The sequence below is a fragment of the Vigna umbellata genome, chromosome 5, assembly GCF_029865625.1.
Source record: "Vigna umbellata cultivar VRB3 chromosome 5, Vumbellata_1.0, whole genome shotgun sequence".
NCBI lineage: Eukaryota > Viridiplantae > Streptophyta > Magnoliopsida > Fabales > Fabaceae > Vigna > Vigna umbellata.
The window spans coordinates 47070515-47214693 of record NC_142169.1 but is presented as its reverse complement, the minus strand read 5'-3'; the positions used below and the strand labels follow the sequence as shown (position 1 = coordinate 47214693).

At 38.0% G+C, this 144179-nt stretch overlaps 1 protein-coding gene across 1 annotated transcript; it reads right to left on the bottom strand.

Annotated features, from left to right (window-relative positions):
- Positions 1–61867: 61867 nt before the first annotated feature.
- Positions 61868–62242, bottom strand: LOC124822462 (uncharacterized). Its single transcript, XM_047294468.2, has one exon. The coding sequence runs from the start codon at positions 62240–62242 to the stop codon at positions 61868–61870; it is 375 nt and encodes a 124-aa protein (XP_047150424.2).
- Between the last annotated feature and the right edge of the window lie 81937 nt (positions 62243–144179).

Below are 144179 nucleotides of genomic sequence, written 5' to 3'. Positions count from 1 at the left end.
GAGATAGGAACCTACTAGAATGGGGTTGTTCTGGTTCCTTTTCTTTTCTTTTGGATGCCATGGTCTTTATTCTTTTGCCTGAAGAGGATGCCATTCCTACATCAAACACAAATACAAAACCACCAAAAATTGTTGTAATTCATTAGTAACACACAAACAACACATATTTTGAAGCTAAACCACTGCTGAGGTTCAAAAATCACCCCTCAACGCCACTGGTGCAGCAATCCAGAACGCAATTCAGCAAAAATCTAATGTCTATCAGAGTGCCGCTCAGCGGCAATTTACCCTTGAGCGGTGACTCTGCAGATTTTTGAAAACTTAATTTTGACCTGTCCTAACTCCACCCACATGCAATTTTCAGTTTTTCAGATCAAAATCATTCAGTTTAATCGGTTCAAACTTCAATTAAATCATCAAATCATGCATAGAAATAAAAACCCCTAAAGATTCATGGTTTAACAATCAAATTCAAGAACCCTAGAGTGAAAAATGCTTGACTTACTTGGGTGGAGATGCTAGATGAACTGAGAATATGATGCTCTCTCTTCCTTTTTCTTGCTCTCCTTCTTCTAACTCAACTCTCTCATCATCTGTACTCTCCACCACTTTGCATTCTTCCCTGGGGTTAACCTCAATATTAGCCCCAAAATTTTTGTTTGGCCTCTCTTCCAAATGCTTGGTAATCTGACCCATTTAAGTCTCCCAATTCTTAATAGAAGCCTTAGTGCTCTTTTGAGTAGACTCAGTTTTCTGTATGAACTGATGAAGAGTTTCTTCCATCCTTATTGACCTTTCATTTAGTATAGCAATCTGTTGCCATAAGGTTGGTTGTTGTTGTTGCTTATTGAATTGCCCAATTTGTCCAGCTTGCCCAGTTTGTCCGTGACCAGTGCTTGGGTGTGGTTTCCACCCTTGATTAAAATTCCCCTGACGATATTGATTGGCCATGAAGTTTACATCCTCTAATGCTTCTACTGGAAAAGCGCATTGACCATTGATATGGTCACCTCCACATAATTCACACAATTGTGATTGAGCCTGTGCAACAGTCTTTAACTCTTTTGGCAGTTGTGCAAGTGTTTTCGTAAGAGTCTCCAGTTGTTGAGTTAGTATCTTATTTTGTGCTAGCAAGGCATCATGGGTTTGTAACTGTAGAACTCCTTTTTGTTGTATAGGAGCTCCTCTTTCACTGTTGAGTTCATTGTCACTAGTAGCCATATTGTCAATGATTTTTGTAGCTTCCTCTGGAGTTTTCCATTTGATATTTCCTCCTGCTGAGGCGTCAAGCATCATCTTGGTTTGTGAACCAAGACCTCCAAGGAAGATTAGGACTACTTGCACATCATCAAAGCCATGCGTGGGTGTCTTTCTGAATAAGCTTTTATACCTGTCCCATGCATGCCCCAGTGATTCCTCCATGCCTTGCCTGAATGATGAAATCTCTTGCTTCCCTTTATTTACTTTTGATTGTGGAAAGTATTTGTTTAGGAACTTGGTCACCACTGCTTCCCACTCTCTAAAGCTTTCTTCTGGAAAAGAATTTAACCAAAGCTTAGCGTTGCCTCCTAGTGAGAATGGAAACAAGCTAAGTTTGATTGCTTCGTCCGACACCCCATTTATTTTCACCGTGTTGCAAATCTCATTAAAAGTTGTGAGGTGCTCATATGGGCTTTCGTGAGACAACCCATTAAATTGATTACTCTTCACCAGTTGGATTAATGCTGGCTTAACCTCCATGTTGACTGCATTGACCCTCGGTCTTGCTATGTTGTTAAAGTGTTGAGGTCCAGCTATATTTGTGTAATCTGCAAGAGTTCTTCTGGCATTATTATTCTCCATATTCTCAGTGCTATGGCCAGAACCTTGTGGTGATGGTTGTAACAGAGTTTCCGGAGGAGGAAAAAGTTCTCTAGATGTACGGATTCTTCTCCTCCGTCTACTCTCGTCTAAACCTTCAAGAAGAGGTTCTGTAGTTTTCTCGCTCCTAGTTCGGATTGCTTCCTGCATACACAAGACAACAAAACCCTAGAAGAATTGGTTAGCACAAAAAGATATAAAAGAAGATATAAAATCTGAGATGGGAAGATAAAAACAGAAAACAGAAAAATAAAAACAGAAAATAAAATAAAATAAAATAAAAACAGAAAAAATAAAAACAGAAATTCAAAATTCAAAATTCAAAATTCAAGTCAAAGATAATCAATAATCACACAAATGAACTAGTTAAACCACGAGTCCCCGGCAACGACGCCAAAAACTTGATGACAAATTTATGAACACCGAAAAACGGCGCCACAAACTTGTTGAACAATCGGCAAGTGTGACCGAATCGTATCAAGTAATAAAACAAGGTAAGACCAAGTATCGTTTTCCCAAAGGACTCACGGCCTAGTTTAGTTATATGATTTGTTGATTATTTAAGACTTAAGAACAAATTGATTGTAGGTATAAATGCAAAAGACAGTAATTAAATATGTGTGCATGAATTTGATCAATGGAGAAAAACAGAATACAAACACTTCAATGAATTAGATGAATGAGTATGTTGTTGGGGTTATCAATTTCATCTTATCCACTCTCATATACTTTTAAGAATTCATAATTCTTATCATCAATGCTAATGCCACTCTCCAAATCACCTTGCAAGAAGGCCTATCCTTAATTACGAGTTCATACAATTCCTAGCATTCCCAGTAATTAGTTCTTAAAGTGCAGGAGCTTAAAGGCAACCAATATGCTATTGGGAGAAATTCCCCGGATCTAGACTTCCCCGTACGTTCCCGTATCGATAAAATCAATAATCATGGCAATGAATGAGTTAAACAAACCAAGCAATAAGCAAAGAGGAAAAAACCTAGCTAAAGATGAAAGAAAGCATATATCTTAATATAAGACATTAAATCAAATTCCATATATGAGAGTTTCACAAGACTACATTGATTCCCCAACAACAATACAAGGTTTAGTTCGCCATATTCATGGTGAAACTAGATGAACAATAATGAAAGAATGAAAGATAGAACCTTAGAAAGAGGAGAAGGTAGCCTGAGCATCCAAGATCTTCCTTCAAGGGGTGGAAAAGAGAGTGTTTGCTTTGTCTATGCCAAAGATACAAACCCTAGGACGTCCTAAAGCTTATATACTATTCTAAAAATACAGAAAATTAGGCCCAAGCCCAAAATAGTGCCGCTCAGCGGTAAACTACCGCTCAACGGTAAGTGCGTGAGTTGTTTTTCTCCTCTCAGCGGCCTTTTCACCCCTCAGCGGAGCCAACGTGACTGCCTGAGAGTCGCTCAGCGATAAACTGCCTTTGAGCGGCAGTTGCGGGTTCTCCTTTTGCACTTTTTGATGTCTTTTCTGATTCCATCTCTATCCTTCTTCACTTCTTTCACCAAATTCACCTTAAAACCTGCATAAAAACACTGAAATTAAGCATAAACCTGTCCAGCTCTCTTATTTCTAAAAATATGACCAAAAGCATGATTTCAACCTAGTTTCTAAGTGTTAAAGGTTGCTTTTAGTATCAATTTTAAGCATGAAAATAACAGTTTTTCAACTGTTATCAATCGTCCCTGGTCTTTGACACTTATCACAATTTCTAGCATGATTATGGGCATCTTTAAATAAAGTTGGCCAATAAAACCCTGATTGAAGAACTTTTGTTGTTGTTCTTTCTCCATTAAAATGCCCCCCGTAAGGTGAATCATGACAATGCCAAAGAATTCCTTCTGCTTCTTCATTTGTCACACATCTCCTAAGAAGATTATCTGCTCCAATCTTGAACAAATAAGGATCATCCTAGACAAACTGTTTGGCATCATGCAGAAATTTCTTTCTTTGTTGCCAAGTTAAATCTTCTGGCATGACCCTTGCAGCTTTGAAATTAGCCATATCAGCAAACCATGGCCTCTGCTGAATATACATGAGTGTTTCATCTGAGAAAGATTCCCAGATCTTTGATTCCTTGCTAGTGACCTCCTTATTGACTAACCGTGACAAATGATCAGCAATCAAGTTCTCACTTCCTTTCTTATCACGGATCTCCACATCAAATTCTTGCAAGAGTAGTACCCATCTAATCAGACGTGGCTTAGAATCTGGCTTTGTCAACAAGTATTTGATAGCTGCATGATCTATATAGATAATCACCTTAGACCCAATAAGATAAGGTCTAAATTTCTCTAGAGCATACACTATAGCTAGAAATTCTCTCTGTGGTAGCATAATTCAACTGAGTATCATTCAGAACTTTGCTGGCATAATAAATTGGATGAAAAATTTGTTCTTTTCGCTGGCCAAGAACAACTCCTATTGCATAATCACTGGCATCACACATTAGTTCAAAATTTTTATTCCAATCTGGAGCTACAATTACTGGATCTAACACTAATTTGCTCTTCAATATGTTGTCAAAAGCTTTCAAACATTCTTCATTCATCACAAAAGAAGCGTCCTTCATCAAAAGATTACTCAATGGTTTAGCAATTTTTGAGAAATCTTTAATGAATCTTCCATAGAATCCAGCATGACCTAGAAAACTCCTGATTCCTCTTACATTTGTTGGTGGAGGCAGTTTCTCAATGACTTCTACTTTAGCTCTATCTACCTAAATTCCTTTAGCAGAAATTTTATGTCCCAGCACAATTCCTTCAGTTACCATGAAATGACATTTCTCCCAATTAAGAACAAGATTTGTCTGAACACATCTTTTAAGAACAGTGTTCAAATTAGCCAAACACCTTTGGAAAGAATTTCCAAAAGGTGAAAAATCATCCATGAATACTTCAATGCATTTTTCTAAGAGATCTGCAAAAATCGCCTGCATACACCTTTGAAATGTAGCTGGAGCATTACATAATCCAAATGGCATCTTTCTATAAGCAAAGATACCAAAAGGACAAGTAAAGGTCGTCTTCTCTTGGTCTTTTGGATATACCAAAATTTGATTGTATCCAGAATATCCATCTAGAAAACAATAGAAAGCTTGACCCGCTAATCTTTCTAACATCTAATCCATGAAAGGAAGAGGAAAATGATCCTTCCTAGTGGCTTTGTTAGCTTCCTGTAATCAATGCACATTCGCCATCCAGTAATTGTCCAAGTAGGAATAAGTTCATTGTTATCATTATGAATTACTGTCATCCCGCCTTTCTTTGGAACCACCTGTACTGGACTCACTCATTCACTGTCAGAGATTGGATAGATGATACCAGCTTCTAAAAGTTTCAACACTTCTTTTCTAACCACCTCCTTCATTACAGGATTTAATCTTCTCTATGGTTGAGCACTTGGTTTATAATCCTCTTCCATAAAGATCTTATGCATAAAATAAGTTGGGCTAATACCTTTAAGATCTGAGATTGACCACCCAATTGCTTCTTTGTTAGCTTTCAAAATTTCTATCAACTGTTCTTCTTCTTGTAGAGATAAAGAATTACTGATGATAACTGGCTTTGTTTCATCTTCTTCTAGAAAAACATACTTCAGATGTGCTGGAAATTTTTTTAATTCTAGCTTCTTTGCTTTGACTTCTTCTTCCTTATCAATTATTTCAAACGTTGTATCTTCCACTGGACTCTTTTTCAATGTTATCAGACATTCTTCAATTAATTTTTCTTCTCCTTCCTCTAAATCTTCACAAGCATCAATAAGAGTTTTCTCTAATAGAGAGGCATACCGCACCATCCTTTCTTGCATCATACAAACTTCATCAAGTTCGTCAAATTGAAAACATGCTTTATCATCATTTGGATATGTCATGGCCTTGAATACGTCAAAAGTGACTTCTTCATCATTAACTCTCAATTTAAGCTTTCCATTCTCTACATCAATTAAAACTATAGCAGTCTTCATAAAAGGTCTCCCAAGAATGAGAGGTACATCACTATTCCCTTCCATCTCCATTACAATAAAATCTACTGGGAATACAAATTTGTCAACCTTCACTAAAACATCTTCAACCACTCCATATGGATATTTAAGAGACCTATCTGCCAGTTAAAGGGCCATTCTGGTAGGTTTGATTTCCAAACCCTTCATTGTTTTACACATGGATAGCGGCATTAAATTAATGCTAGCTCCCAAATCAATCAATGGTCTTCCAACTTCCAAGTCTCCTATGGTGCAAGGAATAGTAAAGCTTCCTGGATCTTTAAGCTTAGGAGGTAATTTCTGTATGATTGCACTGCAGTTGCCCTGTACCTTGATAGTTTCCTTTTCAATGTATTTGTTTTTCTTTGTAAGAAGTTCCTTCAAAAACTTTGCATATGATGACATCTGTTGCAATGCTTCAAAGAATGGTATAGTAATCTCCAACTTCTTAAACAACTCCATGAATCTTTCCAACTGCTTTTCTTTCTCCTTCCTTGAATACTTCTTTGGATAAGGAAGTGGTTTTTCAAACTCTCTTTCTTTTTGTCTATCATCTCTCTCTTCTCTCTGTTTTTTTTCTTTCTTCTCATCTTCTTCTTCTTTCTTTTTTTCTCTCTCAACTCTTTCTTTCCACTCATATGTTTCTTTTTCACTCTCATTTTCTTTCTCCTCTCTTTCTTTTTTTCTCTCCTCTAACACCTTACCACTTCTGGTTACAATAGTTTTACACTCCTTTATGAGATTACCATTTTTCATCTTGTCCACTATTTGCCCAATATGGATCTTCATATTTTCAAAAGCAACTTCCACATTCTTACAATAAGATGCATTCGTCTTCAAAAATTGTTGGAAAGTCTCGTCAAGTTTTGTTGTCTTCCCAGATGGAGTAAATTGCATTTGCCATTTTTGCTGCTGCCATTTAACCATTGAAACATTTTATATTTGTTGTGGTAATTGAGAAAGTTTCATAATTACTTCTTCCAACTCCTCAGAAATAATTTTATTTTGAATAAGCAGGGCATCATTTGATTGTAGCAACTCCTTCTGACTAGGAGCACCTCTTTCACAGTTTAGTTCATTATCACTTGTAGCCATATTTTCAATGATTTCTGTAGCTTTCTCTGGAGTTTTCCATTTGATATTTCCTCCTGCTGAGGTGTCAAGCATCATCTTGGTTTGTGAACCAAGACCTCCAAGGAAGATCAGGACTACCTCCACTTCATCAAATCCATGCGTGGGAGTCTTTCTTAATAAGCTTTTATATTTGTCCCATGCATGACCTAGTGATTCCTCCATGCCTTGCTTGAATGATGAAATCTCTTGCTTTCCTTTATTTACTTTTGATTGTGGAAAGTATTTGTTTAAAAACTTTGTCACCACTGCTTCCCACTCTGTAAAGCTTTCTTCTGGAAAAGAATTCAACCAAAGCTTAGTGTTGCCTCCTAATGAGAATGGAAATAGGCTAAGTTTGATTGCTTTGTCCAGCACCCCATTTATCTTTACTGTGTTGCAAATCTCATTAAAAGTTGTAAGGTGCTCATATGGGCTTTCGTGAGACAAACCATTAAATTGGTTACTCTTCACCAGTTGGATTAATGTTGGTTTCACCTCCATATTAGCTGCATTGACTCTTGGTCTTGCTACGCTGTTAAAATGCTGAGGTTCAGCTACATTAGTATAATCAGCAAGAGTTCTTCTGGCATTGTTATTCTCCATCTCCTCAATGCTATGGTCAGAACTTTGTGGTGATGGTTGTAACAGAGTTTCCGGAGAAGGAAAACATTCTCTAGATGTACGAATTCTTCTCCTCCGTCTACTCTCGTCCAAACCATCAAGAAGAGGTTCTGGAGTTTTCTTGCTCCTAGTTCGGATTGCTTCCTGCATACACAAGAAAACAAATCGCTAGAAAAATTGGTTAGCACAAAAAGATATAGAAGAAGATATAAGATCAGAGATAAGAAGATAAAATAAAAAACAGAAAAAGAAAAATAAAAACAGAAAAAATAAAAATAGAAACATAAAATAAAATAAAATAAAATAAAAATAAAATAAGAATAAAAACAAAAAAAATAAAAATAGAAATTCAAATTTCAAAATTCAAAATTCAAGTCAAAGATAATCAATAATCACACAAATGAACTACTTAAACCACGAGTCCCCGGCAACGGTGCCAAAAACTTGATGACAAATTTATGAACACCGAAAAACGGCGCCACAAACTTGTTTAACCCTCGGCAAGTAAGACGAAATCGTATCAAGTAATAAAACTCGGTAAGACCAAGTATCGTTCTCCCAAAGGACTCACGGCCTAGTTAGTTATATGATTTGTTGATTATTTAAGACTTATGAACAATTGACTGTACGTTTAAATGCAAAAGACAGTAATTAAACATGTATGGATGAATTTGATCAATGGAAAAGAGGAATACAAACACTTTAATGAATTAGATGGATGAATATGTTGTTGGGGTTATCAATTTCATCTTATCCACTCTCATATACTTTTAGGAATTCATCATTCTTTTCATCAATTGCTAATGCCACTCTCTAAATAACCTTGCAAGAAGGCCTATCCTTAATTACGAGTTCATACAATTCCTAGCATCCCTAATAATTAATTCTGAAGTGCAGAAGCTTAACGGCAACCAACCCTCATATTCCTATGTCTAGGTAAAATGCTATTGGGAGAATTTCCCCGGATCTAGAATTCCCCGTACGTTCCCATATCGACAAAATCAATAATCGTGGCATTGAATGAGTTAAACAATGCAAGCTTTAAGCAAAGAGGAAAAACCCTAACTAATGATGAAAGAAAGCATGTATCTTAAAATAAGATGTTAAAACACAAATTCCATATATGAGAGTTTCACAAGACTACATTGATTCCCCAACAACAATACAAGGTTTAGTTCACCATATTCATGGTGAAACTAGATGAAACATAATGAAAGAATGAAAGATAAAACCATAGAAAGATGAGTAGGTAGCCTAAGCATCCAAGATCTTCCTCCAAGGGGTGGAAAGGAGAGTGTTTGCTTCGTCTCCAGCCAAATACACAAACCCTAGGACGTCGTAAAGCTTATATTCTATTCTAAAATATACAGAAAATTAGGCCCAAGCCCAAAATAGTGCCGCTCAGCGGTAAACTACCTCTCAGCGGTAAGTGCGTGAAGTTGATTCTTCCCCTCAACGTCATTTTCACCCCTCAGCGGAGCCAACGTGGGTTTCTGAGTGCCGCTCAGCGGTAAACTGCCGCTGAGCGGTAGTTGCGACTTCTCCTTTTGTACTTTTTGAATTCTTTTCTGATTCCATATCTATCCTTCATTTCTTTCATCAAATTCACCTTAAAACCTGCATAAAACATTGAAATCAAGCATAAACCTGTCCAGCTCTCTTATTTCCAAAAATATGAACAAAAGCATGATTCCAAGCTAGAATCTAAGTCTTAAAGGTTGCTATTAGTATCAATTTTAAGCATGAAAATAATAGTTTTTCAACTGTTATCAAGGTTTCAAAGGCAAAAGACAATAAGTAAACATGTATGCATGAGTTTTGATCAATGGAAAAGATGAACACAAAAACTTGAACGAATTAGATGGATGAGTATGTTGTTGGGGTAATCAATTTCATCTTATCCACTCTCATATACTTTTAGGAATTCATCATTCTTTTCATCAATGTTAATGCCACTCTCTAAATCACCTTGCAAGAAGGCCTATCCTTAATTACGAGTTCATACAATTCCTAGCATCCCTAATAATTAATTCTGAAGTACAGAAGCTTAAAGGCAACCAACCCTCATATTTCTATGTCTAGGCAACATACTATTGGGAGAATTTCCGCGGATCTAGGTTTCCCCGTATGTTCCCATATCGACAAAATCAATAATCATGACATTGAATGAGTTAAAGAATGCATGCTTTGAGCAAAGAGGAAAAACCCTAACTAATGATGAAAGAAAGCATGTATCTCAAATAAGATGTTTAAACACAAAATTCCATATATGAGAGCTTCAAAAGATTACATTGATTCCCCAACAACAATACAAGGTTTAGTTCACCATATTCGTGGTGAAACTAGATGAACAATAATGAAAGAATGAAAGATAGAACCCTAGAAAGATGAGTAGGTAGCCTGAGCATCCAAGATCTTCCTCCAAGGGGTGGAAAAGTGAGTGTTTGCTTCGTCTCCAGCCAAAGATACAAACCCTAGGATGTCCTAAAGCTTATATATTATTCGAAATATTACAGAAAAGTGGGCCTAAGCCCAATAGACCGCCGCTCGACGGTACCAGCGCTTAGTCAATTCTCCCCTCAGCTGCACTTTCACCCTTCAGCGGAGCCAACGGGTGTTCCTGAGTGCCGCTCAGCGGTAAACTGGCGTTGAGCGGTACTTGCGGCTTCTCTTCTTTTTCACTTTTTGAGTTCTTTTTTGGTTCCATCTTTATCCTTCTTCACTTCTTTCACCAAATTCACCTTAAAACCTGCATAAAACACTGAAATCAAGCATAAACCTGTCCAGCTCTCTTATTTCCAAAAATATGAACAAAAGCATGATTTCAAGTTTGTTTCTGAGTGTTAAAGGTTGCTTTTGGTATCAATTTTAAGCAGGAAAATAACAGTTTTTAAACTATTATCAATGACCCAGTTCAGCGGATCGATCCCCTCGAAGACGGGTAGTGCCACCCGTTTCTGCCAATTGTTTTGCCCCTCAGTATGTTCTCCTTCCCTTCCTCCTTCGTCTTTCCACCTCATCCTCTAATTCTCACTGACGGACGCTTGGCCCCCAACTACGTGTCCATCCTAGTTCTTGTTTCCTCCACCTAGCCTTTGCATGATTTCTTGTAAGTCTTGACGCATCGCGGCCGTTTCTTGTCGTATTTCTTCCATATTTTTTCTGTATTCTGCCATGCTCTTTTCGCTGGTCCTCCTCTCCCAGGAATTGTCTCTTCCATCACGATTATCCTCTCTTCGATTCTATTCTCCCAAGCAATAGCTTTCCCACCGTCTTGCTCCGCCTTTAATTGGATCTGGTAGGGTTGACCAATTGTTAGGTTTCAGATTGAGAAACCTAACTTTATCACAATATCCAAACACCTAACAACACAGAAACAAGTAATAACAAAGGAATAGTATGAATTTCACTGTGAATGTATATATTGTAACTTATAACGAAATACAGAAACGGGAGCCTAATCCCCTTCAACAAGGTCCAAGACCTGTTTACACAAAAGTATATAGCTAGCTGCTTTCTAACAATGAATAGAACTCTATTTATATAAGCTCTCCCATCCCGCCTTTCCTAACCGCTCTCTCATTTGCCTGCCTTCTATCCTCTTGTCTTAGATCCTATCAACTTACCTAAAGGAAAGACGAGTTCATTGAACTCCAGAAGATCCTAACAAACAAACAAATATTAGCTTTTACCGTCTGAAAACTTCAAACCATTATAATGCTTAGTTTTCCATTTCAGCAATTAAAAACAAAGGTGTTTCGGTCGTGGCCTCAAGTCACCAAACAAAGGTGTTTCCCTGTCTCGCTTTTCCGTTTAGAGATGTACCTATTAAAGGTTCTCCGATGCCAAAGTCAGTATGTGTACCGTTCTGTAATTCAATATAACAGTAATATATTCACAGTAAAGGCGAACAGACTGTTAATCGTGGCGATTTTTAACAGTGGAGATGTGTCGACGGTTTTCAAAATTTATAGAAGGAGGGTGGGCACGCTGTCATTTTCATCCTTTCTCACTTCTTTCGATTTCGGTTTTAGAGCATTCTGTTTCCTCAGGTGATAAATGGCGATCATCCATGTTGAGTCTTCGTTGGAGTCGTCAAGCAGAGGTGGCGGTGGCACAGCGGGCGATGGTGATGATCAGTTGTCCTCTCCTAGTTCGATGTCGTCATCGTATCTTGAAGAGTCCGATCGGGAGATGAATTCGAGGTCTCCTATACATAGTGAGGAAGAGGTTTCGGGACCGCACTCCCCGGTATGCGGGGGAGAAAGGGTTATTCACGGGGTGTCTATCCACTTACTTAAGGGCAACATTCCTATTGACGATGTACCTCTAGTGCCGATCGGTGGCTTGACTGTCATTCAGGGATACGATTGGGCACTGCATGGAGTCGGCCTGTACGTGTCGGAATATAACACGAAGAGAAAATTGAAGTGGAAGGTTGACCGGTCGTACATCGTCAGGGACATAGAAGACTCTTGGCTAATAAGGGTGGGGGTGATTAGGGAGAACGAACGGGTTTTTCATGGGAAAGAGTCAAATCTGGATGACTTCTTTTTCATGTATGCCAATCTTTTCGACGAGCTCTCTGTCCGGGTGCCCTTTACATCATTTCAAACGGTTGTTCTCTACGAACTTCATGTTGCTCCCGCACAACTGGATTAGAATGCCTGGGCATCGGTTCTAGCGTTTACGGCGATGTGTTCGGCTCTTGGGATAACACCCACTATCCCCGTATTTTTTCATTATTTTGACGTTCGTCCTCTCCCTAAGGGAGGTTGGGTTTCTCTGACATCCGTCAAGGATAGGTGTCTACTCCGACCATTCTCCGATTCATACAAGATATTCAAAGACCAATATTTCAAGGTCATTATTAGGGAGGTCGGTCGTCTGGAGTTCCAAGATGAGGTCAGACTTCCCCTATTTCCCTTTTATGGACAAGGAAACCCCAAGGTCATCAAACGCTCTCCCNAGCCGTTTATGGCCCGTTTGAGCCGTTATGGGAGGCTCCAACGGCTTTATTTTCGAAACTGTTAGCGTGATAATCGATTATCGTAAGTGATAATCGATTATCTGCTCGTTGATCACTTTCCAGAAATTGTGCGATAATCGATTATGTATGAAGATAATCGATTATTTGCTCATGATTTTCCAGGGTTGAATTTGAAGATTCATAATCGATTATTGGGGGGATAATCGATTATCTCAGTGTAGAGGATGTTGCCCAGGTTTGTAATAATCGATTATGACCTGATGATAATCGATTATTAACGCTGATCTTACGAAAATTTACAAAGAACCATAAATATGGAGTCTAAGACATGTCTAATACCCCTAACTCTCTTCTAAGCTCATAGAATCTATCTTTAGGCAGGGCTTTAGTAAAGATATCAGCTAATTGATGTAACGTGTCAATGTATTCAATTTGGCAATCTCCTTTTTGAATGTGATCTCTCAAGAAGTGATGTCTAATTTCAATGTGCTTAGTTCTTGAGTGCATGATGGGGTTCTTAGTTAGGTTGATGGCACTAGTATTATCACATTTCAGAGGAATGTGATCAAGGAAAATATCAAAGTCCTCCAGTTGCTGTTTCATCCATAAGATTTGGGCACAACAATTGCCAGCAGCAATGTATTCAGCTTCAGTAGTAGATAAAGCTACACAAGCTTGTTTCTTTGAATGCCAAGACACTAAAGAACAACCCATAAAATGACAAGTGCCACTAGTACTTTTCCTATCAATTTTACAGCCACCATAGTCTGCATCAGAATAACCTATTAAACTAAGTGAAGCATCAGATGGATACCAAAGTCCAAAAGAAATGGTTCCTTTAAGGTATTTCAAAATCCTTTTGACAGCAATTAGATGAGATTCTTTAGGATTAGCTTGGTACCTAGCACACACACATACACTTTGCATAATGTCTGGTCTACTAGCAGTTAGATACAGTAAGGATCCTATCATTCCTCTAAACATGGTTTCATTTACCCCTTCACTAGATTCATCCTTATCTAAATAGCAAGACGTTGCCATAGGTGTGTTGGCTTCTCTACAAGTATCCATACCAAACTTCTTAAGCACTTCTCTACAATATTTAGTTTGGGAGACAAAAGTCCACCCATCTATTTGCTTTATTTGCAGCCCTAAGAAGAAGGTAAGCTCACCCATCATAGACATCTCAAATTCACCTTGCATTATTTGTGCAAATCCCTCACATAATGAATCATTTGTAGACCCAAAAATAATATCATCTACGTATACTTGAACAATCAAGATATGTTTTCCTACTTTCTTAATAAATAGGGTGGAATCAACCTTTCCTCTAGAGAAATCATTTTCAATCAAGAAGGTACTAAGTCTTTCATACCAAGACCCAGGTGCCTGTTTAAGACCATACAAGGCCTTTTTCAACTTATAAACATGATTAGGATATTTAAAATCCTCAAAACCAGGAGGTTGACTAACATATACCTCTTCTTTAATAAAACCATTCAAAAATGCGCTTTTCACATCCATTTGGTACAATTTAAACTTCATCAAAGAGGCATAAGCAAGTAACAATCTAATTGCTTCTAACCTGGCTACTGGAGCGTAAGTTTCATCATAGTCGATACCTTCCTCTTGATAGTAGCCCTTTGCAACTAACCTGGCTTTGTTCTTTGTGATGTTTCCATCTTCATCAAGCTTGTTTCTAAACACCCACTTTGTTCCAATGATTTGATAATCATCTTGTCTAGGAATGAGTTCCCAAACGTCATTCCTTTCAAATTGATTAAGTTCTTCTTGCATAGCAACACACCATTTATCATCTTGAAGAGCTTCCTTTATGTTCTTAGGTTCTACCTGAGACACAAAAGCTACTGTTAAGCAAAATTATTAAGATTGTGTCTAGTAGTTACCCCTTTTAATATATCTCCGATGATGTTGTCCAGAGAAAGTCCTCTTGGTTGTTGATAGCTTTTAGGATCAACTACTTGATGTTCATTTTGAGTTTCTGGTGGATAGTTTTCATTTAGATACATCTCTTCAAGAGCTTCCCTCAAATAATCCTCATCACCTGCAATTGGTTTATTTGACTCAAGAGGGTTCACCTCAAGGTCCACAATTTCATCAAAGACAACATGCATTGATTCTTCAATTTTCAAGGTTCTTCTATTAAACACCCTATATGCTTTGCTAGTTAAAGAATATCCTAAGAAGATTGCCTCATCAGATTTAGCATCAAATTTGCCTAGATTATCTTTACCATTATTCAAAACAAAACATTTACATCCAAAGATTTTCAAATGAGATACATTTGGTTTTCTACCGTTAAACAGTTCATAGGGAGTTAGCTTAAGAATAGGCCTAATTAGCATTCTGTTCAACACATAACAAGCAGTACTAACTGCATCAGCCCAAAAGTATTTTGGCACATTAGATTCATTTAAAAGAGTCCTAGCTAGTTCTTCTAATGACCTATTTTTCCTTTCAACAACACCATTTTGTTGGGGAGTTCTTGGAGCAGAAAAATTATGAGCAATTCCATGTTCTTCACAAAACTTTTCAAAAGATTCATTTTCAAACTCACCACCGTGATCACTTCTCAAGGTTTTGATTTTCAATTCCTTTTCATTTTGAACACGTCTTGCAAACGATTTGAATGCTTTAAAAGCTTCACTTTTAAGGGTTAAGAAGAATGTCCAAGTAAATCTAGTGTAATCATCAACAATCACAAGAGCATAGTAGTTTCCACCAAAACTTTTAATTCTAGATGGACCAAACAAGTCCATATGCAGAAGTTCTAAAGGTTTTGATGTTGAAATCATGGTTTTAGATGAGAATGAGGATTTGGTTTGCTTTCCCTTTTGACATGCAGAGCAGAGTTTGTTTTTCTCAAATTTTAAATCAGCTCTTTTATGCCATAGCCAAGGGTTTTCCTCTTTAGCAACTAAACATGTTATATTATGACTAGATGCATTTTCAATATCAATCAAGTAAATGTTATTATGCCTAACACCTTGCAAAGCAATTTCAGTAGAATTTTGAAAATATACGGTGCATCTATCACATTCAAAGGTTACCTTGAGACCCTTGTCACATAATTGACTTATGCTTAGGAGATTGTGTTTGAGACCTTCAACACATAATACGTCCTTTATAGTCAATGTGTTTCCTCCTCCAATGTCTCCAGTTCCAATGATTCTACCTTTGTTGTTATCTCCATAAGTCACAAATCCTTGCTTCTTCTTCTCAAAAGAAATAAACCTTTTCTTGTCACCGGTCATGTGTCTTGAACAACCACTGTCAAGATACCACAGTGACTTCTTTGACTTAGTAAGTTCCTACAAAACAAATTTGAGTAAGACTTTAGGTCCCCAATCTTATTATGGGTCCTTGGGGTTAGTTTATGCAAACATACATCATTTTACAGTTTTAACCCATGCATATTTACCATTTGGAACACCAAAATGTTTGATGCTGCATTTGTTTGAGGTGTGACCAAGTTTCATGCAGTAAAAACAACAAGCCTCATACACTTTATTTTTCACAAAAGTCCCTGTTTCTACCCAAACTCTACGAGTTCTTATCACTTTAGATTTTTTGTGTAGATGTGTGTTTCCACTTCTTGCATTGCTTTTCTCAAAGTTTGTTTTGGCATATGACTTAGACTTAGTTGCCTTTGCAAGTAAATTCTCAAGAATGTCAATATCAAACAGATGACTTTTACACGATAGACATTCAATAGGATGTACAATAGTATCAGATTCAGATAATTTTGTTTCCAAATTACTAACTTTGTTTCTTAAAACAACTTCGTCATCTAGTACTTTTTCATACCTCAATTTCAATTCATTATGCTCTTTCTTTAGCTTTTTATGAGCAACATCAAGTTTTTCAGATTCATTTAACAAATCAAGAAATGCCTTTTGTAAGTCAAACTCATTACTTGACTCTAAGCTAGAATCACTTACTTGGCTTCCTGCATCTTCTAAGTCTGCCATTAAGCACAAATTTGCTTCTTCATCTGAATCGCTTGAGCTTGAAGAACTAGAAGCATTCTCTTCCCAAGCTATGTAAGCTTTCTTCTTCTTTGGAAACTTTCTTTCTTTCTTTTCTTCACTTTTCTTATTTTTAGGACAGTCAGTCTTCACATGACCTCTTTCTCCACATCCATAACATTTAATGCTTGAAGAAGATCCATGATTTTCTTTCCTTTCTTCACGGTATTTGTCTTTTCCCTTTGCTTTCATAAATTTTGCAAACTTCTTAATCATAAGACTCATGTTTTCTTCATCATCATCGGAGTCATCATCTTCAATCCTTTTAGAGTTCTTTCCTTTGGAGATCTCGGACTTGAAGGCTAGTGTCTTTCTTTTGCCTTGATCTTCTTCAGCCGTCAATCTTCTCAACTCAAGTTCATGCTCACGGAGTTTCCCAAACAAAATTGGCATCGAAATTTGAGTAAGATTTTGAGACTCAGAGATGGCAGTCACCTTTGGTTGCCAAGACCTGTCCAATGATTTCAAAATTTTTACATTCAATTCATCAGTATCAAAAGTCTTACCCAACCCTGTTAAGTGGTTCACTATGTGAATGAACCGCTTTTGGACATCAGAAATTGTTTCTCCAGGTTGCATTCTGAACATCTCATACTCCTGAATGAGAGTGTTCTTCCTTGCACGTTTCACGTCCTCTGTTCCTTCATGTGTGACTCTGAGAACCTCCCACATTTCTTGTGCTGTCTCACAAACTGAAATTCTATAAAACTCATCAAGTACAACAGCAGATGAAATAATGTTGCGAGCCTTAATATCAAATTGAGCTCTTCTATTTTCCTCTAGAGTCCAGTTGAAGTATGGTTTTTCTACTTCTACACCATCAATAGTTCTTTTTGGAATATAGGGACCATTTAGTACAGCTTCCCAGATGCCTCTGTCAACAGACTCCATAAAAATTTCCATTCTGACTTTCCAGAATGCATAGTTATCACCAGTAAAGAGTGGTGGTCTGTTGATGGAAGCACCCTCGGCATATACTTGAGTTTGATGACCGGCCATTTTCGAAAAAATTTGAAAAAATATCAAAGCAAGCTCTGATACCAATTGTTGGAACAATCGGTACCGTTATAGAGTCTCGCAGCGGAATAATTTATAAAGCGGAAAGCGTGTTCGGTCAAGCTCTTAATAAGATGGTCCGTTTTAGAAATTTAATTTTCTTAGAGACAAATTTCCAAACAGTTGATGTGCATAAAACAGTAATCAGTACAGAGAATAGAAAAAATCACACAAGTAATTTTTATCCTGGTTCGATTCAAAAGAATCTACGTCCAGTTGTTAATCACTATAAAAAGTGATTAACGTTTTCACTAAAAATAGTTTCACAAGTTTACAATAGAGTAAATGAAACAGGAAAAAAGATAAAACCTTCCTTCGAACGAACGAACCGGAAGAACAGCAACTTTGCCAACTTGAAGAGAACCGCTCCGACCTTTGACCCACAAAGCGCGAGCTTCTCCTTTTCACAAGACCAGGCAATGCAATGAACTAGCTTTTGGAACTTCCTCAGATCACACTGTATTCTCAAAAGCTTTGTGTTCAACTTATTTAATCTTCACAGAAAAACCACTATATAGCCAGCTGCTCTGAATATCTAAGGTTAAGTTTCAACTGCCACGAATAATCGATTATTGTAAGTGATAATCGATTATTCAAGTCTGTTACAGGGTTTTCAAAATGTGATAATCGATTATATGATGTGATAATCGATTATTCCTGTATGACTCTGTGATAATCGATTATTGCCATTCCATAATCGATTATTGCAGTTAAAAATGCAAGTTTACAAGGTTTACAAGAATTTCCTACTACATTTAATTTCTACAAATTGCTTTTAACTAATTCTAATATCTTCTTCAACTAAAACTTCTTGTAGCATCATCAAAACAAATTTCTTCAAGATTTACCAATACTCCTTATTGGTAACAATCTCCCCCTTTTTGATGATGATCAAAAATTCAATTTTAAAAGCAAGTTTGGCTTACCTGCAAAACATACAAGCTAACAGACAACAACAAGGTTAGCAATACCTGTAATAATTTATACTTCTCCCCTTGTATTATTCTTCTCCCCCTTTTTGATCAGAAGCAAAAAGATCGGATGTTAAAGGATCCCCCTAAAAATGATCTCCCCCTCAATTAAACAAAGGATGCATATAATCAGGAGATCATTTTATTTATGAAAATAAAGATTACATTATAAGAAGACACATAACAGACAAATTGTAACATAGATGAAATGGCAAGCAAACAACAAAACAGTCTAACATAGAACCTATATCTAAAACTCAGGACTAGGAGATCGCTCTGGAGGTTGAATGTTGAGATGATTCTCGATGTTAGATAGGCGAACATCAAGATCAAGAAATTGATCAACCATGTACTCATCAACAGATTGTTGCCACTCATAAATCTCCTCAAAGTGTGTTCTTTGTGCTAGACTCATATCCTCTAATTGCTTAGATAATCTAGCAAAATGTTCTTCCATGGAGAGTGAGGAGGATGAGGGCATGGTAGATGGACAAGCATCAGAAGGAGCAGCAGCATTAACTGGTTCTGCCATATGAGTATCGATGTCATCATCTTCATCTGCATCAGGATGGTCATCATCTTTGTGAATGAGAATGCGTCCTCTAGTAATGAATCCCATCTGACGAAAGGTAGTATCGCCAATTTCCGAGCCAACAGCTTGAATGGCTTGGACAAGTTCTCCTTCAACATTTACACCTTTGTACTCCAAGATTCTAGAAATAAGAAGAGCATAAGGAAATTGATAAGAATGAGATTTCTTAGCTTTTACCATAGTGTCAGCAATGAGAGCAGGCCAATCGATGTGTATGTGATTTAGGATCCCATACAGAAGAAGTAGATCCTGTTCAGAGCATTGAGCATGATTGGTTGCTCTAGGACATAGGATCCAGACAAGTAAGTAGTGAATCATCCTTTCTTCAACCTTGAAACCTCCAACAAGCAATTGCCTTCTATTGGTCTGTTGTTCAGGGTGACGTAGGAAGGATTGGAAAGTCAATAATCGATCGAAATCTTGGAGTCCGAGATGAACTTTGACAGCATCATCCCAGATGGGTAGTTGGGCAACGTTGGTCCACACATCATCATCTAAAATTATGCGGACACCCTTGACTTTAGTGGAAATAATCCCATCTCGATATCTCAAGTTGAAATAGAATACTCTGATGAGATCGGGATAAATGCAACCTTTTTGCTCCACCAGATTTGAGAGTCCTTGATCATTAAAAAGCTCTGGAAATTGAAATCCATAGAAACGGAAAAAATCAAGGCGAATATACTTTACCGCCATGATTCTTCTCTCTTGCCAGGAAGTAACAAAGTCCGCATGTTTTCCTTTATCCGAGATCCATCCATCAATAGTTGCTGGACGTGGTTGAGAGGAAGAGGATGCTCCAACAGCTCTGCGGCGATGTCTCCTTGAATCTGCCATGGAGAAAGGTTTAGGAATTCATCATTCTTTTCATAAATTGCTAATGTCACTCTCTAAATCACCTTGCAAGAAGGCCTATCCTTAATTACGAGTTCATACAATTCCTAGCATCCCTAATAATTAATTCTGAAGTGCAGAAGCTTAACGACAACCAACCCTCATATTCCTATGTCTAGGCAATATGCTATTGGGAGAATTTCCCCGGATCTAGAATTCCCCGTACGTTCCCATATCGACAAAATCAATAATCATGGCATTGAATGAGTTAAACAATGCAAGCTTTAAGCAAAGAGGAAAAACCCTAACTAATGATGAAAGAAAGCATGTATCTTAAAATAAGATGTTAAAACACAAATTCCATATATGAGAGTTTCACAAGACTACATTGATTCCCCAACAACAATACAAGGTTTAGTTCACCATATTCATGGTAAAACTAGATGAGCAATAATGAAAGAATGAAAGATAAAACCCTAGAAGGATGAGTAGGTAGCCTCAGCATCCAAGATCTTCCTCCAAGGGGTGGAAAAGAGAGTGTTTGCTTCGTCTCCAACCAAAGATACAAACCCTGCGACGTCCTAAAGCTTATATACTATTCTAAAATATGTAGAAAATTAGGCCCAAGCCCAAAATAGTGTCGCTCAGCGGTAAACTACCGCTTAGCGGTAAGTGCGTGAAGTTGATTCTTCACTTCAGCGTCATTTTCACCCCTTAGCGGAGCCAACGCGGGTTTCTGGGTGCCGCTCAGTGGTAAATTGCCGCTGAGCGGTAGTTGCGACTTCTCCTTTTGTACTTTTTGAATTCTTTTCTTATTCCATATCTATCCTTCTTCACTTCTTTCATCAAATTCACCTTAAAACCTAGATAAAACACTAAAATCAAGCATAAACCTGTCCAACTCTCTTATTTCCAAAAATATGAACAAAAGCATGATTCCAAGCTAGTTTCTAAGTGTTAAAGGTTGCTTTTAGTATCAATTTTAAGCATGAAAATAGCAGTTTTTCAACTGTTATCACAACCCCAAACTTAAAAGTTTGCTTGTCCTCAAGCAAGCAAAATGTAACTCAATCTTCTACCAATCAATACAATGGTTTACTCCATTCAAAAATCCTCTTTTCAAGATAAGTAAAAACTTCAATTAAGCTCATGACAAAGACTTCAATCAAGACATACACATGCTTTAGTGTTCATAAAGTCACTTAGTATCCAACAAATGATATTTTTCATGAATGATCAATCAACTAAGCATGGATGTTCATGTGCTCATGGAATATTTCCTCACTAGGTAAAGTGTTTCACTCAAACACAAGTGTATAAGAGGTAATCACTCATTCACTCTTCTATCACAATGTCACATAAATTGACTTTGCCTTTCATTTATCCACAATCAAATAAATTCACAAGCATGCATCATTCTTTGCTTAATGCTTGCTTTGTTTAACTCATTCATTGCCATGATTATTGATTTTGTCGATATGGGAACGTAAGGGGAAATCTAGATCCGGGGAATTTCTCCCAATAGCATATTGGTTGCCTTTAAGCTCCTGCACTTCAGAACTAATTACTAGGAATGCTAGGAATTGTATGAACTCGTAATTAAGGATAGGCCTTCTTGCAAGGTGATTTAGAGAGTGGCATTAACAATTGATGATAAGAATGATGAATTCCTAAAAGTATATGAGAGTGGATAAGATGAAATTGATAACCCCAACAACATACTCATCCATTTAATTCATTAAAGTGTTTGTTTTCCTCTTTTCCATTAATCAACATTCATGCATACATGTTTAATTATTGTCTTTTGCATTTAAACCCTACAATCAATTGTTAACAAGTCTTAAATAATCAACAAATCATATAACTAACTAGGCCGTGAGTCCTTTGGGAAAACGATACTTGGTCTTACCTAGTTTTATTACTTGATACGATTCGGTCACATTTGCCGATTGTTCAACAAGTTTGTGGCGCCGTTTTTCGGTGTTCATAAATTTGTCATCAAGTTTTTGGCGTCGTGGCCGGGGACTTGTGGTTTAACTAGTTTATTTGTGTGATTATTGATTATCTTTGACTTGTTTTTTGAATTTTGAAATTTGAATTTCTGTTTTTTTATTTTTTCTATTTTTATTTTATTTTATTTGATTTGATTTTATTTATTTATTTTATTTTATTTTATTTTATTTTATTTTATTTTATTTTATTTTATTTTATTTTATTTTATTTTATTTTATTTTATTTTATTTTATTTTATTTTATTTTATTTTATTTTATTTTATTTTATTTTATTTTATTTTATTTTATTTTATTTTATTTTATTTTATTTATTTTATTTTATTTTATTTTATTCTGTTTTCTGTTTTTATTTTCTGTTTTTATTTTTTCTGTTTCTATTTTATCTTCTTATCTCTGATTATTTATCTATCTTCTCCATCTTTTTGTGCTAACAAATATTTTCTAGAGTTTTGTGCCTAATGCTCTCAGGATGCAATTCGGACAAGAATTTAACTATATGGGCACTCAATTCTACCAAAGTAATCTCAACAACTGCTGGGAACCTCACTCAAGCATGGATCAAAGTCAATTTTGGCAAGCTGCTGGACAATTTGAGAATCAACCACAACAACAATGGCAACAACAACCCTCTCTATCGGCAAGAATGCCAGCATTGGAGGACGCACTTCAACGATTTTTGAAAAATTCCACTTCTACTCAGAAAAGCATTGAAGCATCATGTAAAAGGTTGGAGATGCACCTTCGTTACATTAGTCAGAGATTGAACGATTTTAAGGTTAATACTGAAGTTAACCCTAAGGAGGAAGGTCAAGCCATTGTCACTGAAAGTGACAAGATTTTTGATGAGAAAAAAATAGGGAGAGATGAGGAAAAGATAGAGAGAAAAGAAAAAGAAGTGGTTGAGAGAGAAGAGAGAAAGAAAATTTGTGTGAAAATAAAGAAGTTGAGAAGAAAAAGAGAAGGGAAGAAAAAAATAAGAGAAAAGAAAAAGAAAAAATTTAGGGAGAAGAAAAGTAAGAAAAAGAAGATGAGAGGAAAGAAGAAGGAATCATATGAAAAACCCCATCCTCATCTAAAGAAGTATCATAAGAAGGAAAAGAAATTTAATTGCTTCATGGAAATCTTCAAGAAATTGGAGATTAAAGTTCCTATGATTGAGACACTGCAACAGGTTCCTGGTTTGATCAAATTTCTCAAGAAGTTCAGTAGAAAGAAGAAGGAAAAGAAGATGGAACATGAGCTTTATTGGGTCAAGCTAGTGACGTTAAAAGAGCGCTTGCTGGGAGGCAACCTAGTGATTCAAGAACTTTTAATTTTTGGTTTGGTGATGTAATTTTGAACTTTTGGGTATTTTTGTTTTTGTTATAAATTTGTTACAGGGTTTACATCTACTGATGGATGTTAAGCGGAAGAGTATCTACTGAAGGATACTATGTTTGTATACACCTACTGATGGGTGTTGGTAAGAAAGATTTGCATCTACTGAAGGGTGCTGGAGGATTTTGGGTCAGGCTCGTGACGTTAAACAAGCGCTACCTGGGAGGCAACCCAGTTGATTGATTTTATCTGTATTGTTTGTTTTGATTTTGCTTTAGTTCCATGATAGGGATTGAATGTTTGAGTGTTCTAAGAACTTACTTGCAGAGAACAAGTGAGGGGCATGAGTAGAAGGCACCTAGGGTAAGCTAGAAAGAAGAAAAGCACAAAAGTGCCGCTGAGCGGCAAATTGCCGCTGAGCGGTGATATCGTAAAAGGGGCTTAGGTTGCCCCTTAGCGGAACCCGAGCCCATTAGGGTATTTTTATACCCTAAGTCACGCTTTGGCCTCTATTTTCAGATTCTTCTCTGCACACACACTCCTAAACACTTTTCCAAAGGTTCTCTACATTTTTCCTTTCATTCCTCTTTAGAAAATCTCCCTTCCACTCACTTTCTCACTAGTTTTCCATCTAAGTTTGGGTTGGGAGAGAGCATCATTGATGGGGCTGAGTTTTTCAAAGCACTAGAGCAGGATTTATTTTATCAATCACTTTTGTTTTTAGAATAGGGTTTGATGTACTCAATTGGAAACTTTGTCTGTTATGATGGTTTGCTTATGATTGTTGTTTGATAAGTAATGCCTGATGATGCTTTGATATTGATTGATGTTGAGATGTGCACATTAGATGCTTATACAGGTGATTCACAAGCTTTGTGAACAAATGAATGATGTTGTGATTGTGATTATGATTCTAAGCAGGATGTTATATGTGGAATGTGAATGAGCTTATATGTGAGATTTTGAGCTCCAGAAATGTTATTGAATACTATTACTGTGAAAGCATGAATGACTTTGCCCAGGTTTTCTATGATTGAATCAATTGCTTGTTTGCATCATTTGATCAAGGCCATTTGTTGGTAACCCTTTTATTAGCCAAATTCACGAATTTAGCCCACTAAAAGAGAGCACTGTGTGTTCTATCATTTGAACCTATAGCCTTGAACATAATTTGAAAACCCCTTGTGAAAAGCTTTACCTTGAGTTAAGTAGAAAATATTTTGTTGTGTTGACAAATGTTCAAGTTTGGGGTTGCTGGGAAGTTATGAAAGGGAAATTGAAAGCATTGAGCTAAGAGCTAAGAACTAAGTATGTGAAAAGAAAAAGAAAAAGAGAAAGAAAAGAGAAGAAAAAGCAAAGCTCAATGCAAAGGAAAGTTGGGAATAAGTAAGAATGGTTGTGTTTATATGATTCTCTTAACTCAAGGGTTTTGTGATCTAGAAAAACCAATTTTCTTTTTAGCCTAGCCACATTCTAAGCAGTTGAAAAGTCCTTGTGATGATGCATGCTTGTGAATGTATTTGATTGTGGTTAAATGAAAGGCAAAATCAATTCATGTGACATTTTGATAGTAGAGTGAATGAGTGATTACCTCTTATACACTTGTGTTTGAGTGAAACACTTTACCTAGTGAGGAAAGATTCCATGAGCACATGAACATCCATGCTTAGTTGGTTGATCATTCATGAAAAATAGCATTTGTTGGATATTAAGTGACTTTGTGAACACTAAAGCATGTGCATGTCTTGATTGAAGTCTTTGTCATGAGCTTAATTGAAGTACTTACTTATCTTGAAAAGAGGATTTGTGAATGGAGTGAACCATTGTATTGATTTGTAGAAGATTGAGTTACATCTTGTTTGCTTGAGGACAACCAAAGTTCTAAGTTTGGGGTTGTGATAACAGTTGAAAAACTGTTATTTTCATGCTTAAAATTGATACTAAAACCAACCTTTAACACTCATAAACTAGCTTGAACTCATATTTTTTCTTTAGTTTTGTGAATAAGAGAGTTCAAAGTGAATTTAATGGTTTTGTGCAAGATTCCCTTGATTTTGTAGGCTAATTGAATGATTTGAAAGAAGAATTGAAGTACCGAATGATTGGAGTGCTGAAAAGTCAACCAGAAACCTCAACTAGTCAACCAGAAAAGTCAACAGTCAACCAGAAAAGTCAACCAGTCACCAGAATACGGAAAAAGTCAACCAGACGAGCTTTGGGCCATTTTTCGGCGATTTTATGATCTGTTTGGGCCTGGACCCGTTTTCTATTATTTTTATGTCCTATTTAAAGACCTAGATGTCTTAGGGTTTGTATCTTTGGCTGGGAGGAAGCAGAAACACACTTTTCACCCCTTGGGGGTAGATTGGGAGCTGGTGACGGCTCTCCTCTTCTCTTTCTAGGATTTTTCTATCTCTTTCATTCATTCATTATTGTTCATCTAGTTTCACCATGAATATGGTGAACTAAACCTTGTATTGTTGTTGGGGAATCAATGTAGTCTTGGGAAACTCTCATATATGGAATTTGTGTTTTAACATCTTATATTAAGATACATGCTTTCTTTCATCTTTAGTTAGGGATTTTCTCTTTGCTTAATGCTTGCTTTGTTTAACTCATTCATTGCCATGATTATTGATTTTGTCGATATGGGAACGTACGGGGAAATCTAGATCCGGGGAATTTCTCCCAATAGCATATTGGTTGCTTTTAAGCTCCTGCACTTCAGAACTAATTACTAGGAATGCTAGGAATTGTATGAACTCGTAATTAAGGATAGGCCTTCTTGCAAGGTGATTTAGAGAGTGGCATTAGCAATTGATGATAAGAATGATGAATTCCTAAAAGTATATGAGAGTGGATAAGATGAAATTGATAACCCCAACAACATACTCATCCATTTAATTCATTAAAATGTTTGTTTTCCTCTTTTCCATTGATCAACATTCATGCATACATGTTTAATTATTGTCTTTTGCATTTAAACCCTACAATCAATTGTTAACAAGTCTTAAATAATCAACAAATCAAAGAGCTAACTAGCCCGTGAGTCCTTTGGGAAAACGATACTTGGTCTTACCTAGTTTTATTACTTGATACGATTCGGTCACACTTGCGGATTGTTCAACAAGTTTGTGGCGTCGTTTTTCGGTGTTCATAAATTTGTCATCACTGGGCTAACAAGAAAATTGGTTTTTCTGGATCACAAAACCCTTGAGTTAAGAGAATCATATCAACACAATCATTCTTACTTTTCCCAACTTTCCTTTGCATTGAGCTTTGCTTTTTCTTTTCTTTTCTTTCTCTTTTTCCTTTTCTTTTCATATTCTTATTTCTTAGCTCTTAGCTTAATGCTTTCAATTTCCCTTTCTATTTTACAACAACCCCAAACTTGAACATTTATCAATACCACAAAATATTTTCTACTTAACTCAAGGTAAAGCTTTTCAACAAGGGTTTCCAAATCATGTTCAAGGCTAAGGGTTCAAAGGATAGAACACATAGTGTTCTCTTTTAGTGGCTAATCATGAAATTAGATAATATAAGGGTTACCAACAAATGACCTTGATCATATGAGGCAAACAAGCAAGTAATTCAATCATAGAAAACCTGGGCAAAGTCATTCATGTTTCCAAAGGAATAACATTCAATCACAAAAACTCTGAAGCTCAAAACCTCACATATAAGCTCATTCATATTTGACATAAACATCATGCTTAATATCACAATCACAATCATAATATCATGCATTTGTTCACAAAGCTTGTGAATCACCTGTATAAGCATGTGCACATCTCAATATCAATCTATATCAAAGCATCATCAAGCGTTACTTTATCAAGCAATCACAATCACAAGCAAACCATCATAACAGACAAATTTTCCAATTGAGTACATCAAACCCTATTCTAAAAACATAAGTAAGTTCAGAACACAAAACCAAACAAAAGCATAAGTCCTGCTCTAATTTTGATAGCATTCATCAGTAAATGCTATCTCAGCTCCTCATCAATCTGAGCTGTCATCTGTATCCTCCTCTTCTTCCTCATCTTCCGCATCCTCAAATGCATCATCATCATCAGCTTCATCATCTTCTTCCTCCATCTCCATAGCTGAAGCTTCAGCTGCTTCAGCTCTGCCTCCTTGTACCTGCTCTTCTGGCCAAGCTACCACATTATGAAATTCCTCCATAGTCCACCTGTGTGCTGGAGGTGTATCGTACATTCCAACAATCATCTCTGCAGTAGCCACCTGCCCTCTGTGGATAGACTGTAACTGTGCACCTATAAGAGACATGTACATGTCCCTCATTTGAAAAGGTTATGCTTCATGTGTTTCAGCAGATGCCCGACTCTGTGCTTGCCCTCTTTCTCTGCGAGTACGGCATGGTGGAACTGGTTGAGCTGCTTCATCACCTCCACAATATTGTCTATAATAAGCCTCATTAATTGCTTTCCTTGGCCTTTCAAAGGGTGAAGATGAAGTATCCACCCCAGCTATCTTGCAGAGGTGTGTGATTAAAGACGGATGTCCTAAGGGTGCTTTGTTGTTTGTTGTGTTAGCACACACCCTTATCTCATCAGCTATTACCTGTCCAATATTGACATTCAAGTTCCTGATTGCATAGTAAAGGAGGAGTGCCCTGCTAAGAGTAATATCTGACACATGAGAACATGGTTGAATGTTGGCATGAGAAAATGCCATCCAATACTTTGCAAGAGGAGTCAAGTAAGTTCTCCTAATGTTTACCACAACGCCAGTTCTATTCCTTTGAAAATGTCCTCTAGGTACACATAAAACTCTCTCTACATCCTCAAAATCAGCGCCTTCTTCCATACAAAGAGCAAACTGGCACTGCTCACAGCCCACACAGTATCCAAGAAGTTGTTGATGGAGTCAGGATCATACCTGATAGTATGGCCTCTGACATAGCCCAGGTAATTCTCAGCTGGATACTCACCAATCTTTCTTGCATTAGTGTAAAATTCTTTCACCACAGCTATATTGGCAGGTGTAGGGTATGTGGCTAGCTTTCCCCAATCATTCCCTAACAATTGCTCTCCAAATTGAGGAGCGAAGTTAGGTATCATTCCAACCTTTCTCTCCATCAGTAGCCTCCTATCTTGGACTACCTTGAATTGCTTTTCATGTTTGCGAGATAGGAACCTACTAGAATGGGGTTGTTCTGGTTCCTTTTCTTTTCTTTTGGATGCCATGGTCTTTATTCTTTTGCCTGAAGAGGATGCCATTCCTACATCAAACACAAATACAAAACCACCAAAAATTGTTGTAATTCATTAGTAACACACAAACAACACATATTTTGAAGCTAAACCACTGCTGAGGTTCAAAAATCACCCCTCAACGCCACTGGTGCAGCAATCCAGAACGCAATTCAGCAAAAATCTAATGTCTATCAGAGTGCCGCTCAGCGGCAATTTACCCTTGAGCGGTGACTCTGCAGATTTTTGAAAACTTAATTTTGACCTGTCCTAACTCCACCCACATGCAATTTTCAGTTTTTCAGATCAAAATCATTCAGTTTAATCGGTTCAAACTTCAATTAAATCATCAAATCATGCATAGAAATAAAAACCCCTAAAGATTCATGGTTTAACAATCAAATTCAAGAACCCTAGAGTGAAAAATGCTTGACTTACTTGGGTGGAGATGCTAGATGAACTGAGAATATGATGCTCTCTCTTCCTTTTTCTTGCTCTCCTTCTTCTAACTCAACTCTCTCATCATCTGTACTCTCCACCACTTTGCATTCTTCCCTGGGGTTAACCTCAATATTAGCCCCAAAATTTTTGTTTGGCCTCTCTTCCAAATGCTTGGTAATCTGACCCATTTAAGTCTCCCAATTCTTAATAGAAGCCTTAGTGCTCTTTTGAGTAGACTCAGTTTTCTGTATGAACTGATGAAGAGTTTCTTCCATCCTTATTGACCTTTCATTTAGTATAGCAATCTGTTGCCATAAGGTTGGTTGTTGTTGTTGCTTATTGAATTGCCCAATTTGTCCAGCTTGCCCAGTTTGTCCGTGACCAGTGCTTGGGTGTGGTTTCCACCCTTGATTAAAATTCCCCTGACGATATTGATTGGCCATGAAGTTTACATCCTCTAATGCTTCTACTGGAAAAGCGCATTGACCATTGATATGGTCACCTCCACATAATTCACACAATTGTGATTGAGCCTGTGCAACAGTCTTTAACTCTTTTGGCAGTTGTGCAAGTGTTTTCGTAAGAGTCTCCAGTTGTTGAGTTAGTATCTTATTTTGTGCTAGCAAGGCATCATGGGTTTGTAACTGTAGAACTCCTTTTTGTTGTATAGGAGCTCCTCTTTCACTGTTGAGTTCATTGTCACTAGTAGCCATATTGTCAATGATTTTTGTAGCTTCCTCTGGAGTTTTCCATTTGATATTTCCTCCTGCTGAGGCGTCAAGCATCATCTTGGTTTGTGAACCAAGACCTCCAAGGAAGATTAGGACTACTTGCACATCATCAAAGCCATGCGTGGGTGTCTTTCTGAATAAGCTTTTATACCTGTCCCATGCATGCCCCAGTGATTCCTCCATGCCTTGCCTGAATGATGAAATCTCTTGCTTCCCTTTATTTACTTTTGATTGTGGAAAGTATTTGTTTAGGAACTTGGTCACCACTGCTTCCCACTCTCTAAAGCTTTCTTCTGGAAAAGAATTTAACCAAAGCTTAGCGTTGCCTCCTAGTGAGAATGGAAACAAGCTAAGTTTGATTGCTTCGTCCGACACCCCATTTATTTTCACCGTGTTGCAAATCTCATTAAAAGTTGTGAGGTGCTCATATGGGCTTTCGTGAGACAACCCATTAAATTGATTACTCTTCACCAGTTGGATTAATGCTGGCTTAACCTCCATGTTGACTGCATTGACCCTCGGTCTTGCTATGTTGTTAAAGTGTTGAGGTCCAGCTATATTTGTGTAATCTGCAAGAGTTCTTCTGGCATTATTATTCTCCATATTCTCAGTGCTATGGCCAGAACCTTGTGGTGATGGTTGTAACAGAGTTTCCGGAGGAGGAAAAAGTTCTCTAGATGTACGGATTCTTCTCCTCCGTCTACTCTCGTCTAAACCTTCAAGAAGAGGTTCTGTAGTTTTCTCGCTCCTAGTTCGGATTGCTTCCTGCATACACAAGACAACAAAACCCTAGAAGAATTGGTTAGCACAAAAAGATATAAAAGAAGATATAAAATCTGAGATGGGAAGATAAAAACAGAAAACAGAAAAATAAAAACAGAAAATAAAATAAAATAAAATAAAAACAGAAAAAATAAAAACAGAAATTCAAAATTCAAAATTCAAAATTCAAGTCAAAGATAATCAATAATCACACAAATGAACTAGTTAAACCACGAGTCCCCGGCAACGACGCCAAAAACTTGATGACAAATTTATGAACACCGAAAAACGGCGCCACAAACTTGTTGAACAATCGGCAAGTGTGACCGAATCGTATCAAGTAATAAAACAAGGTAAGACCAAGTATCGTTTTCCCAAAGGACTCACGGCCTAGTTTAGTTATATGATTTGTTGATTATTTAAGACTTAAGAACAAATTGATTGTAGGTATAAATGCAAAAGACAGTAATTAAATATGTGTGCATGAATTTGATCAATGGAGAAAAACAGAATACAAACACTTCAATGAATTAGATGAATGAGTATGTTGTTGGGGTTATCAATTTCATCTTATCCACTCTCATATACTTTTAAGAATTCATAATTCTTATCATCAATGCTAATGCCACTCTCCAAATCACCTTGCAAGAAGGCCTATCCTTAATTACGAGTTCATACAATTCCTAGCATTCCCAGTAATTAGTTCTTAAAGTGCAGGAGCTTAAAGGCAACCAATATGCTATTGGGAGAAATTCCCCGGATCTAGACTTCCCCGTACGTTCCCGTATCGATAAAATCAATAATCATGGCAATGAATGAGTTAAACAAACCAAGCAATAAGCAAAGAGGAAAAAACCTAGCTAAAGATGAAAGAAAGCATATATCTTAATATAAGACATTAAATCAAATTCCATATATGAGAGTTTCACAAGACTACATTGATTCCCCAACAACAATACAAGGTTTAGTTCGCCATATTCATGGTGAAACTAGATGAACAATAATGAAAGAATGAAAGATAGAACCTTAGAAAGAGGAGAAGGTAGCCTGAGCATCCAAGATCTTCCTTCAAGGGGTGGAAAAGAGAGTGTTTGCTTTGTCTATGCCAAAGATACAAACCCTAGGACGTCCTAAAGCTTATATACTATTCTAAAAATACAGAAAATTAGGCCCAAGCCCAAAATAGTGCCGCTCAGCGGTAAACTACCGCTCAACGGTAAGTGCGTGAGTTGTTTTTCTCCTCTCAGCGGCCTTTTCACCCCTCAGCGGAGCCAACGTGACTGCCTGAGAGTCGCTCAGCGATAAACTGCCTTTGAGCGGCAGTTGCGGGTTCTCCTTTTGCACTTTTTGATGTCTTTTCTGATTCCATCTCTATCCTTCTTCACTTCTTTCACCAAATTCACCTTAAAACCTGCATAAAAACACTGAAATTAAGCATAAACCTGTCCAGCTCTCTTATTTCTAAAAATATGACCAAAAGCATGATTTCAACCTAGTTTCTAAGTGTTAAAGGTTGCTTTTAGTATCAATTTTAAGCATGAAAATAACAGTTTTTCAACTGTTATCAATCGTCCCTGGTCTTTGACACTTATCACAATTTCTAGCATGATTATGGGCATCTTTAAATAAAGTTGGCCAATAAAACCCTGATTGAAGAACTTTTGTTGTTGTTCTTTCTCCATTAAAATGCCCCCCGTAAGGTGAATCATGACAATGCCAAAGAATTCCTTCTGCTTCTTCATTTGTCACACATCTCCTAAGAAGATTATCTGCTCCAATCTTGAACAAATAAGGATCATCCTAGACAAACTGTTTGGCATCATGCAGAAATTTCTTTCTTTGTTGCCAAGTTAAATCTTCTGGCATGACCCTTGCAGCTTTGAAATTAGCCATATCAGCAAACCATGGCCTCTGCTGAATATACATGAGTGTTTCATCTGAGAAAGATTCCCAGATCTTTGATTCCTTGCTAGTGACCTCCTTATTGACTAACCGTGACAAATGATCAGCAATCAAGTTCTCACTTCCTTTCTTATCACGGATCTCCACATCAAATTCTTGCAAGAGTAGTACCCATCTAATCAGACGTGGCTTAGAATCTGGCTTTGTCAACAAGTATTTGATAGCTGCATGATCTATATAGATAATCACCTTAGACCCAATAAGATAAGGTCTAAATTTCTCTAGAGCATACACTATAGCTAGAAATTCTCTCTGTGGTAGCATAATTCAACTGAGTATCATTCAGAACTTTGCTGGCATAATAAATTGGATGAAAAATTTGTTCTTTTCGCTGGCCAAGAACAACTCCTATTGCATAATCACTGGCATCACACATTAGTTCAAAATTTTTATTCCAATCTGGAGCTACAATTACTGGATCTAACACTAATTTGCTCTTCAATATGTTGTCAAAAGCTTTCAAACATTCTTCATTCATCACAAAAGAAGCGTCCTTCATCAAAAGATTACTCAATGGTTTAGCAATTTTTGAGAAATCTTTAATGAATCTTCCATAGAATCCAGCATGACCTAGAAAACTCCTGATTCCTCTTACATTTGTTGGTGGAGGCAGTTTCTCAATGACTTCTACTTTAGCTCTATCTACCTAAATTCCTTTAGCAGAAATTTTATGTCCCAGCACAATTCCTTCAGTTACCATGAAATGACATTTCTCCCAATTAAGAACAAGATTTGTCTGAACACATCTTTTAAGAACAGTGTTCAAATTAGCCAAACACCTTTGGAAAGAATTTCCAAAAGGTGAAAAATCATCCATGAATACTTCAATGCATTTTTCTAAGAGATCTGCAAAAATCGCCTGCATACACCTTTGAAATGTAGCTGGAGCATTACATAATCCAAATGGCATCTTTCTATAAGCAAAGATACCAAAAGGACAAGTAAAGGTCGTCTTCTCTTGGTCTTTTGGATATACCAAAATTTGATTGTATCCAGAATATCCATCTAGAAAACAATAGAAAGCTTGACCCGCTAATCTTTCTAACATCTAATCCATGAAAGGAAGAGGAAAATGATCCTTCCTAGTGGCTTTGTTTAGCTTCCTGTAATCAATGCACATTCGCCATCCAGTAATTGTCCAAGTAGGAATAAGTTCATTGTTATCATTATGAATTACTGTCATCCCGCCTTTCTTTGGAACCACCTGTACTGGACTCACTCATTCACTGTCAGAGATTGGATAGATGATACCAGCTTCTAAAAGTTTCAACACTTCTTTTCTAACCACCTCCTTCATTACAGGATTTAATCTTCTCTATGGTTGAGCACTTGGTTTATAATCCTCTTCCATAAAGATCTTATGCATAAAATAAGTTGGGCTAATACCTTTAAGATCTGAGATTGACCACCCAATTGCTTCTTTGTTAGCTTTCAAAATTTCTATCAACTGTTCTTCTTCTTGTAGAGATAAAGAATTACTGATGATAACTGGCTTTGTTTCATCTTCTTCTAGAAAAACATACTTCAGATGTGCTGGAAATTTTTTTAATTCTAGCTTCTTTGCTTTGACTTCTTCTTCCTTATCAATTATTTCAAACGTTGTATCTTCCACTGGACTCTTTTTCAATGTTATCAGACATTCTTCAATTAATTTTTCTTCTCCTTCCTCTAAATCTTCACAAGCATCAATAAGAGTTTTCTCTAATAGAGAGGCATACCGCACCATCCTTTCTTGCATCATACAAACTTCATCAAGTTCGTCAAATTGAAAACATGCTTTATCATCATTTGGATATGTCATGGCCTTGAATACGTCAAAAGTGACTTCTTCATCATTAACTCTCAATTTAAGCTTTCCATTCTCTACATCAATTAAAACTATAGCAGTCTTCATAAAAGGTCTCCCAAGAATGAGAGGTACATCACTATTCCCTTCCATCTCCATTACAATAAAATCTACTGGGAATACAAATTTGTCAACCTTCACTAAAACATCTTCAACCACTCCATATGGATATTTAAGAGACCTATCTGCCAGTTAAAGGGCCATTCTGGTAGGTTTGATTTCCAAACCCTTCATTGTTTTACACATGGATAGCGGCATTAAATTAATGCTAGCTCCCAAATCAATCAATGGTCTTCCAACTTCCAAGTCTCCTATGGTGCAAGGAATAGTAAAGCTTCCTGGATCTTTAAGCTTAGGAGGTAATTTCTGTATGATTGCACTGCAGTTGCCCTGTACCTTGATAGTTTCCTTTTCAATGTATTTGTTTTTCTTTGTAAGAAGTTCCTTCAAAAACTTTGCATATGATGACATCTGTTGCAATGCTTCAAAGAATGGTATAGTAATCTCCAACTTCTTAAACAACTCCATGAATCTTTCCAACTGCTTTTCTTTCTCCTTCCTTGAATACTTCTTTGGATAAGGAAGTGGTTTTTCAAACTCTCTTTCTTTTTGTCTATCATCTCTCTCTTCTCTCTGTTTTTTTTCTTTCTTCTCATCTTCTTCTTCTTTCTTTTTTTCTCTCTCAACTCTTTCTTTCCACTCATATGTTTCTTTTTCACTCTCATTTTCTTTCTCCTCTCTTTCTTTTTTTCTCTCCTCTAACACCTTACCACTTCTGGTTACAATAGTTTTACACTCCTTTATGAGATTACCATTTTTCATCTTGTCCACTATTTGCCCAATATGGATCTTCATATTTTCAAAAGCAACTTCCACATTCTTACAATAAGATGCATTCGTCTTCAAAAATTGTTGGAAAGTCTCGTCAAGTTTTGTTGTCTTCCCAGATGGAGTAAATTGCATTTGCCATTTTTGCTGCTGCCATTTAACCATTGAAACATTTTATATTTGTTGTGGTAATTGAGAAAGTTTCATAATTACTTCTTCCAACTCCTCAGAAATAATTTTATTTTGAATAAGCAGGGCATCATTTGATTGTAGCAACTCCTTCTGACTAGGAGCACCTCTTTCACAGTTTAGTTCATTATCACTTGTAGCCATATTTTCAATGATTTCTGTAGCTTTCTCTGGAGTTTTCCATTTGATATTTCCTCCTGCTGAGGTGTCAAGCATCATCTTGGTTTGTGAACCAAGACCTCCAAGGAAGATCAGGACTACCTCCACTTCATCAAATCCATGCGTGGGAGTCTTTCTTAATAAGCTTTTATATTTGTCCCATGCATGACCTAGTGATTCCTCCATGCCTTGCTTGAATGATGAAATCTCTTGCTTTCCTTTATTTACTTTTGATTGTGGAAAGTATTTGTTTAAAAACTTTGTCACCACTGCTTCCCACTCTGTAAAGCTTTCTTCTGGAAAAGAATTCAACCAAAGCTTAGTGTTGCCTCCTAATGAGAATGGAAATAGGCTAAGTTTGATTGCTTTGTCCAGCACCCCATTTATCTTTACTGTGTTGCAAATCTCATTAAAAGTTGTAAGGTGCTCATATGGGCTTTCGTGAGACAAACCATTAAATTGGTTACTCTTCACCAGTTGGATTAATGTTGGTTTCACCTCCATATTAGCTGCATTGACTCTTGGTCTTGCTACGCTGTTAAAATGCTGAGGTTCAGCTACATTAGTATAATCAGCAAGAGTTCTTCTGGCATTGTTATTCTCCATCTCCTCAATGCTATGGTCAGAACTTTGTGGTGATGGTTGTAACAGAGTTTCCGGAGAAGGAAAACATTCTCTAGATGTACGAATTCTTCTCCTCCGTCTACTCTCGTCCAAACCATCAAGAAGAGGTTCTGGAGTTTTCTTGCTCCTAGTTCGGATTGCTTCCTGCATACACAAGAAAACAAATCGCTAGAAAAATTGGTTAGCACAAAAAGATATAGAAGAAGATATAAGATCAGAGATAAGAAGATAAAATAAAAAACAGAAAAAGAAAAATAAAAACAGAAAAAATAAAAATAGAAACATAAAATAAAATAAAATAAAATAAAAATAAAATAAGAATAAAAACAAAAAAAAATAAAAATAGAAATTCAAATTTCAAAATTCAAAATTCAAGTCAAAGATAATCAATAATCACACAAATGAACTACTTAAACCACGAGTCCCCGGCAACGGTGCCAAAAACTTGATGACAAATTTATGAACACCGAAAAACGGCGCCACAAACTTGTTTAACCCTCGGCAAGTAAGACGAAATCGTATCAAGTAATAAAACTCGGTAAGACCAAGTATCGTTCTCCCAAAGGACTCACGGCCTAGTTAGTTATATGATTTGTTGATTATTTAAGACTTATGAACAATTGACTGTACGTTTAAATGCAAAAGACAGTAATTAAACATGTATGGATGAATTTGATCAATGGAAAAGAGGAATACAAACACTTTAATGAATTAGATGGATGAATATGTTGTTGGGGTTATCAATTTCATCTTATCCACTCTCATATACTTTTAGGAATTCATCATTCTTTTCATCAATTGCTAATGCCACTCTCTAAATAACCTTGCAAGAAGGCCTATCCTTAATTACGAGTTCATACAATTCCTAGCATCCCTAATAATTAATTCTGAAGTGCAGAAGCTTAACGGCAACCAACCCTCATATTCCTATGTCTAGGTAAAATGCTATTGGGAGAATTTCCCCGGATCTAGAATTCCCCGTACGTTCCCATATCGACAAAATCAATAATCGTGGCATTGAATGAGTTAAACAATGCAAGCTTTAAGCAAAGAGGAAAAACCCTAACTAATGATGAAAGAAAGCATGTATCTTAAAATAAGATGTTAAAACACAAATTCCATATATGAGAGTTTCACAAGACTACATTGATTCCCCAACAACAATACAAGGTTTAGTTCACCATATTCATGGTGAAACTAGATGAAACATAATGAAAGAATGAAAGATAAAACCATAGAAAGATGAGTAGGTAGCCTAAGCATCCAAGATCTTCCTCCAAGGGGTGGAAAGGAGAGTGTTTGCTTCGTCTCCAGCCAAATACACAAACCCTAGGACGTCGTAAAGCTTATATTCTATTCTAAAATATACAGAAAATTAGGCCCAAGCCCAAAATAGTGCCGCTCAGCGGTAAACTACCTCTCAGCGGTAAGTGCGTGAAGTTGATTCTTCCCCTCAACGTCATTTTCACCCCTCAGCGGAGCCAACGTGGGTTTCTGAGTGCCGCTCAGCGGTAAACTGCCGCTGAGCGGTAGTTGCGACTTCTCCTTTTGTACTTTTTGAATTCTTTTCTGATTCCATATCTATCCTTCATTTCTTTCATCAAATTCACCTTAAAACCTGCATAAAACATTGAAATCAAGCATAAACCTGTCCAGCTCTCTTATTTCCAAAAATATGAACAAAAGCATGATTCCAAGCTAGAATCTAAGTCTTAAAGGTTGCTATTAGTATCAATTTTAAGCATGAAAATAATAGTTTTTCAACTGTTATCAAGGTTTCAAAGGCAAAAGACAATAAGTAAACATGTATGCATGAGTTTTGATCAATGGAAAAGATGAACACAAAAACTTGAACGAATTAGATGGATGAGTATGTTGTTGGGGTAATCAATTTCATCTTATCCACTCTCATATACTTTTAGGAATTCATCATTCTTTTCATCAATGTTAATGCCACTCTCTAAATCACCTTGCAAGAAGGCCTATCCTTAATTACGAGTTCATACAATTCCTAGCATCCCTAATAATTAATTCTGAAGTACAGAAGCTTAAAGGCAACCAACCCTCATATTTCTATGTCTAGGCAACATACTATTGGGAGAATTTCCGCGGATCTAGGTTTCCCCGTATGTTCCCATATCGACAAAATCAATAATCATGACATTGAATGAGTTAAAGAATGCATGCTTTGAGCAAAGAGGAAAAACCCTAACTAATGATGAAAGAAAGCATGTATCTCAAATAAGATGTTTAAACACAAAATTCCATATATGAGAGCTTCAAAAGATTACATTGATTCCCCAACAACAATACAAGGTTTAGTTCACCATATTCGTGGTGAAACTAGATGAACAATAATGAAAGAATGAAAGATAGAACCCTAGAAAGATGAGTAGGTAGCCTGAGCATCCAAGATCTTCCTCCAAGGGGTGGAAAAGTGAGTGTTTGCTTCGTCTCCAGCCAAAGATACAAACCCTAGGATGTCCTAAAGCTTATATATTATTCGAAATATTACAGAAAAGTGGGCCTAAGCCCAATAGACCGCCGCTCGACGGTACCAGCGCTTAGTCAATTCTCCCCTCAGCTGCACTTTCACCCTTCAGCGGAGCCAACGGGTGTTCCTGAGTGCCGCTCAGCGGTAAACTGGCGTTGAGCGGTACTTGCGGCTTCTCTTCTTTTTCACTTTTTGAGTTCTTTTTTGGTTCCATCTTTATCCTTCTTCACTTCTTTCACCAAATTCACCTTAAAACCTGCATAAAACACTGAAATCAAGCATAAACCTGTCCAGCTCTCTTATTTCCAAAAATATGAACAAAAGCATGATTTCAAGTTTGTTTCTGAGTGTTAAAGGTTGCTTTTGGTATCAATTTTAAGCAGGAAAATAACAGTTTTTAAACTATTATCAATGACCCAGTTCAGCGGATCGATCCCCTCGAAGACGGGTAGTGCCACCCGTTTCTGCCAATTGTTTTGCCCCTCAGTATGTTCTCCTTCCCTTCCTCCTTCGTCTTTCCACCTCATCCTCTAATTCTCACTGACGGACGCTTGGCCCCCAACTACGTGTCCATCCTAGTTCTTGTTTCCTCCACCTAGCCTTTGCATGATTTCTTGTAAGTCTTGACGCATCGCGGCCGTTTCTTGTCGTATTTCTTCCATATTTTTTCTGTATTCTGCCATGCTCTTTTCGCTGGTCCTCCTCTCCCAGGAATTGTCTCTTCCATCACGATTATCCTCTCTTCGATTCTATTCTCCCAAGCAATAGCTTTCCCACCGTCTTGCTCCGCCTTTAATTGGATCTGGTAGGGTTGACCAATTGTTAGGTTTCAGATTGAGAAACCTAACTTTATCACAATATCCAAACACCTAACAACACAGAAACAAGTAATAACAAAGGAATAGTATGAATTTCACTGTGAATGTATATATTGTAACTTATAACGAAATACAGAAACGGGAGCCTAATCCCCTTCAACAAGGTCCAAGACCTGTTTACACAAAAGTATATAGCTAGCTGCTTTCTAACAATGAATAGAACTCTATTTATATAAGCTCTCCCATCCCGCCTTTCCTAACCGCTCTCTCATTTGCCTGCCTTCTATCCTCTTGTCTTAGATCCTATCAACTTACCTAAAGGAAAGACGAGTTCATTGAACTCCAGAAGATCCTAACAAACAAACAAATATTAGCTTTTACCGTCTGAAAACTTCAAACCATTATAATGCTTAGTTTTCCATTTCAGCAATTAAAAACAAAGGTGTTTCGGTCGTGGCCTCAAGTCACCAAACAAAGGTGTTTCCCTGTCTCGCTTTTCCGTTTAGAGATGTACCTATTAAAGGTTCTCCGATGCCAAAGTCAGTATGTGTACCGTTCTGTAATTCAATATAACAGTAATATATTCACAGTAAAGGCGAACAGACTGTTAATCGTGGCGATTTTTAACAGTGGAGATGTGTCGACGGTTTTCAAAATTTATAGAAGGAGGGTGGGCACGCTGTCATTTTCATCCTTTCTCACTTCTTTCGATTTCGGTTTTAGAGCATTCTGTTTCCTCAGGTGATAAATGGCGATCATCCATGTTGAGTCTTCGTTGGAGTCGTCAAGCAGAGGTGGCGGTGGCACAGCGGGCGATGGTGATGATCAGTTGTCCTCTCCTAGTTCGATGTCGTCATCGTATCTTGAAGAGTCCGATCGGGAGATGAATTCGAGGTCTCCTATACATAGTGAGGAAGAGGTTTCGGGACCGCACTCCCCGGTATGCGGGGGAGAAAGGGTTATTCACGGGGTGTCTATCCACTTACTTAAGGGCAACATTCCTATTGACGATGTACCTCTAGTGCCGATCGGTGGCTTGACTGTCATTCAGGGATACGATTGGGCACTGCATGGAGTCGGCCTGTACGTGTCGGAATATAACACGAAGAGAAAATTGAAGTGGAAGGTTGACCGGTCGTACATCGTCAGGGACATAGAAGACTCTTGGCTAATAAGGGTGGGGGTGATTAGGGAGAACGAACGGGTTTTTCATGGGAAAGAGTCAAATCTGGATGACTTCTTTTTCATGTATGCCAATCTTTTCGACGAGCTCTCTGTCCGGGTGCCCTTTACATCATTTCAAACGGTTGTTCTCTACGAACTTCATGTTGCTCCCGCACAACTGGATTAGAATGCCTGGGCATCGGTTCTAGCGTTTACGGCGATGTGTTCGGCTCTTGGGATAACACCCACTATCCCCGTATTTTTTCATTATTTTGACGTTCGTCCTCTCCCTAAGGGAGGTTGGGTTTCTCTGACATCCGTCAAGGATAGGTGTCTACTCCGACCATTCTCCGATTCATACAAGATATTCAAAGACCAATATTTCAAGGTCATTATTAGGGAGGTCGGTCGTCTGGAGTTCCAAGATGAGGTCAGACTTCCCCTATTTCCCTTTTATTGGACAAGGAACCCCAAGGTCATCAACGCTCTCCCCTGCTGTCTCTCTGCCCGCGGCCTTGTTGAATGCCTTCGCCATGAGAATTGTGACCAAATGGCGTTTGGTATGGTATTTTTTGCTCGGTTTATTTTATTTAGTAAGTTGATGTTAACTTAGCTGAGTTTTTATGTGTTTGTTAGGTATCATGTCTGCCCCGCCTCCCCACAAATCCAACTACATGGCTTCGAGGAAGGATGCTGGAGTCGACCCTTTTGGGAGCCGAGAGCAAATTTTGCCATCTCTCAATCGTCCGCCTTTGATCCATTGAGTTGATTCGGCCAACTGTATTCCTCGTGCCGCGCCGAACTGTGCTGATGTCTGTCCCCCCTGCTGCTGTCGCAACGGTCGCCTCTGCTGGTCCTGCAGCGGATCCTCAAAATCCTCCAATCATGTTCCTCGAGTCGTCATCATAAGCGACCACTACATCTATCTAGCCTTTTCATAGAAAGAGGAAAGGTCATATGGAAGGGGAGAGGTTCACCTCTAAAAAGGGGCGAAAGGAGGGAACTTCTTCCCGATCGCTCCCTAACGGGGTGTTCAGCCCAGAGTTCAATATGAGTGATAGGACTAATTTCCATATGAGTTCTTCACATTGGGCGTTAATAGAGCCCTTGTCTGAGTCGGAGTTGACCAATACGATGGTGGAAATATCAATCCGGGCGGTGTCGTTGGCTTGGTACCTTAGGGAATTCACGAACCGAAGGGGGCCGAGAATGTCTCGGCTGAGCTCGCCGCGGAGAAGAAGATTTTCGCTGACCTTCAGGCGGTCGTGTGGGAGTTGCGTTCATCCCAAGAGGAGTCAAAGAAGTGTTAACACTCCGGCAAGTGTATCAAATCGTATCAAGTAATAATAAATGGTAAGACCAAGTATCGTTTCCCAAGAGACTTATGGCACTAAACAGTTATGTAATCGCTTAACCAATTAAGACTTAAGAACTATTTTTGGGGTTTTTGAATGCAAATGCAATAAAAATAAACATGAATGCAAATTTGATCAATTGAGGCTAAACACAAGGGTGAATGGATGATATTGAAAATATGAGATGAATATGTTGTTGGGGTTTAGATTTCACCTAATCACTCTCATGCATATAAGAATTCATCTTCTTCATTAATGTTAATGCCACTTTCTAATTTACCTTAAACCCAATGTCTCGGTTAAGAAAGCCTACTCTTAATTACTAGATCACAATGTCTTGTATCCCTAGCAATTAATTATGCATTACATTCGCACAGAAGCTTAAAGGCAACCAACCCTCCTATGCTTATGTATAGGTAATATTGCTTTTGGGAGAATTTCCCCAATTCTAGATTTCCCATATGTGTCCATATCGACAAAACCAATAATCATGCAATTGAATGAGTTAAAGAAAGCATGCATAGAGCGTAGAGGAAAAACCTTAACAATTAATGAAGTAAAGCATTTATAATATAAATCAATTCAATACATGAGAGTTTCAAAGGATTACATCGTTTCCCAACAAATAAGGTTTAGTTCCCCATTATCATGGAGAAACTATATGAACAATGGAATGAAAGAATGAAAGAGATAGAAAAACCCTAAAAAGAGAAGATGAGACTCCCGCATCCCTAAATATGCCTCTAGAGGAGCGAAATATGTGTTTCTGTGCTTATGCCATCAAGAGATACAATCCCTAGGACGTGCAAGTCCTTAAATAGAACATAAAAATAACAGAAAACGGGTCCAAGCCCACAAAACTGGCGCTCAGCACCCCAAAAGGGCGCCCAGCGGTAGCTGCGGCACTAAACTGACGCTCAGCGGTGGCGCTTAGGCGTGAGACAGAAGAAATTGGCGCTCAATGTAACATCCCAAAATATATAGTATAATCTATATAAATAGTAGTCAACATCATAATATGATAGAATAGTTAAAGACTTGCAGATAAGGAGTTCATCTTACAGTCATCCAAAATGGCTACAAAATTTAAAACTTTATCTACAATAAAGTATTTCAAAACTATACAAAACAACTAGAAGATCCAAACTAAACTAAATAGCAGCGTCATCACCCTCAAAGAGGAACCTCATCTACCTCTGCTCACATCCAAATGGATGATTGTTGCAAAAGAAAACACCAGACGAGCAACATACAAAAAAAAACACAAGGGTGAGCTAGATATTCAAAGATCATACAATTATAATAACATGTAACATACAAAGTTCACTCAAACAAAGTATACTAGTTCACAAATCCTAACATGTTATATTTTAGACACGACTCGTTCGGACTTAGAATGATTGTTGTGCTATGGCGGGTCGTGCACTCGTGGTGGCCTCTACTGCTTTGCAAAGCCATTGCCAATGGGTTTCACATTACCACACTCACGAGGTTAGTCTGTTCCGGGCCATGAGATATACTGGAAGCCCCCAAGACTAAGACCTCCTGCTACTCCTCACGACATGGTTCAATCCTCTCTACTTGAGAATGATTGACCATTAGAGTTTCAAGATAACCCCCAAGACTAAGCTCCTGCATTCATTCTAAATAACCTAGAATCTCACCAAGAGATTCTACCATGAAACTTACTTTCACCACTTTGAATCACATACTTTGAATCACATATTTAGAATCTCAGTGCCCAAACTCGCTGTGCGGATGTCTAGAACGAGAGCAACCTCTCAAGTAATTCGCACAACGCACCAACTCGCTATGCGAATGCCCTTGGGAGAGAGCAGCTCGCTATAGCAACTATGCGAAACTATTCGCATAGAGAGTCTGCACAATCTGCAGAACGAAATTCTGCAGATTTATGCAACTCAACCACAACATACCAATTCTAACCATTTCTCCCAACTTCTAACACTCCTAGATTGTATTATATACCTAATTAGACTTGTCTAAGTGATTCTAAACATGCCTACCACCAATCTAAAGTGATTATGAACCAATTCCTACTCTAAATTATTCATAGTCACACCAAATGGCATAACCACATACTCGTAGTGACCATATATGGACTTAAAGGCAGTTTTCTTCACATCACCTACCTTGACCAGAATCTGATGATAACTTGACCTCAGGTCTATCTTGGAGAACATCGTAGCTCCATGCAGTTCATCCATCAAGTCATCAATCCTAGGTAGAGGGTACTTGTTCTCGATGGTTATCATCCTGGAGCTACCATCCTTTTTCTTCACAAGCAACACAGGTGTGCCCCACGACATACACTAGTCCTGATGAACTACTTTTCCAACAAATCTTCAATCTGGTTCTTCAACTCAACTAACTCTGTTGGAGCCATACGATACGAAGCTATTGACACTGGCCCTGCTGATGACAAATTTATGAACACTGAAAAACGGTGCCAAAAACTTGTTTAACCCTCGGCAAGTGTGACCGAATCGTATCAAGTAATAAACTCGGTAAAACTAAGTATCGTTCTCCCAAAGGACTCACAGCCTAGTTTAGCTATATGATTTGTTGATTATTTAAGACTTAAGAACAAATTGATTTTAGGTTTAAATGCAAGAGACAGTAATTAAATATGTATGCATGAATTTGATCAATGGAGAAAAACAGAATACAAACACTTCAATGAATTAGATGGATGAGTATATTGTTGGGGTTATCAATTTCATCTTATCCACTCTCACATATTTTTAGGAATTCATCATTCTTTTCATCAATGCTAATGCCACTCTCTAAATCACCTTGCAAGAAGGCTTATCCTTAATTACGAGTTCATACAATTCCTAGTATTCCTAGTAATTAGTTCTGAAGTGCAGGAGCTTAAAGGCAACCAATATGTTATTGGGAGAAATTCCCCGGATCTAGATTTCCCCGTACGTTCCCATATCGACAAAATAAATAATCATGGCAATGAATGAGTTAAACAAAGCAAGCAATAAGCAAAAAGGAAAAACCCTAACTAAAGATGAAAGAAAGCATATATCTTAATATAAGACGTTAAAACACAAATTCCATATATGAGAGTTTCACAAGACTACATTGATTCCCCAACAACAATACAAGGTTTAGTTCACCATATTCATGGTGAAACTAGATGAACAATAATGAAAGAATGAAAGATAGAACCCTAGAAAGAGGAGGAGGTAGCCTGAGCATCCAAGATCTTCCTTCAAGGGGTGGAAAAGAGAGTGTTTGCTTCGTCTCAGCCAAAGATACAAACCCTAGGATGACCTAAAGCTTATATACTACTCTAAAATATACAGAAAATTAGGCCCAAGCCCAAAATAGTGCCGCTCAGCGGTAAGTGCGTGAGTTGTTTTCCTCCCCTCAGCGGCCTTTTCACCCCTCAGCGGAGCCAACGTGGGTTCCTGAGTGCCGCTCAGCGGTAAACTACCGCTGAGCGGCAGTTGCGGCTTCTCCTTTTGCACTTTTTGATGTCTTTTCTGATTCCATCTCTATCCTTCTTCACTTCTTTCACCAAATTCACCTTAAAACCTGCATAAAAACACTGAAATTAAGCATAAACCTGTCCATCTCTCTTATTTCTAAAAATATGACCAAAAGCATGATTTCAAGCTAGTTTCTAAGTGTTAAAGGTTGCTTTTAGTATCAATTTTAAGCATGAAAATAACAGTTTTTCAACTGTTATCACAACCCCAAACTTAGAACTTTGCTTGTCCTTAAGCAAACAAGAGGTAACACAATCTTCCACCAATCCGTATAATGGTTCACTCATTCAAAAATCCTCTTTTCAAGATAAGTAAAAACTTCAATCAAATTCATGACAAAGATTTCAATCAAGACGTGCACATGCTTTGGTGTTCACAAAGTCACTTAATATCCAACAAATGTTATTTTTCATGAATGATCAATCAACTAAACATGGATGATCATGTGCTCATGGAATATTTCCTCACTAGGTAAAGTGTTTCACTCAAACACACAAGTGTATAAGAGGTATTCACTCATTCACTCTACTCTCACAATTCCACATGAATCAACTTTGCCTTTCATTTAACCATAATCAAATAAATTCACAAGCATGCATCATCACAAGGACTTTTTTAATGGCTTATAATGTGGCTGCGCTAACAAGAAAATTGGTTTTTCTGGATCACAAAACCCTTGAGTTAAGAGAATCATATCAACACAATCATTCTTATTTATTCCCAACTTTCTTTTGCATTGAGCTTTGCTTTTTGTTTTCTTTTCTTTCTCTTTTTCTTTTTCTTTTCACATACTTAATTATTAGCGCTCTTAGCTCAATGCTTTCAATTTCCCTTTCTATTTTCTAACAACCCCAAACTTGAACATTTGTCAATACCACAAAATATTTTCTACTTAACTCAAGGTAAATATTTTCAGCAAGGGTTTTCAAATCATGTTCAAGGCTAGAGGTTCAAAGGATAGAACACATAGTGTTCTCTTTTTAGTGGGCTAAATTTATGAATTTGGCTAATAGAAGGGTTATCAACAAATGGCCTTGATCATATGATGCAAACAAGCAAGTAATTCAATCATAGAAAACCTGGGCAAAGTCATTCATGCTTCCAAAAGAATAGTATTCATTCACACAAACTCTGGAGCTCAAAACCTCACACATAAGCTCATTCACATTTGACATAAACATCCTGCTTAATATCACAATCACAATCACAACATCATGCATTTGTTCACAAAGCTTGTGAATCACCTGTATAAGCATATAATGTACATCTCCACATCAATCAATATCAAAGCATCATCAAGCATTACTTTATCAAATAATCACAATTACAAGCAAACCATCATAACAGAAAATTTTTTCAATTGAGTACATCAAACCCTATTCTAAAAACATAAGTAAGTTCAGAACACTGGGTTGTCTCCTAGTAAGCGCTTGTTTAACGTCACGAGCCTGACCCAAAATTTCAAGGATCAACCAACTGCATCATTGTGGACAAGTGTTGCACTTCTCCCCCTAAATAAGGCTTGAGACGTTGACCATTCACCACACAGCTTTTTTGTGGATCATATGCAGCTGGATTAAATATTTCAATTGGTCCATGTGGATGCACTCCTTTTACTACAAATGGTCCTGACCATTTTGTCTTCAATTTCCCAGGGAATATCTTCAATCTTGAATTGAATAATAGTACCTGTTGTCCTGGATTAAAAACTTTATTTACAAACTTTCTGTCATGATAGAATTTGATTTTATCTTTATAAGCCTTGGATGAATCATATGCATGTAATCCCATTTCTTCAAGCTCCAGAATTTGCCTTCTCCGTGTGCCTTGAGTTTCATAAGGATTAAAATTCAAGAATTTCAAAGCCCACAATGCTTTATGCTCCAACTCTACTAGCAAATGACATGCTTTCCCATAGACTAATTGAAACGGTGATAGTCCCATAGACGTCTTCATTGCCGTCCTATAAGCCCAAAGCGCATCATCCAGCTTTAGTGACCAATCCTTTCTTGATGAAGTCACTGTTTTCTCCAGGATCCTTTTTATTTCTTTGTTAGATACCTCAGCTTGTCCATTGGTTTGTGGATGATAAGGTGCAGCTACCTTATGTTTCACTCCATAATGTTTGAGTACTTTTTCTAGCTGATAATTGCAAAAATGAGATCCTCCATCACTAATCAACACTCTTGGAGTGCCAAAACGTGAAAATATCTGCTTCTTCAAAAATTTAATTACTGTGCTAGCATCATTTTTAGGACAAGCTAATACTTCCACCCATTTACTCACATAATCCACTGCTACCAAAATATATTCATTGTTGAAAGATGGAGGAAAGGGTCCCACAAAGTCAATACCCCAACAATAAAAAACTTCAACCTCTAAAATGCCTTGTAATGGCATCTCATGACGTTTAGTGATCGTCCCTGCTCTTTGACACTTATCACAATTTCTAGCATGATTATGAACATCTTTAAATAAAGTTCGCCAATAAAACCCTGATTGAAGAACTTTTGCTGCTGTTCTTTCTCCATTAAAATGTCCTCCATAAGGTGAATCATGACAATGCCAGAGAATTCCTTCTGCTTCTTCATTTGTCACACATCTCCTCAGAAGATTATCTGCTCCAATCTTGAACAAATAAGGATCGTCCCAGACAAATTGCTTGGCATCATGCAAAAATTTATTTCTTTGTTGCCAAGTTAAATCTTCTGGCATGACCCTTGCAGCTTTGAAATTAGCCATATCAGCAAACCATGGCCTCTCCTGAATATACATGAGTGCTTCATCTGAAAAAGATTCCCAGATCTCTGATTCCTTGCTAGTGACCTCCTTGTTGACTAATTGTGACAAATGATCAGCAATCAAGTTCTCACTTCCTTTCTTATCACGGACTTCCACATCAAATTCTTTCAAGAGTAGTACCCATCTAATCAGACGTGGCTTAGAATCTGGCTTTGTCAACAAATATTTGATAGTTTCATGATCTGTATAGATAATCACCTTAGACCCAATAAGATAAGGTCTAAATTTTTCTAGAGCATACACTATAGCTAGAAATTCTTTCTCTGTGGTAGCATAATTCAACTGAGCATCATTCAGAACTTTGTTGGCATAATAAATTGGATGAAAAATTTGTTCTTTTCGCTGGCCAAGAACAACTCCTATTGCATAATCACTTGCATCACACATTAATTCAAAATTTCTATTCCAATATGGGGCTACAATTACTGGAGCTAACACTAATTTGCTCTTCAATATGTCAAAAGCTTTCAAACATTCTTCATTCATCACAAAAGGAGCGTCCTTCATCAAAAGATTACTCAATGGTTTAGCAATTTTTGAGAAATCTTTAATGAATCTTCTATAAAACCCAGCATGACCGAGAAAACTCCTAATCCCCCTTACATTTGTTGGTGGAGGCAGTTTCTCAATGACTTCTAATTTAGCTTTATCTACCTCAATTCCTTTAGCAGAAATTTTATGTCCCAGCACAATTCCTTCAGTTACCATGAAATGACATTTCTCCCAATTAAGAACAAGATTTGTCTGAACACATCTTTTCAGAACAGTGTTCAAATTAGCCAAACACCTTTGGAAAGAATTTCCAAAAACTGAAAAATCATCCATGAATACTTCAATGCATTTTTCTAAGAGATCTGCAAAAATTGCCTGCATACACCTTTGAAATGTAGTTGGAGCATTACATAATCCAAACGACATCTTTCTATAAGCAAAGATACCAAAAGGACAAGTAAAGGCCGTCTTCTCTTGGTCTTTTGGATCTACCACAATTTGATTGTATCCAGAATATCCATCTAGAAAACAATAGAAAGCTTGACCTGATAATCTTTCTAACATCTGGTCCATGAAAGGAAGAGGAAAATGATCCTTCCTAGTGGCTTTATTTAACTTCCTGTAATCAATGCATATACGCCATCCAGTAACTGTCCGAGTAGGAATAAGTTCATTCTTATCATTATGAATTACTGTCATCCCACCTTTCTTTGGAACCACCTGTACTGGACTCACCCATTCACTATCAGAGATTGGATAGATGATACCAACTTCTAACAGATTCAATACTTCTTTTCTAACGACCTCCTTCATTACAGGATTTAACCTTCTCTGTGGTTGAGCACTCGGTTTATAATCCTCTTCCATAAAGATTTTATGCACACAATAAGTTGGGCTAATACCTTTAAGATCTGAGATTGACCACCCAATTGCTTCTTTGTTAGCTTTCAGAATTTCTATCAGTTGTTCTTCTTCTTGTAAAGATAAAGAGTTACTGATGATGACTGGCTTTGTTCCATCTTCTTATAGAAAAACATACTTCAGATGTGTTGGTAATCTTTTTAATTCTAGTGTCTTTGCTTTGACTTCTTCTTCCTTATCAATTATTTCGAATATTGGATCTTCCACTGGACTCTTTTTCAATGTTTCCAAGTCCATCAGACATTCATCAATTAATTTCTCTTCTTCTTCATCTAAATCTTCACAAGCATCAATAAGAGTTTTCTCTAGTGGAGAAACATACCGCACCATCTTTTCTTGCACCATACAAACTTTATCAAGTTCATCAAATTGAAAACATGCTTTATCATCATTTGGATATGTCATGGCCTTGGATACGTCAAAAGTGACTTCTTCATCATCAACTCTCAATTTAAGCTTACCATTCTCTACATCAATTAAAACTCTAGCAGTCTTCATAAAAGGTCTCCCAAGAATGAGAGGTACATCACTATTCCCTTCCATCTCCATTACAATAAAATCTACTGGGAATACAAATTTGTCAACCTTCACTAAAACGTCTTCAACCACTCCATATGGATATTTAAGAGACCTGTCCGCCAGTTGAAGAGCCATTCTGGTTGGTTTGATTTCCAAACCCTTAATTGTTCTACACATGGATAACGACATTAAATTAATGCTAGCTCCCAAATCAATCAATGCTCTTCCAACTTCCAAGTCTCCTATGGTGCATGGAATAGTGAAGCTTCCTGGATCTTTAAGCTTAGGAGGTAATTTCTGTATGATTGCACTACAGTTACCCTGTACCTTGATAGTTTCCTTTTCAATGTACTTGTTTTTCTTTGTAAGAAGTTCCTTCAAAAACTTTGCATATAATGGCATCTGTTGCAATGCTTCAGAGAATGGTATAGTAATCTCCAACTTCTTAAAAAACTCCATGAATCTTTCCAATTGCTTTTCTTTCTCCTTCCTTGAATAATTCTTTGGATAAGGAAGTGGTTTTTCAAACTCCTTTTCTTTTTGTCTCTCATCTTTCTCTTCTCTCTCTTTTTTTTCTTTCTTCTCATCTTCTTCTTCTTTCTTTTTTTCTCTCTCAACTCTTTCTTTCCACTCACATGTTTCTTTTTCACTCTCATTTTCTTTCTCCTCTCTTTCTTTTTTTCTCTCCTCTAACACCTTACCACTTCTGGTCACAACAGTTTTACACTCTGATAACAGTTGAAAAACTGTTATTTTCATGCTTAAAATTGATACTAAAAGCAACCTTTATACTTAGAAAGTAGCTTGAAATCATGCTTTTCTTCATATTTTCAGAAATAAGAGAGCTGGACAGGTTTATGCTTGATTTCAGTGTTTTTGTGCAGGTTTTAAGGTGAATTTAGTGAAAGAAGTGAAGAAGGAGAGAGATGGAATCAGAAACGACATCAAAAAGTGCAAAAGGAGAAGCCGCAACTGCCGCTCAGCGGCAGTTTACCGCTGAGCGGCACTCAGGAGTTCACGAGAGGACCGCTGAGGGGCAAAATGGCCGTTGAGGGGAAGAAACGACTCACACACTTACCGCTGAGCGGTAGTTTACCGCTGAGCGGCACTATTTTTGGGCTTGGGCCTAATTTTCTGTAATTTTAGAATAGTATATAAGCTTTAGGACGTCCTAGGGTTTGTATCTTTGTCAGAAACGAAGCAAACACTCTTTCTTCCACCCCTTTGAAGGAGGATCTTGGATGCTCAGGCTACCTCTTCACCTTTCTAGGGTTTTATCTTTCATTCTTTCATTATTGTTCATCTAGGTTCACCATGAATATGGTGAACTAAACCTTGTATGTTTGTTGGGGAATCAATGTAATCTTTTGAAGCTCTCATATATGGAATTTGTGCTTGCATCTTAATCTAAGACTTATGCTTTCTTTCATCATTAGTTAGGGTTTTTCCTCTTTGCTCAAGGCTTGCTTTGTTTAACTCATTCAATGCATGATTATTGATTTTGTCGATACGGGAACGTACGGAGAAGTCTAGATCCGGGGAATTTCTCCCAATAGTATATTAGTTGCCTTAAGCTCCTGCGCTAAATAAACTAATTATTAGGAATGCTAGGAATCGTATGAACTCGTAATTAGGGAGAAGCCTTCTTGAAAGGTAATTTAGAGAGTGGCATTAACAATGATGACTTGAATGTTGAATTCCTAAAATATATGAGAGTGGATAAGATGAAATTGACCCCCAACAACATATTCATCAATATAATTCATTGAAAGTGCTTGTCTTTTGTTTTAGCCATTGATCAACCTCATGCATACATGTTTATTTTCGTCTTTTGCATGGTAAAATCCAATTATTTTGTTCTTAAGTCTTAGCTAATCAACAAATCACATAACTAAACTAGGCCGTGAGTCCTTTGGGAGAACGATACTTGGTCTTACCGAGTTTATTACTTGAAACGATTCGGTCATACTTGCCGATTGTTAAACAAGTTTGTGACATCATATTTTGGTGATCATAAATTTGTCCATCAAGTTTTCGGCGCCGTTGCCGGGGACTCGTGGTTTAACTGGTTAATTTGTGTGATTATTGATTATCTTTGACTTTAATTTTGAATTTCTGTTTTTATTTTTCTGTTTTTATTTTATCTTATTTGATTTTATTTTATTTTATTTTATCTTATTTGATTTTATTTTATTTTATTTTATTTTATTTTATTTGATTTGATTAGATTAGATTTTATTTTATTTTATTTTATTTTATATTATTTTATCTTATCCTCTGAATCTTTTATCTTCTGAATCTATATCTTCTCCTATATCTTATTGTGCTAACAAATCTTTTCTAGGGTTTTGTTTTCTTGCGCATGCAGGAAGCAATTAGAATAAGGAGCAAGAAAACAACAGAACCTCTGCTTGAAGGTCTAGACGAGAGTAGACGGAGGAGAAGAATCCGAACATCTAGAGAACTTTTCCCTCCTCCGGAAACTCTGCTACAATCATCACCACAAGGTTCTGTTCATAGCACAGAAAATATGTAGAACAACAATGTTAGAAGAACTCTTGCTGACTACACCAATATAGCTGGACCTCAGCACTTTAATAGTATAGCTAGACCTAGAGTCAATGCAGCTAATATGGAGGTCAAACCAGCACTGATTCAACTGGTGAAAAGCAACCAATTTAATGGGTTATCTCATGAAAGCCCATATGAGCACCTCACTACCTTCAATGAGATTTGCAACACAGTCAAAATTAATGGGGTGCCAGACGAAGCTATCAAACTTAGCTTGTTTCCTTTCTCATTGGGAGGCAATGCTAAGCTTTGGTTGAATTCCTTCCCAGAAGAAAGATTCACAGAGTGGGAAGTAGTGGTAACAAAGTTTTTAAACAAGTACTTTCCACAATCAAAGGTGACAAAAGGCAAGCAAGAGATTTCTTCATTTAAGCAGGGTATGGAAGAATCACTGGGGCATGCATGGGATAGATACAAAAGCTTGCTAAGAAAAACACCCACGCATGGCTTTGAAGATCAGGAAGTAGTCTTAACTTTCCTTGGAGGGCTTGGTTCACAAACCAAGATGATGCTGGACGCCTGAACAGGAGGCAATATTAAATGGAAAACTCCAGAGGAAGCAACAGAGATTATAGAAAACATGGCTACTAGTGATAATGAGCTACACAATGAGAGAGGAGCTCTTATGCAAAAAGGAGTCCTCCAATTACAGACACATGATGCCCTGCTAGCTCAAAACAAAATTCTAACTCAACAGCTGGAGACTCTGACCAAAACTCTTGCACAATTACCCAAAGAGTTGAAAACTGCTGCACAGGTACAAACCCAGTTGTGCGAATTGTGTGGAGGCGACCATATCAATGGTCAATGTGCATTTCCAGTTGAAGCCGTAGAGGATGTAAACTACATGACCAATCAGTATCGTCAAGGAAGCTACAATCAGGGGTGGAAACCACACCCAAGTATTGGTCAAGGGCAAACTGGGCAAGCTGGTCAATATAATAAGCAGCAGCAGCAACCCACCTTATGGCAACAATTATCTATGCTTAATGAAAGGTCCATGAGGATGGAGGAAACTCTCAACAATTTCATACATAAAACTGAGTCTACCCAAATGAGCACTGAAGCTGCTATCAAAAATTTGGAGATTCAGATGGGGCAGATCACCAAACAGGTGGAAGAAAGGCCAAATAGAAATTTTGGGGCTAATACTGAGGTTAACCCCAGAGAAGAGTGCAAGGTGGTAGAGAGTGTTGATGATGAGAAAGTTGAGTTAGATACAGAAGAGAGAAGAGAAATAGAGAGCAAAAGCACTTTTCCTTTTCCAATCCATCAAGGGAAACAACTAGACTTCACAGAATTATTCAAAATGGTGGATAATGATGCACCTTGGGAACAAATTCTACAACAGATTACGGTTTACACTAAATCTAATGAAGAAATCTCTACAAAGAAAAGACGTAGAGATGATGAGGCAAAGGAGTGTATAACTGTTAAAAAAGAGTCATTCCCTCCTAAAGCAACAGATCCAGGCAGTTTTTCTATCCCTTGTACCATAGGGAAGAAAAAGGTGAAGAAAGCTCTCCTTGATTTAGGTTCAAGTGTTAACTTGATACCTTACTCTTTACTGGAGCAAATCGGCAATGTTAATGTGAAACCTGTAAAGGTTAATCTAGTAATGGCCGATGGATCTTCAAAGGAGCCATGTGGGATTGCAGAGGACATTATAGTTTGTGTTGGCAAACTTCAGTTCTTGGCAGACTTTGTGGTGATGAAGATGGAGACATAGAAGATACCTATCATACTTGGAAGACCGTTTATGAAAACGGCCAGAGCTATCATTGATGTAAATGAAGGTATAGTGGTGCTTCAGGACAAGGAGGAGAGAGTGGTTGTAGACGTCTTTCAAGATGAGACGCAAACACAGGAGGAAGAAGCTAGTTATAAAGCTACATTTCAAGATGCACCCATGACTAGCCGTAAAGATGAAAATCTAAACGTTGCAGGTAACCATTGTTTGTTGTTTCAGGTACACAAGGAAGAAAAGATTGGAAGAGGAGGAGAAATTCCTGGTGACTGGGAGAAAAGAAGACCGCAACTTGGTGCACCTGTAAGAATCAAGAACAAGTTATGGGTTGTGAAGGGCTTTAAAGAGAAGGAGACGATAGAGATAGAATCTCCACGTCTTAGAAGAATCAAAACAGTTCACAGGAAACAACTGAGGAGTTGGTGGGATAACAACATCAACTATGAAGAAAGAACTTGAGCTTTACTGGGTCAGGCTAATGACGTTAAAAGAGCGCTTGCTGGGAGGCAACCCAGTTGATTTTAGAACTTTTAAATTTTACTTTGGTTTGTAATTTTTAAATCTGTTGAACATTATTGTGTAAATATTTTGCGGAACATAGCATCTACTGAAGGATGCTAGTTGGATGTAGCATCTACTGAAGGATGCTAAATTGTAGCACCTACTGATGGGTGTTGGTGAGAAAATTTTGCACCTACTGATGGGTGCTGGTAAGTTTGTAACATCTACTGAAGGGTGTTGGTGGATTTTGGGTCAGGCTCGTGACATTAAACAAGCGCTACCTGGGAGGCAACCCAGTTGATTGAATATTTCTGTTTGTTTCGTTTTAGTTGCATAATAGGGTTTGCATAAGTAATCTGAACATTGAATTGCAGGGAACCAGTGAGGGGTATGTCTAGGAGGCACGTAGGTTAAGAAAAGAAGGAGAAGAGCACTTCACGAAAGTGCCGCTAAGCGGCAACTTACCGCTGAGCGGTACTCTTGCAGAATGGGCTTTAGTTCCCCTCAGCGGAACCCGAGCCCATTAGGGTATTTTTATACCCCAAGCTGCATTTTAGGTTTTCTTTCCAGGCTCTTCTCTGCACAAACACTCCCACATACCTTTTCCAAGGTTTTCCACATCTTTTCATTCTTTCCTCTTGAAAATTTTTCTTCCACTCACTTGCTCACTAGTGTTCCATTCAAGTTTGGGGTTGGAAGAGAGTATCTTAGATTGGAAACATTCTCATTGCATCTAGTATCTCCACCCAAGTAAGTAAAATGCATTTTGTTCATTCTAGGGTTTTTGATTTTGAATGTGATTGTCAAACATGATTATTTAGGGGTTTTGCTTTCTATGTATGATTTGATGATATATTTGATGCTTGAACCGATTAAACTGCATCATTATGAACTGGAAAACTGAAAATTGCATTTGGGTGGAGTTAGAACAACTTTAAGAGAGATTTTTCAAAACTCTGCAGAGTTACCGCTCAGGGGTAAACTGCCGCTGAGCGGCACTCTGCCAGACCTGAGTTTTTTTTGAATTTTTGCGTTTTGGACTATGGTAATGGTGGCGCTGAGGGGAAATTCTGGCCCTCAACGGTGGTTTAGCTTTTCAAGGAGTTGTGTTCTATGTTTTACTAATGATTAACATCATGTTCTGTGGTTTTGTATTTGTGTTTGAATGCAGGAATGACATCCTCTTCAGGAAAGAGATTGAAAACCATGGCAACCAAGAGAAAGGAAAAGGAACCAGAGCAACCCCACTCTAGCAGGTTCCTCTCTAGGAAACATGAGAAGCACTTTAGGGTGGTTCAGGACAGGAGACTTCTGATGGAAAGAAAAGTTGGAATGATACCTAACTTTGCTCCTCAATTTGGAGAGCAAGTGTTAGGGAATAATTGGGGAAAGCTAGCCACCTATCCTGCACCTGCCAACATAGCTGTGGTAAAGGAATTCTACACCAATGCAAAGAAGATTGGTGATTATCCAACTGAAAATTATTTGGGCTATGTCAGAGGCCATGCTATCAGGTATGATCCTGATTCTATCAATAACTTCCTGGATACTGTGTGGGCTGGTGAGCAGTGCCAGTTTGCTCTTTGCATGGAGGAAGGTGCTGATTATGAGGATGTGGAGAGAGTACTATGCATACCTGGAGGAAACATCCAAAGGAATAGATCTGGCTCAGTGGTTAACATTAGGAGGACAGATTTGACTCCTCTTGCAAAGTATTGGATGGCATTTTCTCATGCCAACATTCAGCCATGTTCACATGTGTCAGATATTACTCTCAGCAGGGCACTATTCATCTATTGTGCTATCAGAAACTTAAATATTAATATTGGACAGGTGATAGCTGATGAGATTAGTGTGTGCGCCAACACCTCAAACAACAAAGCACCACTAGGACATCCCTCCTTGATTACTCACCTTTGCAAGATAGCTGGGGTGGACACTTCTGCTCCACCATTTGAGAGGCCAAGAAAAGCTATTGATGAGGCCTATTACAGATAGTACTGTGGAGGTGAGGAGGCAGCTCAGCCAGTTCCACCACGCCGTGCTCGTAGAGAGAGAGGGCCAGCACAGAGTCAGACATCTGCTGAGACACATGAAGCAGAACAATTCCAGATAAGGGATATGTATATGTCTCTTATAGGTGCTCAGTTGGAGTCCATTCACAGAGGGCAAGTGGCTACTGCTGAGATGATTGTAGGAATGTATGATACACCTCCAGCCCACAGGTGGACTATGGATGAATTCCATAATGTGGTAGCTTGGCCAGAGGAGCCAGTGCATGGAGGAGGAGCTGAAGCAGCTGAAGCTTCAGTTAGAGAGATGGAAGAAGATGAAGCTGATAATGATGATGCATTTGAAGAAGAGGAAGATACAGAGGACAACTAAGATTGATGAGGAGTTGAGATAGCATTTACTGATGAATGCTATCATATACTTATGCTTTTGTTGGTTTAAGTTTTCTAAACTTATTTATTTTTGGTTTTAGATTAGGGTTTGATGTACTCTATTGGAAACCTGGTTTGTTATGATGGTTTGCTATTAACTGTGATTGTGTGATAAGTAATGCTTGATGATGATTATTGATTGATTAATGTTGAGATAGATGTGCACATAAAATGCTTATACAGGTGATTCACAAGCTTTGTGAACAAATGCAGGATATCATGATTGTGATTGTGAAATTGAGCAGGATGTGTATGTCAAATGTGAATGAGCTTATATGTGAGGTTTTGAGCTCCACAGTTGTTATTGTTGAATGCTATTACTTTGGAAACATGAATGACTTTGCCCAGGTTTTCTATGATTGAATCAATTGCTTGTTTTGCATCATATGATCAAGGCCGTTTGTTGGAACCCTTTTTATTGGCCAAATTTATAAAGTCAGCCCACTAAAAGAGAACACTTTGTGTTCTATCCTTTGAACCCTTAGCCTTGAACATAAATTGAAAACCCTTGATTGAAAATCTTTACCTTGAGTTAAGTAGAAGATATTGTGTGGTATTGTTAAATGTTCAAGTTTGGGGTTATTGGGAAAAACATGAAAAAGGAAAAGCATTGAGCTAAGAGCTAAAAAGTAAGAATATGCAAAGAAAAAGAAAAGAAAAGAAAAAGAAGCAAAGCTCAATGCAAATGCAAAATGCAAGTTGGGAAGAATAAGAAAAATTGTGTTGTTATGATTCTCTTAACTCAAGGATTTTGTGATCCAGAAAAACCAATTTTCTTGTTAACCCAGCCACATTATAAGCCATTGAAAACTCCTTGTGATGATGCATGTTTGTGAATGTTTTTGATTGTGGTAAAATGAAAGGCAAAGTTGATTCATGTGACATTGTGATAGTAGAGTGAATGAGTGATTACCTCTTATACACTTGTGTGTGAGTGAAACACTTTACCTAGTGAGGAAATATTCCATAAGCACATGAACATCCATGCTTAATTGATTGATCATTCATGAAAAATAGCATTTGTTGGAATTTAAATGACTTTGTGAACACTAAAGCATGTGCATATCTTGATTGAAATCTTGGTCATAAGTTTGATTAAAGTTTTTACTTATCTTGAAAAGAAGATTTTTGAATGAGTGAACCATCATATGAATTGGTTGAAGATTGAGTTACATCTTGTTTGCTTGAGGACAAGCAAAGTTCTAAGTTTGGGGTTGTGATAACAGTTGAAAAACTGTTATTTTCATGCTTAAAATTGATACTAAAAGCAACCTTTATACTTAGAAAGTAGCTTGAAATCATGCTTTTCTTCATATTTTCAGAAATAAGAGAGCTGGACAGGTTTATGCTTGATTTCAGTGTTTTTGTGCAGGTTTTAAGGTGAATTTAGTGAAAGAAGTGAAGAAGGAGAGAGATGGAATCAGAAAAGACATCAAAAAGTGCAAAAGGAGAAGCCGCAACTGCCGCTCAGTGGCAGTTTACCGTTGAGCGGCACTCAGGAGTTCACGGGAGGACCGCTGAGGGGCAAAATGGCCGCTGAGGGGAAGAAACGACTCACGCACTTACCGCTGAGCGGCACTATTTTTGGGCTTGGGCCTAATTTTCTGTAATTTTAGAATAGTATATAAGCTTTAGGACGTCCTAGGGTTTGTATCTTTGGCAGAAACGAAGCAAACACTGTCTCTTCCACCCCTTTGAAGGAGGATCTTGGATGCTCAGGCTACCTCTTCACCTTTCTAGGGTTTTATCTTTCATTCTTTCATTATTGTTCATCTAGGTTCACCATGAATATGGTGAACTAAACCTTGTATGTTTGTTGGGGAATCAATGTAATCTTTTAAAGCTCTCATATATGGAATTTGTGCTTGCATCTTAATCTAAGACTTATGCTTTCTTTCATCATTAGTTAGGGTTTTTCCTCTTTGCTCAAGGCTTGCTTTGTTTAACTCATTCAATGCATGATTATTGATTTTGTTGATACGGGAACGTACGGGGAAGTCTAGATCCGGGGAATTTCTCTCAATAGTATATTGGTTGCCTTAAGCTCCTGCGCTAAATAAACTAATTATTAGGAATGCTAGGAATCGTATGAACTCGTAATTAGGGAGAAGCCTTCTTGGAAGGTAATTTAGAGAGTGGCATTAACAATGATGACTTGAATGTTGAATTCCTAAAATATATGAGAGTGGATAAGATGAAATTGACCCCCAACAACATATTCATCAGTATAATTCATTGAAAGTGCTTGTCTTTTGTTTTAGCCATTGATCAACCTCATGCATACATGTTTATTTTCGTCTTTTGCATGGTAAAATCCAATTATTTGGGAGAACGATACTTGGTCTTACCGAGTTTATTACTTGAAACGATTCGGTCATACTTGCCGATTGTTAAACAAGTTTGTGACATCATATTTTGGTGATCATAAATTTGTGCATCACACTCCTTTCTGATATTACCATTTTTGATCTTGTCAACTATTCGCTCAATATGGATCTTCATATTTTCAAATGCAACTTCCACATTCTTACAATAAGATGCATTCGTCTTCAAGAATTTTTGAAAAGTCTCGTCAAGTTTGGTTGTCTTCTCAAATGGAGTAGATTGCATTTGCCATTTTTGTTGTTGCCATTGAACCATTGAAACCTTTTGTATTTCTTGTGGTAATTGAGAAAGTTTCATAATTACTTCTTCCAACTGTTGAGAAATAATTTTATTTTGAATAAGCAGAGCATCATTTGATTGTAGCAACTCCTTCTAACTAAGATATCTGCTTTCATTGTTGAGCTCATTGTCACTAGTAGCCATATTGTCAATGATTTCTGTAGCTTCCTCTGGAGTTTTCCATTTGATATTTCCTCCTGCTGAGGCGTCAAGCATCATCTTGGTTTGTGAACCAAGACCTCCAAGGAAGATTAGGACTACTTGCACATCATCAAAGCCATGCGTGGGTGTCCTTCTTAATAAGCTTTTATACCTGTCCCATGCATGCCCCAGTGATTCCTCCATGCCTTGCCTGAATGATGAAATCTCTTGCTTTCCTTTATTTACTTTTGATTGTGGAAATTATTTGTTTAGGAACTTGGTCACCACTGCTTCCCACTCTGTAAAGCTTTCTTCTGGAAAAGAATTTAACCAAAGCTTAGCGTTGCCTCCTAGTGAGAATGGAAACAAGCTAAGTTTGATTGCTTCATCCGGCACCCCATTTATTTTCACCGTGTTGCATATCTCATTAAAAGTTGTGAGGTGCTCATATGGGCTTTCGTAACACAACCCATTAAATTGATTACTCTTCACTAGTTGAATTAATGCTGGCTTAACCTCCATGTTGGCTGCATTGACCCTCGGTCTTGCTATGTTGTTAAAGTTTTGAGGTCCAACTATATTTGTGTAATCTGCAAGAGTTCTTCTGGCATTATTATTCTCCATATTTTCAGTGCTATGGTCAGAACCTTGTGGTGATGGTTGTAACAGAGTTTCCGGAGGAGGAAAAAGTTCTCTAGATGTACGGATTCTTCTCCTCTGTCTACTCTCGTCTAAACCTTCAAGAAGAGGTTCTGCAGTTTTCTTGCTCCTAGTTCGGATGAGTTAAACAAAGCAAGCAATAAGCAAAGAGCAAAAACCCTAACTAAAGATGAAAGAAAGCATATATCTTAATATAAGACGTTAAAACACAAATTCCATATATGAGAGTTTCACAAGACTACGTTGATTCCCAAACAATAATACAAGGTTTACTTCACCATATTCATGGTGAAACTAGATGAACAATAATGAAAGAATGAAAGATAGAACCCTAGAAAGAGGAGGAGGTAGCCTGAGCATCCAAGATCTTCCTTCAAGGGGTGGAAAAGAGAGTGTTTGCTTCGTCTCAGCCAAAGATACAAACCCTAGGACGACCTAAAGCTTATATACTATTCTAAAATATACAGAAAATTAGGCCCAAGCCCAAAATAGTGTCGCTCAGCGGTAAACTGCTGCTCAGCGGTAAGTGCGTGAGTTGTTTTCCTCCCCTCAGCGGCCTTTTCACCCCTCAGCGGAGCCAACGTGGGTTTCTGAGTGCCGCTCAGCGATAAACTGCCGCTGAGCGGTAGTTGCGGCTTCCCCTTTTGCACTTTTTGATGTCTTTTCTGATTCCATCTCTATCCTTCTTCACTTCTTTCACCAAATTCACCTTAAAACCTGCATAAAACACTGAAATCAAGCATAAACCTGTCCAGCTCTCTTATTTCTAAAAATGTCACCAAAAGCATGATTTCAAGCTAGTTTCTAAGTGTTAAAGGTTGCTTTTAGTATCAATTTTAAGCATGAAAATAACAGTTTTTCAACTGTTATCACCTGCACCTGGCACCAGATCAATACAAAACTCAACCTCCCTCTGAGGAGGCAATCCTGACACTTCCTCAGGAAACACATCAAGAAAGTCACTCACAACGGAGTGATTCCCCCTCTGGCTTTGCTGCTCCACTTCTAGATGAGTTAGCACCATGAAACAAACTGAACCTACGATCAACTCTTGCCTCACTTGTCCCGAAGATAACCATGTCTGCTCGTCAATCTCCGGAAACAATAGTTTCTTCTCACCACAATCTATAAGGATACGATTGGCAGATAGCCAATCCATCCCTAAGATCGCCGCTAACCCTTGTAGAGGTAAACAAATCAAGTTCACCTTGAACTGATGCCCTTCTACTACCATAGAACATCTAGTTCACCTTAACCAACCTCGAAGTGGGAGTAGATACAATCAGATCATACTGTAGCTCCCTCACTGCCAACCCCAAATTCTCTACACAAGACTCTGACACAAAAGAATGTGTCGCTCCAGAATCAAACAATACACATCATGGCTTCCCAAACAACAAACAACACCAGTAACGAGATTACCTGAGCTAGCCGCCTCAGCTCCAATCAAAGCATAAACCCTATCGGCTGCTAGTGGTCTGCCACCACCCCTCTGCACCGACTTCCCAGATGTTGGGCCCCCCCAAGGGACGCTTGTGAGGCTGACAGGGTAGGTGAAGAGTTTTTTTTCAGCCATTTAGACGTCTGTTAAGGGGTCCCCGACGTCTATAATATTATAGACGTCGGGCCCGTCCCCCCAATGGATGCCTAAGTGGCTGAAAGGGTAGGTGAGGAATTATTTCTTTCAACCATTTAGACGTCCGTTAGGGGGGGCCCGACGTCTATAATATTATAGACATCGGGGCCCCCCTAACGGACGTCTATAAGCCCCGCGAATATCAATATTAAATCAGAAAGACGTCATATTAGTTAGGGCCCCGACGTCTATAATATTATAGACCTCGGGGCCCTCCATCAACGGACTTCTACAGCCATTTATACTAAAAACGCGAACCCGCGAGGAGTTACGCTCACTGTTCATCATTTTCCTCGTGTTTTCTCTCTTACGCATTGCATTTCCAGGTGCATTTCCTCTCTTTTGGACCGTTTAAATATACTTTTACTTCGATTAAATTACTCTTTCATGAAATAACTTCCATTTGAACCGATTAAAATTCGTTTCCGTTACGTTTTGGTGCAGTTTCTGGCTTTTTAACTTGGGCGGCGCTTTTGACTGATTTTAGTATACGTTTTTGGGCCTGTATTACTCCATTTCCCTGCATTGCTTTTTTAATCTGCCAAAAAGGTTAGCTTCTTTGTTGATAATTTTTTTGTATGCATGTTATTGGCTTTTTTGTATGCATGTTATTGGCTTTTGTGTATACATGTTATTGGCTTTTGCGTATGCATGTGTTATTGGCTTTTGAATATGCATGTGATAGTTGTGTTATTATAATTGGCATGTTAGATTATAAGTATCAAATCGTTGAGTGAAACTTAGTTTCCGTTTGAAATTTAACACAAACGATTAATCTTTTATCTTTTAATCGTTTGTATTAAATTTTGAATTGTCCGATTGGACAGTTTGAGAAAATTATTTTTCACAATTTGTTATAACATGTACATTGGAGTTTATGGATAAGATTGATAAAATTTCGGTTCAGTATTTCTGTTGTTCTCTTGATGCATATTTGATTGTGGTCATCCTTGACTACTCTCATTTCGTGTATTTCGGAGACCAATGCGAAATGCTGCCGAAATCTTATCAAATTTATGATGTAGGCTTCTTTGCATGTGTCTTAGCAAATTATGAAAAATAATTTTTCTGAATGGGTAGGGCCTAACCTTGTGAGAGTTAAAAAACTTAAACTGATGAATGATTTTACGAACATAGTATGGATCGAATCTGGATGAATGAACGTCGCATCAGTGAAGAATATGATAAGGGTGTTTCGGAGTTCTTGCAATATGTTGAACAAAATGCCAAGTCTGTGAACGGGACATATTTTTGTCCTTGTGTTCGTTGTCTTAATCAAATATGGCAAGACTTAGGCAATGTGCGTGGCCATCTATTCATGTTTGGCATAATGAGAACTTATACCGTTTGGACTTGGCATGGAGAAGTATTGGACCAGCCTACCACGTCAACGGATTATGTGGAAGAATGGGTGAATGATCATTTATGTCCAATGGGTCTTGAATATCAAAAGATACATGTTTGTCCTAATGATTGTGTTTTGTACATAAAGGAGTTTGCTTTGCTAAAGTATTGTCCAACATGTGGTTTATCCCGTTTTAAGGTGAATTTGGTGAAAGAAGTGAAAAAGGAGAGAGATGAAATCAGAAAAGACATCAAAAAATGCAAAAGGAGAAGCCGCACTTGCCGCTCAGCGGCAGTTTACCGCTGAGCGGCACTCAGAAGCTCATGGGGGATCCACTGAGGGGAAGAAACCAACTCACGCACTTACCGCTGAGCGGTACTTTACCGCTGAGCGGCACACTTATGTGCTTGGGCCTAAATTTTCTGTAATTTTAGAATAGTATATAAGCTTTAGGACGTCCTAGGGTTTGTATCTTTGGCAGAAACGAAGCAAACACTCTCTCTTCCACCCCTTTGAAGGAGGATCTTGGATGCTCAGGCTACCTCTTCACCTTTCTAGGGTTTTATCTTTCATTCTTTCATTGATATTCATCTAGTTTCACCATGAATATGGTGAACTAAACCTTGTATTGTTGTTGGGGAATCAATGTAGTCTTCTGAAACTTTCATATATGGAATTAGTGTTTAAACATCTTATTTGAGATACATGCTTTCTTTCATCATTAGTTAGGGTTTTTCCTCTTTGCTCAATGCTTGCTTTGTTTAACTCATTCAATGCATGATTATTGATTTTGTCGATACGGGAACGTACGCGGAAGTCTAGATCCCGGGAATTTCTCCCAATAGTATGTTGGTTGCCGTTAAGCTCCTACACTAAAAGATCTAATTATTAGGAATGCTAGGAATTGTATGAACTCGTAATTAGGGATAGGCCTTCTTGCAAGGTAATTTAGAGAGTGGCATTAACAATGATGAAAAGAATGTTGAATTCCTAAAGTATATGAGAGTGGATAAGATGAAATTGATAACCCCAACAACATACTCATCCATATATTCCATTGAAGTGTTTGTATTTTGTTTTAGCCATTGATCAAATTCATGCATACATGTTTATTTTCTGTTTTGCATATTAAACTTCACTTATTTCGTTCTTAAGTCTTAAATAATCAACAAATCACATAACTAAACTAGGCCGTGAGTCCTTTGGGAGAGCGATACTTGGTCTTACCGAGTTTATTACTTGATACGATTCGGTCACACTTGCCGATTGTTCAACAAGTTTGTGGCGCCGTTTTTCGGTGTTCATAAATTTGTCATCAAGTTTTTGGCGCCGTTGCCGGGGACTCGTGGTTTAACTGGTTAATTTGTGTGATTATTTATTATCTTTGACTTTAATTTTGAATTTCTGTTTTTATTTTATTTTATTTTATTTTATTTTATTCTCTGAATCTTATATCTTCTCCTATATCTTTTTGTGCTAACCAAATATTCTAGGGTTTTGTGTTCTTGTGTATGCAGGAGGCAATTCGAACTAGGAGCAAGATAACTGCAGAACCTCTTCTTGAAGGTTTAGACGAGAGTAGACGGAGGAGAAGAATCCGAACATCTAGAGAACTTTTCCCTCCTCCGGAAACTCTGTTGCAATCATCACCACAAGGTTCTGACCATAGCACAGAAAATATGGAGAACAATAATATCAGAAGAACTCTTGCTGATTACACCAATACAGCTGGACCTCAGCACTTTAACAGTATAGCTAGACCTAGAGTCAATGCAGCTAACATGGAGGTCAAACCAGCATTGATCCAACTGGTGAAGAGCAATCAATTCAATGGGTTATCTCATGAAAGCCCATATGAGCACCTCACTACATTTAATGAGATCTGCAACACAGTGCAAATCAATGGGGTGCCAGATGAAGCGATCAAACTTAGCTTGTTTCCTTTCTCATTAGGAGGCAATGCTAAGCTTTGGTTAAATTCTTTTCCAGAGGGAAGTTTCATAGAGTGGGAAGCAGTGGTAACCAAGTTTCTAAATAAATACTTCCCACAATCAAAGGTGAACAAAGGCAAGCAAGAGATTTCTTCATTCAGGCAGGGCATGGAAGAATCACTGGGTCATGCATGGGATAGATACAAAAGCTTGCTACGAAAAACACCCACGCATGGATTCGATGAAGTGGAAGTAGTCCTTACCTTCCTTGGAGGTCTTGGTTCACAAACCAAGATGATGCTTGATGCCTCAGCAGGAGGAAACATTAAATGGAAAAGTCCAGAGGAAGCAACAGAAATTATTGAAAATATGGCTACTAGTGATAATGAGCTCAACAGTGAAAGAGGAGCTCCTATGCAACAGAAAGGAGTTCTACAATTACAGACACATGATGCCTTGCTAGCACAAAATAAAATTCTAACTCAACAGTTGGAGACTCTTACTAAAACACTTGCACAATTGCCTAAAGAGTTGAAAACTGCTGCACAGGTACAATCTCAATTGTGTGAATTATGTGGAGGCGACTGATGGACAAATTTATGAACACCAAATTATGATGTCACAAACTTGTTTTTCAATCGGCAAGTATGACCGAATCGTTCAAGTAATAAACTTGGTAAGACCAAGTATCGTTCTTCCCAAAGGACTCACGGCCTAGTTTAGTTATGTGGTTTATTGATTAGCTAAGACTTAAAGAAGAAATATTTGGAGTTTAATATGCAAGACAGAAAATAAACATGTATGCATGAAGTTTTGATCAATGGCAAAAAGCAAAAGATAAACACTTTCAATGAAATTTATGTATGAATATGTTGTTGGGGGTCAATTTCATCTTATCCCCTCTCATATATTTTAGGAATTCAACATTCAAATCATCATTGTTAATGCCACTCTCTAAAGTACCTTTCTAGAAGGCTTCTCCCTAATCACGAGTTCATACAATTCCTAGCATTCCTAATGATCAGTTCATAAGTGCAGGAGCTTAACGACAACCAATATCATATTGGGAGAAATTCCCCGGATCTAGACTTCCCCGTACGTGCCCGTATCGACAAAACCAATAATCATGCATCGAATGAGTTAAACAATGCAAGCATTAAGCAAAGAGGAAAAACCCTAACTAATGATGAAAGAAAGCATAAGTCTTAATTAAAAGATGTAAAAACAGATTCCATATATGAGAGCTTCAAAAGATTACATTGATTCCCCAACAAACATACAAGGTTTAGTTCACCATATTCATGGTGAACCTAGATGAACAATAATGAAAGAATGAAAGAGATAGAAAAACCCGTGAAAGAGAAGAGGAGAGCTGTCACCATCTCCCAATCTACCCCAAGGGGTGGAAGAGAGAGTGTTTGCTTCGTTTCTGCCAAAGATACCTAACCCTAGGAAACCCTAAAGCTTAAATACCATTCGTAAATTACAAAAAATTAGGTCCAAGCCCATTAAAGTGCCGCTCAGCGGTAAAATACCGCTCAGCGGTAAGTGCGTGTCTTGTTTTCTCCCCTCAGCGGCCATTTTGCCCCTCAGCGAATCTCCCGTGAGTGCCTGAGTGCCGCTCAGCGGTAAACTGCCGCTGAGCGGTGACTTCGGCTTCTCCTTTTGCACTTTTTGATGTCTTTTCTGATTTCATCTCTCTCCTTCTTCACTTCTTTCACCAAATTCACCTTAAAACCTGCACAAAAACACTGAAATCAAGCATAAACCTGTCCATCTCTCTTATTTCTAAAAATATGAAGAAAAGCATGATTTCAAGCTAGTTTCTAAGTGTAAAGGTTGCTTTTAGTGTCAATTTTAATCATAAAAATAACAGTTTTTCAACTGTTATCACAACCCCAAACTTAAAACTTTGCTTGTCCTCAAGCAAATAAGATGTAACTCAATCTTCAACCAATTCATATGATGGTTCACTCATTCAAAAATCCTCTTTTTCAAGATAAGTAACAACTTCACTCAAACTTATGACCAAGAGTTCAATCAAGATGTGCACATGCTTTAGTGTTCACAAAGTCATTTAAATTCCAACAAATGCTATTTTTAATGAATGATCAATCAATTAAGCATGGATGTTCATGTGTTCATGGAATATTTCCTCACTAAGTCAAGTGTTTTACTCACACTCAAGTGTATAAGAGGTAATCACTCATTCACTCTACTATCACAATGTCACATGAATCAATTTTTCCTTTCATTTTACCACAATCAAAAACATTCACAAGCATGCATCATCACAAGGACTTTTCTATGGCTTATAATGTGGCTGGGCTAACAAGAAAATTGGTTTCTCTAGATCACAAAACCCTTGAGTTAAGAGAATCATACAACACAATCATCTTATTCTTTCCCAACTTTCTTTTGCCTTTGCATTGAGCTTTGCTTCTTTTTCTTTTCTTTTCTTTTTCTTTGCATATTCTTACTTTTTAGCTCTTAGCTCAATGCTTTTCATGTTTTCCCAACAACCCCAAACTTGAACATTTAACAATACCACACAAGATCTTCTACTTAACTCAAGGTAAAGATTTTTCAATCAAAGGTTTCAGTGTATGTTCAAGGCTAAGGGTTCAAAAGGATTGAACACAGAGTGTTCTCTTTTAGTGGGCTAATTTTTACAAATTTGGCCAATAAAAAGGTTTCCAACAAACGGCCTTGATCATATGATGCAAAACAAGCAATTGATTCAATCATAGAAAACCTGGGCAAAATCATTCATGCTTTCAAAGTAATAGCATTCAACAATAACAACTCTGGAGCTCAAAATCTCACATATAAGCTCATTCACATTTGACATACACATCCTGCTAAATTTCACAATCACAATCATGATATCCTACATTTGTTCACAAAGCTTGTGAATCACCTGTATAAGCATTTTAATGTGCACATCATCTCAACATCAATCAATCAATAAGCATCCTTCAGCATTACTTATCATACAATCACAGTTAATAGCAAACCATCACAAGAAACCAGGTTTTCAATAGAGTACATCAAACCCTAATCTAAAAACAAAAACAAATAAGTTCAGAAAACTTAAACCACAAAAGCATAATCATATGATAGCATTTATCAGTAAATGCTATCTCAGCTCCTCATCAGTCTGAGTTGTCCTCTATATCTTCCTCTTCCTCTTCATCTTCATCATCTTCAAATGCATCCTCCTCATCAGCTTCATCTTCTTCCATATCTCTAGCTGAAGCTTCAGCTGCTCCAGCTCCTCCTCCATGCACTAGTTCTTCTGGCCAAGCTACCACATTATGGAATTCATCCATAGTCCACCTGTGGGCTGGAGGTGTCTCATACATCCCCACAATCATCTCAGCAGTGGCCACCTGCCCTCTGTGAATGGACTGCAACTGAGCACCTATAAGAGACATATACATGTCCCTCATCTGGAATGGTTCTGCTTCATGTGTATCAGCAGATGTCTGGCTCTGTGCTGGCCCTCTCTCTCTACGAGCTCGGCGTGGTGGAACTGGCTGAGCTATATCCTCACCTCCACACTACTGTCTGTAATAGGCCTTATCAATAGCTTTTCTTGGCCTCTCAAATGGTGGAGCAGAAGTGTCCACCCCGGCTATCTTGCAAAGGTGCGTGATCAAAGAAGGATGTCCTAGTGGTGCTTTGTTGTTTGAAGTATTGGCGCACACACTAATCTCATCAGCTATCACCTGCCCAATATTAACATTCAAGTTTCTGATAGCACAGTAAATGAAGAATGCCCTGCTGAGAGTAATATCTGACACATGTGAACATGGCTGAATGTTGGCATGAGAAAACGCCATCCAATACTTTGCAAGAGGAGTCAAATCCGTCCTCCTAATGTTAACCACTGAGCCAGATCTATTCCTTTGGAAGTGTCCTCCAGGTATATGATGGACAAATTTATGAACACCAAAATATGATGTCACAAACTTGTTTTTCAATCGGCAAGTATGACCGAATCGTTCAAGTAATAAACTTAGTTAGACCAAGTATCGTTCTTCCCAAAGGACTCACGGCCTAGTTTATATATGTGATTTCTTAATTAACTAAGACTTACAAACGAATTAATTGGGGTTTAAAATGCAAGACAGGAAATAAATATGTATGCATGAATTTTGATCAATGGCAAAAAGCAAAAGATAAACACTTTCAATGAAATTTATGTATGAATATGTTGTTGGGGGTCAATTTCATCTTATCCACTCTCATATATTTTAGGAATTCAACATTCAAATCATCATTGTTAATGCCACTCTCTAAAGTACCTTTCTAGAAGGCTTCTCCCTAATCACGAGTTCATACAATTCCTAGCATTCCTAATGATCAGTTCATAAGTGCAGGAGCTTAACGACAACCAATATCATATTGGGAGAAATTCCCCGAATCTAGACTTCCCCGTACGTGCCCGTATCGACAAAACCAATAATCATGCATCGAATGAGTTAAACAATGCAAGCATTAAGCAAAGAGGAAAAACCCTAACTAATGATGAAAGATAGCATAAGTCTTAATTAAAAGATGTAAAAACAGATTCCATATATGAGAGTTTCACAAGATTACATTGATTCCCCAACAAACATACAGAGTTTAGTTCACCATATTCATGGTGAACCTAGATGAATTACAATGAAAGGATGAAAGAATAAACCCTAAAAAGGTGAAGAGGAAGCCTGAGCATCCAAGATCCTCCTTCAAAGGGGTGGAAGAGAGAGTGTTTTCTTCGTTCCAGCCAGAGATGCCTAACCCTAGGAAACCCTAAAGCTTATATATCATTCGTAAATTACAAAAAGTCAAGTCCAAGCCCATTAAAGTGCCGCTCAGCGGTGAGTGCGTGACTTGTTTTCTCCCCTCAGCGGCCATTTTGCCCCTCAGCGGACCTTACGTGACTTCCAGAGTGCCGCTCAGCGGTAAACTACCGCTCAGCGGTGAGTGCGTGACTTGTTTTCTCCCCTCAGCGGCCATTTTGCCCCTCAGCGGACCTCCCGCAAGCTCCTGAGTGCCGCTCAGCGGTAAACTGCCGCTGAGCGGTGACTTCGGCTTCTCCTTTTGCACTTTTTATTGTCTTTTCTGATTTCATCTCTCTCCTTCTTCACTTCTTTCACCAAATTCACCTTAAAACCTGCACAAAAACACTGAAATCAAGCATAAACTTGTCCAGCTCTCTTATTTCCAAAAATATAAAGAAAAGCATGATTTCAAGCTAGTTTCTAAGTGTAAAGGTTGCTTTTAGTGTCAATTTTAATCATAAAAATAACAGTTTTTCAACTGTTATCACAACCCCAAACTTAAAACTTTGCTTGTCCTCAAGCAAATAATATGTAACTCCATCTTTAAACCAATTCATATGATGGTTCACTTCATTCAAAAATCTTCTTTTCAAGATAAGCAAAAACTTCACTCAAACTTATGACCAAGAGTTCAATCAAGATGTGCACATGCTTTAGTGTTCACAAAGTCATTTAAATTCCAACAAATGCTATTTTCATGAATGATCAATCAATTAAGCATGGATGTTCATGTGTTCATGTGATATTTCCTCACTAAGTCAAATGTTTCACTCACACTCAAGTGTATAAGAGATGATCACTCATTCACTCTACTATCACAATGTTACATGAATTAACTTTGCCTTTCAATTTACCACAATCAAAAACATTCACAAGCATGCATCATCACAAGGACTTTTCTATGGCTTATAATGTGGCTGGGCTAACAAGAAAATTGGTTTTTCTGGATCACAAAATCCTTGAGTTAAGAGAATCATAACAACACAATCATCTTATTCATTCCCAACTTTCTTTTGCCTTTGCATTGAGCTTTACTTCTTTTTCTTTTCTTTTCTTTTTCTTCGCATATTCTTACTTTTTAGCTCTTAGCTCAATGCTTTTCATGTTTTCCCAACAACCCCAAACTTGAACATTTAACAATACCACACAAGATCTTCTACTTAACTCAAGGTAAAGATTTTTCAATCAAAGGTTTTTAGTGTATATTCAAGGCTAAGGGTTCAAAGGATAGAACACACAGTGTTCTCTTTTAGTGGGCTAATTTTATAAATTTGGCCAACAAAAAGGTTTTCAACAAATGGCCTTGATCACATGATGCAAAACAAGCAATTGATTCAATCATAGAAAACCTGGGCAAAACCATTCATGCTTTCAAAGTAATAGCATTCAACAATAACAACTCTGGAGCTCAAAATCTCACATATAAACTCATTCACATTTGACATACACATCCTGCTTAATTTCACAATCACAATCATGATATCCTGCATTTGTTCACAAAGCTTGTGAATCACCTGTATAAGCATTTTAATGTGCACATCATCTCAACATCAGTTAATCATAAGCATCATTCAGTATTACTTATCACACAATCACAGTTAATAGCAAACCATCACAAGAAACCAGGTTTCCAATAAAGTACATCAAACCCTAATCTAAAAACAGAAAATACTTACAAAACACTGGGTTGCCTCCCAGTGAGCGCTTGTTTAACGTCACGAGCCTGACCCAAACTTTCAAGGATCAACCAACAACATCATTGTGGAAAATTGTTGCACCTCTCCCCCTAGATAAGGTTTGAGACGTTGACCATTCACCACCCAACTCTTTTGTGGATCAGCAGCAACTGGATTAAATATTTCAATTGCTCCATGCGGATGCACTTCTTTTATCATATATGGTCCTGACCATTTTGACTTCAGCTTCCCAGGAAATATCTTCAATCTTGAATTGAACAATAATACCTGTTGTCCTGGATTGAAAACTCTGTTCACCAACTTTCTGTCATGATAAAATTTAATTTTGTCTTTGTAAGCCTTGGATGAATCATATGCATGTAATCGCATTTCTTCAAGCTCCAAAATCTGCCGTCTGCGTGTGCATTTAGTTTCATAAGGATCGAAATTCAAGAATTTCAAAGCCCATAATGCTTTATGCTCCAATTCTACAGGCAAATGGCATGCTTTCCCATAGACTAATTGAAATGGTGATAATCCCATAGACGTCTTCATTGCTGTCCTATAAGCCCAAAGAGCATCATCCAATTTGAGAGACCAATCCTTTCTTGATGAAGTCACTGTTTTTTCCAGGATCCGTTTTATCTCCCTGTTAGATACCTCAGCTTGTCCATTGGTTTGTGGATGATAAGGTGCAGCTACTTTATGTTTTACTCCATAGTGTTTGAGTACTTTCTCTAGCTGATAATTGCAAAAATGAGATCCTCCATCATTGATCAACACTCTTGAAGTGCCAAAACGTGAGAATATCTGCCTCTTCAGGAATTTAATTACCGTGCTAGCATCATTTTTAGGACAAGCTAATGCTTCCACCCATTTACTCACATAATCCACTGCTACCAGAATATATTCATTGTTGAAAGATGGAGGGAAGGGTCCAACAAAGTCAATACCCCAACAATCAAAAACCTCAACCTCTAAAATACCTTGTAAAGGCATCTCATGACGTTTAGTGATTGTCCCTGCTCTTTGACATTTGTCACAATTTTTAGCATGATTATGAGCATCTTTAAACAAAGTTGGCCAATAAAATCCTGATTGAAGGACTTTTGCTGCTGTTCTTTCTCCATTAAAATGTCCTCCATAAGGTGAATCATGACAATGCCAGAGAATTCCTTCTGCTTCTTCATTTGTAACACATCTCCTCAGAAGATTATCTGCTCCAATTTTGAACAAATAAGGATCATCCCAAACAAACTGCTTGGCATCATGCAAAAATTTCTTTCTTTGTTGCCAAGTTAAGTCTTCCGGCATGACCCTTGCAGCTTTGAAATTAGCCATATCAGCAAACCAGGGTCTCTGCTGAATATACATGAGTGATTCATCTGAAAAAGATTCCCAGATTTCAGACTCCTTGCTAGTGACTTCATTATTGACTAACCGTGACAAATGATCAGCAATTAAGTTTTCACTTCCTTTCTTATCACGGATGTCTACATCAAATTCTTGTAATAGTAAAACCCATCTAATCAGACGTGGCTTAGAATCTGGTTTTGTCAACAAATATTTGATAGCTGCATGATCTGTATAGACAGTTACCTTGGACCCAATAATATAAGGTCTAAATTTCTCTAGAGCATACACAATAGCAAGAAATTCTTTCTCGGTTGTAGCATAATTCAATTGAGCATCATTCAGAACCTTGCTAGCATAATAAATTGGATGAAACTTTTGTTCTTTCCGCTGGCCAAGGACAACTCCTATTGCATAATCACTTGCATCACACATTAATTCAAAGTTTTGATTCCAATCTGGTGCTACAATTACTGGAGCTGACACTAACTTCTTCTTCAATGTGTCAAAAGCTTTCAAACAATCTTCATTCATCACAAAAGGTGCATCCTTCATCAAAAGATTACTCAATGGTTTAGCAATTTTTGAAAAATCCTTGATGAATCTTCTATAAAACCCAGCATGACCAAGAAAACTTCTAATCCCCTTTACATTTGTTGGTGGAGGTAGTTTCTCAATGACTTCTACTTTAGCTTTGTCTACCTCAATTCCTTTAGCAGAGATTTTATGCCCCAATACAATTCCTTCAGTTACCATGAAATGACATTTTTCCCAATTCAAAACAAGATTTGTCTGAACACATCTTTTGAGGACAGTGTTCAAATTAGCCAAACATCTTTGGAAAGAATTTCCAAAAACTGAGAAATCATCCATGAATACTTCAATGCATTTTTCTAAAAGATCCGCAAAAATTGCCTGCATACACCTCTGAAACGTAGCTGGAGCATTACATAATCCAAAAGGCATCTTTCTATACGCAAAGATACCAAAAGGACAAGTAAAAGCCGTCTTCTCCTGGTCTTTTGGATCCACCACAATTTGATTATATCCAGAATATCCATCTAGAAACAATAGAAAGCCTGCCCTGATAACCTTTCTAGCATCTGATCCATGAAAGGAAGAGGAAAATGATCTTTCCTAGTAGCTTTATTCAGCTTCCTGTAATCAATGCACATACGCCAACCAGTAACTGTCCGAGTAGGAATAAGTTCATTCTTATCATTATAAATTACTGTCATCCCACCTTTCTTTGGAACCACCTGTACTGGACTCACCTATTCACTATCAGAGATTGGATAGATGATACCAGCTTCTAACAGTTTCAACACTTCTTTTCTGACAACCTCCTTCATAACAGGATTTAACCTTCTCTGTGGTTGAGCACTTGGTTTATAATCTTCTTCCATAAAAATTTTGTGCATGCAGTAAGTTGGGCTAATACCTTTGAGATCTGATATTGACCACCCAATTGCTTCTTTGTTGGCTTTCAGAATTTCTATCAATTGCTCTTGTTCTTGTAGAGATAAAGAGTTATTGATGATGACTGGCTTTGTTCCATCTTCTTCTAGAAACACATATTTCAGATGTGATGGCAATCTTTTTAATTCTGGTGTCTGTGTTTTGACTGTTTCTTCCTTATCAATTATTTCAAATATTGGATCTTCCTCTGGACTCTTTTTCAATGTTTCCAAGTCCATCAGACATTCATCAATCAATTTCTCTTCTTCTTCATCTAAATCTTCACAGGCATCAATGAGAGCTTTTTCCAATGGAGAAATATTTCGCACCATCCTTTCTTGCACCATACAAACTTTGTCAAGTTCATCAAATTGAAAACATGCTTTGTCATCATTTGGATATGTCATGGCCTTGGATACGTCAAAAGTGACTTCTTCATCGTCAACTCTCAATTTAAGCTTACCATTCTCTACATCAATCAAAACTCTAGCAGTCTTCATAAAAGGTCTCCCAAGAATAAGAGGAACATCACTAGTTCCTTCCATCTCCATCACAATAAAATCCACTGGGAATACAAATTTGTCAACCTTCACTAGAACATCTTCAACCACTCCATATGGGTACTTAAGAAACCTGTCCGCCAATTGAAGAGCCATTCTGGTTGGTTTAATTTCCAGCCCCTGAATTGTTCTGCACATGGATAGCGGCATTAGATTAATGCTAGCTCCCAAATCAATCAATGCTCTTCCAACTTTCACATCTCCTATGGTGCATGGAATAGTTAAGCTTCCTGGATCATTAAGTTTAGGAGGTAGTTTCTGTATGATTGCACTGCAGTTGCCTTGTATATTGATAGTTTCCTTCTCAATATACTTGTGTTTCTTTGTGAGGAGTTCCTTCAAAAATTTCGCATATGCTGGCATCTGTTGCAATGCTTCAGAGAATGGTATAGTGATCTCCAACTTCTTAAACAATTCCATGAATCTTTCCAACTGCTTTTCTTTCTCCTTCCTTGAATAACTCTTTGGATAAGGAAGTGGCTTTTCATACTCTTTTTCTTTCTGTCTCTCCTCTCTCTCTTCTCTCTCTTTTTTTTCTCTCCTCTCCTCTTCTTCTTTTTCCTTTTTCTCTCTCTCAACTCTTTCTTTCCACTCACATGTTTCTTTTTCACTCTCACTCTCATTTTCTTTCTCTTCTCTTTCTTTTTGTCTCTCCTCTAACACTCTACCACTTCTAGTCACAACAGTTTTACACTCCTTTCCCAGATTATCATGTTTCATCTCGTCAACTATTCTCTCAACATAGACCTCCATTTTTTTAAATGCAACATCCACATTATGACTATAAGACGCATTCGTCTTCAAGAATCTTTGGAAAGTCTCTTCAAGCTTTGTTGTTTTCTCAACTGGAGTAAATTGCATCTGCCATTTTGGTTGTTGCACTTGAACCATTGAGACCTGTTGTATTTCCTGTGGTATTTGAGAAAGTTTCATAGTTACTTCTTCAAGCTGTTGAGAGATAATTCTATTTTGAATAAGCAAAGCCTCATTTAATTGTAACAACTCCTTCTGACTAAAATCTCCTTTTTCAATGTTGAGTTCATTGTCATTAGTAGCCATATTTTCAATAATTTCAGTTGCTTCCTCTGGAGTTTTCCATTTAATGTTTCCTCCTGCTGAGGCATGAAGCATCATCTTAGCTTGTGAACCAAGCCCTCCAAGGAAAGTTAGGACTACTTCTTCTTCTTTGAAGCCATGCGTGGGTGTTTTTCTTAGCAGACTTTTGTATCTATCCCATGCATGCCCCAGTTTTTCTTAGCAGTCAAAGTCTGTCAAGAACTGAAGTTTGCCAACACAAACTATAATGTCCTCTACAATCCCACATGGCTCCTTTGAGGATCCATCGGCCATTACTATTTTAACCTTTGCAGGTTTCACTTTAACATTGCCGATTTGCTCTAGTAAAGAATAAGGTATCAAGTTAACACTTGAACCTAAATCAAGGAGAGCTTTCTTTACCTTTTTCTTCCCTATGGTACAAGGGATAGAAAAACTGCCTGGATTTGATGCTTTAGGAGGGAATGGCTCTTTTTTAATAGTTATACATTTCTTTGCTTCATCACCTCTACGTCTCTTCTTTGTAGAGATGTTCTCATTAGATTTTTGTGTAAACTGTGATTTTCTGTAGAATCTGCTCCCAAGGTGCATCATTATACATTTCTTCCAATTGCTTGGTAATCTGACCCATTTGAATCTCCAAATTCTTTATAGCAGCTTCAGTGCTCTTTTGAGAAGATTCAGTTTTCTGTATGAATTGCTGAAGAGTTTCTTCCAACCTTGTTGATCTTTCATTAAGCATAGATAACTATTGCCAAAAGGTTGGTTGCTGCTGCTTATTATATTGATTAGCTTGCCCAGTTTGTCCTTGACCAATGCTTGGATGTGGTTTCCACCCTTGATTGTAATTCCCTTGACGGTATGGAAATTGATTAGTCATGAAATTAACATCCTCCACGGCTTTCACTGGAAAAGCACATTGACCATTGATATGATCACCTCCACATAATTCGCACAACTGGGTTTGTACCTGTGCAGCAGTTTTCAACTCTTTAGGTAATTGTGCAAGAGTTTTAGTCAGAGCCTCCAGTTGTTGAGTTAGAATTTTATTTTGAGCTAGCAAGGCATCATGTGTCTGTAATTGGAGAACCCCTTTTTGTTGCATAGGAGCTCCTCTCTCACTGTGCAGCTCATTATCACTAGTAGCCATGTTTTCTATAATTTCTGTGGCTTCCTCTGGAGTTTTCCATTTAATATTGCCTCATGCTGAGGCGTCCAGCATCATCTTGGTTTGTGAACCAAGCCCTCCAAGGAAAGTTAAGACTACTTCCTGTTCTTCAATGCCATGCGTGGGTGTTTTTCTTAGTAGACTTTTGTATCTATCCCATGCATGCCCCAGTGATTCTTCCATGCCCTGCTTAAATGAAGATATCTCTTGCTTGCCTTTTGTCACCTTTGATTGTGGAAAGTACTTGTTTAAAAACTTTGTTACCACTGCTTCCCAATCTGTGAAACTTCCTTCTAGGAAAGAATTTAACCAAAGTTTAGCATTGCCTCCCAATGAGAAAGAAAACAAACTAAGTTTAATCGCTTCATCTGGCACCCCATTAATTTTGACTGTGTTGCAAATCTCATTGAAGGTTGTGAGGTGCTCATATGGGCTTTCATGAGATAACCCATTGAATTGGTTGCTTCTTACCAGTTGGATCAGTGCTGGTTTGACCTCCATGTTAGCTGCATTGACTCTAGGTCTAGCTATACTGTTAAAGTGCTGAGGTCCAGCTATATTGGTGTAGTCAGCAATAGTTCTTCTGATATTATTGTTCTCCATATTTTCTGTGCTATGAACAAAACCTTGTGGTGATGGTTGCAACAGAGTTTCCGGAGGAGGGAAAAGTTCTCTAGATGTTCGGATTCTTCTCCTCTGTCTACTCTCGTCTAGACCTTCAAGAAGAGGTTCTGTTGTTTTCTTGCTCCTAGTTCGAATTGCCTCCAGCATACACAAGAACACAAAACCCTAGAATATTTTGTTAGCACAAAAAGATATAGGAGAAGATAAAAATAGAAAACAGAAAATAAAATAAAATAAAAACAGAAAAATAAAATAAAAAAAATAAAAAAAATAAAAATAAAATAATAACCAAAAAAATAAAAACAGAAAATAAAAACAGAAATTCAAAATTAAAGTCAAAGATAATCAATAATCACACAAATTAACCAGTTAAACCAAAGTCCCCAGCAACGGCGCCAAAAACTTGATGGACAAATTTATGAACACCAAATTATGATGTCACAAACTTGTTTTTCAATCGGCAAGTATGACCGAATCGTTCAAGTAATAAACTTGGTAAGACCAAGTATCGTTCTTCCCAAAGGACTCACGGCCTAGTTTAGTTGTGTGGTTTATTGATTAGCTAAGACTTAAAGACAAAATATTTGGATTTTATATCCAGAAGACGAAAATTAAATATGTATGCATGAAGTTTTGATCAATGGCAAAAACAAAAGATAAACACTTTCAATGAAATATATGTATGAATATGTTGTTGGGGTTCAATTTCATCTTATCCACTCTCATATATTTTAGGAATTCAACATTCAAATCATCAATGTTAATGCCACTCTCTAAAGTACCTTTCAAGAAGGCTTCTCCCTAATCACGAGTTCATACAATTCCTAGCATTCCTAATGATCAGTTCATAAGTGCAGGAGCTTAACGACAACCAATATGATATTGGGAGAAATTCCCCGGATCTAGACTTCCCCGTACGCGCCCGTATCGACAAAACCAATAATCATGCATCGAATGAGTTAAACAATGCAAGCATTAAGCAAAGAGGAAAAACCCTAACTAATGATGAAAGAAAGCATAAGTCTTAATTAAAAGATGTAAAAACAGATTCCATATATGAGAGCTTCAAAAGATTACACTGATTCCCCAACAAACATACAGAGTTTAGTTCACCATATTCATGGTGAACCTAGATGAATTACAATGAAAGAATGAAAGATAAAACCCTAAAAAGGTGAAGAGGAAGCCTCAGCATCCAAGATCCTCCTTCAAAGGGGTGGAAGAGAGAGTGTTTGCTTCGTTCCAGCAAAAGATACAAACCCTAGGAAACCCTAAAGCTTATATAATATTCGTAAATTACAGAAAATTAGGTCCAAGGCCATTAAAGTGCCGCTCAGCGGTAAGTGCGTGTCACGTTTCTTCCCCTCAGCGGCCATTTTGCCCCTCAGCGGTCCTCCTGTGAGCTCCTGAGTGCCGCTCAGCGGTAAACTGCCGCTGAGCGGTGACTTCGGCTTCTCCTTTTGCACTTTTTGATGTCTTTTTTGATTCCATATCTCTCCTTCTTCACTTCTTTCACCAAATTCACCTTAAAACCTGCACAAAAACACTGAAATCAAGCATAAACCTGTCCAGCTCTCTTATTTCTGAAAATATGAAGAAAAGCATGATTTCAAGCTAGTTTCTAAGTATAAAGGTTGCTTTTAGTATCAATTTTAAGCATGAAAATAACAGTTTTTCAACTGTTATCAGCGACCATATCAATGGTCAATGTGCCTTTCCAGCAGAAGCCGTGGAGGATATGAATTACATGACCAATCAATACCGTCAAGGGAACTACAATCAAGGGTGGAAACCACACCCAAGCTTTGGTCAAGGGCAAACTGGGCAAGCTGGTCAATTTAATAAGCAGCAGCAGCAACCCACCTTATGGCCGCAGATTTCTATGCTTAATGAAAGGTCCATGAGGATGGAAGACACTCTTAATAATTTCATACAGAAAACTGAGTCTACCCAAAAGAGCACTGAAGTTGCTATCAAGAATTTGGAGATTCAGATGGGGCAGATCACCAAGCAGGTGGAAGAAAGGCCAAATAGAAATTTTGGGGCTAATACTGAGGTTAACCCCAGAGAAGAATGCAAGGTGGTAGAGAGTGCTAAGAATGAGATAGTTGAGTTAGACAAAGGAGAAACAGAAGAGAAAAGAGAAATAGAGAGCAAAAATACTTCTCCTTTTCCAATACATCAAGGGAAACAACTGGATTTCATAGAATTATTCAAGATGGTGGATAATGATGCACCTTGGGAGCAGATTCTACAACAAATTACGGTTTACACTAAATCTGATGAAGACGTCTCTACAAAGAAAAGACGTAGAGATGATGAGGCAAAGAAGTGTAAAATTGTTAAAAAGTTGCCATTCCCTCCAAAAGCAACAGATCCAGGAAGCTTTTCTATCCCTTGTAGATGTATTTAAAGATGAGACGCAAACACAGGAGGAAGAAGCTAGTTATAAAGCTGCATTTCAAGATGCACACATGACTAGCCATAAAGATGAAAAGCCCAAGGTTACAGGTAACCATTGTTTGTTGTTTCAGGTGCATAAAGGAGAACAGATTGGAAGAGGAGGAAAAGTTCCTGATGACTGGAATAAAGGAAGACCCCAACTTGGTACACCTGTGAGAATCAAAAACAAGTTGTGGGTTGTGAAAGGCTATAAAGAGAAGGAGATGATAGAGATAGAGTCTCCACATTCTAGGAAAATCAAAGCAGTACACAGGAAACAACTGATGAGTTGGTGGGACAAGAACATCAACTATGAAGAAGGAATTTGAACTTTACTGGGTGAAGCTAATGACGTTAAAAGAGCGCTTACTGGGAGGCAACCTAGTGATTTAAAAACTTTTGATTTTGTTTTGTAACTTTTAATTTGTGGACATTATTTTTGTAATTACTTTATTGGATATAGCATCTACTGAAGGATGCTAGGTGGTTAAGTATCTACTGAAGGATACTAAGTTTGTAACACCTACTGATGGGTGTTGGTAAGTTTGTAACACCTACTGATGGGTGTTGGTAAGAAAATTCTGCACCTACTAATGGGTGTTGGTAAGATTGTAACACCTACTGATGGGTGTTGGTGGATTTTGGGTCAGGCTCGTGACGTTAAACAAGCGCTACCTGGAAGGCAACCCAGTTGATTGATTGTTTTTGTTTGTTTCATTGTAGTAGTATAATAGGGTTGTGCATAAGTAACCTGAGAATTGAATTGCAGGGAACCAGTGAGGGGCATGTTTAGGAGGCACGTAGGTTAAGAAAAGAAGGAGAAGAGCACTTCACGAAAGTGCCGCTGAGCGGCAAGTTACCGCTGAGCGGTACTAGCGCAAAGTGGGCTTTAGTTTCCCCTTAGCGGGACCCGAGCCCATTAGGGTATTTTTATACCCTAAGCTGCGCATAAGCTTCTATTTTCAGGCTCTTCTCTGCACACTCACTCACACATACCTTTTCCAAGGTTCTCCACATCTTTGCCCTCTTCCCTCTTGAGAAAATCTCTCTTTCACTCACTTTCTCACTAGTTTTGCATCTAAGTTTGGGGTTGGGAGAGAGCATCATTGAAGGGGATGATTTCTTCATTGTGGTACTAATGCTTAACAATGTATCTTTTGATGCAAGGATGGCCTCCTCATCAGGCAAAGAGAATCAAGACTATAAGATCCAAGAAGAAGGAGGATACAGAGGACAACTCAGATTGAGGAGGAGCTGAGATAGCATTTACTGATGAATGCTATCATGAACTTATGCTTTTGTTGGTTTAAGTGTTCTGAACTTATTTACTTTTGTTTTAGATTAAGGTTGATGTACTCTATTGGAAACCTGGTTTGTTATGATGGTTTTCTATTGACTGTGATTGTGTGATAAGTAATGATTGATGATGATTATTGATCGATTGATGTTGAGATAGATGTGCACATTAAATGCTTATACAGGTGATTCACAAGCTTTGTGAACAAATGCAGGATATTATGATTGTGATTGTAAGATTAAGCAGGATGTGTATGTCAAATTTGAATGAGCCTATTTGTGAGGTTTTCAGCTCCAGAGTTTTTATTGATTGAATGCTATTACTTTGAAAGCATGAATGATTTTGCCCAGGTTTTCTATGATTGAATCAATTGCTTGTTTTGCATTATATGATCAAGGTCGTTTGTTGGAACCCTTTTTATTGGCCAAATTCATGAAGTTAGCCCACTAAAAGAGAACACTTTGTGTTCTATCCTTTGAACCCTTAGCCTTGAACATAAATTAAAAACCCTTGTTGAAAAGCTTTACCTTGAGTTAAGTAGAAAATTTTTTGTGGTATTGTTAAATGTTCAAGTTTGGGGTTGTTGGGAAAGCATGAAAAAGAAAAAGGAAAAGCATTGAGCTAAAAGTTAAGAATAAGAATGTGAAAAGAAAAGAAAAGAAAAAGCAAAGCTCAATGTAAAGACAAGTTGGGAAAAATAAGAATAATTGTGTTGTTATGATTTTCTTAACTCAAGGATTTTGTGATCCAGAAAAAACAATTTTCTTGTTAGCCCAGCCACGTTATAAGCCATTGAAAAGTCCTTGTGATGATGCATGCTTGTAAATGTTTTGATTGTGGTTAAATGAAAGGCAAAGTTGATTCATGTGAATTGTGATAGTGGAGTGAATGAGTGATTACCTCTTATACACTTGTGTGTGAGTGAAACACTTTACCTGGTGAGGAAGTATTCCATGAGCACGTGAACATCCATGCTTAATTGATTGATCATTCATGAAAAATAGCATTTGTTTGATATTAACTGACTTTGTGAACACTAAAGCATGTGCACATCTTGATTGAAATCTTGGTCAAAAGTTTGATTGAAGTCTTTGCTTATCTTGAAAAGAAATTTTTGAATGAGTGAATCATCGTATGAATTGGTAGAAGATTGAGTTACATCTTGTTTGCTTGAGGACAAGCAAAGTTCTAAGTTTGGGGTTGTGATAACAGTTGAAAAACTGTTATTTTCATGCTTGAAATTGATACTAAAAGCAACCTTTCACACTTAGAAACTAGCTTGAAATCATGCTTTTATTCATATTTTCAGAAATAAGAGAGCTGGACAGGTTTATGCTTGATTTCAGTGTTTTTGTGCTGGTTTTAAGGTGAATTTGGTGAAAGAAGTGAAGAAGGAGAGAGATGAAATCAGAAAAGACATCAAAAAGTGCAAAAGGAGAAGCCGCAACTGCCACTCAGCGGCAGTTTACCGCTGAGCGGCACTCAGAAGCTCACGGGGGATCCGCTGAGGGGAAGAAACCAACTCACGCACTTACCGCTGAGCGGTACTTTACCACTGAGCGGCACACTTATGGGCTTAGGCCTAAATTTTCTGTAATTTTAGAATAGTATATAAGCTTTAGGACGTCCTAGGGTTTGTATCTTTGGCAGAAACAAAGCAAACACTCTCTCTTCCACCCCTTTGAAGGAGGATCTTGGATGCTCAGGCTACCTCTTCACCTTTCTAGGGTTTTATCTTTCATTCTTTCATTATTATTCATCTAGTTTCACCATGAATATGGTGAACTAAACCTTGTATTGTTGTTGGGGAATCAATGTAGTCTTGTGAAACTCTCATATATGGAATTAGTGTTTAAACATCTTATTTGAGATACATGCTTTCTTTCATCATTAGTTAGGGTTTTTCCTCTTTGCTCAATGCTTGCTTTGTTTAACTCATTCAAGGCATGATTATTGATTTTGTCGATACGGGAACGTACGCGGAAGTCTAGATCCGGGGAGTTTCTCCCAATAGTATGTTGGTTGCCGTTAAGCTCCTGCACTAAAAGAACTAATTATTAGGAATGCTCGGACTAAATCTGATGGGAACATGACATCTTCCTCAGCTGCCTTGATCTCATAAAGAATTGTAAGTTCAAATTCTAAACATTGTTTGATTGTGTATCTATCATATCATGTCTTCTAAGTAACTTGGTTTTTTTGTGTAGGATAAGTTGGTTGAGCAGCACACTTAGGGAACATTTGTTGGCCAAGGTAGGGACGACATTCTAACAACGACCATTGGAAAGCTGAACACCCAGGACATGTACGTGGAGTTCCTGGGGCGATTGGTCTTCGTGACTACTTTGGCCCTACACAGAAAAACACTCAATCAATGAGTCAAGAGGCATTGAGGCAGATGGATCTTCAGTGGGAGGAAAGACTCAACCAAAGCATGAGATCAATGGAGAACGATTCATGAAGCAACTACAAGAACAAAAAGAAATATGAAGAGCGCTTGAAGAGAAGGTACATTCCATGACGCACGGCACCATGGGGCCCGCTGAAACTCCCACACCACCTCGTGTCAGCACTAGAGGATCATGCTCTACTGTAGAACCTACTTAGTATAGTGGTCACTATGAGCTGTTGGTTGATGGGGATCCCCCACGCATTGTGGCTGTCGGACGAGTGCTTGAGGGAGGGCAGACTATTCATGGTGTTCCCATATTACCCCATCACGTGCATATGACGATAGACGAGGTTCGGAATCCCCAGGCTCAGGTGCCTGTACCCACTCTAGAAATTAATTTTATGGGGGAGGCCATAGGATCATTTATAGCCTGGCCTAGAGCATTGATCATGTCACACATCGCTACTCAACAAGTATAATGTCTTTGTTATTAGTATTTCTATGTTAAGTTTAAAAATTCACATGTTGATAACTTTGAAATTCTTATCTTCAGTTCACATGTCCTCGAAAGCAGCCGATTCATGATACAATCATAAATGAAGATAATGACATGGCTGAAGCGGAGGATGATCCTCTATCAAAGCTAATGACAAGATTACTCATGTTGGAGAGAGCACCATTAGAACTATACTAGGATTTGAGAGTATTTAGTCTTCCCCCCCATGTGCAAGTATATATCACATTGACTGATGCATTGGAGGTGATTTGGGGAGACAGGATGTTGAATACAATCTCTCTTTAGAAAAGAGAGTCATTCATAAATTTATTATTCAAATACAATCCCTCTTTAGATAAACCAATCTCACTCATTCCCAACTTTCCCCTTTTTGCATTGAGCTTTTCTTTCTTTACATTCTATTTTCTTTTCTCTTTTTCATACTTGCTCAATACTTAGCTCAATGCTTTTCATTACTTTCTTTTTCAATTCCCCCAATCAACCCCAAACTTGAACCTTTATCAATACCACACCATGATTCTCAACTTAACTCAAGGTAAAGATTTTCACAAAGGATTTTTATAATATGTTTAAGGCTTAAGGTTCAAAAAGGGTAGAACACTTCGTGCTCTCTTTCATTTGGGCTAAAATCATACATTGGCTAAGAAAAGGGTCATAAAAAATGGCCTTGATCATATGACACAAGTAAGCAAGTAGTTCAATCATAGAAACCTGGGCAAAATCATTCATGCTTTCAAAAGAATAACAATCATTCACAACAACTACTATGGAGTTCAAAACCTCACATATAAGTTAATTCAATGATCCACATACACCAAATACACATCCTGCTTAGTATCATAATCACAATCATAACATCATGCATCTGTTCACACAATTTGTGAACAACCACCTGTATATCAACATTTTTTGCAACATCTCAAGATCAATCAATATCAAAGCATCATCAAGCAATACTCATCACACACAAATCAATATCAAACCATCACATTAGATATAAGTATCAAACTGAGTACATCAACACCTATTCTAAAAACAAAAGCAAAATAAAGTTCACAAAAATAAAAAGACAAGTTTAGAAAACTGGGTTGCCTCCCAGGTAGCGCTTGTTTAACGTCACGAGCCTAACCCATGAATCCTCCAGCATCCTTCAGTAGACACATATCTTTCTCACCAACACCCATTAGTAGGTGTGTATAAGCATAGTATCCTTCAATAGATACTCTGTCACCTAACATCCATCAGTAGATGTGAATCCTTCTCATCAACATCCATCAATAGATGTTAATCTTTCTCATCTTCATCGTAGTCTTGTGAAACTCTCATATATGGAATTTGTTTTAACATCTTATATTAAGATACATGCTTTCTTTCATCTTTAGTTAGGGATTTTCCTCTTTGCTTAATGCTTGCTTTGTTTAACTCATTCATTGCCATGATTATTGATTTTGTCGATATGGGAACGTACGGGGAAATCTAGATTCGGGGAATTTCTCCCAATAGCATATTGGTTGCCTTTAAGCTCCTGCACTTAAGAACTAATTACTAGGAATGCTAGGAATTGTATGAACTCGTAATTAAGGATATGCCTTCTTGCAAGGTGATTTAGAGAGTGGCATTAGCAATTGATGAAAAGAATGATGAATTCCTAAAGAATATGAGGGTGAACAAGATGAAATTGATAACCCCAACAACATACTCATCCATTTAATTCATTAAAGTGTTTGTTTTCCTCTTTTCCATTGATCGACATTCATGCATACATGTTTAATTACTGTCTTTTGCATTTAAACCCTACAATCAATTGTTAACAAGTCTTAAATAATCAACAAATCATATAGCTAACTAGGCCGTGAGTCCTTTGGGAAAACGATACTTGGTCTTACCTAGCTTTATTACTTGATACGATTCGGTCACACTTGCCGATTGTTCAACAAGTTTGTGGCGCCGTTTTTCGGTGTTCATAAATTTGTCATCAGAGTCACGGAGTTATATGCCTTGGGGTTCGATATTGAGAAGGATGTTTTTGACGGGGTCTTGGTCTAGATTGAAGCTCTGGCCACGAGGGAAGCCCAGCCGGGGGTGGTGGAACCTCTAACCATCGATCCCATTGGTGAAGAGGTTGTCGTCGAGGAGGTAGCCAATAACTAGAGCACTGAGTAAAGTTACTTTAGTTTTGTAGGTTGCGGGGAAATTTTTCTTTACTTATTTTTTGGGATCATGTAATTGAGGTGTGGCTGGTTGGCCAACACTGTGATGTGTTCGGTGTTTGCCTTATCGGCCCATCACCATACCTTTTGTATACCCCAAACCTTCCATTAATATAATTTTCTTTTCTTATAATTGCCTCTGGTGTTATTACTTCCCGATCATGCAACTTTATTATTCTTGTTGCGTGATTTTTATCACTATCAATATTTTCGTTTGATTTGGTCGGCCGCTGCTCATGCATGCCAAGTTCATTGGAAGAACTCGTTGTTCACAGACCGACGAAGTTAACAGTGGTTCCTTTTGGAACTTGCCATTTATCATCTTGGATTTTTATACGTTCTGGGAGGCAGTGGTTCATTGAAATAACTCGTCGTTCACCACCCAGTCAAGTTGACAGTGGTTCCTTTTGGAACTCGTCGTTCATCACCTTGGATTTTTATACGTTTCGAGCGACAGTGGTTTATTGAAGGAACTCGCTCGTTCACTGCCCAACCAAGTTGACAATGGTTCCTTTCGGAACTCACCGTTCATCAACTTGGGTTTTTATTGGAGGTTTGTCCGATCAAGTCCTGATTATGGAAAATTCTTGCAGTGCATGGGACGTCCTGCCATTGTATTGATTATTGCAAAATCAAGCATACAACAAAAATGACTTTTAACTAAAGTAAAAATTTAAATGTGAGGCGTTCCATGTGTTAGGAATCAAGCGGCCATCCAAGTAGGTAAGGTGGTAGGCTTCGTTGCCAAGAGCTTCTGTCACCTTAAAGGGCCCTTTCCACTTGGCCACCATACCAGGTCTCCTTCTTGAAAGCTTCGAGGTCGGACCTTAGTTTTGTATCGTCTCTCTACCATTCATTTGCGTGCTTCCGCCCTTAGTGTCGCCTGGTCTCTCCGTTCCTCCAAGGTATATAACTCCACCCTCAGATCAACATCGTTTAGATGGAGATCTTCGATCTGCCTCCGTAGGGAGGGTTCTCCGAGCTCAATCAGCAACATGGCCTCGGTCCCATATGTCAAGTTGAAAGGAGTGTCCCCAGTTGTTCCGTGTGAGGTGCATCTATAAGCCCATATGACCTCTGGAGTTCATCTACCCATATTCCTTTTTGCTGCCCAACCGTTTCTTCAGTTCAGCTACTATTGTCTTGTTCATGACCTCCACTTGGTCGTTCGTTTGAGGATGCTCCACGAAACTGGTCACATGTTGGATCCCCAATCCCTTGTAGAACTCGCCCAGCTTCCTGTCGATGAATTGACGTCCGTTGTCCAACACAATCGCTCGGGGGAGACCGAACCGACACACCAACCTCCACAAAATTTTTGTACTTGCATCGCTGTAATGGTTGAAAGGGCTTCGGCCTTGACCCACTTGGTGAAGTAGTCGACCGCCACAAGGAGGAACTTCTTCTGAGCCCTGCTAGGGGGAAACGGGCTGACAATATCCATTCCCCATTGGGCAAATGGCCATGGGGACACAAGTGTGTGCAGGTTGTACGGCAGTGTGTGGGTGTCATTAGAGTGGGCCTGACAATTAACGCACTTCTGGACAAATAGCTTAGTATCTTCCTCCATTGTCGGCTAGTAGTATCCGACCCGGAGCACCCGAGCTTTCAAGGTCCGGCGGTCGGTGTGGAGTCCACAAATCCCGTTGTGGAGCTCGTCCATTACGTACTAGGCTTTAGCGTTGGAAAGACATTTGAGGAGGAGGGTGGAGAATCCTCTTCGGTATAGGTCGTTCCCTGATAACAGTTGAAAAACTGTTATTTTCATGCTTAAAATTGATACTAAAAGCAACCTTTATACTTAGAAACTAGCTTCAAATCATGCTTTTCTTCATATTTTCAGAAATAAGAGAGCTGGACAGGTTTATGCTTGATTTCAGTGTTTTTGTGCAGGTTTTAAGGTGAATTTGGTGAAAGAAGTGAAGAAGGAGAGATATGGAATCAGAAAAGACATCAAAAAGTGCAAAAGGAGAAGCCGAAGTCACCGCTCAGCGGCAGTTTACCGCTGAGCGGCACTCAGGAGCTCACGGGAGGACCGCTGAGGGGCAAAATGGCCGCTGAGGGGAAGAAACGTGACACGCACTTACCGTTGAGCGGCACTTTAATGGGCTTGGACCTAATTTTCTGTAATTTACGAATAATATATAAGCTTTAGGGTTTCCTAGGGTTTGTATCTTTGGCTGGAACGAAGAAAACACTCTCTTCCACCCCTTTGAAGGAGGATCTTGGATGCTGAGGCTTCCTCTTCACCTTTTTAGGGTTTTATCTTTCATTCTTTCATTGTAATTCATCTAGGTTCACCATGAATATGGTGAACTAAACTCTGTATGTTTGTTGGGGAATCAATGTAATCTTTTGAAGCTCTCATATATGGAATCTGTTTTTACATCTTTTAATTAAGACTTATGCTTTCTTTCATCATTAGTTAGGGTTTTTCCTCTTTGCGTAATGCTTGCATTGTTTAACTCATTCGATGAATGATTATTGGTTTTGTCGATACGGGCGCGTACGGGGAAGTCTAGATCCGGGGAATTTCTCCCAATATTATATTGGTTGTCGTTAAGCTCCTGTACTTATGAACTGATCATTAGGAATGCTAGGAATTGTATGAACTCGTGATTAGGGAGAAGCCTTCTTGAAAGGTACTTTAGAGAGTGGCATTAACATTGATGATTTGAATGTTGAATTCCTAAAATATATGAGAGTGGATAACATGAAATTGAACCCCAACAACATATTCATACATAAATTTCATTGAAAGTGTTTATCTTTTGCTTTTTGCCATTGATCAAAACTTCATGCATACATATTTAATTTTCGTCTTTTGCATATAAAATCCAAATATTTTGTCTTTAAGTCTTAGCTAATCAAGAAACCACACAACTAAACTAGGCCGTGAGTCCTTTGGGAAGAACGATACTCGGTCTTACCAAGTTTATTACTTGAACGATTCGGTCACACTTGTCGATTGAAAAACAAGTTTGTGACATCATATGTTGGTGTTCATAAATTCGTGGTTTAACTGGTTAATTTGTGTGATTATTGATTATCTTTGACTTTATATTTGAATTTCTGTTTTTATTTTCTGTTTTATTTTTTCGGTTTTTATTTTATTTTATTTTATTTTATTTTCTGTTTTCTGTTTTTATCTTCTCCTATATCTTTTTGTGCTAACCAAATCTTTTCTAGGGTTTTGTGTTCTTGTGTATGCAGGAGGCAATTCGAACTAGGAGCAAGAAAACAACAGAACCTCTACTTGAAGGATTAGAAGACAGTAGACGGAGGAGAAGAATCCGAACATCTAGAGAACTTTTTCCTCCTCCGGAAACTCTGTTGCAACCATCACCACAAGGTTCTGTTCATAGCACAGAAAATATGGAGAACAATAATATTAGAAGAACTCTTGCTGATTACACCAATATATAGCTGGACCTCAGCACTTTAACAGCATAGCTAGACCAAGAGTCAATGCAGCTAACATGGAGGTCAAACCAGCACTGATCCAACTGGTGAAAAGTAACCAATTTAATGGGTTATCTCATGAAAGCCCATATGAGCACCTTACTACATTCAATGAAATTTGCAACACAGTCAAAATTAATGGGGTGCCAGATGAAGCGATCAAACTTAGTTTGTTTCCTTTCTCATTGGGAGGCAACGCTAAGCTTTGGTTGAATTCTTTCCCAGAAGGAAGTTTCACAGAGTGGGAAGCAGTGTGATGAACCAATATTTTCCTCACTTCACTTAGTTTAATGTGCTAGAATTAGTCGGGGAATTATGCTTAAACGTCCGGTATTTTCCTGTTTTTCCTAATTGTGCTTAATTTGATCGGAAATTCTTATTTTAACTAATTTGAATTATCTGAGCTTATTATTTTGCATTATTAATTACGGGAAAATTTTGGATAACTTTTTGGGACATTTGAAAGCTAAATGAGAAATGGCAATTGAGCCAATGCATCTTAGCCATTTTTATTTTCGCTGGCTGCCGCGTGAATGTTGTGTCAACTTGTGTGACCTCGTTTGAGTTCAATTCTTATCCGTTTTCCATGCAGTTTTTTTTCATAGTTTCGTCTGGATGTCTATTTTAACATATAGTTTTTACTTTGTTCAAATTCATTCTGTGCTGTTCCCAGTATTTATTTTACTCTCATATGTCAGTCCAGTGATTACTGCTGTTTGTGTCAACTTGTGTGTCTTCGTTTGAGTTCAATTCTTATCCGTTTTCCATGCAATTTTTTTTCATAGTTTCGTCTAGATGTCTATTTTAACGTATAGTTTTTACTTTGTTCAAATTCGTTCTGTGCTGTTCCCAGTATTTATTTTACTCTCATATGTCAGTCCAGTGATTACTGTTTGAGTGATTTCTAATCTGTTTGCATTGTTTGCTTGCTGTTTAGTAATTGTGGTGGCTAGAATTGATAATTGGACAGTGCTAAAACCTCCCAACACTCTTAAACAAGGCATACAACAACTTGGCTTTATTGAATAGCAAAGAAAAAAAAAGAAAGCAGCCACATGCACATCCAGCACCATAGAGAAGCCACGGCTGGAATAAAAAACAAGTGGAGAAGGTGGATTTGTTTTAGTGAAGTAAGGAAAGGAGGTGTATTGATTGACAAAGGGAAGGCCACGTAGAAAGCTACCCATTTTTCTTTGGATTAGACACCTAAAAGAAGGAGACACGGTTTACATGGTAGAAGAAATTCCAAATTCATTTTCTGCATGAGTTACGGGAATGATAGATCAACTTTGGAATATTTTATTATATGTTCAATTGGAAGGGGTTTGCAGGAGAAGTAAATGCCAATTGCTTTTTGGGAAAAAGACAAGAAGTGGTAAAAATTTGGTGCATGGTGATTAGAAAGAAAGGCACCGAGAGAGATTAGGAGGTGCAGCCCATGTGCAAAAGGCAATTAACAATCACGGTCCAGCAGCTTTTGAGCCTTTCCACCGGTCCAGCAAGCTAGGAGGTGCACACAGAAATCCATCCACGCTCCAGCATCACCTGGCCCACACTTGGCAGCAGCTTCCACCCAGCAGCTTGGGGTGTGCACGGGCTGGTCCAGAAGGGTGCATCCAGCAGCTCCAGCAATTTGAATTGGGTTTGGCTTCCAGCACATTGAACCACATGAAGAAGGCATCCAGCAGGGCAATCGTTCTTCATTAAAAAAGAGCAGCCGCCACCCTTAAAAGGCATCATCTTTCACTTAGAAAAAAGGGGGGGACTGGAAAAATGGAGGGTTACGGTTGAGCTGGAAGAGTAGAGAGGGCAGTGAGTGTTTCATTTCTTTTCATTTGTGCTGAATAGTCACGGCTGTAGAAAGAAGAATCACAGTACAGAAAATGGAGGTTTACGGTTGATGCACTCATCTTCTTTGCTGTAATGTTTAATTTTCAATTTAGCTTTCTTGCTCTTTGTTGTAATAATTTCATGCACAATTTAATTTCTAAGCAAAGTTTGGTTTCAAATTCTGTTTCTAAATTTCCAGATTTTACTGTCTCTTTTTACTGCTGCAATTTAATTTCTGTTGTAATTTAATTTCAGTTGTTGTTTTCTGCAATTTAATTTCTGCTCTTCTTTATTCTTGCATGTTGATCATTTACTATAATTTTATTTTCTGTATTTTACTGCAGTGATTTTGATTCTGTTTTTACTGTTTTCTAAATTTACTGTTTTCTGTATTTACTGTTTTCTGTATTTTCGTTTTCTGTATTTTGCTTTTACTGTTTTACTGATTTTGAAATTCTGTATTCACTGTTCTTACTGTTATTGTTTACTGCTGTAATTTCATATTTTTGTTTTTGATGTTTTACTGTTTTCTGCATTTACTATTTTCTGTATTTTATGTTTTTCTGTATTTTCGTTTTTTTTTTACTGTACCAATTTCATTTTACTGTTTTAAATTTCGTTTTACTGTTTTGAATTTTATTTCAACGCTTTTAAATTTTACCGCAACCAAAAAATCACAAACCCCCCACTACGTGTTTGATCTGAGACTGAACCCAAATTGGTCCTTGAGAGACGACCTAGGAGTCACTTCCTAGTCTATACTGCATTCTTTTATGCACAACTTTTGTTGGGAGGTGCGACCCTCTCATCAAAATGGCGCCGTTGCCGGGGACCAACGGTTCAGTCTTAGGTCTTTTTGTTGTGTTTGTGTGTGTTGTGTTTTATCTTGTGTTGTGATGTGATGTAATGTGATGTTTTGTTTTGTGTGTGCGTGTTGCATGTATAAATGTGTTGTGTTTAATTTGTTTCGTGATTTTTAGTATTCTTCTTTTTCCATGTCTACCTATTTTGATTTCGTGAACACTGCTTGTTTTGCTAGTGCCTCTGATTATGATTCTCCTTCTGCATGTTACTCTGATTGTAATTCATATTCTGCTGATTTCTATGTTGAGAACAATATGACTCATCCTCTAATTTCTGAGAGTGCTCTTTGTGAGCCGGTTTCACTTAAAGAGGATGATCTTCATTGCGATCTCACCCCTGGACTGATACATTTGCTGCCTAAGTTTCATGGTTTTGCAGGAGAATGCCCACACAGACATTTGGAGGAGCTCCACATCATGTGCTCTTCAATGAAGCCTCCAGATGTCCCTCTTGATTACATTTTCTTGAGCGCATTTCCGCATTCATTACAAGGAGCAGCTAAGGATTGGAAAGACTCTCTTCCTCTGAGATCCGTTACCGATTGGGGATATCTTGAGCATCAGTTTCTGAGCAAATTTTCCCCTGTGCAATATGCTTACAGCAACGGTCTTGGATGGAATAACCCTACCTTGGGATGGTATGATGCTCCACAGCATCAATATCAAGAACCACCATTCCAGAGTACTTTTATGCCTCCACCAGTCCAGCAATACGAGAGTCAGCAGTATAGTGCTCCTGCCGAAATAGCTCCTCAGCCTTCTACTTCTGAGCCTACATTGAAGGAGTTGTTGGAGCAGATGACCATGCAAAACCTTCAGTTTCGGCAAGAGAACATGCAGTTCCAGCAAGAAATAGGAGCTGCCATTCAGAGTATGACTGATCAGATAGGGCAGATGGCCACTCAACTCACTAAGGAACAGTCTCAAGATTCAGAGTTACCATTTCAGACTGTTCAGATTCCAGATGATGATGATAGTGGCATCAACATAGAAGATGGGGAGAAGAGTCATGAACTTACTATTGTGCCATCTACTTTCCCATCATCCTATGTCCCTACTCTTGCACCTGAGGAGAGTGATGAGTATTTTGAGGAGCAGGCAGAAATAAGCAGTAACCCTGAACCAGGTAGACCACCTTCATCTTCCCACACTTTAGCAATCTTCAAGGAAGAGGAGGTAAGCATACCTCAATTTGATTATGTTGATGATTATGTGGTTGAGAGGTATGCTGATGATTGTATTGTTGTTGAGTCTGATTTTAATTTCCCCTCTATGCATGATGAGAACCAATTTTTGCTGTCGCATCCGAATGTTTATTCTCCATGCATTGAACATGAATATGAGTCTGTAGTTGATATTGCTTGTGATTTTGAAATTGATTCATGTTCTGAGGATGTATCTGAGGTTCAGTCTGATAAATTGGGATTGGGTGTTATACCTCTGCATGTCATTTCTTTGGAGCCACATTGCACTAACCATGTTGCAGGAGGTACACATGAATTTGACCAACATGCACCCACAGTGGAAGGAAAAGGTGCTTACATACACACTAGTTTCAACATCAATAGGCACCAGCTGAACCCGCTCATCAACAATCACATCTTCTTAGATCCAGCTGTGGAAGACATTTCCCTGCTTGATCAAATATGGAGGATGAAGCAATTTTTCCTCAAAACTTCCTGGCTGGATCCAACGGTGGAAGACATCTCCCTGCAAGTCCAAAATTGGCAACTGCCACCATGATCAGGGGATTTTTCTTTCTCTCTTCTCCTCCTTTTCCTACTTTTATTGCACTTGTCTATGATGTGTTGATTGTTCTGATTTCTGATCTTATGCTTATGACACATTGAGGACACTGTGTGGTTTAAGTGTGGTCTATTGGGGGAGATTCTGATTTTTCTTTGTTAGTTTTTGTTTTCCGTGTTAAATTTTTTTTTTCTTTTCTAGGTAGTTTTTGTTGTGTCTTGTGTACAGTTTTGCATGCTTTTCGTAAATTCTGGATTGTGGTTAGGTTGTCAGTTTTCCTTCACTTCATTGATACTCTGAGATGTTGGATTCCTTGCTTTTCTTTGCTTGGAAGATGATTATGATGTTTGAGAGGTTGAATTGATTGTGACAATTACCCTGTGTGAGATTTGAGCCACTTGATGTTCTTTCTTGTGTGTGATATGTCTCTTGATTGCTTGCATATATGCCTTGGCTTGACTCTTGTTGAAAATTCTTGATTGATATGCATGTTTGGAAGTGATAAAGGCATTTTTGTTCTTGAGCCTCTCTAGCCAAATAAGCTTACCTTGCTCTAATCCTTTGAAAACCCTTTTTGAGCCTATACTTTCCCCCATTTCTTTGTTTTGAATGCTCATACACTAGCCCTAAGTGAAAAACCATGATTACCTTAACCTTAGGGAATTTTGGAGCTTTGGAAGTGTTTTGGGAACAAGTGTGGTCTCCTTAGGGATTCTTATGAGTTGGCTAGTTGGTCCCTCTTCTTGTGTTGTTGTTGTAAATATATGTGTATCTTGTCTCTTGAAATTGTGTGCTGAATAGAGAAAAGAAAAGAGACAAGATGAAAAAAAAAAAGAGAGCAGAAAAATAGTGAAAAAAAAAATGTGAATAATGGAGTCAAGAAGAGGATGGAGTTAGAGGTTGTGGGTGTGTTTGAATGTGTTTACACTTGTTCCCCATTGCTCCTCTGTTCCTTATGGTTTGTAGCTTCTTATCCTAGATATATCATGCCTTGTCCTTGGCCCCATTACAACCATGAAAAGACCTTTTGATTTAAACATGCGTATGTGCTTGAGTGTTGATATTAGAGGCTTGCCAAGTCTGTTTGTGATTGCTTTCTTGAGTGCATTGAGTGACATTGATTTACCTTAAACACTTGAGAGAAACACTGATTGTGTGCACCTGTGAGGCTCTGTTGCTTTTGATTCATCTCTTGAACTGATTGATAATTTTGCCATGCTTGGAAGTGCTTGGATAATTTCATGAGTATCTGATTTCCTTGATTTTGTGTTGGATATTGTCTACTTCCCTTCTTGGTCCAGATTCATTGAGAATTGTGTAATTTTGTTTGTTTCCTTGTGAGTCTTTATTTTCTGTGTGTCGACGTTGTGTCACCTTCTTAAAAGCCCTTTGAACTATTCCCTGATTTGCGTCTTGATTTTGCCCAGGAGTGCAAAAGACTAAGTGTGGTCTATTTTGATGAACCAATATTTTCCTCACTTCACTTAGTTTAATGTGCTAGAATTAGTCGGGGAATTATGCTTAAACGTCCGGTATTTTCCTGTTTTTCCTAATTGTGCTTAATTTGATCGGAAATTCTTATTTTAACTAATTTGAATTATCTGAGCTTATTATTTTGCATTATTAATTACGGGAAAATTTTGGATAACTTTTTGGGACATTTGAAAGCTAAATGAGAAATGGCAATTGAGCCAATGCATCTTAGCCATTTTTATTTTCGCTGGCTGCCGCGTGAATGTTGTGTCAACTTGTGTGACCTCGTTTGAGTTCAATTCTTATCCGTTTTCCATGCAGTTTTTTTTCATAGTTTCGTCTGGATGTCTATTTTAACATATAGTTTTTACTTTGTTCAAATTCATTCTGTGCTGTTCCCAGTATTTATTTTACTCTCATATGTCAGTCCAGTGATTACTGCTGTTTGTGTCAACTTGTGTGTCTTCGTTTGAGTTCAATTCTTATCCGTTTTCCATGCAATTTTTTTTCATAGTTTCGTCTAGATGTCTATTTTAACGTATAGTTTTTACTTTGTTCAAATTCGTTCTGTGCTGTTCCCAGTATTTATTTTACTCTCATATGTCAGTCCAGTGATTACTGTTTGAGTGATTTCTAATCTGTTTGCATTGTTTGCTTGCTGTTTAGTAATTGTGGTGGCTAGAATTGATAATTGGACAGTGCTAAAACCTCCCAACACTCTTAAACAAGGCATACAACAACTTGGCTTTATTGAATAGCAAAGAAAAAAAAAGAAAGCAGCCACATGCACATCCAGCACCATAGAGAAGCCACGGCTGGAATAAAAAACAAGTGGAGAAGGTGGATTTGTTTTAGTGAAGTAAGGAAAGGAGGTGTATTGATTGACAAAGGGAAGGCCACGTAGAAAGCTACCCATTTTTCTTTGGATTAGACACCTAAAAGAAGGAGACACGGTTTACATGGTAGAAGAAATTCCAAATTCATTTTCTGCATGAGTTACGGGAATGATAGATCAACTTTGGAATATTTTATTATATGTTCAATTGGAAGGGGTTTGCAGGAGAAGTAAATGCCAATTGCTTTTTGGGAAAAAGACAAGAAGTGGTAAAAATTTGGTGCATGGTGATTAGAAAGAAAGGCACCGAGAGAGATTAGGAGGTGCAGCCCATGTGCAAAAGGCAATTAACAATCACGGTCCAGCAGCTTTTGAGCCTTTCCACCGGTCCAGCAAGCTAGGAGGTGCACACAGAAATCCATCCACGCTCCAGCATCACCTGGCCCACACTTGGCAGCAGCTTCCACCCAGCAGCTTGGGGTGTGCACGGGCTGGTCCAGAAGGGTGCATCCAGCAGCTCCAGCAATTTGAATTGGGTTTGGCTTCCAGCACATTGAACCACATGAAGAAGGCATCCAGCAGGGCAATCGTTCTTCATTAAAAAAGAGCAGCCGCCACCCTTAAAAGGCATCATCTTTCACTTAGAAAAAAGGGGGGGACTGGAAAAATGGAGGGTTACGGTTGAGCTGGAAGAGTAGAGAGGGCAGTGAGTGTTTCATTTCTTTTCATTTGTGCTGAATAGTCACGGCTGTAGAAAGAAGAATCACAGTACAGAAAATGGAGGTTTACGGTTGATGCACTCATCTTCTTTGCTGTAATGTTTAATTTTCAATTTAGCTTTCTTGCTCTTTGTTGTAATAATTTCATGCACAATTTAATTTCTAAGCAAAGTTTGGTTTCAAATTCTGTTTCTAAATTTCCAGATTTTACTGTCTCTTTTTACTGCTGCAATTTAATTTCTGTTGTAATTTAATTTCAGTTGTTGTTTTCTGCAATTTAATTTCTGCTCTTCTTTATTCTTGCATGTTGATCATTTACTATAATTTTATTTTCTGTATTTTACTGCAGTGATTTTGATTCTGTTTTTACTGTTTTCTAAATTTACTGTTTTCTGTATTTACTGTTTTCTGTATTTTCGTTTTCTGTATTTTGCTTTTACTGTTTTACTGATTTTGAAATTCTGTATTCACTGTTCTTACTGTTATTGTTTACTGCTGTAATTTCATATTTTTGTTTTTGATGTTTTACTGTTTTCTGCATTTACTATTTTCTGTATTTTATGTTTTTCTGTATTTTCGTTTTTTTTTTACTGTACCAATTTCATTTTACTGTTTTAAATTTCGTTTTACTGTTTTGAATTTTATTTCAACGCTTTTAAATTTTACCGCAACCAAAAAATCACAAACCCCCCACTACGTGTTTGATCTGAGACTGAACCCAAATTGGTCCTTGAGAGACGACCTAGGAGTCACTTCCTAGTCTATACTGCATTCTTTTATGCACAACTTTTGTTGGGAGGTGCGACCCTCTCATCAAAATGGCGCCGTTGCCGGGGACCAACGGTTCAGTCTTAGGTCTTTTTGTTGTGTTTGTGTGTGTTGTGTTTTATCTTGTGTTGTGATGTGATGTAATGTGATGTTTTGTTTTGTGTGTGCGTGTTGCATGTATAAATGTGTTGTGTTTAATTTGTTTCGTGATTTTTAGTATTCTTCTTTTTCCATGTCTACCTATTTTGATTTCGTGAACACTGCTTGTTTTGCTAGTGCCTCTGATTATGATTCTCCTTCTGCATGTTACTCTGATTGTAATTCATATTCTGCTGATTTCTATGTTGAGAACAATATGACTCATCCTCTAATTTCTGAGAGTGCTCTTTGTGAGCCGGTTTCACTTAAAGAGGATGATCTTCATTGCGATCTCACCCCTGGACTGATACATTTGCTGCCTAAGTTTCATGGTTTTGCAGGAGAATGCCCACACAGACATTTGGAGGAGCTCCACATCATGTGCTCTTCAATGAAGCCTCCAGATGTCCCTCTTGATTACATTTTCTTGAGCGCATTTCCGCATTCATTACAAGGAGCAGCTAAGGATTGGAAAGACTCTCTTCCTCTGAGATCCGTTACCGATTGGGGATATCTTGAGCATCAGTTTCTGAGCAAATTTTCCCCTGTGCAATATGCTTACAGCAACGGTCTTGGATGGAATAACCCTACCTTGGGATGGTATGATGCTCCACAGCATCAATATCAAGAACCACCATTCCAGAGTACTTTTATGCCTCCACCAGTCCAGCAATACGAGAGTCAGCAGTATAGTGCTCCTGCCGAAATAGCTCCTCAGCCTTCTACTTCTGAGCCTACATTGAAGGAGTTGTTGGAGCAGATGACCATGCAAAACCTTCAGTTTCGGCAAGAGAACATGCAGTTCCAGCAAGAAATAGGAGCTGCCATTCAGAGTATGACTGATCAGATAGGGCAGATGGCCACTCAACTCACTAAGGAACAGTCTCAAGATTCAGAGTTACCATTTCAGACTGTTCAGATTCCAGATGATGATGATAGTGGCATCAACATAGAAGATGGGGAGAAGAGTCATGAACTTACTATTGTGCCATCTACTTTCCCATCATCCTATGTCCCTACTCTTGCACCTGAGGAGAGTGATGAGTATTTTGAGGAGCAGGCAGAAATAAGCAGTAACCCTGAACCAGGTAGACCACCTTCATCTTCCCACACTTTAGCAATCTTCAAGGAAGAGGAGGTAAGCATACCTCAATTTGATTATGTTGATGATTATGTGGTTGAGAGGTATGCTGATGATTGTATTGTTGTTGAGTCTGATTTTAATTTCCCCTCTATGCATGATGAGAACCAATTTTTGCTGTCGCATCCGAATGTTTATTCTCCATGCATTGAACATGAATATGAGTCTGTAGTTGATATTGCTTGTGATTTTGAAATTGATTCATGTTCTGAGGATGTATCTGAGGTTCAGTCTGATAAATTGGGATTGGGTGTTATACCTCTGCATGTCATTTCTTTGGAGCCACATTGCACTAACCATGTTGCAGGAGGTACACATGAATTTGACCAACATGCACCCACAGTGGAAGGAAAAGGTGCTTACATACACACTAGTTTCAACATCAATAGGCACCAGCTGAACCCGCTCATCAACAATCACATCTTCTTAGATCCAGCTGTGGAAGACATTTCCCTGCTTGATCAAATATGGAGGATGAAGCAATTTTTCCTCAAAACTTCCTGGCTGGATCCAACGGTGGAAGACATCTCCCTGCAAGTCCAAAATTGGCAACTGCCACCATGATCAGGGGATTTTTCTTTCTCTCTTCTCCTCCTTTTCCTACTTTTATTGCACTTGTCTATGATGTGTTGATTGTTCTGATTTCTGATCTTATGCTTATGACACATTGAGGACACTGTGTGGTTTAAGTGTGGTCTATTGGGGGAGATTCTGATTTTTCTTTGTTAGTTTTTGTTTTCCGTGTTAAATTTTTTTTTTCTTTTCTAGGTAGTTTTTGTTGTGTCTTGTGTACAGTTTTGCATGCTTTTCGTAAATTCTGGATTGTGGTTAGGTTGTCAGTTTTCCTTCACTTCATTGATACTCTGAGATGTTGGATTCCTTGCTTTTCTTTGCTTGGAAGATGATTATGATGTTTGAGAGGTTGAATTGATTGTGACAATTACCCTGTGTGAGATTTGAGCCACTTGATGTTCTTTCTTGTGTGTGATATGTCTCTTGATTGCTTGCACATATGCCTTGGCTTGACTCTTGTTGAAAATTCTTGATTGATATGCATGTTTGGAAGTGATAAAGGCATTTTTGTTCTTGAGCCTCTCTAGCCAAATAAGCTTACCTTGCTCTAATCCTTTGAAAACCCTTTTTGAGCCTATACTTTCCCCCATTTCTTTGTTTTGAATGCTCATACACTAGCCCTAAGTGAAAAACCATGATTACCTTAACCTTAGGGAATTTTGGAGCTTTGGAAGTGTTTTGGGAACAAGTGTGGTCTCCTTAGGGATTCTTATGAGTTGGCTAGTTGGTCCCTCTTCTTGTGTTGTTGTTGTAAATATATGTGTATCTTGTCTCTTGAAATTGTGTGCTGAATAGAGAAAAGAAAAGAGACAAGATGAAAAAAAAAAAGAGAGCAGAAAAATAGTGAAAAAAAAAATGTGAATAATGGAGTCAAGAAGAGGATGGAGTTAGAGGTTGTGGGTGTGTTTGAATGTGTTTACACTTGTTCCCCATTGCTCCTCTGTTCCTTATGGTTTGTAGCTTCTTATCCAGATATATCATGCCTTGTCCTTGGCCCCATTACAACCATGAAAAGACCTTTTGATTTAAACATGCGTATGTGCTTGAGTGTTGATATTAGAGGCTTGCCAAGTCTGTTTGTGATTGCTTTCTTGAGTGCATTGAGTGACATTGATTTACCTTAAACACTTGAGAGAAACACTGATTGTGTGCACCTGTGAGGCTCTGTTGCTTTTGATTCATCTCTTGAACTGATTGATAATTTTGCCATGCTTGGAAGTGCTTGGATGATTTCATGAGTATCTGATTTCCTTGATTTTGTGTTGGATATTGTCTACTTCCCTTCTTGGTCCAGATTCATTGAGAATTGTGTAATTTTGTTTGTTTCCTTGTGAGTCTTTATTTTCTGTGTGTCGACGTTGTGTCACCTTCTTAAAAGCCCTTTGAACTATTCCCTGATTTGCGTCTTGATTTTGCCCAGGAGTGCAAAAGACTAAGTGTGGTCTATTTTGATGAACCAATATTTTCCTCACTTCACTTAGTTTAATGTGCTAGAATTAGTCGGGGAATTATGCTTAAACGTCCGGTATTTTCCTGTTTTTCCTAATTGTGCTTAATTTGATCGGAAATTCTTATTTTAACTAATTTGAATTATCTGAGCTTATTATTTTGCATTATTAATTACGGGAAAATTTTGGATAACTTTTTGGGACATTTGAAAGCTAAATGAGAAATGGCAATTGAGCCAATGCATCTTAGCCATTTTTATTTTCGCTGGCTGCCGCGTGAATGTTGTGTCAACTTGTGTGACCTCGTTTGAGTTCAATTCTTATCCGTTTTCCATGCAGTTTTTTTTCATAGTTTCGTCTGGATGTCTATTTTAACATATAGTTTTTACTTTGTTCAAATTCATTCTGTGCTGTTCCCAGTATTTATTTTACTCTCATATGTCAGTCCAGTGATTACTGCTGTTTGTGTCAACTTGTGTGTCTTCGTTTGAGTTCAATTCTTATCCGTTTTCCATGCAATTTTTTTTCATAGTTTCGTCTAGATGTCTATTTTAACGTATAGTTTTTACTTTGTTCAAATTCGTTCTGTGCTGTTCCCAGTATTTATTTTACTCTCATATGTCAGTCCAGTGATTACTGTTTGAGTGATTTCTAATCTGTTTGCATTGTTTGCTTGCTGTTTAGTAATTGTGGTGGCTAGAATTGATAATTGGACAGTGCTAAAACCTCCCAACACTCTTAAACAAGGCATACAACAACTTGGCTTTATTGAATAGCAAAGAAAAAAAAAGAAAGCAGCCACATGCACATCCAGCACCATAGAGAAGCCACGGCTGGAATAAAAAACAAGTGGAGAAGGTGGATTTGTTTTAGTGAAGTAAGGAAAGGAGGTGTATTGATTGACAAAGGGAAGGCCACGTAGAAAGCTACCCATTTTTCTTTGGATTAGACACCTAAAAGAAGGAGACACGGTTTACATGGTAGAAGAAATTCCAAATTCATTTTCTGCATGAGTTACGGGAATGATAGATCAACTTTGGAATATTTTATTATATGTTCAATTGGAAGGGGTTTGCAGGAGAAGTAAATGCCAATTGCTTTTTGGGAAAAAGACAAGAAGTGGTAAAAATTTGGTGCATGGTGATTAGAAAGAAAGGCACCGAGAGAGATTAGGAGGTGCAGCCCATGTGCAAAAGGCAATTAACAATCACGGTCCAGCAGCTTTTGAGCCTTTCCACCGGTCCAGCAAGCTAGGAGGTGCACACAGAAATCCATCCACGCTCCAGCATCACCTGGCCCACACTTGGCAGCAGCTTCCACCCAGCAGCTTGGGGTGTGCACGGGCTGGTCCAGAAGGGTGCATCCAGCAGCTCCAGCAATTTGAATTGGGTTTGGCTTCCAGCACATTGAACCACATGAAGAAGGCATCCAGCAGGGCAATCGTTCTTCATTAAAAAAGAGCAGCCGCCACCCTTAAAAGGCATCATCTTTCACTTAGAAAAAAGGGGGGGACTGGAAAAATGGAGGGTTACGGTTGAGCTGGAAGAGTAGAGAGGGCAGTGAGTGTTTCATTTCTTTTCATTTGTGCTGAATAGTCACGGCTGTAGAAAGAAGAATCACAGTACAGAAAATGGAGGTTTACGGTTGATGCACTCATCTTCTTTGCTGTAATGTTTAATTTTCAATTTAGCTTTCTTGCTCTTTGTTGTAATAATTTCATGCACAATTTAATTTCTAAGCAAAGTTTGGTTTCAAATTCTGTTTCTAAATTTCCAGATTTTACTGTCTCTTTTTACTGCTGCAATTTAATTTCTGTTGTAATTTAATTTCAGTTGTTGTTTTCTGCAATTTAATTTCTGCTCTTCTTTATTCTTGCATGTTGATCATTTACTATAATTTTATTTTCTGTATTTTACTGCAGTGATTTTGATTCTGTTTTTACTGTTTTCTAAATTTACTGTTTTCTGTATTTACTGTTTTCTGTATTTTCGTTTTCTGTATTTTGCTTTTACTGTTTTACTGATTTTGAAATTCTGTATTCACTGTTCTTACTGTTATTGTTTACTGCTGTAATTTCATATTTTTGTTTTTGATGTTTTACTGTTTTCTGCATTTACTATTTTCTGTATTTTATGTTTTTCTGTATTTTCGTTTTTTTTTTACTGTACCAATTTCATTTTACTATTTTAAATTTCGTTTTACTGTTTTGAATTTTATTTCAACGCTTTTAAATTTTACCGCAACCAAAAAATCACAAACCCCCCACTACGTGTTTGATCTGAGACTGAACCCAAATTGGTCCTTGAGAGACGACCTAGGAGTCACTTCCTAGTCTATACTGCATTCTTTTATGCACAACTTTTGTTGGGAGGTGCGACCCTCTCATCACAGTGGTAACAAAGTTTTTGAACAAGTACTTTCCACAATCAAAGGTGACAAAAGGAAAGCAAGAGATATCTTTATTTAAGCAGGGCATGGAAGAATCACTGGGGCATGCATGGGATAGATACAAAAGTCTGCTAAGAAAAACACCCACGCATGGCTTTGAAGAACAGGAAGTAGTCTTAACTTTCCTTGGAGGTCTTGGTTCACAAACCAAGATGATGCTTGACGCCTCAGCAGGAGGAAATATCAAATGGAAAACTCCAGAGGAAGCTATAGAAATCATTGACAACATGGCTACTAGTGATAATGAGCTACACAGTGAGAGAGGAGCTCCTATGCAACAAAAAGGGGTTCTTCAACTACAAACACATGATGTCTTGCTAGCTCAAAATAAAATTCTAACTCAACAGCTGGAGACTCTGACTAAAACTCTTGCACAATTACCTAAAGAGTTAAAAACTGCTGCACTGGTACAAACCAAGTTGTGCGAATTATGTGGAGGTGACCATATCAATGGTCAATGTGCTTTTCCAGTGGAAGCCGTGCAGGATGTTAATTTCATGGCTAATCAATTTCCATACCGTCAAGGGAATTACAATCAAGGGTGGAAACCACATCCAAGCATTGGTCAAGGACAAACTGGGCAAGCTAATCAATATAATAAGCAGCAGCAGCAACCAACCTTTTGGCAACAGTTATCTATGCTTAATGAAAGATCAACAAGGTTGGAAGAAACTCTTCAGCAATTCATACAGAAAACTGAATCTTCTCAAAAGAGCACTGAAGCTGCTATAAAGAATTTGGAGATTCAAATGGGTCAGATTACCAAGCAATTGGAAGAAAGACCAAATAGAAATTTTGGGGCTAATACTGAGGTTAACCCCAAAGAAGAGTGCAAGGTGGTAAAGAGTGTGAATGAAGAGATAATTGAGTTAGAAGAAGGAGAACTAGAAGAAAGAAGAGAAATAGAGAGCGAAAATATTTTTCCTTTTCCAATAAATCAAGAGAAACAATTGGATTTCACAGAACTATTCAAGATGTTGGATAATGATGCACCTTGGGAGCAGATTCTACAGAAAATCACAGTTTACACAAAATCTGATGAGAACATTTCTACAAAGAAAAGACGTAGAGGTGATGAAGCAAAAAAATGTATAACTGTTAAAAAGGAGTCATCCCCTCCTAAAGCATCAGATCCAGGCAGTTTTTCTATCCCTTGTACCATAGGGAAGAAAAAGGTAAAGAAAGCTCTCCTTGATTTAGGTTCAAGTGTTAACTTGATACCTTACTCTTTACTGGAGCAAATCGGCAATGTTAAAGTGAAACCTGCAAAGGTTAAAATAGTAATGGCCGATGGATCTTCAAAGGAGCCATGTGGGATTGTAGAGGACATTATAGTTTGTGTTGGCAAACTTCAGTTCTTGGCAGACTTTGTGGTGATGAAGATGGAGACAGAGAAGATACCTATCATACTTGGAAGACCGTTTATGAAAACGGCCAGGGCTATCATTGATGTAAATGAAGGTATAGTGGTGCTCAAGGACAGAGAGGAGAGAGTGGTGGTAGACGTCTTCAAAGATGTGACGCAAGCAAAGGAGGAAGAGGCTAGTTATAAAGCTGCATTTCGAGATGCACCCATGACTAGCCATAAAGATGAAAATCTCAAGGTTGCAGGTAACCATTGTTTGTTGTTTCAGGTACCCAAGGAAGAAGAGACTGGAAGAGGAGAAGAAATTCCTAGTGACTGGGAGAAAAGAAGACTCCAACTTGGCACACCTGTAAGAATCAAGAACAAGTTGTGGGTTGTAAAGGGCTTTAAAGAGAAGGAGATGATAGAGATATAGTCTCCATATTCTAGAAGAACCAAGACAATTCAAAGGAAACAGCTGAGGAGTTGGTGGAATGACAACATCAACTATAAAGAAGATGGAACTTGAACTTTATTGGGTCAAGCTAATGACGTTAAAAGAGCGCTTGCTGGGAGGCAACCCAGTAGATTTAAAGACTTTTGATTTGGTTTTGTAATTTTTAATTTGTGAACATTATTTTTGTAAATATTTTGCTGGAGATAGCATCTACTGAAGGATGCTAGATGGTTAAGTATCTACTGAAGGATACTAGGGTTGTAACACCTACTGATGGGTGTTGGTAAGAAAATTTTGCACCTACTGAAGGGTGTTGGTGGATTTTGGGTCAGGCTCGTGACGTTAAACAAGCGCTACCTGGGAGGCAACCCAATTGATTGAATATTTCTGTTTGTTTATTTTAGTTAGGGTTTGCATAAGCATTTTAAATATTGAATTGTAGGGAACCAGTGAGGGGCATGTATGGGAGGCACGTAGGTTAAGAAAAGAAGGAGAAGAGCACATCACGAAAGTGCCGCTGAGCGGTACTCTCGCAGATGGGCTTTAGTTTCCCCTTAGCGGGACCCGAGCCCATTAGGGTATTTTTATACCCCAAGCTGCGTTTTAGGTTTTCTATCCAGGCTTTTCTCTGCACAAACACTCCCGCATACCTTCTCCAAGGTTTTCCACATCTTTTTATTCTTTCCTTTGGAAAATTTCTCTTCCACTCACTTGCTCACTAGTGTTTCATTCAAGTTTGGGGTTGGAAGAGAGCATTCTAGCTTGGAAGCATTCTTATTGCATCTAGTATCTCCACCCAAGTAAGTAAAATGCTTTTTGTTCATTCTAGGGTTCTTGAATTTGAATGTGATTGTCAAAGCATGAATATTTAGGGGTTTTGATTTCTATGCATGATTTGATGATATATTTGATATTTGAACCGATTAAATTGCATGATTATGAACTGGAAAACTAAAAATTGCATTTGGGTGGAGTTAGGACAGCTTTAAAACAAGATTTTCAAAAATCTGCAGAGTTACCGCTGAGGGGTAAATTGCCGCTGAGCGGCACTCTGCCAGATTTGGCTTTTCTGATTTTTTGTGATCTGGAATGTGGCACTGGTGGCGCTGAGGGGAAATTCTGGCCCTCGACGGTGGTTTAGCTTCGAAAGGAGTTGTGTTCTGTGTTTTACTAATGATTAACATCATGTTCTGTGGTTTTGTATTTGTGTTTTGAATGTAGGAATGGACATCCTCTTCAGGAAAAAGATTGAAAACCATGGCAACCAAGAGAAAGGAAAAGGAACCAGAGCAACCCCACTCTAGCAGGTTCCTCTCTAGGAAACATGAGAAGCACTTTAAAGTGGTTCAGGACAGGAGACTTCTGATGGAGAGAAAGGTTGGAATGATACCTAACTTTGCTCCTCAATTTGGAGAGCAAGTTTTAGGGAATGACTGGGGAAAGCTAGCTACTTATCCTGCACCTGCCAACATAGCTGTGGTAAAGGAATTTTACACCAATGCAAAGAAGATTGGTGATTATCCAGCTGAGAATTATTTGGGCTATGTCAGAGGCCATGCTATCAAGTATGATCCTGATTCTATTAATAACTTCCTGGACACTGTATGGGCTGGTGAGCAGTGCCAGTTTGCTCTTTGCATGGAGGAAGGTGCTGATTATGAGGATGTGGAGAGAGTATTGTGTATACCTAGAGGACACTTCCAAAGGAATAGATCTGGCTCAGTGGTTAACATTAGGAGGACGAATTTGACTCCTCTTGCAAAGTATTGGATGGCGTTTTCTCATGCCAACATTCAGCCATGTTCACATGTGTCAGATATTACTCTCAGCAGGGCATTCTTCATCAACTGTGCTATCAGAAACTTGAATGTTAATATTGGGCAGGTGATAGCTGATGAGATTAGTGTGTGCGCCAATACTTCAAACAACAAAGCACCACTAGGACATCCTTCTTTGATCACGCACCTTTGCAAGATAGCTGGGGTGGACACTTCTGCTCCACCATTTGAGAGGCCAAGAAAAGCTATTGATGAGGCCTATTACAGACAGTACTATGGAGGTGAGGATGCAGCTCAGCCAGTTCCACCACGCCGGGCTCGTAGAGAGAGAGGGCCAGCACAGAGCCAGACATTTGCTGATACACATGAAGCAGAACCATTCCAGATGAGGGACATGTATATGTCTCTTATAGGTGCTCAGTTGCAGTCCATTCACAGAGGGCAGGTGGCTACTGCTGAGATGATTGTGGGGATGTATGATACACCTCCAGCCCACAGGTGGACTATGGATGAATTCCATAATGTGGTAGCTTGGCCAGAAGAACCAGTGCATGGAGGAGGAGCTGGAGCAGCTGAAGCTTCAGCTAGAGAGATGGAAGAAGATGAAGCTGATGATGATGCATTTGAAGATGATGAAGATGAGGAAGAAGAAGAAGATACAGAGGACAGCTCAGACTGATGAGGAGCTGAGATAGCATTTATTGATAAATGCTATCATATGATTATGCTTTTGTGGTTTAAGTTTTCTGAACTTATTTGTTTTTGTTTTTAGATTAGGGTTTGAGGTACTCTATTGAAACCCTGGTTTGATGATGGTTTGCTATTAATTATGATTGTGTGATAAGTAATACTGAATGATGCTTATTGATTGATTGATGTTGAGATGATGTGCACATTAAAATGCTTATACAGGTGATTCACAAGCTTTGTGAACAAATGCATGATATTATGATTGTGATTGTGAAATTAAGCAGGATGTGTATGTCAAATGTGAATGAGCTTATATGTGAGGTTTTGAGCTTCAGAGTTGTTATTGTTAAATGCTATTACTTTGAAAGCATTAATGACTTTGCCCAGGTTTTCTATGATTGAATCAATTGCTTGTTTTGCATCATATGATCAAGGCCATTTGTTGGAAACCTTTTTATTGGCCAAATTCGTAAAATTAGCCCACTAAAAGAGAACACTTTGTGTTCTATCCTTTTGAACCCTTAGCCTTGAACATACACTGAAACCCTTGATTGAAAATCTTTACCTTGAGTTAAGTAGAAGATCTTGTGTGATATTGTTAAATGTTTAAGTTTGGGGTTGTTGGGAAAACATGAAAAAGGAAAAGCATTGAGCTAAGAGCTAAAAAGTAAGAATATGCAAAGAAAAAGAAAAGAAAAAGAAGCAAAGCTCAATGCAAAGGCAAAAGAAAGTTGGGAATGAATAAGATGATTGTGTTGTTATGATTCTCTTAACTCAAGGATTTTGTGATCCAGAAAAACCAATTTTCTTGTTAGCCCAGCCACATTATAAGCCATTGAAAAGTCCTTGTGATGATGCATGCTTGTGAATGTTTTTGATTGTGGTAAAATGAAAGGCAAAGTTGATTCAGGTGACATTGTGATAGTAGAGTGAATGAGTGATTACCTTTTATACACTTGTGTGTTGAGTGAAATACTTTACCTAGTGAGGAAATATTCCATTAGCACATGAACATCCATGCTTAATTGATTGGTCATTCATGAAAAAGAGCATTTGTTGGGTATTAACTGATTTTGTGAAACACTAAAGCATGTGCACATCCTAATTGAAATCTTGATCATAAGTTTGATTGATGTTTTTACTTATCTTGAAAAGAAGATTTTTGAATGAAGTGAACCATCATATGAATTGGTTGAAGATGGAGTTACATCTTGTTTGCTTGAGGACAAGCAAAGTTCTAAGTTTGGGGTTGTGATAACAGTTGAAAAACTGTTGTTTTCATGCTTAAAATTGATACTAAAAGCAACCTTTATACTTAGAAACTAGCTTCAAATCATGCTTTTCTTCATATTTTCAGAAATAAGAGAGCTGGACAGGTTTATGCTTGATTTCAGTGTTTTTGTGCAGGTTTTAAGGTGAATTTGGTGAAAGAAGTGAAGAAGGAGAGATATGGAATCAAAAAAGACATCAAAAAGTGTAAAAGGAGAAGCCGAAGTCACCGCTCAGCGGCAGTTTACCGCTGAGCGGCACTCAAGAGCTCACGGGAGGACCGCTGAGGGGCAAAATGGCCGTTGAGGGGAAGAAACGTGACACGCACTTACCGCTGAGCGGTATTTTACCGCTGAGCGGCACTTTAATGGGCTTGGACCTAATTTTCTGTAATTTACGAATAATATATAAGCTTTAGGGTTTCCTAGGGTTTGTATCTTTGGCTGGAACGAAGAAAACACTCTCTCTTCCACCCCTTTGAAGGAGGATCTTGGATGCTGAGGCTTCCTCTTCACCTTTTTAGGGTTTTATCTTTCATTCTTTCATTGTAATTCATCTAGGTTCACCATGAATATGGTGAACTAAACTCTGTATGTTTGTTGGGGAATCAATGTAATCTTTTGAAGCTCTCATATATGGAATCTGTTTTTACATCTTTTAATTAAGACTTATGCTTTCTTTTATCATTAGTTAGGGTTTTTCCTCTTTGCGTAATGCTTGCATTGTTTAACTCATTCGATGCATGATTATTGGTTTTGTCGATACGGGCGCGTACGGGGAAGTCTAGATCCGGGGAATTTCTCCCAATATTATATTGGGTCCACGGAGGCCGGAAGGGCATAAAAGACCAAGACATGGTCGGACTGACCGCTCTCGGTCCGAAAGGCGACGAAGCCGGAGTCGTAGTGGGAGTCGTGATCGCTGTTAAGATAACGACAAGTGTACCAAATCGTATCAAGTAATAATAAATGGTAAGACCAAGTATTGTTTTCCAAGAGACTCACGATACTAGACACTCATGTAGTTACTTAACTAATTAAGACTTTTGAAGAACAATTTTAGGGTTTTGAATGCAAAACAAGAAAGTAAATATGAATGCAAATTGATCAATTGAGGCTAAACACTAGAATGAATGGATGAAGTTGAAAATATGATATGAGTATGTTGTTGGGGTTTAGATTTTACCTAATCACTTTCATGCATATAAGAATTCATCTTCTCCATTTAATTGTTAATATCACTTTCTAAATTACTTAAAACCCGATCCCTCGGTGAAGAAAGCCTATCCTTAATTACTATACCATAATCCCTTGCATCCCTAATAATTAATTCTGCATTACGATTATAATCTTAAGATGACCAAAACTCATACCCCCATCCCATCGTGGTTTCTAGGTATTTCCCAATAACAAAGAAGACCATAAAATCATGCCATGAGTGATCAAAACATAACAAGCATAAAGCAAAGGAGAAAATCCCTAACAATTGATAAAGGAAGCATATATAACTAAAACCAATTCAAATACATGAGAGTTTAAAGGTTACATCTTCCCCCAACAACAAATTGAATTTAGTTCCCCCTTGTCATTGAGAAACTAAATGAACAATGGAATGAAAAAAATAGAAAAACCCTAAAAACTGAAGATCAGAGCTCCCACATCCCCGAATATGCCTCCAAGGGGTGAAAAGTGTGTTTCTATGCTCAACCCATTAAAAGATGCAATCCCTAGGACATCCAAATCCTTAAATAGGGCTAAAAAATAACGAAAACGAGTCCAAGCCCAAGTCGCTGGCGCTCAGTGCCCTAATTGGGGCGCCCAGGCGGTGTGCAGGAAAAAATTGGTGCTCAGCGCCCTTATTGATCAAGGGAAATTAGTGATAAAATCATCATGTATACCCTCTACTCACTTATTCGAAAAACTAAAGCAAAAACATGAGTTCAAGCAAGTTTCTAAGTCAAAAAGAATGTATTTAGTATCAAAATTATATCACAAATAACGGTATATTTAACCATTATCAATCGCCCATTGCGGGGACACATTAACACAATCTTGGGGGGGTTTGCGGGTGGAGGTTCATCGTCCTCCTTGCGAAAGCGCCACATCCGAGCATTGTGATCCGTCCACGCAGTGGACAGGCCTAAAAGAACCATGCCGCCCATTACCTTTACCGATGAGGACTTCCATGCTTCTGACCCCGACCACAATGATCCCATGGTAATCACCGCAGAGATAGCCCGCTACAGCATAAGTAAAGTGCTCGTCGACCAAGTGATAATAGTTGAAAAACTGTTATTTTCATGCTTAAAATTGATACTAAAAGCAACCCTTAACACTTAGAAACTAGCTTGAAATCATGCTTTTGGTCATATTTTTAGAAATAAGAGAGCTGGACAGGTTTATGCTTGATTTCAGTGTTTTTATGCAGGTTTTAAGGTGAATTTGGTGAAAGAAGTGAAGAAGGATAGAGATGGAATCAGAAAAGACATCAAAAAGTGCAAAAGGAGAAGCCGCAACTGCCGCTCAGCGGCAGTTTACCGCTGAGCGGCACTCAAGCAGTCACGTTGGCTCCGCTGAGGGGTGAAAAGGCCGCTGAGGGGTGAAAAGGCCGCTGAGGGGAGAAAAACAACTCACGCACTTACCGCTGAGCGGCACTATTTTTGGGCTTGGGCCTAATTTTCTGTATATTTTAGAATAATATATAAGCTTTAGGACGTCCTAGGGTTTGTATCTTTGGCAGAAACGAAGCAAACACTCTCTTTTCCACCCCTTGAAGGAAGATCTTGGATGCTCAGGCTACCTCCTCCTCTTTCTAGGGTTTTATCTTTCATTCTTTCATTATTATTCACCTAGTTTCACCATGAATATGGTGAACTAAACCTTGTATTGTTGTTGGAGAATCAATGTAGTCTTGTGAAACTCTCATATATGGAATTTGTTTTAATGTCTTATATTAAGATATATGCTTTCTTTCATCTTTAGCTAGGGTTTTTCCTCTTTGCTTATTGCTTGCTTTGTTTAACTCATTCATTGCCATGATTATTGATTTTTTCGATACGGGAACGTAAGGGGAAGTCTAGATCCGGGGAATTTCTCCCAATGATTATTGGTTTCCTTTAAGCTCCTGCACTTTAAGAACTAATTACTAGGAATGCTAGGAATTGTATGAACTCGTAATTAAGGATAGGCCTTCTTGCAAGGTGATTTAGAGACTGGCATTAGCATTGATGATAAGAATGATGAATTCCTAAAGTATATGAGAGTGGATAAGATGAAATTGATAACCCCAACAACATACTCATCCATCTAATTCATTAAAGTGTTTGTATTCTGTTTTTCTCCATTGATCAAATTCATGCATACATATTTAATTACTGTCTCTTGCATTTAAATCCACAATCAATTTGTTCTTAAGTCTTAAATAATCAACAAATCATATAGCTAAACTAGGCCGTGAGTCCTTTGGGAAAACGATACTTGGTCTTACCTTGTTTTATTACTTGATACGATTCGGTCACACTTGCCGATTGTTAAACAAGTTTGTGGCGCTGTTTTTCGGTGTTCATAAATTTGTCATCACCAAGGAAGTTCAGTAAACATTCTCTACTAGAAGACATTCAAACAGATGGACATTTCGGATGATTTGGGCGTTCCTTATAATAAGCAGATAGTCAAGTCATTGACACCAGGTGATGGAAGCAGCTTCACTCTTCAAGAATGAGCAGCTTCTCGGACCAGAGGTGGCAGCGGAATTGGAAAACGCAGATGCAGTTGGAGGCACACGGAAGGTGTTTGATGAATTGTCTAGTGCAATTTTGGAGTGTGTAGGCAGAGGTTCTAGCTCAGACGACCATCCAAGGGGGAAGGAACCTAGCGGATAAGTGTGCTAAGAAGGCACAAGTCAGTGAACTTGAAAGTGAGAACTGGCTGGACAATTCAGCAGCATTTCTTTATACAATTCAAGTTACCATTACAAAGGATTTGGCTTCTCTTTTATAGATGAAGAGAAACGTGCCTAGCAAGCTACTGGACATATTAGCAATGTACATGAAGCTCTATAAGAAGTGTGGAGGAGAAGCTATACAACTGGCCACATGTTCCATACGGTGAACATTGAAAACATGCTTTAAAAGAAAGTGGAAACGCTGGTTTGCTTGGTTGGTCGTATGTTGTATATCAGCTTTGCTTTTACAATCCAAAAAGCACTTCCTTTCTTCCTTTCTTTACCTCCTTTGCTTCCCTTAGTTCACCAAGCTTCTTTGGTTGATTGGCTATGGTTTTCCACTCTTATTAGTGACCTACAAAACAAGGTAAATGTATTTAGTTAAAGAGAACGTTCTAAGACTTAGAAAGAAAAGATTAAGTCCTTTATTCAACTTCCCTTTCTTGGTCTTAGAGTAAACTTGATACTTCTTTGGATGGGAAGTCCTTAAAGGGGTTGCCATCACCAGGGGGTACGTCCACCTGCTGATGGACAAATTTATGAACACCAAAATATGATGTCACAAACTTGTTTTTCAATCGGCAAGTGTGACCGAATCGTTCAAGTAATAAACTTGGTAAGACCAAGTATCGTTCTTCCCAAAGGACTCACGGCCTAGTTTAGTTGTGTGGTTTCTTGATTAGCTAAGACTTAAAGGCGAAATATTTAGATTTTATATGCAAAAGACGAAAATTAAATATGTATGCATGAAGTTTTGATCAATGGCAAAAACAAAAGATAAACACTTTCAATGAAATAAATGTATGAATATGTTGTTGGGGGTCAATTTCATCTTATCCACTCTCATATATTTTAGGAATTCAACATTCAAATCATCATTGTTAATGCCACTCTCTAAAGTACCTTTCAAGAAGGCTTCTCTCTAATCACGAGTTCATACAATTCCTAGCATTCCTAATGATTAGTTTATAAGCGCAGGAGCTTAACGACAACCAATGTGATATTGGGAGAAATTCCCCGGATCTAGACTTCCCCGTACGCGCCCGTATCGACAAAATCAATAATCATGCATCGAATGAGTTAAACAATGCAAGCATTACGCAAAGAGGAAAAACCCTAACTAATGATGAAAGAAAGCATAGATCTTAAATAAAAGATGTAAAAACAAATTCCATATACGAGAGCTTCAAAAGATTACATTGATTCCCCAACAAACATACAGAGTTTAGTTCACCATATTCATGGTGAACCTAGATGAATAACAATGAAAGAATGAAAGATCAAACCCTAAAAAGGTGAAGAGGAAGCCTCAGCATCCAAGATCCTCCTTCAAAGTGGTGGAAGAGAGAGTGTTTTCTTCGTTCCAGCCAAAGATACAAACCCTAGGAAACCCTAAAGCTTATATATTATTCGTAAATTACAGAAAATTAGGTCCAAGCCCATTAAAGTGCCGCTCAGCGGTAAAATACCGCTCAGCGGTAAGTGCGTGTCACGTTTCTTCCCCTCAGCGGCCATTTTGCCCCTCAGCGGTCCTCCCGTGAGCTCCTGAGTGCCGCTCAGCGGTAAACTGCCGCTGAGCGGTGACTTCGGCTTCTCCTTTTGCACTTTTTGATGTCTTTTCTGATTCCATATCTCTCCTTCTTCACTTCTTTCACCAAATTCACCTTAAAACCTGCACAAAAACACTGAAATCAAGCATAAACCTGTCCAGCTCTCTTATTTCTGAAAATATGAAGAAAAGCATGATTTCAAGCTAGTTTCTAAGTATAAAGGTTGCTTTTAGTATCAATTTTAAGCATGAAAATAACAGTTTTTCAACTGTTATCACCTGCGTACCCGCCTAGGGGCTGGACGAGATAGCGAAGAAATATGGGTGTGCTTCCTACTGGTAGAAGCTAACACTTCGTGTAACGTCCTCCTGGGGCAGTCGTGCTTAAACGCCTTTGGGGCTATTGTGTCAACCCTACACCTCACCATGAAATACTCGTCCAGTAAGGGTACAATTTTCACAGTTCATGCTTACCAAAGAACAACAAGGGAATGCTATGCGGTCGGCCTAAAGATGTATCTTCGGACGAGCAGGAGAAAAATCAATCGGTCGAAAGTGGCCAGGGCAAATCTCGACCCAAGGACAAACACCAAAGATTGGCTGGAGTCGTTGGGGAACACATAGCCGGTTATAGTTGGAAAAGAAGGCTCCCAAACCACAACTATGGCGAGGGGACTAGACGAGAAGATGGAAAAGTAGATCAGGTTCGTCCTTTGGCGCAATAGGGACCTATTTGCGTGGACTGCTGCCGACATGCCGGGAATTCACCCCTCGGTCATGTCGCACAAGCTATTGTTGTTCAAGGAGGCCCGACCGATCGCCCAAAAGAAGAGAAGAATGAGGGAGGAGAAGAGGTGAGCAAACTGAAGGGAGCCGGATTCATCAGGAAGGTGACATACACCACCTGACTCGCAAACATAGTCATGGTCAAGAAGGTCAACGACAAATGGCGTATGTGCACTGACTATACGAATTTAAATAAAGCTTGTCCCAAGGACTCCCACCCTTTGCCTAATATCGAGACCCTCGTCGATGTGGCATCTGGACACAAGATGTTGCGTTTCTTATACGCGTACTTGTTAACACTTTGGCAAGTGTACCGAATCGTATCAAGTAATAATAAAATGGTAAGACCAAGTATCGTTTCCCGAAGGACTCACGACCTAGACAGTTATGTGATTTCTTGATTAAATTAGACTTGTAAACAAAATCATTGTGGTTGAATTGCGAAAAATAAACATGAATGCAAGTTTTGATCAATTGGATTGAAAGATTCAAAAGTGATTTATGTAAAATATGGAATGATGATGATATTGGGGTTTCTGACTTATCCTATCCACTCTCATGTATTCATGAATTCATCTTTCTTCATTAATGTTAATGTCACTTTCTAACTTACCTTAAACCCGATGTCTCGGTGAAGAAAGCCTACTCCTAATCACTACTTTACAACGTCTTGTTTCCCTAGCAATTATTCATGCATTACATTCGCACATAAGCTTAAAGGCAATCGATCCTCCTATTCCTATGTTTAGGTAGTATTGCTTCCGGGAGAATTTGCCTAGTTCTAGATTTACCTATATGTGTCCATATAGATAACATCAATGATCATGCAATTTGATAGGCTGTCGTTGAAGCTATCAAATTAATATTACTTTTCAAGGCAACTTCAGTATTGCCAAGTAGTATTCAAGAAAGTAGACAGGGTTGAAGTAACCCTGAGTCGTCTCCCAACGAACACGGAATTGCTTTTGAATATCTGATGGACAAATTTATGATCACCAAAATATGATGTCACAAACTTGTTTTACAATCGGCAAGTATGACCGAATCGTTCAAGTAATAAACTTGGTAAGACCAAGTATCGTTCTCCCAAAGGACTCACGGCCTAGTTTAGTTATGTGGTTTGTTGATTAGCTAAGACTTAAGAATGAAATAATTGAAGTTTAATATGCAAAACAGAAAATAAACATGTATGCATGAGGTTTTGATCAATGGCAAAAGCAAAAGACAAGCACTTTCAATGAAATTTATATATGAATATGTTGTTGGGGGTCAATTTCATCTTATCCACTCTCATATATTTTAGGAATTCATCATTCAAATCATCATTGTTAATGCCACTCTCTAAAGTACCTTTCAAGAAGGCTTCTCCCTAATTACGAGTTCATACAATTCCTAGCATTCCTAATAATTAGTTCATCAAGTGCAGGAGCTTAACGACAACCAATATAATATTGGGAGAGATTCCCTGGATCTAGACTTCCCCGTACGTTCCCGTATCGACAAAATCAATAATCATGCATTGAATGAGTTAAACAAAGCAAGCATTAAGCAAAGAGGAAAAACCCTAACTAATGATGAAAGAAAGCATAAATCTTAGATTAAGATGCAAGCACAAATTCCATATATGAGAGCTTCAAAAGATTACATTGATTCCCCAACAAACATACAAGGTTTAGTTCACCATATTCATGGTGAACCTAGATGAACAATAATGAAAGAATGAAGGATAAAACCCTAGAAAGGTGAATGATGGACAAATTTGTAAGCACCAAAATATGATGTCACAAACTTGTTTCACAATCGGCAAGTATGACCGAATCGTTTCAAGTAATAAACTTGGTAAGACCAAGTATCGTTCTCCCAAAGGACTCACGGCCTAGTTTAGTTATGTGATTTGTTGATTAGCTAAGACTTAAGAACACAATAATTGAAGTTTAATATGCAAAGACGAAAATTAAATATGTATGCATGAATTGATCAATGACAAAGACAAAAGATAAACACTTTCAAGGAAATATATGAATGAATATGTTGTTGGGGGTCAATTTCATCTCATCCACTTTCATATATTTTAGGAATTCAACATTCAAATCATCATTGTTAATGCCACTCTCTAATGTACCATTCTAGATGGCTTCTCCCTAATCAAATAGTTCATACAATTCCTAGCATTCCTAATGATTAGTTCATGAGTGCAGGAGCTTAAAGGCAACCAATATAATATTGTCAGTATAATATTGGGAGAAATTCCCCGGATCTAGATTTCCCCGTACGTGTCCGTATCAACAAAACCAATAATCATGCATTAGAATGAGTTAAACAATGCAAGCATTGAGCAAAGAGGAAAAACCCTAACTAATGATGAAAGAAAGCATATGTCTTAATTCAAAGATGTACTCAACAAATCCATATATGAGAGCTTCAAGAGATTACTTTGACTCCCCAACAAACATACAAGGTTTAGTTCACCATATTCATGGTGAACCTAGATGAATTACAATGAAAGTATGAAAGAATAAACCCAATAAAGGTGAAGAGGTAGCCTGAGCATCCAAGATCCTCCTTCAAAGGGGTGAAAGAGAGAGTGTTTGCCTCGTTTCTGCCAAAGATGCCTAACTATAGGACGTGCAAGCCCTTATATACTAATCTAGAGTTACAAAAGATTACAAAAGTCCAAGCCCAAAAAGTGCCGCTCAGCGGTATTTACCGCTCAGCGGTGGTTTGCGCGTCTTCTTTCTTCCCCTCAGCGGCCATTTTGCCCCTCAGCGGTTCCAACGTCACCTCTTGAGTGCCGCTCAGCGGTAGTTTGCCGCTGAGCGGTGCCTTCGACTTCTCCTTTTTGCACTCTTTCTTGTCTTTTCTAATGTCCTCTCTCTTATTCTTCACTTCTTTCACCAAATTCACCTCAAAACCTGCACAAGAACACTTAAATCAAGCATAAACCTGTCCAGCTCTCTTATTTCTGAAAATATAAACAAAAGGCATGATTTCAAGCTAGTTTCTAAGTCTAAAGGTTGCTTTTAGTATCAACTTTAAGCATGAAAATAACAGTTTTTCAACTGTTATCACAACCCCAAACTTAGAACTTTGCTTGTCCTCAAGCAAATAAAATGTAACTCCATCTCCAACCAATTCATATGATGGTTCACTCATTCAAAATCCTCTTTTCAAGATAAGTAATAACTTCACTCAAACTTAAGACCAAGAGTTCAATCAAGATGCGCACATGCTTTAGTGTTCACAAAGTCATTTAAATTCCAACAAATGCTATTTTTCATGAATGATCAATCAATTAAGCATGGATGTTCATGTGCTTATGGAATATTTCCTCACTAGGTAAAGTGTTTCACTCAACACACAAGTGTATAAGAGGTAAAGTGTTTCACTCATTCACTCCACTATCACAATGTCACATGAATCAACTTTGCCTTTCATTTAACCACAATCAAATACATTCACAAGCATGCATCATCACAAGGACTTTTCAATGGCTTATAATGTGGCTGGGCTAACAAGAAAATTGGTTTTTCTGGATCACAAAATCCTTGAGTTAAGAGAATCATAACAACACAATCTTCTTATTCATTCCCAACTTTCTTTTGCCTTTGCTTTTGCATTTGCATTGAGCTTTGCTTCTTTTTCTTTTCTTTTCTTTGCATATTCTTACTTTTTAGCTCTTAGCTCAATGCTTTTTCCTTTTTCATGTTTCCCCAATAACCCCAAACTTGAACATTTAACAATACCACACAAGATCTTCTACTTAACTCAAGGTAAAGATTTTCAATCAAGGGTGTTCAGTGTATATTTAAGGCTAAGGGTTCAAAGGATAGAACACAATGTGTTCTCTTTTAGAAGGCTAACTTTATGAATTTGGCCAATAAAAAGGGTTTCAAAAACACGGCCTTTGATCATATGATGCAAAACAAGCAATTGATTCAATCATAGAAAACCTGGGCAAAGTCATTCATGCTTTCAAAGTAACAGCATTCAACAATAACAACTCTGGAGCTCAAAACCTCACATATAAGCTCATTCACATTTGACATGCACATCCTGCTTAATTTCACAATCACAATCATGATATTATGCATTTGTTCACAAAGCTTGTGAATCACCTGTATAAGCATTTTAATGTGCACATCATCTCAACATCAATCAATCAATAAGCATCATCAAGCATTACTTATCACACAATCACAGTTAATAGCAAACCATCATAACAAACCAGGTGTTCAATAAAGTACATCAAACCCTAATCTAAAAACAAAAACAAATAAGTTCAGAAAACTTAAACCACAAAAGCATAATCATATGATAGCATTCATCAGTAAATGCTATCTCAGCTCCTCATCAGTCCGAGCTCTCTGTATCTTCCTCTTCCTCTTCATCATCATCTTCATCAAATGCATCCTCCTCCTCAGCTTCATCTTCATCCATGTCTCGGGCTGAAGCTTCAGCTGCTTCAGCTCCTCCATGCCATGGTTCTTCTGGCCAAGCTACCACATTATGGAATTCATCCATAGTCCACCTGTGTGCTGGAGGGGTATCATACATCCCCACTATCATCTCAGCCGTGGCCACCTGCCCTCTGTGGATGGACTGCAACTGAGCACCTATAAGAGACATATACATGTCCCTCATCTGGAATGGTTCTGCCTCATGAGTATCAGCAGAAGTCCTGCTCTGTGCTGGCCTTCTCTCTCTACGATCCTGGCGTGGTGGCACTGGCTGGGCTGCCTCCTCACCTCCACAGTACTGTCTGTAATAGGCCTCATCTATAGCTTTTCTTGGCCTCTCAAATGGTGGAACAGAAGTGTCCACCCCAGCTAGCTTGCAAAGGTGAGTGATCAAAGAAGGATGTCCCAGTGGTGCTTTGTTGTTTGAGGTGTTAGCACACACACTAATCTCATCAGCTATCACCTGCCAAATATTAACATTCAAGTTTCTGATAGCACAGTAGATGAAGAGTGCCCTGCTGAGAGTAATATCTGACACATGTGAACATGGCTGAATATTGGCATGAGAAAATGCCATCCAATACTTTGCAAGAGGAGTCAAATCTGTCCTCCTAATATTAACCACTGAGCCAGATCTATTCCTTTGGAAGTGTCCTCCAGGTATGCACAATACTCTCTCAACATCCTCAAAGTCAGCACCTTCCTCCATGCTAAGAGCAAACTGGCATTGCTCACCAGCCCACACAGTATCCAGAAAGTTATTGATGGAGTCAGGATCATACCTGATAGCATGGCCTCTAACATAGCCCAAATAATTCTCAGCTGGATAATAACCAATCTTCTTTCCATTGGTGTAGAATTCTTTCACCACAGCTATGTTGGCAGGTGATGGATAAGTGGCTAGCTTCCCCCAATCATTCCCTAACACTTGCTCTCCAAATTGAGGAGCAAAGTTAGGTATCATTCCAACCTTTCTCTCCATTAGAAGTCTCCTGTCCTGAACCACCCTAAAGTGCTTCTCATGTTTCCTAGAGAGGAACCTGCCATTATGGGGCTGCTCTGGTTCCTTTTCCTTTCTCTTGGTTGCCATGGTTTTCAATCTCTTTCCTGAAGAGGATGCCATTCCTGCATTCAAACATAAATCCAAAACCACAGAACATGATGTTAATCATTAGTAAACACAAAACAAAACTCCTTTTGAAGCTAAACCACCGCTGAGGGCCAGAATTTCCCCTCAGCGCCACCAGTGCCACATTCAAACACGCAACAAACCAGAAAAAGCAAATCTGGCAGAGTGCCGCTCAGCGGTAAATGCCGCTCAGCGGTGATCTGCAGATTTTTGCAAATCTCGTTTTTAAACTGTCCTAACTCCACCCAAATGCAATTTTCAGTTTTCCAGTTCATAATCAAGCAGTTTAATCGGTTCAAACATCAAATATATCATCAAATCATGCATAGAAATCAAAACCCCTAAATATTCATGCTTTGACAATCACAGTCAATTTCAAGAACCCTAGAATGAACAAAATGCATTTTACTTACTTGGGTGGAGATGCTAGATGATATGAGAATGCTTCCAAACTAGAATGCTCTCTTCCAACCCCAAACTTTGATAGCACACTAGTGTAAAAGTGAGTGGAAGAGAAATTTTCTAAAGAGGGAAGAGTAAAAAGATGTGGGAAACCTAAGAGGAGATATGTGGGAGTCTTAGTGCTGAGAAGAGCTTGAAAGAATATAAAAACGCGCAGCTTAGGGTTTAAAAATACCCCAATGGGCTCGGGTTCCGCTAAGGGGAACTTAAGCCCATCTGCGATAGTACCGCTCAGCGGTAATTGCCGCTCAGCGGCACTTTCGTGATGTGCCCTTCTCCTTCTTTTCTTGACCTACGTGCCTTCCTAGCATACCCCTCATAGGTTCCCTGCAATTCAATGTTAAAAATGCTTATGCAAATCCTAAAAATAAACAAACAGAAAACAATCAATCAACTGGGTTGCCTCCCAGGTAGCGCTTGTTTAACGTCACGAGCCTGACCCAAAATCCACCAACACCCATCAGTAGGTGTTTCAAACTTACCAGCACCCATCAGTAGGTGCAAAATCTTCTCACCAACACCCATCAGTAGGTGTTACAAACTTAGTATCCTTCAGTAGATACTTAACCACCTAGCATCCTTCAGTAGATGCTAAATCCAACAAAATAATGTCCAGAATAATGTTCACAAATTACAAATTATAAAACCAAATCAAAAGTTTGTAAATCTACTGGGTTGCCTCCCAGCAAGCGCTTCTTTAACGTCACTAGCTTGACCCTGTTAAAGCTCATGTTCCATCTTCTTTATAATTGATGTAGTCCTTCCACCAACCTTTCAACTGCTTCCTTTGGACTGTTTTGGACTCTCTAGAATATGGAGACTCTATCTCTATCATCTCCTTCTCTTTAAAGCCTTTTATAACCCACAACTTGTTCTTGAGTCTTACAGGTATGCCAAGTTGGAGTTTTAATTTTTTCCAGTCTCTAGGAACTTCTTCTCCTTTTCCAATCTCTTCTACCTTGGGTGCCTGAAAATACAAACAATGGTTATCAGAAACCTCAAGATTTTTATTTTTACCTCTAGTTATGGGTGCATCTCGAAATGCAGCTTTATAACTGGCTTCTTCCTCCTTTGCTTGTGTTTCATCTTTGAAGACATCCACCACCACTCTCTCCTCTCCGTCTTGGAGAACCACTATACCTTCATTCACATCTATGATAGCCCTGGCCGTTTTCATAAACGGTCTTCCAAGTATAAAAGGTATCTTCTCGGTTTCCATCTTCATCACCACAAAGTCTGCCAAGAACTGAAGTTTGCCAACACAAACTACAATGTCTTCTGCAATCCCACATGGCTCCTTTGAAGATCCATCAGCCATTACAAGATTAACCTTTACAGGTTTTATTTCAACATGGCCAATTTGCTCCAATAGAGAATAAGGCATCAAGTTAACACTTGAGCCTAAATCAAGGAGAGCTTTCTTTACCTTTTTCTTCCCTATAATGCAAGGGATAGAAAAACTGCCTGGATCTGCTGCTTTTGGTGGGAATGATTCTTTCTTAACAGTTATACACTTTTCTTCCTCATCCTCTCTACGTCTTCTTTTTGTAGAGGTTCCTTCATCTGATTTGGTGTAAACTGCTATTTTCTGTAGAATTTGTTCCCAAGGAGCTTCATTATCAACCATTTTGAATAAATCTGTGAAATCCATTGGTTTCTCCTGATTTGTTAGAAAAGGAAAAGTGTCCTTTCTTTCTTCTTCTCTTCTCTCTTCTATTTCATCTTCTTCCAACTCAATGATCTCTTCATTTACACTCTTGACCACTTTGCACTCTTCTCTGGGGTTAACCTCAGTATTAGCCCCAAAGTTTCTGTTGGGTTTTTCTTCCAATTGCTTGGTGATCTGACCCATCTGAATCTCCAAATTCTTTATAGCAGCTTCAGTGCTCTTTTGAGAAGATTCAGTTTTCTGGATGAATTGCTGAAGAGTTTCTTCCAACCTTGTTGATCTGTCATTAAGCATAGATAATTGTTGCCACAAGGTTGGTTGCTGCTGCTGCTTATTATACTGATTAGCCTGCCCAGTTTGTCCTTGGCCAATGCTTGGATGTGGTTTCCAACCCTGATTATAATTCCCTTGACGGTATGGAAACTGATTAGCCATGAAGTTAACATCCTCCACGGCCTCCACTGGAAAAGCACACTGGCCATTTATGTGATCACCTCCACATAGTTCGCACAACTGGGTTTGTATCTGGGCAGCAGACTTCAACTCTTTAGGTAATTGAGCCAAAGTTTTTGTCAGAGTCTCTAGCTGTTGAGTTAGAATTTTATTCTGTGCTAGCAGAGCATCATGCGTTTGTAATTGTAGAACCCCTTTCTGTGGCATAGGAGCTCCTCTTTCATTGTGCAACTCATTATCACTTGTAGCCATATTTTCAATGATTTCAGTTGCTTCCTCTGGAGTCTTCCATTTGATATTGCCTCCAGCTGAGGCATCTAGCATCATCTTGGTTTGTGAACCAAGCCCTCCAAGGAAAGTTAGGACTACTTCTTGATCTTCAAAGCCATGCGTGGGAGTTTTACGTAACAAGCTTTTATACCTATCCCATGCATGTCCAAGTGATTCTTCCATGCCCTGCTTGAATGAAGATATCTCTTGCTTTCCCTTAGTCACTTTAGATTGTGGGAAGTATTTATTCAAAAACTTTGCAACCACTGCTTCCCACTCCGTGAAACTTTCTTCTGGAAAAGAGTTCAACCAAAGCTTAGCATTGCCTCCCAATGAGAAAGGAAACAAGCTAAGTTTGATAGCTTCGTCTGGCACCCCATTAATCTTGACCGTGTTACAGATCTCATTAAATGTTGTAAGGTGCTCATATGGGCTTTCATGTGATAACCCATTAAATTGATTAATCTTTACCAGTTGAATTAATGCTGGTTTGACCTCCATGTTGGCTGCATTGACTCTAGGTCGAGCTATGCTATTGAAGTGCTGAGGTCCAGCAAGATTAGTGTAATCTGCAAGAGTCCTTCTAGCATTGTTATTGTTCTCCATACTCCCTGTGCTATGAACAGAACCTTGTGGTGATGATTGTAGGAGAGTTTCAGGAGAAGGGAAAAGTTCTCTGGACGTTCTGATTCTTCTCCTCCTTCTACTCTCGTCTAGCCCTTCAAGTAGTGGTTCTGTTGTTTTCTTACTTCTAGTTCGAATTGCCTCCTGCATGCACAAGAAAACAAAACCCTAGAAAAGATTTGTTAGCACAAAAGGATATAGAAGAAAATAAAGATTGAAAAGATATAAGAAGATAAAAGATTTAGAAGATAGAATCAAATAAAATAGAATAAAACCTAATCTAAAAAATAAAATCTAATCTAAAAGATAAAATAAAATAAAATCTAACCTAACCTAAAAGATAGAATAAGAATAAAATAAAATCTAACCTAAAAAGATAAAAAGATAAAATCTAATAAAATAAAATAAAATCTAACCTAAAAAGATAAAAAGATAAAATACAATAAAAACAGAAAAATAAAAACAAAAATTCAAATTAAAGTCAAAGATAATCAATAATCACACAAATTAACCAGTTAAACCATGAATCCCCGGCAACGGCGCCAAAAACTTGATGGACAAATTTGTAAGCACCAAAATATGATGTCACAAACTTGTTTCACAATCGGCAAGTATGACCGAATCGTTTCAAGTAATAAACTTGGTAAGACCAAGTATCGTTCTCCCAAAGGACTCACGGCCTAGTTTAGTTATGTGATTTGTTGATTAGCTAAGACTTAAGAACACAATAATTGAAGTTTAATATGCAAAGACGAAAATTAAATATGTATGCATGAATTGATCAATGACAAAGACAAAAGATAAACACTTTCAAGGAAATATATGAATGAATATGTTGTTGGGGGTCAATTTCATCTCATCCACTCTCATATATTTTAGGAATTCAACATTCAAATCATCATTGTTAATGCCACTCTCTAATGTACCATTCTAGATGGCTTCTCCCTAATCAAATAGTTCATACAATTCCTAGCATTCCTAATGATTAGTTCATGAGTGCAGGAGCTTAAAGGCAACCAATATAATATTGTCAGTATAATATTGGGAGAAATTCCCCGGATCTAGATTTCCCCGTACGTGTCTGATAACAGTTGAAAAACTGTTATTTTCATGCTTAAAGTTGATACTAAAAGCAACCTTTAGACTTAGAAACTAGCTTGAAATCATGCCTTTTGTTTATATTTTCAGAAATAAGAGAGCTGGACAGGTTTATGCTTGATTTAAGTGTTTTTGTGCAGGTTTTGAGGTGAATTTGGTGAAAGAAGTGAAGAATAAGAGAGAGGACATTAGAAAAGACAAGAAAGAGTGCAAAAAGGAGAAGTCGAAGGCACCGCTCAGCGGCAAACTACCGCTGAGCGGCACTCAAGAGGTGACGTTGGAACCGCTGAGGGGCAAAATGGCCGCTGAGGGGAAGAAAGAAGACGCGCAATCACCGCTGAGCGGTAAATACCGCTGAGCGGCACTTTTTGGGCTTGGACTTTTGTAATCTTTTGTAACTCTAGATTAGTATATAAGGGCTTGCACGTCCTATAGTTAGGCATCTTTGGCAGAAACGAGGCAAACACTCTCTCTTTCACCCCTTTGAAGGAGGATCTTGGATGCTCAGGCTACCTCTTCACCTTTATTGGGTTTATTCTTTCATACTTTCATTGTAATTCATCTAGGTTCACCATGAATATGGTGAACTAAACCTTGTATGTTTGTTGGGGAGTCAAAGTAATCTCTTGAAGCTCTCATATATGGATTTGTTGAGTACATCTTTGAATTAAGACATATGCTTTCTTTCATCATTAGTTAGGGTTTTTCCTCTTTGCTCAATGCTTGCATTGTTTAACTCATTCTAATGCATGATTATTGGTTTTGTTGATACGGACACGTACGGGGAAATCTAGATCCGGGGAATTTCTCCCAATATTATACTGACAATATTATATTGGTTGCCTTTAAGCTCCTGCACTCATGAACTAATCATTAGGAATGCTAGGAATTGTATGAACTATTTGATTAGGGAGAAGCCATCTAGAATGGTACATTAGAGAGTGGCATTAACAATGATGATTTGAATGTTGAATTCCTAAAATATATGAGAGTGGATGAGATGAAATTGACCCCCAACAACATATTCATTCATATATTTCCTTGAAAGTGTTTATCTTTTGTCTTTGTCATTGATCAATTCATGCATACATATTTAATTTTCGTCTTTGCATATTAAACTTCAATTATTGTGTTCTTAAGTCTTAGCTAATCAACAAATCACATAACTAAACTAGGCCGTGAGTCCTTTGGGAGAACGATACTTGGTCTTACCAAGTTTATTACTTGAAACGATTCGGTCATACTTGCCGATTGTGAAACAAGTTTGTGACATCATATTTTGGTGCTTACAAATTTGTCCATCAAGTTTTTGGCGCCGCTGCCGGGGATTCGTGGTTTAACTGGTTAATTTGTGTGATTATTGATTATCTTTGACTTATTTTTTTTATTTTATTTTAAATTTCGAATTTTTATTTTATTTTATTTTTCTGTTTATATTTTTCAGTTTGTATTTTATTTGATTTTATTTTATTTTTTCTGTTTTCTGTTTTTCTGTTTTCTGTTTTTATTTTCTGTTTTTTATTTTTCGGTTTTTATTTGATTTTATTTTATTTGATTAGATTATATTTTATTTTATTTTATTTTATTTTCTGTTTGTATTTTATTTTATTTTATTTTATTTTATGTTTTTATTTTTCTGTTTTTATTTCCTATCTTCTTATCTTTTCAATTATATCCTTTGATTTTTTTTCTTTTCTCTATCTTTTTGTGCTAACAATTGTTTTTAGGGTTTTGTGCCTAATGTCTGCAGAATGCAATTTGGTCAAGAGTTTAACTATAGGGGCACTCAATTCTACCAAAGTAATCTCAACCAATGGTGGGAACCTCACTCAAGCATGGATCAAAGCCAATTTTGGCAAGCTGCTGGACAATTTGAGAACCAACCACAACAACAATGGCAGCAACAACCCTTTCTATCAGGAAGTTTGGATAGGTTGGAGGACACCCTTCAACGATTTTTGAAAAATTCCGACTCTACTCAGAAAAGCATTGAAGAATCATGTAAAAGAATGGAGATGCAACTTCGTCACATTAGTCAGATATTAAATGATGATGTTAATACTGATGTTAACCTTAAGGAGGAAGGGCAAGTCATTATCACTGAAAGTGACAAGATTCTTGATGAGGAAAAATTAGAGGGAGATGAGGAAAGGGTAGAGAGAAAAGAGAAAGAAGAGTTGAGTGAGAAAGATAAAGATGAAGAAAAAGAAAAAGAATTGGTTGAGAGAGAAGAGAGAAAGAAAATTTGTGTGAAGATAAAGAAGTTGAGGAGAAAAAGAGAAAGGAAGAAAAAAATAAAAGAAGAGAAAAAGAGAAAATTTAGGGAGAGAAAAAGGAAGAAAACGAAGATAAGAGGAAAGAAGAAGAAATCACATGAAAAATCACATCCTCATCTAAAGAAGAATCATAGGAAGGAAAAGAAATTTAAGTGCTTCATGGAAATCTTCAAGAAATTGGAGATTAAAGTTCCTATGATTGAGACACTGCAACAGGTTCCTGGTTTGATCAAATTTCTGAAGAAGTTCAGTAGGAAGAAGAAGAAAAAGAAGAAGGAACTTGAGCTTTACTGGGTCAAGCTAATGACATTAAAAGAGCGCTTGCTGGGAGGCAACCCAGTGAATTTAAAAACTTTTGATTTGGTTTTGTAATTTTTAATTTGTGAACATTAGTTTTGTAAATATTTTTGTTGGATCCAGCATCTACTAAAGGATGTTAGGTTTGTAACACCTACTGATGGGTGTTGGTGAGAAAATTTTGCATCTACTGATGGGTGCTGGTGGAATTTGGGTCAGGCTCGTGACGTTAAACAAGCGCTACCTGGGAGGCAACCCAGTTGATTGATTGTTTTTGTTTGTTTATTTTAGTTAGGGTTTGCATAAGCATTTTTAACATTGAATTGCAGGGAACCTATGAGGGACATGTAGGGAAGGCACGTAGGTCAAGAAAAGAAGGAGAGGAGCACATCACGAAAGTGCCGCTGAGCGGTATTTTACCGCTGAGCGGTACTCTCGCAGACTGTACTTTAGTTCCCCTTAGCGGGACCCGAGCCCATTAGGGTATTTTTATACCCCAAGCTGCGTTTTAGGGTTTATTTCCAGACTTCTCTCTGCACAAACACTTCCACACACCTTCTCCTAGGTTTTCCACATCTTTTCACTCTTCCCTCTTTAGAAAATCTCTCTTTCACTCACTTTTTCACTAGTGTGCCATCAAAGTTTGGGGTTGGAAGAGAGCATTCTAGTTTGAAGGCATTCTCATTGCATCTAGTATCTCCACCCAAGTAAGTAAAATGCATTTTGTTTATTCTAGGGTTCTTGAATTTAAATGTGATTGTCAAAGCATGAATATTTAGGGGTTTTGATTTCTATGCATGATTTGATGATATATTTGATGTTTGAACCGATTAAACTGCATGATTATGAACTGGAAATCTGAAAATTGCATTTGGGTGGAGTTAGGAAAGCTTTAAAACTGATTTTTCAAAAATCTGCAGAGTTACCGCTGAGGGGTAAATTACCGCTGAGCGGCACTCTGCCAGATTTGGTTTTTTCTGGTTTTTGCGTGTTGGAATGTAGCACTGGTGGCGCTGAGGGGAAATTCTGGCCCTCAGCGGTGGTTTAGCTTCAAAAGGAGTTATGTTTTATGTTTTACTAATGATTAACATCATGTTCTGTGGTTTTGCTTGTGTTTTGAATGTAGGAATGGCATCCTCATCAGGAAAAAGATTGAAAACCATGGCAACCAAGAGAAAGGAAAAGGAACCAGAGCAACCCCACTCTAGCAGGTTCCTCTCTAGGAAACATGAGAAGCACTTTAGGGTGGTTCAGGACAGGAGACTTCTGATGGAGAGAAAAGTTGGAATGATACCTAACTTTGCTCCTCAATTTGGAGAGCAAGTGTTAGGGAATGATTGGGGGAAGCTAGCCACTTATCCATCACCTGCCAACATAGCTGTGGTGAAGGAATTCTACACCAATGCAAAGAAGATTGGTGATTATCCAGCTGAGAATTATTTGGGCTATGTCAGAGGCCATGCTATCAGTACTATGGAGGTGAGGATGCAGCTCAGCCAGTTCCACCACGCCGTGCTCGTAGAGAGAGAGGGCCAGCACAGAGCCAGACATCTGCTGAGACACATGAAGCAGAGCCATTCCAGATGAGGGACATGTATATGTCTCTTATAGGTGCTCAGTTGCAGTCCATCCACAGAGGGCAGGTGGCCACGGCTGAGATGATAGTGGGGATGTATGATACCCCTCCAGCACACAGGTGGACTATGGATGAATTCCATAATGTGGTAGCTTGGCCAGAAGAACCATGGCATGGAGGAGCTGAAGCAGCTGAAGCTTCAGCCCGAGACATGGATGAAGATGAAGCTGAGGAGGAGGATGCATTTGATGAAGATGATGATGAAGAGGAAGAGGAAGATACAGAGAGCTCGGACTGATGAGGAGCTGAGATAGCATTTACTGATGAATGCTATCATATGATTATGCTTTTGTGGTTTAAGTTTTCTGAACTTATTTGTTTTTGTTTTTAGATTAGGGTTTGATGTACTCTATTGAACACCTGGTTCCTTATGATGGTTTGCTATTAACTGTGATTGTGTGATAAGTAATGCTTGATGATGCTTATTGATTGATTGATGTTGAGATGATGTGCACATTAAAATGCTTATACAGGTGATTCACAAGCTTTGTGAACAAATGCATAATATCATGATTGTGATTGTGAAATTAAGCAGGATGTGTATGTCAAATGTGAATGAGCTTATATGTGAGGTTTTGAGCTCCAGAGTTGTTATTGTTGAATGCTATTACTTTGAAAGCATGAATGACTTTGCCCAGGTTTTCTATGATTGAATCAATTGCTTGTTTTGCATCATATGATCAAAGGCCGTGTTTTTGAAACCCTTTTTTATTGGCCAAATTCATAAAGTTAGCCTTCTAAAAGAGAACACGTTGTGTTCTATCCTTTGAACCCTTAGCCTTAAATATACACTGAACACCCTTGATTGAAAATCTTTACCTTGAGTTAAGTAGAAGATCTTGTGTGGTATTGTTAAATGTTCAAGTTTGGGGTTATTGGGGAAACATGAAAAAGGAAAAAACATTGAGCTAAGAGCTAAAAAGTAAGAATATGCAAAGAAAAGAAAAGAAAAAGAAGCAAAGCTCAATGCAAATGCAAAAGCAAAGGCAAAAGAAAGTTGGGAATGAATAAGAAGATTGTGTTGTTATGATTCTCTTAACTCAAGGATTTTGTGATCCAGAAAAACCAATTTTCTTGTTAGCCCAGCCACATTATAAGCCATTGAAAAGTCCTTGTGATGATGCATGCTTGTGAATGTATTTGATTGTGGTTAAATGAAAGGCAAAGTTGATTCATGTGACATTGTGATAGTGGAGTGAATGAGTGAAACACTTTACCTCTTATACACTTGTGTGTTGAGTGAAACACTTTACCTAGTGAGGAAATATTCCATAAGCACATAAACATCCATGCTTAATTGATTGATCATTCATGAAAAATAGCATTTGTTGGAATTTAAATGACTTTGTGAACACTAAAGCATGTGCACATCTTGATTGAACTCTTGGTCTTAAGTTTGAGTGAAGTTATTACTTATCTTGAAAAGAGGATTTTGAATGAGTGAACCATCATATGAAATGGTTGGAGATGGAGTTACATTTTATTTGCTTGAGGACAAGCAAAGTTCTAAGTTTGGGGTTGTGATAACAGTTGAAAAACTGTTATTTTCATGCTTAAAGTTGATACTAAAAGCAACCTTTAGACTTAGAAACTAGCTTGAAATCATGCCTTTTGTTTATATTTTCAGAAATAAGAGAGCTGGACAGGTTTATGCTTGATTTAAGTGTTTTTGTGCAGGTTTTGAGGTGAATTTGGTGAAAGAAGTGAAGAATAAGAGAGAGGACATTAGAAAAGACAAGAAAGAGTGCAAAAAGGAGAAGTCGAAGGCACCGCTCAGCGGCAAACTACCGCTGAGCGGCACTCAAGAGGTGACGTTGGAACCGCTGAGGGGCAAAATGGCCGCTGAGGGGAAGAAAGAAGACGCGCAATCACCGCTGAGCGGTAAATACCGCTGAGCGGCACTTTTTGGGCTTGGACTTTTGTAATCTTTTGTAACTCTAGATTAGTATATAAGGGCTTGCACGTCCTATAGTTAGGCATCTTTGGCAGAAACGAGGCAAACACTCTCTCTTTCACCCCTTTGAAGGAGGATCTTGGATGCTCAGGCTACCTCTTCACCTTTATTGGGTTTATTCTTTCATACTTTCATTGTAATTCATCTAGGTTCACCATGAATATGGTGAACTAAACCTTGTATGTTTGTTGGGGAGTCAAAGTAATCTCTTGAAGCTCTCATATATGGATTTGTTGAGTACATCTTTGAATTAAGACATATGCTTTCTTTCATCATTAGTTAGGGTTTTTCCTCTTTGCTCAATGCTTGCATTGTTTAACTCATTCTAATGCATGATTATTGGTTTTGTTGATACGGACACGTATGGGGAAATCTAGATCCGGGGAATTTCTCCCAATATTATACTGACAATATTATATTGGTTGCCTTTAAGCTCCTGCACTCATGAACTAATCATTAGGAATGCTAGGAATTGTATGAACTATTTGATTAGGGAGAAGCCATCTAGAATGGTACATTAGAGAGTGGCATTAACAATGATGATTTGAATGTTGAATTCCTAAAATATATGAGAGTGGATGAGATGAAATTGACCCCCAACAACATATTCATTCATATATTTCCTTGAAAGTGTTTATCTTTTGTCTTTGTCATTGATCAATTCATGCATACATATTTAATTTTCGTCTTTGCATATTAAACTTCAATTATTGTGTTCTTAAGTCTTAGCTAATCAACAAATCACATAACTAAACTAGGCCGTGAGTCCTTTGGGAGAACGATACTTGGTCTTACCAAGTTTATTACTTGAAACGATTCGGTCATACTTGCCGATTGTGAAACAAGTTTGTGACATCATATTTTGGTGCTTACAAATTTGTCCATCAAGTTTTTGGCGCCGTTGCCGGGGACTCGTGGTTTAACTGGTTAATTTGTGTGATTATTGATTATCTTTGACTTATTTTTTTTATTTTTAATTTAAATTTCGAATTTTTTTAATTTTATTTTATTTTTCTGTTTATATTTTTCAGTTTGTATTTTATTTGATTTTATTTTTATTTTTTTTTGTTTTCTGTTTTTCTGTTTTCTGTTTTTATTTTCTGTTTTTTATTTTTCGGTTTTTATTTGATTTTATTTTATCTTTTTAGATTAGATTTTATTTTATTTTATTAGATTTTATTTTTTTTATCTTTTTAGGTTAGATTTTATTTTTTTTATCTTTTTGGTGCTTACAAAAACTTGATGGACAAATTTGTAAGCACCAAAATATGATGTCACAAACTTGTTTCACAATCGGCAAGTATGACCGAATCGTTTCAAGTAATAAACTTGGTAAGACCAAGTATCGTTCTCCCAAAGGACTCACGGCCTAGTTTAGTTATGTGATTTGTTGATTAGCTAAGACTTAAGAACACAATAATTGAAGTTTAATATGCAAAGACGAAAATTAAATATGTATGCATGAATTGATCAATGACAAAGACAAAAGATAAACACTTTCAAGGAAATATATGAATGAATATGTTGTTGGGGGTCAATTTCATCTCATCCACTCTCATATATTTTAGGAATTCAACATTCAAATCATCATTGTTAATGCCACTCTCTAATGTACCATTCTAGATGGCTTCTCCCTAATCAAATAGTTCATACAATTCCTAGCATTCCTAATGATTAGTTCATGAGTGCAGGAGCTTAAAGGCAACCAATATAATATTGTCAGTATAATATTGGGAGAAATTCCCCGGATCTAGATTTCCCCGTACGTGTCCGTATCAACAAAACCAATAATCATGCATTAGAATGAGTTAAACAATGCAAGCATTGAGCAAAGAGGAAAAACCCTAACTAATGATGAAAGAAAGCATATGTCTTAATTCAAAGATGTACTCAACAAATCCATATATGAGAGCTTCAAGAGATTACTTTGACTCCCCAACAAACATACAAGGTTTAGTTCACCATATTCATGGTGAACCTAGATGAATTACAATGAAAGTATGAAAGAATAAACCCAATAAAGGTGAAGAGGTAGCCTGAGCATCCAAGATCCTCCTTCAAAGGGGTGAAAGAGAGAGTGTTTGCCTCGTTTCTGCCAAAGATGCCTAACTATAGGACGTGCAAGCCCTTATATACTAATCTAGAGTTACAAAAGATTACAAAAGTCCAAGCCCAAAAAGTGCCGCTCAGCGGTATTTACCGCTCAGCGGTGATTGCGCGTCTTCTTTCTTCCCCTCAGCGGCCATTTTGCCCCTCAGCGGTTCCAACGTCACCTCTTGAGTGCCGCTCAGCGGTAGTTTGCCGCTGAGCGGTGCCTTCGACTTCTCCTTTTTGCACTCTTTCTTGTCTTTTCTAATGTCCTCTCTCTTATTCTTCACTTCTTTCACCAAATTCACCTCAAAACCTGCACAAAAACACTTAAATCAAGCATAAACCTGTCCAGCTCTCTTATTTCTGAAAATATAAACAAAAGGCATGATTTCAAGCTAGTTTCTAAGTCTAAAGGTTGCTTTTAGTATCAACTTTAAGCATGAAAATAACAGTTTTTCAACTGTTATCACAACCCCAAACTTAGAACTTTGCTTGTCCTCAAGCAAATAAAATGTAACTCCATCTCCAACCATTTCATATGATGGTTCACTCATTCAAAATCCTCTTTTCAAGATAAGTAATAACTTCACTCAAACTTAAGACCAAGAGTTCAATCAAGATGTGCACATGCTTTAGTGTTCACAAAGTCATTTAAATTCCAACAAATGCTATTTTTCATGAATGATCAATCAATTAAGCATGGATGTTCATGTGCTTATGGAATATTTCCTCACTAGGTAAAGTGTTTCACTCAACACACAAGTGTATAAGAGGTAAAGTGTTTCACTCATTCACTCCACTATCACAATGTCACATGAATCAACTTTGCCTTTCATTTAACCACAATCAAATACATTCACAAGCATGCATCATCACAAGGACTTTTCAATGGCTTATAATGTGGCTGGGCTAACAAGAAAATTGGTTTTTCTGGATCACAAAATCCTTGAGTTAAGAGAATCATAACAACACAATCTTCTTATTCATTCCCAACTTTCTTTTGCCTTTGCTTTTACATTTGCATTGAGCTTTGCTTCTTTTTCTTTTCTTTTCTTTGCATATTCTTACTTTTTAGCTCTTAGCTCAATGCTTCTTCCTTTTTCATGTTTCCCCAATAACCCCAAACTTGAACATTTAACAATACCACACAAGATCTTCTACTTAACTCAAGGTAAAGATTTTCAATCAAGGGTGTTCAGTGTATATTTAAGGCTAATGGTTCAAAGGATAAAACACAACGTGTTCTCTTTTAGAAGGCTAACTTTATGAATTTGGCCAATAAAAAGGGTTTCAAAAACACGGCCTTTGATCATATGATGCAAAACAAGCAACTGATTCAATCATAGAAAACCTGGGCAAAGTCATTCATGCTTTCAAAGTAACAACATTCAACAATAACAACTCTGGAGCTCAAAACCTCACATATAAGCTCATTCACATTTGACATGCACATCCTGCTTAATTTCACAATCACAATCATGATATTATGCATTTGTTCACAAAGCTTGTGAATCACCTGTATAAGCATTTTAATGTGCACATCATCTCAACATCAATCAATCAATAAGCATCATCAAGCATTACTTATCACACAATCACAGTTAATAGCAAACCATCATAACAAACCAGGTGTTCAATAGAGTACATCAAACCCTAATCTAAAAACAAAAACAAATAAGTTCAGAAAACTTAAACCACAAAAGCATAATCATATGATAGCATTCATCAGTAAATGCTATCTCAGCTCCTCATCAGTCTGAGCTGTCCTCTGTATCTTCCTCTTCTTCCTCATCATCATCATCATCAAACGCATCCTCCTCCTCAGCTTCATCTTCATCCATGTCTCGGGCTGAAGCTTCAGCTACTTCAGCTCTTCCATGCCATGGTTCTTCTGGCCAAGCTACCACATTATGGAATTCATCCATAGTCCACCTGTGTGCTGGAGGGGTATCATACATCCCCACTATCATCTCAGCCGTGGCCACCTGCCCTCTGTGGATGGACTGCAACTGAGCACCTATAAGAGACATATACATGTCCCTCATCTGGAATGGTTCTGCCTCATGAGTATCAGCAGAAGTCCTGCTCTGTGCTGGCCTTCTCTCTCTACGAGCCTGGCGTGGTGGCACTGGCTGGGCTGCCTCCTCACCTCCACAGTACTGTCTGTAATAGGCCTCATCTATAGCTTTTCTTGGCCTCTCAAATGGTGGAACAGAAGTGTCCACCCCAGCTAGCTTGCAAAGGTGAGTGATCAAAGAAGGATGTCCCAGTGGTGCTTTGTTGTTTGAGGTGTTAGCACACACACTAATCTCATCAGCTATCACCTGCCCAATATTAACATTCAAGTTTCTGATAGCACAGTAGATGAAGAGTGCCCTGCTGAGAGTAATATCTGACACATGTGAACATGGCTGAATGTTGGCATGAGAAAATGCCATCCAATACTTTGCAAGAGGAGTCAAATCTGTCCTCCTAATATTAACCACTGAGCCAGATCTATTCCTTTGGAAGTGTCCTCCAGGTATGCACAATACTCTCTCAACATCCTCAAAGTCAGCACCTTCCTCCATGCTAAGAGCAAACTGGCATTGCTCACCAGCCCACACAGTATCCAGAAAGTTATTGATGGAGTCAGGATCATACCTGATAGCATGGCCTCTAACATAGCCCAAATAATTCTCAGCTGGATAATCACCAATCTTCTTTGCATTGGTGTAGAATTCTTTCACCACAGCTATGTTGGCAGGTGATGGATAAGTGGCTAGCTTCCCCCAATCATTCCCTAACACTTGCTCTCCAAATTGAGGAGCAAAGTTAGGTATCATTCCAACCTTTCTCTCCATTAGAAGTCTCCTGTCCTGAACCACCCTAAAGTGCTTCTCATGTTTCCTAGAGAGGAACCTGCCATTATGGGGCTGCTCTGGTTCCTTTTCCTTTCTCTTGGTTGCCATGGTTTTCAATCTCTTTCCTGAAGAGGATGTCATTCCTGCATTCAAACATAAATCCAAAACCACAGAACATGATGTTAATCATTAGTAAACACAAAACAAAACTCCTTTTGAAGCTAAACCACCGCTGAGGGCCAGAATTTCCCCTCAGCGCCACCAGCGCCACATTCCAACACGCAAAAATCAGAAAAAAACCAAATCTGGCAGAGTGCCGCTCAGCGGTAATTTACCCCTCAGCGGTAACTCTGCAGATTTTTGAAAAATCAGTTTCAAAGCTTCCCTAACTCCACCCAAATGCAATTTTCAGTTTTCCAGTTCATAATCATGCAGTTTAATCGGTTCAAAAATCAAATATATCATCAAATCATGCATAGAAATCAAAACCCCTAAATATTCATGCTTTGACAATCACATTCAAATTCAAGAACCCTAGAATGAACAAAATGCATTTTACTTACTTGGGTGGAGATACTAGATGCAATGAGAATGCCTTCAAACTAGAATGCTCTCTTCCAACCCCAAACTTTGATGGCACACTAGTGAAAAAGTGAATAGAAGAGAGATTTTCTTAAGAGGGAAGAGTGAAAAGATGTGGAAAACCTAGGAGAAGGTGTGTGGAAGTGTTTGTGCAGAGAGAAGTCTGGAAATAAACCCTAAAACGCAGCTCGGGTCCCGCTAAGGGGAACTAAAGCCCAGTCTGCGAGAGTACCGCTCAGCGGTAAAATACCGCTCAGCGGCACTTTCGTGATGTGCTCCTCTCCTTCTTTTCTTGACCTACGTGCCTTCCCTACATGTCCCTCATAGGTTCCCTGCAATTCAATGTTAAAAATGCTTATGCAAACCCTAACTAAAATAAACAAACAAAAACAATCAATCAACTGGGTTGCCTCCCAGGTAGCGCTTGTTTAACGTCACGAGCCTGACCCAAATTCCACCAGCACCCATCAATAGGTGTTTCCAACTTACCAGCACCCATCAGTAGGTGCAAAATTTTCTCACCAACACCCATCAGTAGGTGTTACAAACCTAGCATCCTTCAGTAGATGCTTAACCACCTAACATCCTTCAGTAGATGCTGGATCCAACAAAAATATTTACAGAATAATGTCCACAATTTAAAAGTTACAAAACCAAATCAAAAGTTTTTAAATCCACTGGGTTGCCTCCCAGCAAGCGCTCTTTTAACGTCATTAGCTTGACCCAGTAAAGCTCATGTTCCTTCTTCTTTTTCTTCTTTCTACTGAACTTCTTCAGAAATTTGATCAAACCAGGAACCTGTTGCAATGTCTCAATCATAGGAACTTTAATCTCCAATTTCTTGAAGATTTCCATAAAGCACTTAAATTTCTTTTCCTTCCTATGATTCTTCTTTAGATGAGGATGTGATTTTTCATGTGATTTCTTCTTCTTTCCTCTCATCTTCTTTTTCTTCCTTTTTCTCTCCCTAAATTTTCTCTTTTTCTCTTCTTTTATTTTTTTCTTCCTTTCTCTTTTTCTCCTCAACTTCTTTATCTTCACACAAATTTTCTTTCTCTCTTTTCTCTCAACCAATTCTTTTTCTTTTTCTTCATCTTTATCTTTCTCGCTCAACTCTTCTTTCTCTTTTCTCTCTACCCTTTCCTCATCTCCCTCTAATTTTTCCTCATCAAGAATCTTGTCACTTTCAGTGATAATGACTTGCCCTTCCTCCTTAAGGTTAACATCAGTATTAACATCATCATTTAATATCTGACTAATGTGACGAAGTTGCATCTCCATTCTTTTACATGATTCTTCAATGCTTTTCTGAGTAGAGTCGGAATTTTTCAAAAATCGTTGAAGGGTGTCCTCCAACCTATCCAAACTTCCTGATAGAAAGGGTTGTTGCTGCCATTGTTGTTGTGGTTGGTTCTCAAATTGTCCAGCAGCTTGCCAAAATTGGCTTTGATCCATGCTTGAGTGAGGTTCCCACCATTGGTTGAGATTACTTTGGTAGAATTGAGTGCCCATATAGTTAAATTCTTGACCAAATTGCATTCTGCAGACATTAGGCACAAAACCCTAAAAACAATTGTTAGCACAAAAAGATAGAGAAAAAAAAATCAAAGGATATAATTGAAAAGATAAGAAGATAGGAAATAAAAACAGAAAAATAAAAACAGAAAAATAAAATAAAATAAAATAAAATACAAACAGAAAATAAAATAAAATAAAATAAAATCTAATCTAATCAAATAAAATAAAATCAAATAAAAACCGAAAAATAAAAAACAGAAAATAAAAACAGAAAACAGAAAAACAAAAAAACAAAAAAAAAAATAAAATCAAATCAAATAAAATACAAACTGAAAAATATAAACAGAAAAATAAAATAAAATAAAATAAAAAAAATACAAAATTCGAAATTTAAATTAAAAATAAAAAAAATAAGTCAAAGATAATCAATAATCACACAAATTAACCAGTTAAACCAGAGTCCCCGGCAACGGCGCCAAAAACTTGATGGACAAATTTGTAAGCACCAAAATATGATGTCACAAACTTGTTTCACAATCGGCAAGTATGACCGAATCGTTTCAAGTAATAAACTTGGTAAGACCAAGTATCGTTCTCCCAAAGGACTCACGGCCTAGTTTAGTTATGTGATTTGTTGATTAGCTAAGACTTAAGAACACAATAATTGAAGTTTAATATGCAAAGACGAAAATTAAATATGTATGCATGAATTGATCAATGACAAAGACAAAAGATAAACACTTTCAAAGAAATATATGAATGAATATGTTGTTGGGGGTCAATTTCATCTCATCCACTCTCATATATTTTAGGAATTCAACATTCAAATCATCATTGTTAATGCCACTCTCTAATGTACCATTCTAGATGGCTTCTCCCTAATCAAATAGTTCATACAATTCCTAGCATTCCTAATGATTAGTTCATGAGTGCAGGAGCTTAAAGGCAACCAATATAATATTGTCAGTATAATATTGGGAGAAATTCCCCGGATCTAGATTTCCCCGTACGTGTCCGTATCAACAAAACCAATAATCATGCATTAGAATGAGTTAAACAATGCAAGCATTGAGCAAAGAGGAAAAACCCTAACTAATGATGAAAGAAAGCATATGTCTTAATTCAAAGATGTACTCAACAAATCCATATATGAGAGCTTCAAGAGATTACTTTGACTCCCCAACAAACATACAAGGTTTAGTTCACCATATTCATGGTGAACCTAGATGAATTACAATGAAAGTATGAAAGAATAAACCCAATAAAGGTGAAGAGGTAGCCTGAGCATCCAAGATCCTCCTTCAAAGGGGTGAAAGAGAGAGTGTTTGCCTCGTTTCTGCCAAAGATGCCTAACTATAGGACGTGCAAGCCCTTATATACTAATCTAGAGTTACAAAAGATTACAAAAGTCCAAGCCCAAAAAGTGCCGCTCAGCGGTATTTACCGCTCAGCGGTGATTGCGCGTCTTCTTTCTTCCCCTCAGCGGCCATTTTGCCCCTCAGCGGTTCCAACGTCACCTCTTGAGTGCCGCTCAGCGGTAGTTTGCCGCTGAGCGGTGCCTTCGACTTCTCCTTTTTGCACTCTTTCTTGTCTTTTCTAATGTCCTCTCTCTTATTCTTCACTTCTTTCACCAAATTCACCTCAAAACCTGCACAAAAACACTTAAATCAAGCATAAACCTGTCCAGCTCTCTTATTTCTGAAAATATAAACAAAAGGCATGATTTCAAGCTAGTTTCTAAGTCTAAAGGTTGCTTTTAGTATCAACTTTAAGCATGAAAATAACAGTTTTTCAACTGTTATCAGTGTCCGTATCAACAAAACCAATAATCATGCATTAGAATGAGTTAAACAATGCAAGCATTGAGCAAAGAGGAAAAACCCTAACTAATGATGAAAGAAAGCATATGTCTTAATTCAAAGATGTACTCAACAAATCCATATATGAGAGCTTCAAGAGATTACTTTGACTCCCCAACAAACATACAAGGTTTAGTTCACCATATTCATGGTGAACCTAGATGATTTACAATGAAAGTATGAAAGAATAAACCCAATAAAGGTGAAGAGGTAGCCTGAGCATCCAAGATCCTCCTTCAAAGGGGTGAAAGAGAGAGTGTTTGCCTCGTTTCTGCCAAAGATGCCTAACTATAGGACGTGCAAGCCCTTATATACTAATCTAGAGTTACAAAAGATTACAAAAGTCCAAGCCCAAAAAGTGCCGCTCAGCGGTATTTACCGCTCAGCGGTGGTTTGCGCGTCTTCTTTCTTCCCCTCAGCGGCCATTTTGCCCCTCAGCGGTTCCAACGTCACCTCTTGAGTGCCGCTCAGCGGTAGTTTGCCGCTGAGCGGTGCCTTCGACTTCTCCTTTTTGCACTCTTTCTTGTCTTTTCTAATGTCCTCTCTCTTATTCTTCACTTCTTTCACCAAATTCACCTCAAAACCTGCACAAGAACACTTAAATCAAGCATAAACCTGTCCAGCTCTCTTATTTCTGAAAATATAAACAAAAGGCATGATTTCAAGCTAGTTTCTAAGTCTAAAGGTTGCTTTTAGTATCAACTTTAAGCATGAAAATAACAGTTTTTCAACTGTTATCAGTGAAGAGGTAGCCTGAGCATCCAAGATTCTCCTTCAAAGGGGTGGAAGAGAGAGTGTTTGCTTCGTCTTTGCCAAAGATACCAAACCCTAAGACATCTAGGTCTTTAAATAGGACATAAAAATAATAGAAAACGGGTCCAGGCCCAAACAGATCATAAAATCGCATAAAACTGGCCCAAAACTCGTCTGGTTGACTTTTTTCGTATTCTGGTTGACTGGTTGACTTTTTGGTTGACTGGTTGACTTTTCTTGTTGACTGGTTGACTTTTCTGGTTTCTGGTTGACTTTTATGATTCCATCTCTCTCCTTCTTCACTTCTTTCACTAAATTCACCTTAAAACCTGCACAAAAACACTAAAATCAAGCATAAACCTGTCCAACTCTCTTATTTATGAAAATATGGATAAAAGCATGATTTCAAGCTAGTTTCTAGGTGTAAAGGTTGCTTTTTGTGTCAATTTTAAGCATGAAAATAACAGTTTTTCAACTGTTATCACAACCCCAAACTTAGAACTTTGCTTGTCCTCAAGCAAACAAGATGTAACTCAATCTTCAACCAATTCATATGATGGTTCACTCATTCAAAAATCCTCTTTTTCAAGATAAGTAACAACTTCACTCAAACTTATGACCAAGAGTTCAATCAAGATGTGCACATGCTTTAGTGTTAACAAAGTCATTTAAATTCCAACAAATGCTATTTTTCATGAATGATCAATCAATTAAGCATGGATGTTCATGTGCTTACGGAATATTTCCTCACTAGGTAAAGTGTTTCACTCAACACACAAGTGTATAAGAGGTAAAGTGTTTCACTCATTCACTCCACTATCACAATGTTACATGAATCAACTTTGCCTTTCATTTGACCACAATCAAAAACATTCACAAGCATGCATCATCACAAGGAGTTTTCAATGGCTTATAATGTGGCTGGGCTAACAAGAAAATTGGTTTTTTTGGATCAAAAAATCCTTGAGTTAAGATAATCATAACAACACAATTATTCTTATTTTTCCCAACTTGCCTTTCCATTTGCATTGAGATTTGCTTCTTTTTCTTTTCTTTTCTTTTTTTTCTTTTTCTTTGCATATTCTTACTTTTTAGCTCTTAGCTCAATGCTTTTCCTTTTTCATGTTTTTCCAACAACCCCAAACTTGAACATTTATCAATACCACACAAGATCTTCTACTTAACTCAAGGTAAAGATTTTCAATCAAGGGTTTTCAGTGTATGTTCAAGGCTAAGGGTTCAAAGGATAGAACACAAAGTGTTCTCTTTTAGTGGGCTAACTTTATGAATCTGGCCAATAAAAAGGGTTCTAACAAACGACCTTGATCATATGATGCAAAACAAGCAGATGATTCAATCATAGAAAACCTGGGCAAAATCATTCATGCTTTCAAAGTAATAGCATTCAAACATAACAACTCTAGAGCTCAAAACCTCACATAT

Bases quoted from the DNA above. Each gene is read 5' to 3' on its own strand.
- LOC124822462 (XM_047294468.2), bottom strand. From the start codon at position 62,242: ATGGTAGTAGAAGGGCATCAGTTCAAGGTGAACTTGATTTGTTTACCT.